At 44.0% G+C, this 128,515-nt stretch overlaps 1 protein-coding gene across 1 annotated transcript; it reads right to left on the bottom strand.

Annotated features, from left to right (window-relative positions):
- Positions 1 to 19,244: 19,244 nt before the first annotated feature.
- Positions 19,245 to 119,833, bottom strand: MME (membrane metalloendopeptidase). Its single transcript, XM_060242368.1, has 23 exons — positions 119,704 to 119,833; positions 97,090 to 97,259; positions 92,039 to 92,074; positions 82,438 to 82,599; positions 79,816 to 79,896; positions 77,909 to 78,004; positions 77,681 to 77,799; positions 76,162 to 76,227; positions 73,238 to 73,372; positions 71,650 to 71,751; positions 65,374 to 65,510; positions 65,170 to 65,263; positions 57,454 to 57,582; positions 55,524 to 55,622; positions 53,446 to 53,526; positions 48,412 to 48,515; positions 38,164 to 38,222; positions 33,555 to 33,674; positions 32,378 to 32,511; positions 29,840 to 29,905; positions 23,131 to 23,226; positions 22,636 to 22,712; positions 19,245 to 21,636 (listed from the first exon to the last, which is right to left on the bottom strand). The coding sequence occupies exons 2-23, from the start codon at positions 97,247 to 97,249 to the stop codon at positions 21,537 to 21,539; spliced, it is 2,253 nt and encodes a 750-aa protein (XP_060098351.1). The 5' UTR covers positions 97,250 to 97,259; positions 119,704 to 119,833; the 3' UTR covers positions 19,245 to 21,536.
- Between the last annotated feature and the right edge of the window lie 8,682 nt (positions 119,834 to 128,515).

Genomic DNA, 128,515 nt, shown 5'->3' with positions numbered 1-128,515 from the left:
CTAGGTGCTTCCTGTGTCTCCAAGCAGTGAGAAGTTCTAGGGGGAGCTGTTCCCAGGTTTGGTAAGACTGATGGCATTTCTGTAACTTCATTTGCAAGTATACAAGTAGAGCAGAGGCAGAAGCAAAGTGGCATTCTTAAAAGGCTGCACCATCTTCAAGTACTTGAAGGGCTGTCATCTAGGGGATGGGGTGGAATTGTTTTCTGTGGCCCCAGAAGGTAGGACCAGAATCAATGGTTTGAAATTAAATCAGAAGAATTTCTGGCTCAACATTAGGAAGAACTTCCTGATGATCAGAGCAGTTCCTCAGTGGAACAGGCTTCCTTGGGAGGTGGTGGGCTTTCTTTCCCTGGAAGTTTTAAAACAGAGGCTAGATGGCCATCTGACAGCAATGCAGATCCTGTGAATTTGGGGGGAGGTGTTTGTGAATTTCCGGCATTATGCAGAGGATTGGACTAGATGACCCTGGGGGGTCCCTTCCAATTCTTTGATTCTAATGGCTACCCAACTAGGAAAGAGAGAGGCAGAGTGCTGATTCACACAATACAAAGTCCTTGTGTGTGCTCCAGGAGTTCCATGCCTCCCAGGCATATCTGTACCTTCTAAAAGTATCCCATGGTTTTGAAAATTACTTTTATAAGTTGGCAGCCTATTCATTTCATCATCCATCTTGGGTGCTGTGATTTCAAACCAGATTCCCATAATAATTGGAGGGTTGCTATCATAGCATCTCAGCAGAACAGCACCTTTGAATTCATGGTGCCCTCAGAGCTGAAGATTTCTTTCATGGTGTATTATACCATTACTTATGTTCTCAATGAAGGGTGAAATTTATTTGGAGCCATTCATCAAGTGAAAATCACATTTTGAACATCAAATATTTGTGACAGAATGGACAGACAGAGCAGCCAGGTTTATGATGGCCATTCCAAAGATGAGTAGAAATATTTGCTGAGATGAATTCTGTGAACTGTAACAATGTGACATGATACCTGAACCTCATAGATCTGGTAGGCGGTGGGGTTTTTTTTTAAATTGCTCATTGTTTTCCATATGATTGTTTTAATGACCACAGTGGTTGAAAAACAAATTATACGCCCAAATAGGATTGTGTCCTACCACTCTGCTCAGCTGAGTGCAACTAAGTGCTTTCTTATGTCAGCATCACTGGTCCTTCTATTTCAGTTCTGTCTCTTCTGATCAGTGGCAGCTCTCTCTGCCTAGGATGTTTTTATCCAAGGAACTCAGAGCAGCATCCATTGTTCTCTCTTCTCCATCCCCTCTCCCCTCACAACTAGGGTTCTCAGCTGTGGGTTGGGAAATTCCTTGAGATTTGGGCAGTGGAGAGGGTGAGGTTTGCAGAGAGGAGGGACCTCAGTGGGTTAGAAGAATAAGAAGATATTGGCTTTATATCCTGCCCTCCACTCCAAATCTCAGAGTTTCAGAGTGGTTTACAGGGCTGGATTAAACTCTGTGGAGGTCCCTAGGCAGCCAAAATCTTGGGGGCACCTTCTTAAAAGCCCCTTTGACCATGCTGTGGGGGAGAGGCAGAGAGGCAAACCTGGTGATGACACCAGCATTAGCCACACCAGGCAAGTCGGGTAAAGAACGGCTAAGTTGCTGGCTGTATGTGCAGGCTGGGAGGGCTGCAAGCAGGGGAAAACGGGGAGAAGCCAGCCCGGGGCCCCTAAAGGCATGGGAGCCCATAGGCCAGTACCTACTTGGCCTAATTGTTAATCTGGCTCTGGCAGTTTACAATGGGCGTTTTCGCACTGACCTTCAAGTGGCGCGACCACCCTCTTCACACCGGAGGATCTGCGCGGATTTCGCACAAGAAGCGCCGGAGCACCCAAAAGAGCCGGCGACTTCCGTCGCAAAAGCCGCTCAAACAGAAACCGCCAAGAAGCAGGAAAACGTTTGAGCGGCTTTTGCGACGGAAGTCGCCGGCTCTTTTGGGTGCTCCGGCGCTTCTTGTGTGAAATCCGCGCAGATCCTCCGGTGTGAAGAGGGTGGTCGCGCCACTTGAAGGTCAGTGCGAAAACGCCCAATCTCTTTCCCTTCCTCTCCCACAACAAACACCCTAAGAGGTCGGTGGGGCTGAGAAAGCTCTCACAAAACCTGTCCTTTCTAGGTCCTTCCAACAGCTGCAAGTGGAGGAATGGAGAATCAAACCCAGTTCTCCCAGACACTGCACACTTAACCACTACACCACTCGGCCATAGAATCCAGCCTCCAAAGCAGCCATTTTCTCCAGGGGAACTGATATCTGTTGCTTGGAGAGAAGTTGAACTCCCTGGAGATCTCCAGCTACCACCTTCAGGCTGGCAACCCTACAACACTCCTGTGAGGTCACTTAGGCTAAGAGTGTGTGACTGGGTCACTCAGTAATTTTTATGGCGCATCGGGGATTTGAATCCAGGTCTCCTACAGCTGAACTAATTGTTATGTTTTTCAACACATCCACCTCATTCTCCCCACAGCCACACAGCAGCTGCAGCTGCCTTTTAAAAGACCACAGGAGCCTCATTCAGCTTGGAACTGCAGGGTGGGGGAGAGAATGGGGGCCTGCTTCCCCCTGCACCATTTTCCTGAGCTGAAGCAGCATCAGGGTGGGGAGTTATTTGCCCCAGTTTGGAGCATCCTTTGCATGGACTACTTGCTGAAAATGTTATACTTTGGCTCCTAGTTCATAGTCTGCCATAAATCTTTTTAGGATCATGTTACCAAGGTGCATGCTGGCAGCCTATGGATCTTGCTCAATGGGAGCATGTGCTTCCCATGATCTTCCCAGTATGTGAGGTCACTGTTTTGCATGAATAGGACAATAAACATTTATCCTAGGTATGCAGCTTTGATACATGAAAGGTAACTCCTGCCCCCCCCCCCCGCCTATTCCAAGATTTATTTTCACTCATGTCAAGGCTGGTTCTCCAATACAAGGCTGCACATGCATAGCAAAGACATTTATTGCCCCTGTTCACATAAGAAGAATTGCAGATTTATACCCCGCCCTTCTCTCTGAATCAGAGACTCAGAGCGGTTTACAATCTCCCATAGGGTTGCCAAGTCCAATTCAAGAAATATCTAGGGACTTTGGGGGTGGAGCCAGGAGACTTTGGGGGCGGAGCCAAGAGACATTGGGGGCAGAGCCAGGAACAAGGGTGTGACAAGCATAATTGAACTCCAAGGGAGTTCTGGCCATCACATTTAAAGGGACAGCACACCTTTTTAAATGTCTTCCTTCCATAGGAAATAATGAAGGATAGGGGCACCTTCTTTTGGGGCTCATAGAATTGGACCCCCTGGTCCAATCATTTTGAAACTTGGGGGGGGGTACTTTGGGGAGAGGCAGTAGACACTATACTGAAAATCTGGTGCCTCTACCTCAAAAAACAGCTCCCCCAGGGAGAGGGGGGAAGAGAGGTCTAATTACTGAGCCATAACCCTGCCCCCATATTTCCATCCAGTTTGGGTACTGATCAATGTTCCCTCTAAGCTGCAGAGTCTTGTGAGCAAAAAAACTACTTTGTGAGCTACTGGCATTAAAACTGTGAGCTACCGGTATTAAAGTTGTGAGCTACTGCATAAATTATTGTGCTCTAATGCCATCCTTCCTGAGCTAAGACAAAAAATGTGTGAGCTGGAGGCTAAAAATCTGTGGGCTAGCTCACACTACCGCAGCTTAGAGGGCACACTGGTACTGATGCCAGTCTCCACCTTTCATCTCCACACACAAAGCCTGGACAAGCCCGAAGAGGCCGCCAGGAAAATGATCCCTTCCTTCCGTTCCAGCCTTAAGATAAACAAACAGCACCTTCGAGGAGGGAAGGGAAGAGTCCCCACAAGAGACCCAGAGAAAAGGAGGCAGAGGAGAGGGAGAAGGGAAGGGCCAGGGCTGGTCGTACCTGCGGCGAAATGGAGGGGGCTGGATTTCCTGCCGGCCATGTCTCTTCCGTTCATGTTCTCCGGCCGCACCAGGCGCTTCACGCACTCCACGTCGCCAGCCCTCCCTCTCTCGCTCCCCTCTTCCTTCTTCACAGCCCCCCCCCCCCACTTTCCTCACAACCCGGGATGGGGCATGGGGGTTGAAAAAGAGGTGTCCGCGGGGAGGGCGAGAAGATAAAATAGGAAGGGGAGAGGAGAAGCTGCTGGGATCGGGGCTGGGTGGGAAGGGCCGCCATTCCCCCTCGCTTTCCAGATTTTTTGCTAGTGGGGGGAGGAGGCTCCAAATCTGGGGTCCCCCGCCCAGGCAGGGGATTTGGGAAGCCTAATCTCCCATATCTTCTCCCCTCACAACAGACCCCCTGTGAGGTGGGTGGGGCTGAGAGGGCTCTCACAGCAGCTGCTCTTTCAAGGACAACTCCTGTGAGAGCTATGGCTAACCCAAGGCCATTCCAGCAGGTGCAAGTGGAGGAGTGGGGAATCAAACCCAGTTCTCCCAGATAAGAGTCTGCGCACTTAACCACTACACCAAACTGACTCTCTTAACATGACAACTGTGCATATTATGAGGATTGCAGGTAGCAGATGCTGCTGTTATGTGTGGTTGGTGGATCCGGGTATGTGTAAAAGTCTGAAAAGGACTAAAGAGTGGGGAACTGTACTGCTATATCACACTGGCTCTCCAAAGCAGGTGCTGGCTCTACTGTTTTTTTTCTTTATTTGCTACATTTTTATCCCACCCTTACTCCAAAGAGCCCTGGGCAGAGTAGACCAGTCTCCTATCCTCCATTTTCCCACCACAACAGCCCTGTGAGATTGTTGATGCTGAGAAGGCATGATGTGACTGGTCCAAGGGCAGCCAGCCAGCTTCCATGGCAGAGTGGAGATTTGAACCTGGGTCTCCCAGATACTAGTTTGAGGCTCTAAACATTACCCCAAGTTGGTTCTCCCATGCAAGTTTCTGCACTTGTAAAATATCCTTGTGGATCCACCCCCCCTGCCAGTTAAAGCCTTGCACATTCTCAAGAAGAAAATCTACAAGTGAAACAAATGTTCTGCATTGTGTCCTGAGCTTCTGATATACTTACTTCCGGATTCCTTTGCCGTTTGCATGACTTCTGTATCGATAGTGTTGACAACAGTCTGCCGCTTGGTGGGGCTGCATGTTTCTTTCTGATGCTATGATTTGCAGAGGCCTGTTTCATTGGTAGCCAGTAGATGGCATTGCTTTTGCAGTTCAGGCTCTTGCTCCACAGCAGCCCTTGCAAAACACCCAGAAGCATTTCATGTTTCTCAGCGTAGGAAATCTGGAGGGTACAATTAAAACCACAGAAGCTGCAACAGAAGTGTGTGATAAAGGAGGCAACATATTTGGTTCAAGTGTGCCATGCAGTCCTCTGCTATGTGCCCAGGAAAAAAAAATGAACAAAATGAAACCATGACAGCCCATCAATGGAAGGGATACAGGAATCAACAGCCTTTCTGATGCAAAGTGATATTAAGTTCCATGAGGGAGATCTGTGACCAGTTCTTCTGATTTTTTAAATGCAGCTTCTGGGGTAAGGGCCAGTGCTGGGGGCCACCCTGTGGCTTGCCCCCCCCTCCACCCTTGTTGTAGTGTATTGTGTTGAACCCAAGAACCACGCGGCCGCGGAGCAGAGGCGACTGGGGGGAAGTCCCCAGGCGACTCAGCACAGCGCGCGAAAGGCCCCGCCAATCACCATCAGTGACGGGAAGTTTGACTGGCCAGGATTGGACTGGCCAGCTTGGGAGGTCGTGCCGGGTACATGTATATAAAGCGGGTCCCGGCCCGCGTGCGCTCGTTCTGTTCGGTGATTTGCTGTTAATAAATCGAGTTGCCTTCTCCATGTCTCGTCTCCTAGTACATCACACTTGTACTGCCACCACCGCCATCCTGGCTGTTGCTTCCCTGCCCATGGTGGTGAGGAGTGGTGGCATGACAGAGGCCTTCCTGCTCTCCTCTCATCATTGTGGGCAGCCCCACAGGAGGGGGAGAGTTGGGTGCATGCCCCCAAGTCCTCCGCCACCACTGCTGCAGCCCCACCCCATGTCACCCAGCCCAGCCATGATCATCACCACCGGCTCCTTGGACACAGTGAAGTGCAAGATCCGGGCACTGCAGCAGGAGGCTGATGAGGCCAGCAAGTGTACCCAAGCCCTCCAGCACGACCAGGAGCAGGAACTGCACGAAAAAGTGAGCCGACTGCCTGCCTCCCTCTTGGCACTCCACTTCCTCCTTCTCCAGCTGGCAGCTCAGGAGGCGGGCAGCAGCTTCCTTGCTGGGCTGGGGGAAGGAAGGCAGGTGGTCTGGTGTGCTGGTTCTCCTGGCCTTGGCTGGCTGGGCACCAGTCCTGCTGCTGTTGTGGCACTTGGTCTGGCCCATGCCCTGTGTCGCCTCTCCTCCTTCCTCCACAGGCAGCTGTTCTGGGAGCTTCTACCACCCCCAACCCACTGGACTCCCCCCCTTCCTTGTTGGACCAGCAGCAGACTGGAGGGACCAGATGATAGCTGAGGAGGTGGGGAGGGAAGGCAGGTGGGCGAGGGAAGAAGGGAGGCGAGGCTTGCCCAGAGGGGAGGAGAAAGAGGAGGGAAGGAAGCTGGAGCCAGAGCCATGCACACCTGCACACCTCTCCCTGCCCTGTGTGGGTCCTTCCTCCTGCAAGGCTGGGTACCCCTGTGGCCAGATGCTGCCCCAGGTGGCTGCCTACCTGACCTACTTGGTAGCGCTGGCCGTGGCTGGGGTGTGTGGGTAGCATTACCAAACCCAACTTAGGAAATTCCTAGAGATTTGGGGGTACAGACTGGAAAAGGGCAGAGCTTGGGGGAGGGAAACAGAGTTCAACAGGGTATAATGCCACAGACTCCACCTCACCTGTCAGCTGCTATTTTCTTTAGGGGAGATGATCTCTACAGCCTGGAGATCAGCCATAATTCTGGGAGATCTCCAGACCCTAACTTGAAGGCTGGCAACCTTAGAGGCAGCCAGCCAATAGATACTGTTCAGAACCTACTGGATTGCCTGGAAATCAGAGATTTTTCAGCCTTCCCATTCAGTTTTGGAGGCTGGGGTAGGGATTGGTTTGGACCACAGCTGTGGTGGTGAGGTGGGTGCCAGAATGTGCTGGATGTGGTGGGAAAGCACAGCCTGAGGAAAGTACCCCTTCCATAGTCCCTCCTTCTTAGTTGGGTCTGTTCTCAGAAGAGCCCACACAATGTCTCTATTATAACTGAACAATTTGTGTGCTTGCTGGTGCCTCTAGTCCCGCATGCGGCAGGCAGAATTGTATCTAATTACCATCTTTGACCCTGCATATTTGGCATTGACTTTCGGCCTCCTCACACTCCTAACTTTCTTTCAAGGCACTCTTGGTTCCTTTACTCCCTCCTGAGTCAGGGCTGGGCTGCCATTCACATGAGAAGCCCCCTGATTTCCAACTATTTGACATTTATAGAAACTTTGTTGGTGGTTCAATAGAAGCTGCCACGAGGTCCATTTCTATCTTGTCTGAGATTAACTACTTGGCAATAGCATTTTCAGCATTGCATCACATGCATTCAGTCATAAACTAAACTAGAAATATGCTCAGTGACATCCACCCGAAGTAAAATTAGATGGAGATACACCTGCAGGGCAGTAGGCCCTCTTAGACCTGATGCAGAGAGGCAAGAGACTGTGTCTTCGCCCCATGTTTGTCCTCCTATCCATCCTCTGGTGCATGATCACAGTTGAAAAGCAAATGTTCCTGGCTTGCAAGGTCCATTTCCCCCCGGAGTTGAGTACTGGATACATTAATATTGCTGATGTGCTCATGGTTTAAAATACTTGTGAGTGTTTTCATGTCTGAACAGTTGCTGGCACTCAGAATCATGTTGCTGCATGTTCAGGACCTACTGGATTGCCTGGGAATCATAGCTTTCTCAGCCTTCGCATTCAGTTTTGGAGACTGGAGAAATTCATGCTGGGGAAGACTGAGAAACATAACTTAGAGAGGAAGGATAGGCCTGAGATGAACCTACAGAAAGCTAAGGCTTGCAGCTTGGGCACCTGTTGCATGCACCTTTGGGTGTATGTGTCATCAGATCCTTGGGGAAAACCCTCTGGTATTTTCCAGTGTATTCAGCAAGGACGATTAAAAAAATGTAGACAGTTTTGGGTTAAGTAGGAGAGTGCTTGCTCATCCCTAGTGTGCTGGATTGCCAACACTATCCGAGAAATTCCTGGAGACCAGGAGCAATGCCTGGAGAAGGTGTAGTTTGGGGAGGGGACATCTCAGTAAAACTTTGATTTCATGTTCTGTGATGTCATGTCCAGGTCAAAGGTTAGCCGTTCCAACTCCACCCTCTCCCACAAGGTCAAATATAAAATTTAATGTTACCTTCTTGTATCACTTCCCTCTGCCTTTCCCGCTCCCACCTTATATTACTTGTAGGCTTCTGTACGCATGTGATATGTAATAGTAACCCTTTGGTCTGATATATTTGTGTGAGCAAAGCTGGCTGCTGTCCAGTTATGTTCCATTCAATCTAAAAAACCCCAAACAAACCCAGAAACACCCTGCCTCCCCCAACCTTTTTCTCCATGTTAAGGAGAAATTATAACTCTGAAGACCCTTCAGAAGAACAGCAGCCCCAGCATCTCTGTCTCAAAAAGCCCAGCCAAGGAGAAACCTCACTACTGGTTGTCAGGGATGATGTCAGGTGTGCAGTGGTGGAGGATCTGGCAGAAGTGATAGTGAGGGAATAATATGCAAAGTCCTCTGAGCCCATCTCCGCCACTCCCCTGGAGTACTGGTCATGCAAGGCTGCCATCTGGCTCAACCTCTCTTGTGTGGCCATGAATCTCCTCTCCTGCCCAGTGTCCAGAGTGATTGGGTGTTCTTCCACCTGGGAGACATTCTCAGTCCCTACCTCTCCCACTTGGACCCATCCAGAGTAGACAAGTTGGTTTTCTCAAGGTCACCTCCATGTGCTGTGCTACTCCTCTCTAGCCCTCTCTAGACCTCACAGGGTAAGAGCCAGGGTTCCTGTTATCCTCCTGCATGTCCCCCCATTCCTTTTCCTCTCTGGGTGATCTGGCTTGCACCATTGGTGGTTGGATGGGAGGATAGCTGCCTCTGCCAGGTGGGGGTGGGCTCCCTTACCCAACACCTACTTCATGAAATAACATCTGTCACATAACACTACACCTGCCTCTTGGAAACATCAACTCCAACAAACAGCTGCTTATATTAGTTAGCCCTCCTTTGATTACCCCTCGTCATTGCATTTGTACAACTCAGAGCAGGGGATCTTTTATCTGTATAATGGTAAATCACCAGAAATGTTATCTAGGCATGGGCTGTGACCAAAGGAACTATGTGTTTGGACTTGAGGAGACCTGGGAGTGTTGTGGGCAAGCCTTGCTGGGTCCAGTTCTTGCCTGGGATGCCTGCCAACCTATCCTGAAGTTTCTTTGGAGAGCCCTTGTTAGAACTTTAGGGATGTCTGTTCCATCCATCCATCCATCCATCCTCATCCTCTTCATCATCTATCAGTCATCATCTATTTATCATCTATCTATCATCTATCTTCACTACTCATACAGCTGTTGTCTTAAGCAGAATTTAAAATAAAAATTAAAATAGAAATGCAAAGTTGACTCGACATGTGTTTCCATTCCTCTGCACAGTAGAATTCACCATGGTTGATGGGTGTGCTGTGGACCTGTGTATTTCAGCCTGGGGGAGGGCTGTGAGAGTTGTGGGCACACTTCCCCTGCTTGTCTGGTGGGAATGGGATACCTGCCAAGCTGTCATGTGGTTACTTTGAGGTGCCCGTCAGAAGTCTTTTCATGTCTGCCTTTCCATCATTCCAAATCTGCCTTTTGAGACTTGAGGGGGGGGGGCTGTGAGCATTGGGGGGATGTTTGCCTTGCTTCCGGTGTCAAGCTGGGGGGGGGGGAGGGGGAGGGACTCAGCCCAGGTGAAGTTTTCCTGTGAGTTTGGTATTAGTGGCTTGTTTCTGAGCTGTTCCATAGGCTCCTGTGACTTCAGTGTCTTTTCCAGAGAGAACCCTTGGGAGACCTTATTTGAGGGTCTGTAACTGGGACCCCAGACATGTAATCTGCCCCAGCTTGGGGAGATTGTAGAGGAACAGGTGACAGGATGAGGTTCCCTGTGCATTTGATGTGTGTAGCTGGCAAGGGGCCCATTCTATATACTTTTGAATTTGTACTTGACACCCCCCCCCCCAAAAAAAAAACTTTCCTGGCTTGACTTTAGTCCTGTTGGATTTGCACTGCCACGGTAGCATTGGTTCTGCTGGGCTTGCAAAAATGCCCCCTATTTCCAGTTTCTACTGCAAGATTCTCTGGTTCGACATTAAAAAGGTAAAGGTAGTCCCCTGTGAAAGCACCAGTCATTTCCGACTCTGGGGTGATGTTGCTTTCACAACGTTTTCACAACAGACTTTTTACAGGATGGTTTGCCATTGCCTTCCCCAGTCATCTACACTTTTCCCCCAGCAAGCTGGGTACTCATTTTACCGACCTCGGAAGGATGGAAGACTGAGTTGACCTGGAGCCGGCTACCTGAACCCAGCTTCTGCCAGGATTGAACTCAGATTGTGAGCAGAGCTTAAGACTGCAGTACTGCAGCTTTACCACTCTGTGCCACAGGGACAATGACATTAGTCCATTGTAAACAATGGATGATGGGGCACCTTCTTTGGAAGGGCATAACTCTGACCTTGTAAATCCAATTTGTACAACTTGGAGGGAATGTAGAGGAGAGTTAGCTGGAAATCTACTGAGAGTTTGGTGTCTCTAGCTTGCACAAGATCTGGTTTATACTCTCCTGAACGTCCTGAACCTGCAGCTGTGATTTTCCTAGAAAGCACTCTTCTTGAAGCACCTTCTTCGGTGAGCCATAACTTGGACCCTGTAGATCCAATCCTCACCAAACTTGGGGGACTCATAGAGGAGAGTGAGCTGGAGAATCTCAGCAGGTTTGGTTTCTCTAGAATGCTGGGGGGAATAGAACGGCTGATGATTCTAGCCAGAGGAGAAGAAAAGGCAGGCGGCATCACACCTCACACCTAAAGATAGAATTCAGGAGGACAAGGCAAGAGCAGTGCTACCTTTTGGGACATGAAAAGAAAGGAGGTCTGAAAATGGGGGGCAGAAGGAGAGATTATAAAATTCCTGGTTGTGAGGAAGACATTCAGCCTCTGTTTTACTACATTCCATTCTTACACCTGGGCTTTATCTTATCTCCAAGAAGCAGCATAACCGCATGCTGCTGAAATCAGAAAAAGGGAACCTAAAAGGCTGAATATGTAATAGGTTATTTCTAAATGCTCAGAACATAAAGAAGTAAAGAGCCTATCTTCATTTACCATCATGGATTATGTACGGTTCAGAGGCAGAAGAATGTATTTATATCATCTTTTCTTTGACCTTTGCTCAGAATGCTGGGCTTGCAGAGGATGTGTACAATTATTATTCTCCTTTTTTCTTGTTCAATGCAGTCAATCTTGTTTATGTTACTCACATTAAAGCCCCTGCTTGATCCATGTGAATAAAAGAAAAAAAATGGCAGAAAGGAGAGGGGGTAGCAGTTAATGCTACTTGCTTAGATCATCCAACCAGTTATGTAGTTACACTTGGCAATCAAAGAGAGAAACAGCGAAAACGCAACTACCAATCATAGCCTTTAATGCTACTGGGCAGAGATATCTGTAGGCTAATGATTCACAAATCCATAGGCTACTGATTCTCTTGGATTATTGACTTGCTGATGGCAGTAATATCCGGAGGAGGAGGAGGAAGAAGAAGAAGAAGAAGAAGAAGCTGGATTTATACCCCACCCTATATTCTGAATTTCAGAGACCCAGAGCAGTTTACAATCTCCTTTACCTTCCACCCCACAACAGACATCCTGTGAGGTAAGTGGGGCTGAGGGAGAAAGAGAGAGATCAAAAGGTGGGGTCAGACTGGGCAGGAAACCCCAAGAAGACACTAATTTCCTCAGTCAACATTCTCACTCCACTGTGGGCAGAAACAGGTATTTGTGAGACCGTATCCCTACAACACATGTTCAAAAAGCTTTGAGTTCAGTACTCATATTAGAACCCATACACAGAGTTAGCAAACATGTATTAATTAATCTGAGCCTGCTTCAGTGAGATTGGCAGGATATAAATCCCTAAATTAAATTAAATAAATTAAATGGAAATGATTGATGATTGTGTTTTATGATGATGCAAGCGAAAAGAGAGAGGGTTGATTTAGAATTCAGCCATCCCAAGATCTTTCCCTCAGGGATTAGTTCTCCACCCAGCCCACATGAGCTGAACCAACCAGTGTTTGAGCATTGCTACTAACTGTGCAGGATCGCTTGAAGGTAACACCTTTCTGAAGTTCAGTGGAAATTCTGTTTCCAGGGCTGCAAATACTGGAGAGGACTCTGGTGGAGAATTCTTATTTTCATATGCACAAATGCAACATTCTAACATAAATCCCAATTCAATAAATTATTCTTAATACTCAAAATGGTGCATGATATTTACATCGACACAACCTTTCAGAATTATCTACAGTTTATTCTTTCTGATTTATTTTCTTTTTTATTTAAACATAATGACGTTATCACAAAGAATCAAACTGTTGGATGTGGAGATAGGGCATCTTCAATCAGTCTTTGCAAGGCAAAATAATTTAGGAAGAAGGAGATAGACTCCAATACTAGGCATGTTTGGTCAGATAAGTAGATCTCAATGTATTCGATGGGATGTACATAAGTATGCATGGGATGCCTTTCTTAGTGAAATAAGAATGATTTCATCACAGCATGAAATCCAGAATGGAGGTCATCTGAAAAGTAACACTGAAGTTGCTAATCTGAATATTTGGCACAGTTGATGAGACTTGCCTTCTATTTTTAGATTCTATTGAATTGCATGGCTGATTTCCAGAAAATGTTTAAAGTGTAGATGTTTTCATCTTGGTCCTCATGAATCTTTGGTCTCTTGCTATCTTGACCAAGAATAAATTTGCATATATGGCCATAATAACAATAAGGGGAGGCCAAACTGAAAACAACGAGGGAGCAGGCCTTCTCAATAATGGCTCCCCATTGGTGGAATCAGCTACCAGAGGAGGTGCAAGCCCTGCGGGACTCCAATCAGTTCTGCAGGGCTTGTAAAACTGTCCTCTTTCAACTGGCTTTCAAAGTGGAATCCTGAAAATGACATCTAGCCGTCTTGATATATATGTATTGTACTGTAGCACCTTCAATTTATATTGGTTTTAATCTATTTATCAAACTGTGTTTTAACTGTATTTTATTGTATTAATTGTATTTTATTGTAATTATGGTATACACCATGTCTTGTAAGCTGCCCTGAGCCTGCCCTGGCGGGGAGGGCGGGATATAAATAAAAGTTTATTATTATTATTATAACAATAATAATAATATTTAATTTGTATCCCGACCTCCCCGCCGAAGCAGGCTCAGGGCAGCTCATGTGGAGGTTGCTTGAAATAGCTCTGTGTGAAGAGTGTGACCACATATAAGTACTACGCCACTGTGGATTTTTCTTTTTCTGGTTCTATGCAGTGCTTTTTTGCAGAAAAAGCCCAGCAGGAACTCATTTGCATATTAGGCCACACCTCCTGACATCACCATTGAAAAAACCCAGTGGGAACTCATTTGCATATTAGGCCACACACTGACACCAAACCAGCTGGCACTGTGTTCCTGTGCGTTCCTGCTGAACAAAAAAGCCCTGGTTCTGTGTGGTAGTGTTAAGTCACCTTGTGATACTCATGGTTATTGGAAGGAAGTTAAAATTGGTCTCCATGTAGTAACTTTTTTTTTTAAAGAGCCTAGTGGCATCTGAAGAGCTAAGACCTTTTTATAATAAGCTTTTATGAACTTGAGCTTGCTCTGTTGGATGCAGCAGCTCAGGCCCGCAAAAGTTTGTATTATGATACATGTGTTAGCCTTACCACAAAACTCTTCCTTTGTTTTTGCAATTTTTCTCTAAGTTCAATAGACTCTAAAGGTAACTCTGTTCTCGATTGCACTGTTAGTCCAGAACTCTGCCTACTACACTGGGGTGACTCATTTGATTACATGATAGACATTCCTGAGAGCCAGTGTGGTGTAGTGGTTAAGTGTGTGGACTCTTATCTGGGAGAACCGGGTTTGATTCCCCACTCCTCCACTTGCAGCTGCTGGAATGGCCTTGGGTCAGGCATAGCTCTCGCAGAAGTTGTCCTTGAAAGGGCAGCTGCTGTGAGAGCCCTCTCAGCCCCACCCACCTCACAAGGTGTCTGTTGTGGGGGGAGAAGATATAGGTGATTGTAAGCTGCTCTGAGTGTTTGATTCAGAGAAAAGGGTAGGGTATAAATCTGCAGTCTTTTTCTTCTTCCTTTTCCAAATATGATGATCTTATATAAATACAAGACAGCCTACTTTTCTTCTGCACATATAACAATCCAGCAGATGCTATGTCAACATTTAAGAGTCTCTTGGATTTTCAATTGTTGTGGTGACATTTTCATTCAATTCATCCATGTGGATTCTCTTAATGGTTTGAGTCCTAAATTCCATTGTACTAATGGTGGTGTTTTCATTCAGCCAAATAGCTATTTCTCTACAAAAGACACTGCCCTCAGGATCACCACAGTAAAACTGAAATCTCCTATTGGAAAGATAGTGCTTCAGATATTCCAGCTCTCAACTGAATATTTTTGCAAGTGTTTGTGGAACAGGCTATGTGGAGAAAGAGAGTGGACTTCAATGTGTGATCTGTCTTTTTGTACAGGCCCTCATGGGTGAAAAGGAAAAAAAAAGGTCTGTTTAGACCCAACTACTGAAACACTCAGCGCATGAGGCAACTATCACGTTCCTTTGGTTTTTCTGCTAGTAGCTTGCTTGCCTTAAAAAAAAAACACATTTGACCTCTACTTCACAAGTTATAAAGAAAATACTTTGATTAGACTCCATCTTGATGTTTATAACATTCCTGACTAGTCACAAATCCTGTTTGCAGGTGGCTCAGCTGTTGCTCTAGGATTACAAGTCTTCCTGGCACCACCTTCCCTTCTTCCAGTGTGAGGCCTTACTTCTGTCTTTTCTGGGTGACATAACCACATTACTGAGTGACTCGTTACTCTGTCCAGACTATTGATGAGAAAACATGTGGCTTAATTCATGTCATTTAAAAAAACCCAAAACAATGGTTGAGGCAAAAACTTTGTGTGTGTGTGTGTGAGCATATGCATGTGTGCACACATGTATGGGAGGGTTTATATGCAATTCCTATTGTCTAAAGAGACTAAAATATAGTAACTAAATTTAAAAGGACACCTTATGCAGCAATAGTATTTCCATCTTCTAGAGAACATATTTTCATTTGAAGTGCTTAGAAAAGGGAGACAACAGATGTAGCCATATCTTCTGATTACCTTAATTGCTGGTGCATTGAATGATTTCAGCACTAATCTCTTAATTAAAGATAGTATTCCATCAGACTCTTTCAGGCTTGAGCCAAAATCTTGAGTATAATTAAGCAAAACAGGGATTGACAGATGCTTAACATTACCCAACAAATTTCAGAGAATATTTTAGCAATTTACTGGTTAATTAAAAGGGGGAGGGGAACCTCACATTACATATAATTCTGTAAATCTTTTGTGGGCAGATAGCTTTTTAAAAATAAAATTCAGCCACTGGGCTTGTGACTTGAATCACTTGACTGATTTTACTTTTTAAATAACTTTGGACAATTCCTGAATTTTAGCATTTGAAAGCAATGTAAGTGTCTAGTAAGTGGGGATTTTATGTATGCAACAGCAGTATCCAGAGTTGTTTGTGCTGCTATATCCTCCACAAGGATCCACATGGATGATAATAATATTAATATGTATAAGCAGCAAATCATTGGTCAGGGTGTGTGATTCACAATGTACACAGAGGACTGAATGGTGGTGGAGGAGGTGCAGTGGCTTCTCCTGCACATTGTGAAAATGCAACACTACAGTTTGTGTTGTTCTTCAGTCACGCAGTTGAATCTGACTCTTTGTGACCCCATGGACAAAGTCACGCCAGGTCCTCCTATCTTCCACCATCCTCCGAAGTCTGCTCAAATTCATGTTTGTTACATTAGTAACACTGTCCAGCCATCTCATCTTTTGCCGTCCCCTTCTTCTTTTGCCTTCTGTCTTTCATAGCATCAGGATCTTCTCCAGGGAGTGCTTCCGTCTCATTTGGTGGCCAAAGTATTTGAGCTTCAGCTTCAGCATCTGATCTTCCAGGGAACAGTCTGGGTTGATTTCCCTTAGGACTGACTGATTTGATCTTCTTGCAGTCCAAGGGACTCTCAAGAGTCTTCTCCAGCACCACATCTCAAAAGCATCTATTCTTCTGTGCTTGGCCTTCCTTATGGTTCAGCTCTCACAGCCATATATTACTACTGGGAATACCATCGCTTTAACTATATGGACTTTTGTTGTTTATTATACTGCCCAAGTTCGCCATAGCTGTCCTCCCAAGGAGCAAACGTCTTTTAATTTCATGGCTACAGTCACCATCTGCAGTGATCCTGGATCCCAGAAATGTGAAGTCTGTCACTACTTCCATGTCTTCCCCTTCTATTTGCCAAGGTCTGATGGGGCAAGATGCTGTAATCTTAGTTTTTTTTGATGTTGAGTTTCAAGCCTACTTTTCTGCTCTCCTCTTTCACTCTCAACAAGAGGTTCTTTAGGTCCTCCTCATTTTCTGCCATTAGAGTAGTGTCATCTGCATATCTGAGGTTGTTGATGTTTTTCCTGGCAATTTTAATTCCGACTTGTGCTTCATCCAGGCCAGCATTCTGCATGATGTACTCTGCATATAAATTAAATAAGCAGAGTGACAATATACATCCTTGTTGAACTCTTTTTCCTATTCTAAACCAATCAGTTGTTCATTATCCTGTTTTGACAGTTGCTTCTTGACCCTTATACAGGTTTCCCAGGAGACATGTGAGGTGGTCTGGTACTCCCATCTCTTTAAGGACTTTCCACAGTTTGTTGTGATCCACACAATCAAAGGCTTTAGTGTAGTCAATGAAGCAGAAATAGACGTTTTCTGATACTCCCATGCTTTCTCCATAATCCAGCGAATGTTGGCAATTTGATCTCTAGTTCCTCTACCTCTCCGAACCCCAGCTTGAACTTCTGGTAGTTCCCGATCTACATACTGCTGAAGCCTTGTTTGTAGGATCTTTAACATGATCTTGCTGGCATGTGAAATGAGTGCAATGGTGAGATAGTTTGAACATTCCTTGGCATTACCCTTCTTTGGGACTGAATATAAACCGATCTTTTCCAATCCTGTGGCCACTGTTGAGTTTTCTAAATTTGTTGACATAATGTGTGCATCACTTTAATAGCATCATCTTTTAGGACTTTGAATAGACTGGGATACCATCATCTCCGCTTGCTTTGTTGTTAGTAATGCTTTCTAAAGCCCATTTGACTTCACTCTCCAGGATGTCTGGCTCAAGGTCATCGATTTCACTGTCATGGTTGTCCGGGACATTGAGATCCTTCTTGTATAATTCTTCTGTGTATTCTTGCCACCTCTTTCTGATCTCTTCTGCTTCTGTTAGGTCCCTACCGTTTTTGTCTTTTATCATGGCCATCTTTGCATGAAACGTTTCCTTGATTTCTCCAATTTTCATGAATAGATCTCTTGTCCTTCCCATTCTATTATTTTCCTCTATTGATTTGCATTGTTCCTTCAGGAAGGTCTCCTTATCTCTCCTTGCTGTTCTCTGGAAATCCTCATTCAGTTGGGTGAATCTTTCCTTTTCACCTTTGCCTTTCGCTTTCCTTCTTTCCTCAGCTATTTGTAAAGCCTCATCAGACAGCCACTTTGCTTTCTTCCATTTCTTTTTCTTTGAGATGGTGCAGACTGCTGCCTTCCGTAGTGTCACAAACTTCCATCCATAGTTCTTCAGGCACTCTATCAACACTAGTTCCTTAAACCTATTATTCACCTCCATTGTATATTCATAAGGGATGTGATCAAGATCAAACCTGAATGGCCTAATGTTACTTTTTTATAAATAAAAAAATACGATAGCAGTATTCAGGGCTTTTTTTGAGCAGGAACGCAGTTCTGGCTGGCTTGGCATCAAGGGGTGTGGCCTAATATGCCAATGAGTTCCTAGTGGGCTTTTTTGTAGAAACATTGTTTGTGTGAAACAATGGTGATGTCAAGGGGTGTGGACTAATATGCAAATGAGTTCCTGCTGGGCTTTTTCTACAAAAAAATCCCTGGCAGTATTATTAATTCAGTTCAACAATTGTTTGTATCAACTGTTACTCCATCTGTAGAACCAGAGAATGCTTTTGAAGGTTAATCATGTCTGATCTGAAGCACAGATGGGACCATGTTTTGGTCTCATCTCAATCAGGACTTCACTAGGTGGTTTTATACTAGACAACTCTCAGCTTTAACCCAGTAATAGGCAATTCAATCTCAAGGCAGTTAACATATGTGTTAAAAGACCCTGAAGGGATATTCCTTCTTTAGTTCCATTTGTTAAATCCTCATCTCCACAATAGGCTTTTCTGAGTCTCTGCTCAGGCTCTTAATGCATAAGTCATTATTGTTACCATCTCTTCCAATACACAGATAGCAGAGGTGTGTGAGAGCCACTGTATACCAAGGAACGGTGGGGAATGTGATAGGACAGGTAAATGGAGGTTCCCTTTATCCTCCATCAATCTGTCAAACCTCCTTTCAAAGCCATCTATGCTTGTGGCCATCAATGAGTCCACTGGAAGGAATTCCACAATTTAACTACTCATTGCATTAAAAATGTCCTGATTCAGATGCAGTAAACCTCTGAATACCAGTGCTAGGAGGCAACATCTAGAGAAGCCCTTGGCTCCTATGTCCTGTTTGTTGCCTGTCCAGGGACAACTGGTTGACTGCTGTATGAAACAGAATGCTGGACTAAATGGTGCATTGAACTGATCCAGCAGGGCTCTTCTTAAGTTCTTACTCAGATCTGACTGAAAAAGATCTGTGGGTGGCATGAGGAAGCTCATCTTCTGATAAAGGGAAGGGATTTCATGACCTATTCACTACAAAGAACCAGATGCTGGAGGTTTCGAAAAATAAAAAATGGCTGCTGTAAGCCAACGATTCTGTAGGTGCTCAAGGAGTACATCCAAATGCAGTCAAATAAATAGTAACTAATACTATGTGCTCCTCTGAAAAGCAAGAGTTATAGTCAATACAGAGCATATGATTCAAATTTAATTATTACAATCTTTTATCAGATGACAAATTTGAGAAGTAGAATGTGCATAGGATCTTGAAATGCTCAGAAACAAAACCACTCAAAGTCATCTGAGGTATCTGGTATTTATTTTGGACATCTCAGCATTTTGCAATACCAGAAGCAAAAAGGTAGCTGGCCACCTGAGGAAAGGCATTTCAAATCTGTTGCAACAGATTTAAAAGATGTTTTAGTAGTAAGGTAAGTAAAGAAATTTTAACTCTTGTGTTTGGTGTATAGATCCCAAAGTTTGTAGATCTGGCCTCTAAGTTTCATATCATAAGGATTCAGTCTGTTCACTCTATTAGAGATCTCTGTTTTGAGTATAAATTGGTTGAATAGTTTGTATTCTGATACCCCAGTGATATGGCCCGAACCACATCCCATGTAGTTCAGAATTAAATATAAAAAGTGTGATCTTGTATATTATTACAAATCTCCCCAGTCCCCTAAAAGAGCAAGCTTTGAAAGAAAGCAGGAAAATCTTAGAAAAAAGTGTGAAGAGGTCTTTGATGAAAACCATTGTGATTACAACAAATGTTTTAAAAATTACACACAGTATCATTTTGGCTGAAAAGTAGCAAACAGCAAATTTGGTCAATAGATAATCACTTAAGTAAATTGCAATTTGTCTTTGGATTTTTCTCATGTTAACGGTTGCACATAAAATGAAAAGAAACAGAAGAGGCCTTAGAGTGGAGTCCACAGAACACATGCATCTGGCACAGGCAGAGGTCCCTTGCTTCATGGATAATGAAGACAGAAGAGAGAAATCTTTCACTCCACTACCCATCTCCCATTAAGACAAAAGCTATAGAAGCAACAAGAGAGAGGAAGGTTTACTTCATGGTTTTTCCCTGTTCCAGCAACATGGCAGTGCAAGGAAAGGTAAGGATATTTTAAAAAGAGGGACAGATCAGGGCCCATATATATGCCCCAACCCCCACATGAAAGATCAATCCATGCAAGCCACAAGAGCGTGTTGCTGTTGTACCTCTAGTGCAAATCACCATCTGTATTACAATACTGCCCTGACCTTGAGGCCCAGGCTACCTGATCTCATCAGATCTTGGAAGATAAGCACGGTCAGCCCTGGTTAGTATTTGGATGGGAGGTCACCAAGGAGGTTGCTGTGCAGTGGAATGCAATGGCACACCACCTCTGTGAGTCTTTTGCCTATAAAACCCTGCAGGGTTACCATAAATCAGCTGTGACTTGACTGCACTTTACATACGCACACATTACAATACTAATCTGAACCCTGTTGCTGCCTAGGTGCATCTCTTGAAGCCAGGAGAGATGGACATCTACATCAAGGGCCACCAGTTGTTATACATGACTACTTATCTTACAACTGGTTTGGGATCATAGGTTGTAAAGGCCAGTGGTAGGTCATCTAGGCTGCAGGTTTGATCCTGGGCATCTTCCATTACAAGAGAGAGATAAGTGGTGTGAATGACCTCTACCTGAAACCCTGCAGAGCCACTGCCAGCCAGAGCTCACTAGACTGACCTTGATAGGTGAAGGATCTGATTCAGTATAAGGCAGCTTCACATATATGTTTACTATTTCATGAAGATGTGCAGATGTCAACAAGGTTTGGAATGCATTGAATTTGGAATGCTCATAAATGTTGAATATTTAGGCCCCAACAGATTTCTCTTTGTTCATTCAGTTTCTAAGGCCACCTCTGGAAAACAAACATTTGGTAAAGCACATGAACCGTGATAAGAGATATTAGAGAATCCAACACTTGGATGTAAACTCTTGACTCATTCTTATGTTTCCATGTCGAAGGTAACATCTTCCTTGGTGTTCCTTTCTGTCTGATTAGAAATATCAGTGCACATTCCCAGGGCAGCAGGTTGTTAAGGCTGTGATGCTAAGTATACTTCCATGGAAGCAAGTTCCATGGAGTTCCACGAGACTTGCTTTCAAGCAGTTGTGTTGAAGAACGGGGTAAAACATAAAATAAAGCCTGCAGGTAAAAATGATTTTCAGAACTAAACTATAACACCTTAAGTGCAGGAATTTTATGTACGCAGTGATTTATAGTTTCCCGAGTTTAGTCAGAATAATAGTTGGCACTGGCTATCTTTGCAGTCTGTCTTTCCTTCCGGAGGCTGCATTTGCTTTGGTGCTCTCAATGTTTCTTTGTTGTTCCTTCTGTGGCAAATCCACTTCTGCCACCCACAACATGTTCCAGATCCCTGGGAAGTTTTGTCCTTTGGGTTGCATTGTTCATTGTTCTGTCACCAAACACGGCACTTTTTCTTAGGATCCATGTAGTCTGTGTTGGTGCATTGAAAGGCCTCTGAAAACTCTGGAGTGTTCTGCAATGTCCCCAGGACCCTTTAAAAGAAGACAAACACACTTTGGTATCACTAGTTTGCTTTCAAATTAGCACTTAATAATGTCAGACTTGTGTGCATATATTCATTTCCCCTTGTGGCATTCTTTTGTATGTAAGGATCACGATATAGAAAAGCAAAGAAGCCTTTTAATCAAACTTATTTGGTCAAGATTTATTTCATTCACCCTTTCTCCAAGTTCAGGGTGGTGTACATTTTACCCTTTCTGCATTTTACCTTCGTAACAAATATGAGCAATCTCCCAAAGCTGGTTTAGTAAAAGTTACATAGAACAAAGGAACTCACTGTGGCCTTCCTACACTGAATGGGTATCAATGTGCTCCAAAGAAGAGCAATGTCCATCATCCTGCCTACAATGTTAAGATTCACCTTATGTCTTGGGAGAGCTGTAGTGCTTAGGGTTGCCAACAAACTGGAGAAAGAAAATGTCCTGCCCCTTTAATAGAGACTTAATATGTGGAAGTGGGTATGTGAAGCTTTTCATGGCTGGAAGGTAGATCACATCATTAACATCCCATTAAACCTCCATTATGACTACAGGACATTTTTTCCAGGTTATTGTCAACCTTAATAGTGCTGTGAGAATGAGTCTAAAAGACACAGAGAAGCAATTTAGAGTTCTTATTATAGCAGGGTGGAAGATAAGCTGAGCATATATCATTTGTACTACACTACAACTAAGTCATGTGGGAGAAGTCCATGACACACCTCCTTCCCATATTAATGTCATCATGCCTCCTTTGACCTGCAGAAATGAAGGACTGAAAAGGAGCACCCTGAAATCCTTTTACATAGTTTAGAATGCCCAATGAAGGAATGCTGGGTTTGGGGAATTAAAAAATGAAATATGTGCTGCACTAGTTCCCTCACAGTCTGAAGGAGCCCTCAGATCTACCATAACATGAACTTTTGTAGGCAAGTACTGTTTTTTGGTTCATCTTTTAATTGGAATCACACTATTTTACTTTAAAACACTGACCTGAAATTGCCCGGGCTGTGTGAATCTGTTTTAATGGCATTGACAGCATATTCCGGCCTGAACGTTCCACACCATACCTTAAAATAAAACCCAACAGGATTACTGCAGAAAAGGAATAATTTGAGAGAAGTGTTTGCTTTATTGCACTGAAACATATGCAAAGCTGCAACATAAAAACCCTCAAAACTAAGAACGAAAAAACATATTTCAGTTCCTGTAAGTTATGAAGTCTTTTGTTAAAAAAAAAAAATAATGCACATGGCCACACGCAGCTCCACTTCTCAGATTCACCTCCTCAATGCATTCATGCACTTAGCTGTGATTAACTTCATGTGACAGGCCACTCTCCTCTCAGCTCTGCCACAAAGGCTGCTCGACTTAGCAATTCTGCCAGTTCATATTAAAAGGAGAAAAGCCAGCCTGCTGTTTCCAACTTACTGTGAAATTGTAACTCAAAATAATTTCCAAAGCTTTCAATCAAGTGGGGTATAATACCTGGGCAAAGTTCAGGAAAAACAGCTGCTTGTGGCTGAAGTCAAGGCCTGGAAGCAGTTTCTCTTTCCCATTCTTTTTAACAAAGTTTTCATAGGCCTGTCAAATAAGAAGAGGGAGAAAGGTTAGGCCTTTCTAATGTCGATATCAACCTTGACCCTGGGTGAGAACTGAGGACATGAGGCTGTCCTGGAGCTGCCAAGTTCCTGCCAGGGGTAGAGGATCCCCAGATTTGGTGGGCTTACGCCCCCCCCCCCCGGCAGGGAGAAGGCTGCTGGGATGGATACCTGTCCCCCCCAAGAGAACTGTCACCATGCAGTATGTGCAACTCCTAGAACTGATGTATTGCACCGGGCACGTCACACAGGGACGCTCTAGGAATTCATGGGAAACTCTATGGTTTCATACAGGGATGTTCTAGCAATCTGTGGGGAAACTCTGTGGTATGCAGGGGACTTGGCAACCCTATGCTGTCCAGCTGATCTGGCCTATGAAAAACAATAGGAGGCTACGGAGCCAGGATGATGTAGTGGTTAGGGCTGCACTGAGGAGACCCAAGTTAAAAACCTCACTCTTGTCAAAACTAACTTGGGGGGCACCAGGTCAGTCAGGATCTCAACTTACAGGATTTTTGTGAGGGAGGGAAGAAATTCTGGCATGCTGACACAAGTCCTTGGGGATATATAAATAAACATGGTACATAAACTGCAGGAAGCTGATAAACCCCATGAATTCAAATAATGAAACTCTGGGTAAAACCAGGTGAAATGCTGGAAAAGCCTGACTGGATCTTTTTATTGGTAAATAGGAGTTGTAGGGGATGTGGAATGGTATAATATAGCCTGATCTCATCAGATCTTGGAAGCCAGGCAGGGTTAGTACTTGGATGGGAGACCACCAAGGAAGAGTTTGCAAAAGAAAGCAACGGCAGACAACCTCTGCTTAATCACTTGCCTTGAAAACCCTACAGGCTCACCAAAAGTCAGTTGCAACTTGATGCCACTTCACACACACACACAGAGCAGTTGTGGGAAATCATTTTTAATTTTTTTTATGTGCACCTGTATTGTGCGTCTGCACCTGGAAGTCATGGTGACTGACCCCCATCGAGGGTGCCTGAAAAAAGCCTGCCCCTGCCCTCCCTACTCCTGGTGTTCCAAGGTGGTCTCCCATCCAAGTACTTGCCAGTCAACCCTGTTTAGCTTCTGAGATCTGACAAGATGTGGCTTGCCTGGGCTACCTAGATCAGGGCTGTTGTGAGGAATCATGACTCAGACAGAGCTTGTGTTCCAGGAAGACAGGTTAGCACTCTTCCCCTTCTCCTCTTTCCACATTTTCCTGCAGCCCAAAATCAGACATCCTGCATGTTTTCCTCAGCTGTGCAATTAGCAGCTTTGCTTGAGGCTGAGAAAGCAGTATGGGAGAGAGTTAACACCCTGCCCTCAGCCTGGATTTGGACTGAGGCTCCCTATAATTGTTCTTTGCTGATTTTTTTTTTAAATGTTGGAGAGCTGATCACAGACACTCCAGCATCTTTCATGTGTTTAAGCTCAGCACTAATTGTGAGTGCAGAGTTATAGGGCTACCAAGACCCTGGTATGCCCACATGTGATGCTCTAATTTGGCAAACTGATAATGCTGTTCAAAAGATGCCCTTGGCTAATCTAAGAGATCTCAGATGTAATAGTTAGAAACAGCAGTGCCACAACAATTCCAATTTCTAGCATGTGAGGAATCCGATTGTTATAGGAAAATAACCATTGGGACCATTTAATTGTAGGATGTATATACCATATAGTGTCTCAAGGAATATTTGTAATCAAGCTAGGGTTGAGGAAAAGCTACTATACATTCAACATACATTTGGATCATTAGTAAAAACTGTTTCCTTTACCCATTATAATCACCTTGCGCTGGTACGAGAAATCAAAATGGGATATAAGAAAGAAGCACAGTCTTGGGTATCTTATGCCAGTATAGTTCATCTCAGTTTACTGGGCTTTATGCTGGTGGGAAAATTCCTTAGGAATTTTCAGCGGAAGATAAAAGAACTTTAATCTCTGTATGGGCAGCAAAAACATTATGATCTTTACTGGAACGCACTTTGTCCTGGACCTTTGGCTAAATTGCCTAGGCGTTCTGTACTTTTGAATTAAGATAAAGAGACTATAGGGAAAATGTTTTTTTCCATTACCACATCTGAGAAAGAGTCTGAGGACTCACAATTTCATCAAAACTGTATTTAAATGTCAGAACTTCTCTGCCACTGTTTTGCAGAGCTGAACACCTCAAGGAAAGTTAGGGAACAAACCTGTAAAAACTCTCTGTAATTCCTTAATCTCATCACAAAACCCCATTAGCCTCCTCACAATCCACCCCCCCCAACCAACATGCTAAGCAGTACAGAATTCTGCCTCTTTTGCAGTCTTTTATCCATGAACTGAGGAACATTTCAAAGATCTTAATATGTGGGTGGGAAGCGGATGATGGGACTGTGCCCTTCTTTTGACTCATCCAAGGCTACGTTATCTTGCTTGTCATTTTGTCCTGTTCAGGATCCCACAAAACCATTTTTTCTCACTGCTTAGAAGGGTCAGAAGTAGAATACTATACTGTGTTAGTGATTTACCACCACAAGGGGTTAGAAATTATGAAATAATGGAAAATGGCTTTGGCTTCCTTTGTTTTTCCTCTTAATTTTGCCTCTCATCTTAAAAAAAAATCAAAGCAAATAATACATATGATTATATAGCATCCCAAAATGGTATAGTTCTTTACAAATTATTGTTTTGACTATTTTTTTCATTGCCTCTTATAATAAGTCAATTTTGTTAATAATGTTATATTCCAGGGTCACCTATGCCATTCCTTCTTTGGTGGGAACTCTCCCATCAATGACTTCCATTTTGCAGTGATATTTTGTAGTGATTTTCATTTTGCTGTGATGTTTCTTAGTAACACATTTTAAAATTTATCAGGGGAAGCATGATATTGAGAAATGTGTTTCTTTAATAACCAAACACAGCTGGGATCTTCAGGAAATTAACAAGGCTCACAGTCACAGAATGTAGTTCATGATCATGTCAAACTAATGACTCTTCTTTGTGTATTACCCATAACTTACCTTTTCCTGATGATATGTGGTGAATGGCTCCATATTCCATGTAGACTGCACTACAGTCTTACCTAAAATCTCTCTCTCTCTCCTTCTCTGTGTGTGTTTGTGTGTGTGTGTGAAGTGTCACCAAGTCACAGCCAGCAACTCCATAGGGTTTTCAAGGCAAGAGATGAACAGGGGTGGATTGCCACTGTTTGCCTCTGCATAGCAACCCTGGCCTTTCTTGATAGTTTTCCATCTAAGCACTAATCAGGCTGACTCTGCTTAGCTTCCAGGTAGGGTGACCATAATGTCTGAAGGCCAGCCAGGGACACGTTGGGAGGGGGGGTAGGTCCCATCGTTGTGGGGCCCAGGGGGCCGGCGCAGCGGCACGCCGAAGCAGCCTGTCACTAATAACACAGGTCGAGATGCAGGACAGGAACCCGGAAGTGACCGACAGGCTGCTTCAGCGTGCCGCTGCGCCGGCCCCCTGGGCCCCACAACGATGGGACCAATGCCACAGGGACGGGCTCGAAACACTCTATAACCCCTCAAAAGAACAGCAGTCTAGCTCGCTTCCCCCGAGCCCTGCCGCCATAAGCCTCAAGGGGGCTCATTTTGCGGCATCTCCCGGCGGGAGGGTGGCACCCGCACGGGACACATATCAAATGAAAGAGGGGGTGCAGGGCTATCAGAAACAGCCGGCGGAGGGAGTCACGAGACCACCCCACTGGGGGATCCACACCCCGAAAGTGATGAAGGTGGCGCAGACAGAGCCAACAGAGCCAACAGGACAAAATAAATAGGCTGCATTATGCAGCACAGTTGAGAAAGTGCCTTATCCCATATACTGATGAAGTAAATACAGGATCTGAGAACAAAATTGCACCAGAAGACACAAACACAAAGCTCCCTTACACTGAATCAGTGCTTGGGTCCACCAAAGTCAGTATTATCTACTCCAGTCACAAACACAAAGCTCCCTTACACTGAATCAGTGCTTGGGTCCACCAAAGTCAGTATTGTCACATAAGAACATAAGAGAAGCCCTGTTGGATCAGGCCAGTGGCCCATCCAGTCCAACACTCTGCGTCACATAAGAACATAAGAGAAGCCCTGTTGCATCAGGCCAGTGGCCCCTCCAGTCCAACACTCTGTGCCACATAAAAATATAAGAGAAGCCCTGTTGCATCAGACCAATGGCCCCTCCAGTCCAACACTCTGTGCCACATAAAAATATAAGAGAAGCCCTGTTGCATCAGACCAATGGCTCATCCACTCCACCACTCTGGTCACATAAGAACATAAGAGAAGCCCTGTTAGATCAGGCCAGTGGCCCCTCCAGTCCAACACTCTGTGTCACATAAAAATATAAGAGAAGCCCTGTTGCATCAGGCCAGTGGCCCCTCCAGTCCAACACTCTGTGTCACATAAGAACATAAGAGAAGCCCTGTTGGATCAGGCCAGTGGCCCCTCCAGTCCAACACTCTGTGTCACATAAGAACATAAGGAGGGAAGGAAGGAAGGAAGGAGGGAGGGAAGCGGAGGCCGCGGGGAGGCCTTCGCTGGTCGGCGCTGGTCCCGGAAGGCCTTCCAGAGGCTCTGGAAGGCCTTCCGGGACCAGCGCCGGGTGCTCCGCGGCGTCCCCGCGGCCTCCGCTGGTCCCTGGAGGCCCTCCAGAGACTCTGGAGGGCCTCCAGGAACCAGCGGAGGCCGCGGGGAGGCCTTCGCTGGTCCCGGAAGGCCTTCCAGAGGCTCTGGAAAGCCTTCCGGGACCAGCGCTGGGTGCTCCGCGGCGTCCCCGCGGCCTCCGCTGGTCCCTGGAGGCCCTCCAGAGACTCTGGAGGGCCTCCAGGGACCAGCGGAGGCCGCGGGGAGGCCTTCGCTGGTCGGCGCTGGTCCCGGAAGGCCTTCCAGAGCCTCTGGAAGGCCTTCCGGGACCAGCGCCGGGTGCTCCGCGGCGTCCCCGCGGCCTCCGCTGGTCCCTGGAGGCCCTCCAGAGACTCTGGAGGGCCTCCAGGGACCAGCGGAGGCCGCGGGGAGGCCTTCGCTGGTCGGCGCTGGTCCCGGAAGGCCTTCCAGAGGCTCTGGAAGGCCTTCCGGGACCAGCGCCGGGTGCTCCGCGGCGTCCCCGCGGCCTCCGCTGGTCGGCGCCGGCTCGGCGCTGGTCCCGGAAGGCCTTCCAGAGGCTCTGGAAGGCCTTCCGGGACCAGTGCCGGGTGCTCCGCGGCGTCCCCACGGCCTCCGCTGGTCCCAGGAGGCCCTCCAGAGACTCTGGAGGGCCTCCAGGGACCAGCGGAGGCCGCGGGGAGGCCTTCGCTGGTCGGCGCTGGTCCCGGAAGGCCTTCCAGAGGCTCTGGAAGGCCTTCCGGGACCAGCGCCGGGTGCTCCGCGGCGTCCCCGCGGCCTCCGCTGGTCCCTGGAGGCCCTCCAGAGACTCTGGAGGGCTTCCAGCGACCAGCGGAGGCCGCGGAGAGGCCTCCGCCACCGCCGCCTTCCCCGCCGGCGCCCGCGGCCCACCGCCTCCGGGGCTGGCTAAACCGGGACCTTTAATGGTCCCGGTATAGGCAGCCCGGGAGCCGGGATTGGGTGGCCAGAACCGGGAATGTCCCGGGATCTTCCAGATACTTCCAGGATCTGATGAGATCAGGCTAGGTTGGACCATCCTGGTCAGGGCTTCCAAAGTATAGCATGTTTAAGAGCGCATGAATACATCTGTACAAGCCCAGTGTTTTATCCCTTGTTTAACTTGCTTTTTCTCATGGCTATTCCCAATAAAATGAACCAGTTTACATTCTATAAAGGAGCAAAAAAATTTTTTTTTCTGTTTCAACATTTTATTAAGTTTCAAACAAGGAGGGGGTATAGGGAGGGGAAAAGGGAAGGGAAAAGGTTGGGGAAAGGTAATTTAAAAATACATTCCAGTTTTTCTTTGTTTCTCCATCTAAGTATCAAAATATTTTTCAAGATGTATACGTTTTTAGGCTTTGACTTAAATATTATTGTACCTACAACTGAATCAAGCATTTCCTTGAATTATTCCTCCCCAAAAGCTCAATGTTAAATTAAGAACAAATGGAATGCACCAGAAACTGCTGTTTAGACTCAAAAGTGGAGTAATTGCACCACAATTCTTTGCAGTTATGTTGAAAAAAAAGCAACACTGGCTTCCCATTGTACAGGATATTCTGTGCAACCAGTTGCTGGGATACTCCATGGTCAGTATGGCTGCATTCATTGCATGGCCATCCTTTGATGTACCTGAAAAATGCTTATCTCCTTAACTGCAGCCAGCTGCAAAGACTCACTTTCTCTAATGTGAAAAAAGTATCTGGAAAGGCATCAGAGATCATGTAACAAAATTTTAGAGATGAATAGTGCCATCCTGAATAAAGTGATTCTCTGTAAAGTCCATTGAAGGCAATAGGTTTAGAAGGACATAATTTTGCCTAGGACAGCTCTGCTAATAAACAAGCTCTGAGCAAAAACAATGCTGACTTATGGTCTTCTTTTGTCTGCCTACAAACTACGACCTTTCCAAGCAGCATTTTAATGAATATGTTCCAAGAACACCAATCCGAACTGTGAAGACAGAGAAAAATGGACATTTCTCACCTTGTAAGCTTGTCTAATGCCACCATTATCTGCAATGTTTTCTCCAAGGGTATTGATTCCATTCAGCTGCGAAGAAAATGGAAATGTTGACTAATTTCCCTGGAGAACAGAACTATTGCTTCCAAGAAGCTCTAGTTTCCTGGTGTTAAAATCAAAGTGGTCTATTGAGATCATTGTGATATGAAGCCTGTGGAACACTTATTAGTATTAGTGGAATGCTAACAGCGGCGTCCTAACCAGAATTATACCCATCTGAGCTCATGGACAAGTTCAGCAGGAACAAATTTTGTTTAGGACTGCAAATATTTAAAAGTTATCAGAATGCCTAAGGACTGGAAACTACCAACCAAGGGTAGATCCTGATGATAATGTCTGCTAGCAGAAGGGAGGGGGTCATTCATGCCAGTTCCTTCTACCAACTGCAGACCTCCAATTTACCCCTACGCTGTTCTTGGGGATTCCCTGTCCCTTGGAAGGCCCTTTCTGAAAGGACAGTGGGCTCCTGTGTGGGGAGACAGGCAGAGAAATTCTGTTCCATTGAGGAAAGTGCCTTATGTTAACAGATATTAAAGTTGGGATCCTATCACTTACACTTAATTGATCATATTACAGATCTCTTTGGGTATTTCATGTATATCTTGATGTCAGTTCAGAAAATAATATCAAGATATCCTACCAAGGGTAGGGCTGTGGAAACTGATGTATGTACACATGATCACTTGCACACATACACCCACACAGACTAGGCTTGTTAGCTTCAGGTTGGTAAATATATGGAGATTTGGGGAGTGGAGCCTGGAGAAGCTGTGGTTTAGGGGAAGGAGGGACTACAGTGGGGTATAATGCAGGGATGGCCAAGGGGCCAGAACTGACCAATCCAGGGCTCTTATCTGTCCTACAAGCAACTGATGCAAGGGAAGGAAGGTAGGGGGCTGCTCAGTTGGTGGAAACAAGCAGACACACATGGTGAGGTGTGTGTGGTTGAAGCTTTCAAGAAATAGAAAGGAAATGGCTAGGAGGTGAGGCAAAAAGGCTGAGGTAAAATAGCGGGGGGAGAATGGCATCAAAGACAGAGAAAGAGGAGGTGTGATGTTTTTTCCCCTCCTGCCTCCTCTGACTGCAGTTCAGTGAGGATTGGTGAAGCTATTGCATGGGGGGCAGAGGTGAGTGGCTAGCACTGTCATCACCATACCAACCAGCCTCACTTTTTTCCCCCAAGCAATGACCATGAGGGGGCTTGGTGAGAGAGAGTGTGCAGAGTGGTGGTTTGTCAGGGCCAGGGTCAGCAGGGGAGGAGGTGGCCCAGCATGTGGACTGGGAGGCAACTGGGTTGTCTTCTTGCGTGTGTTGCTCAGAGAGAAAAGAAGCCCTGGTCTCTGGAGTGAGTAGAGGACTGCATGTCTAGACAGACACAGAGCTGGGAGGCAGGGTGAGTGTCAGGGAGGGTGGGGGACAGTGACTTCCTTTCTTCTCGCCACCTGTTTTCAGCTCATGGGGGAAAGGGGATTGCAGGAGCCAAGCTCAGATTCCCCCTCCTCCTGTGCCAAGACCCTGTCACCTGAGGCTAGTCACTCAACCTGGCCCACCTCACAGGGTTGTTGTTGGTGAAGATGGAGCAATGGAAGGAGGAGTCCAGTGTGCCTCCTCAACATCCTCAGAGGTAGGACAGGGGAAAAGAGGAAAGAAAGAGTGAGAAATGGTTCATAGTTGCTGCATCTGTGTGTATAGTGGGGGTGTGTGTGCTAAAAACCTACTTTATTTACTTGCAAGAAGTACAATATATACAAAAAGCAACTAATTTGTACGGTGTGCAAGATTCTCCCCCACCCTTTTATGGTATCTAGAGATCATTTGTCATTAAAGGAGAACTCCAGGCCTCCTCTGGATGTTAGAAACCCCCTCCCACGGGCATCTCCTGCTGCCATTTGCAATGCCACTTGGTTCATAATGAGATGTTGTACTGGTGCACTCATGCATTCCTCTGTCTTGCTAAAATACCAGAGCAAACGAATCTTGATACAGTTGAGTGTACAATCAAATCAAGACTGCTCTTTTTGCAGGGTAAGATCTATATTGCACATCTACGGGGAAGGTGAAAGTAGACCACAGGCCCTAAAAACTGTGGAAAACTTCAAATGCAGGGATCTGTAAACATTTGGAAGGAATGACAGAAGGATTTTAACGCCTTAATTCCCCTTCAGAAACTAGACTAAGTGACATGGGATTCCAAAAACTGAGGGGAAATTCAGATATCAGAGATTTTCTGAAGTTTCTCTATTGATTTCTTGTGTTCTTTCAGTGGATTCTGATACAGGTACACCTAGATGTGAAAACCATCTAAATGTGAGCTTAGGGTGATATATGCCTTAGGTTCTATATAAGGAAGCATTCTGGAAGGGATGTGTGTATATGTTCAATGTTAGCAGATGTTCGATCTCACAATCCCACCTTCCACATAACATGTGTAGTGAAATAAAAGCATGTACAAAACCCAGTAAAGATAAACCATCTTTTAGATTAAGAGAGAAGATGACGTACATGTTGTCCTCCAGCTAGATCCCATGTGAAGTTTCCATACTGGTACACAATGCATTCAGACTGTTCCTTAAACCTTTTCGCAGAGGCTTCGGTCCACCAGTCTACAAGGTCTCCTTTCTCATTAAAATTTCTACCTGAAATAACATATGCGCTTAAGGTACATGCATTGGTAGTTATGAATACACTGAAGATATGAAGGTGTCTTATACTGATTTAGACAGTTTTCTATCAGGGCTCCTAAGATGAATTTGCTCCAAGTATGCTTGTGCAACTTAAAGTGTCACTTCAGCATTCAGCATTTCCCTGGAGTACAATTGGTTTATGCTAATATGTCAGTGAATATCCAGTTTGGGTAAAGAAAGTTTTGGCTACCCTCAGCAACACACTCTGCCATATTACAATACACAGTTCAATACACAATACAATATCTGATGAAGGATTACAGATATTTACCTTTCTTTTGGTTTAATTTTATTCCCAGTTAGCTGTTTGATGGCTTCAGGGAAAGAAGCATTTGGGCCATTCATAGTGCAGTTGGTTATGCCTTTCTAACATCACTGGAATAAATGGTCTCAGAATGGTGTCAGTCTTCTTAGGACTGTACTGCTAATACCCTCCGGACATGCTGTTCAAGCTTAGAAGTAGTAAATATAGGCATCTAGTGACTGGCAGGGATCTTCCCCATCTCCTGATCTCAGCACAGAAGTTGGCTCAGGACAGACATTGGCTTAAGTGTCTCAGCAGCCTTATCCTCCTGGAAGTTTGCAGGGAAGCAGGAGAAGAGGAACGTATTTGGCACCATTTGCTGCATTGAAGTTTCAGTCAGCTCCTGCCGGACCAGGATGCTAGAGTTGTTTTTGCAAGGATGTTTTATCTGGCTGATGAAAGAACTTCATGGGTGGTCTCACGCTAGCATGACTTCGGGCTAACAAAAATTTCCAAGAAGTGGATGAGTGAGTGATTCACCCTGCTTTTGTACTTTCAAGGGAAATGCACCCACTTCCTGTATTTCCTCAATCTATAGGGAATTTATTACATAATCTTTCCCTGCTGCATTTATGCACATTCCATATCAAGTTTCAATATAAATGCTTAAAACAAGAGTCTCTGTGTATATATGCACTATATATCATAGCTACAATAATACCTAGGGGCAAACATTAGTTATTTGTCTCACCATTGTCATCAAAGCCATGGGTGATTTCGTGACCAATGACCATGCCGATGCCCCCATAATTCAAGGAGTTGGGCTGGGATGCACTAAAGAAAGGTGGCTGCAAAATACCTGCAGGGAAGACTGCAAAAAAGAGAGGACACCACAGGAAGTACTTCAGTATTTTGTATGCTTGTCATGCCATATAAAATAAATGGTCACAGTGAACATTGTAAGCCAAAGATCTAGCTGAAAGCTCAGGTCAGCATGTGAAATTCATGCCTCCATCCCAAACAAATGCCACAATTTCTCAGACATTGTACATATACACAGTGCAGCATAGGATGTACTTCAGTATGGTGCAATGTCAAGGTATGGCTGAGTATGTTGGTCTTGTCTGCATTGCCAATTTTGTGGGAAAAGTCCACACAATCAGCCCAGTCCAGAAGGTCATATCATGCACACTCACTTCTGCAACATGGCATGACACCACATTGTAGCACTCCCTTGTTACTCTATATAGAATTATAGAACCATAGAGCTGGAAGGGACCTCCAAGGTCATCTATATTTGTTGGTGTGTAAAGGACAAGTCAAATTCCAATGTCACTCCCCTGTCTAACCTTTTCCCCTGAGCACAGCAACCCCTCATGTTTGTATGTCCTGGATAAGGCTGTCTTTTTCGTCTTTGGCTATTCTTCTTCTCAGCTCCAAGTTTCTTCCTTCCCCATTGCTTCAGTGTCTTCCACTCATCTGTCCTTCAGTGTCCTGCCTTTTAGTCCACTGACCACTCTTTATTTCTTTCGGACACACTCCTTTCTGGAACTCCTACTGTCTCTCAGTTCCCATGAGTTTCTCCTGAAGCTTCAACCTCAAACATCCAAGTTTTGGTAAAGTGAACCTTTAGTGCTTCTCCATAACCACCAAACTTTCAGAGGAGTAGATCTGAATGTTAAAACACTTAGCTGGTCTGACCCATGCCTAAGATCATGCTGACCATAAGTAGTACTGTGTCTTACCAGAAATTTGGCTATATACCAATTGGCTGCTTATGTGTGTGTGGGAGAGTTGGGTAATGCATCAAAACAAAGGCATTTGTCTATGAAGACTTCATATTGTATTAACACTTTCCTCACACATGTATGTAAAACTATCATGAGTTGAAGCTCATTCTCAGGCTTCCTCTACTGCACATGGGTTGGGAAGCAACAGTGTATACAACACAAATAAATACATGAAACCACATACTGAGCCTACTTTTCAATTTGATGAATTGTTTCACTTTGTTTTATAGCTCTCGCAAATGTCAAAACATGGTGATGATAACTGCATTAAAGAAATGTGACTCTAAAGACTATGATATTTATTTTAAGTTTCTTCACACAAAAAAAGCCAATACTTATTTCATTTACCAAAATTGAGCGATCTTGGGCAATATGTGAGTTCTAAACTATTCCTAAGGGGGAGGGCCCTTCCTGGCTAGCAAAAACACTTGCCCGTATCAATAAACAAATGTAGTTGTGACTGGGGGATTGCAAGTCTTTTCCAGGCTGCCCATTTAAAGCTTGCCAGGAAAAGAATCCAACTGTCCTAAATTCTTGCCATTCAAGCAAGACCACAATAAATGAATGTGGGCACAGAGCCATTGTCTATTAATGGCAGAATAAACAATCTCACTAGTTAGTTTCTTCATTTAGCCTTGGTTTTGCATCTTCATATTGCTCCCCTCCCCCCATCATTTACAACTGTATAAAGGTTTGCAGTGCCATTCAGACAGGTTCTATATGGTTTCTGCTTATTCACACTGGGTGTTTTTCTTCTCCTCCACAAGCACCAATGGACCCTCCCTTGATCTCAGTCATCCTGGGGATGAGGTTGTCACAACACTCTCATGATTACAAGTGACAAATTCTGCTTGGTTTTCCTTCGAGAACATACATATTGCACAGAAGAACACAAGACAGCTTTTGTAGTTGTTTTTAGGACCCAGGAAAAACCAAAATTGCAACTCCCAGTAGGCTGCCATCTTGTTGCCCCATGCCCCTTGGTGCACCAGTTACCAAGGTTATTGTTTGTTCATTAATGTCCAGGAAAGAAACTCTGGCTACAGCTTGATCTCTTAGGCCTGGCCCATTGTCCTGGAGAGACCATCTCTAACTTAACTTTCAGATAGAAACAACAATTCTGTCTGTCTGTCTGTCTCCCACTGTCTCTGTCTCTCTCTGTCTCATTCTGCTCATACAGCTATCGCCTTAAAGAGAAGAACAACACTATATAAGAATAATATCCATCTCAGCCAAAAGAGACATGCTAGTTCAGGGTGAACTGTATTTTCTGCAATGTTAATTAACTGTGAAACACCGTCTCAGAATACAGTTTCAAGCTGCCACTTTTATTTCTGAAGAGGCTGCTGAAGAGATCAATCATGTAGAAAAGTGACATCATTTTTACACCAGGGTAATGGGAGTTAAGCAGATGTTACTTTAATCTAGTTCTTACCCAGACTGACTGAATGCTTAGCTTCATATTAGAGACAATATTGCAAAAACAAAATAATTGAACATTTAAAAAAAAATTCTGAAAGGGTGATGAGACATTTAATTTTATCACAATACATGTCATTGTGCAAGCATAAAATGATTACTTTTTTGCTAGGGTAAGGACTGCAGTATAATTACCCTGTATTTTATTGCTATGCCCTACACTCAGAAATTACTTCTAAAAATGTGGGTGGCTTCTACTTGGCCGGCACTAGAAATTCTGCTGGTTATATTGTGAGATCTCCTCTTGAGGCTCAGAAGACTGCTTTCAGAAAGAGTTCTGATATACATCAGAAAGGCTATGCCTGTGAGCAGACTGACTCAAGGACTTGTGGTGTATCGTGTTTGTATGCAGTGTTAGTTCTCAAATGAAAAGAAACAGAACTACCAAGAAGCCACATGAATGATTTTCATTCTCTGATTAATGTTTGTGTGTGTAGGGCAGATATAGTTAGTCAAAAGAAAAGCTTTCTGCATATGCTCCCCTCTATTTGTTACCACACATATTTCAGGGCAGGGCTCTGGTGCCATATCTGAAGCTCAAAGGACTCATTGGGCTGGACCCAGGCAGCATTTTCAGTCTATTTCATCTAATTCCATTCCTTACTACAATCTCTGTATTAGAAGGTTTTTTCCCTTCTTGCACAGCCTTTTTGTGGCCAAAGGGGACTACTTCCTTTCTTTTTCAGCCATGGAAAACATGGTAGGATCCAACTAGTTATATGGAGTTCTGTAATTTTTATTTATTTATTTTTATTTTTTATCTATTACAATATTTTTATCCTGTCTTTCTCATGGCTCAAGGTGGCTCTTTCATCTATGTCTTCATTTAACCTGGAGGCGACAGGGGGAGACTGCGATGGACTTCACTGAGCTTTTTCTTCTCTAGTGAAAAACCAGTTCTTCATTTGCAAGAAAAAAAAGGCAGGGTCCCTGCAGACTTCCCAGATCCTTCCCACTCCTGCTTCTGAAGAAGCAGCTTAAGAAGGGGGAGTTTAGGCAGTGGAAAAAACCTGGAGGTGGAAATGCTAAGCAGACACTTTTTCCTCTGATCAGTTGCTGCTCTTCCAGGGTTGCTTTGGGTTAAAAATGAACCTGAGATGAAAAAAGCACAGAATCTTTCCATAATGTGTTTGAGCCTGAGATCCACTGCGGTTAAATGATAAGAATACAGTAATATTTATATATCCTCTTTTGAATGAGTGAATAATCTTTTAATGCCATTCTTTTCTAATTCCACAAGTAATGATATAGCTCACTATTATTCCTTATGCAAAGGATTATTTAGCTATTGTTTGTCCTAAGGAGCGATTAATCAGGGTTTTTCTACTCTTCCAGATAGACTTCAAAGAATGTAGTCTTACAGTTCTACAATTACAGTGGTTGCGGGAATTTCGAGACGGTATCTCCTCTAGGTTAGTTAACTTGACATCAAATAGCATGCACTCTTGTGAGCTCCTTTCCTTTCTCTGATCTCTTTTACACCTTGCTGAATCTGTCAAGTTGATATTTTCACAGTATTCAGTGGAAGCCAGAATGATCAGATGTTTACTCTTCACAAGGAGATCAGTATTTGACTGCTGTCACAGGAGCAAACACCAAAGAAGCCATATACCAGAAGAGCATTTTGAAGCACCATAGAAGGGCAACATTCTGTGAGGCAAGACCTCATGTTGCAGGCTAAGAACATGAACTGGCAAAACTGAACCAGCTGGTTATGACATGGTAGGGACAGAAGCAAATTATTAACCTGCTGACCAAGAGTTAAAAGGTCAATTCTTGGCCAAATCAAGGCACACACAAATTCTAAGCTGTGTGACAGCATGACCTCATCCTGTGTTGTAGGATTGCCAGCTTTAGGTACGGAAATTCCTGGAGATTTGGGGATGGAACCTGAGGTCAGTGGGATTTGGGGAAGGGATGACCCTTTGCAGAGTATAATACCATAGACCCCTCTAGCCATTTTCTCCAGGGGAATTGCTCTCTGTCACCTGAAGATCAGTTGTAATTTTCTGGGCAATCACCAGGCCCCACTTTCAAGATGGCAGCCCTCCCCTGTTGTTTGGCAGTGTTTCTTCGAGGGGCTTAGCTTACCAATCTGATTCCTGTTTGCTGAATAAAAGGCATTGACTACAGCTGCTCCACTTATCCACCTATGGGAAATTCAAGAGACAGACATTAAGTATTAATGATAGTCAATTGGAGGGGAAAACAATAGGTGCGAATCTTGTCAAATCTGACTGAACATCTTGGTATGTTTCATGCTCAAGTACCACTGTGGTGAAAAGGCATTGGTGTAAGAGAACCTTCTATATTCTTGTGCTGTGCTCTTTGATATCAATATATTGACTTGATTTAGCCTCCCAGCACCCCCCCCCCCCCGATCTTCATTCATCTTGCCATTACACCAGCTCCACCAATATGCAGTCTGCACAACTTCACTTTGGATAATTTTATGCTATTTTGTGCTGTATACCACCATCTGATTTTATTCTACATTACTATTTTGATAATTGTTTTTAAGCAACTAATCTATGGTATTATTTTAAATGTTGTTGTTACCCACTCTGAGCCTTGGTGAGCAGGGGATGGCAGGCTAGAAGACTAATAAAATAATAAATAAATTTAGTCTGTGATTTTGCAATAGTCCCTGGTGGAAGGAGATCCCCTGATTTTGCAGGCTCCTGCCTGCCACTGGCTAGCTGGCTGGCAGGGAAAGCCCTACCCCCAAGATCCATGAGCCTATGGGATGTCTCCGACATGATGATGCCACATGGTGATGCTCTGGTATTTGGGACAAAACTCTAGAGTTTTCCCCAAATATCAGAGCATTGCTGCATGACTTCTGCATGATGTCATCACATCAAGGATGTCACATGCTGTGATATTGCCTCACCCACTCCCAGAGAGCCCCCACCCACCATTGAGGCCAGGTAAGGACCTGGCAAGCCTATTTTGCATGGAAAAAGAAAACAACCAGAGTCAGGAAATGTAAAGGGCTCAGACAAGGTCTTGTAAGAAAAAAATGAAAACTGAGGAAGAACCAAGTTAAATTATTGCAAGGGAAGCTACAGCCATCTGGACACGATAGTTAGTTGAGCTGCTTGCTTGATTCATCACTGGCCTCTTTCTACAGTGCGTCTGCTTTCTGCCTTGAGCAGATTGTGTCCTGGATTCCATGTGTTGATCTGCGAGGGACTGGCAAGATAGCCCTTTCATGAGTGGCTGAAGAAGATGGCCTCTAGTCCCTTCCACCTGTTGTTTACTGTGTCATGTCCAAATGCGGCAGGTGAACAATGGAACTTTTAAATGAGAACCTTGTTCATTGTGCTGCATGTTCAATTTTTTTGTCATTGATTTCTTTATGGAGCATATTGCACCCAGTATGGAATGTATGAGAACTGAAGTGGTGGAATGTATGAGAATTGAAGTGGTAGGCTTAAGGTTACAAGGCTTTACAGTGGTAAAGCATGTCCTTTGTATGTATCAGGTGCCACCTTCAATCTACAATACCTCTATGTCAGAACTTAAGAACTCCAGGCAGATCCCATACTTAGTTTCCAAGCTAGGATTTTATTAGAGAGAACTAAGAACTGTTAGATACAAGGTACAAGATAACAGTGATGGCGAGAGCCAGCACTGGCCCAGTTTTATATAGTAAAACAAACAACCCACAAAGCTTTAATTCACACCGTTACAGGCACATCTGTCTTCCCACCAGTGCTATCAGCAAAGACGTTGCCTCCTTACTCTGAAGGCCACACGATTCGGCTTCAAAGGGTGTCAGTGTGAGAAAGTACAGAGATACAACATTATTCAGTCTACAGCCCCCAAATACTTTGGATACCATCGGGGCAGGGTTAACTACTACTCAGGCACTTCAGGTTAAGAAAGGTTACAATATGGGGTCGGTCTGGTTCAACGCTCAGGTCCACTCTATGCATACTTGCCAACCATCAATTATACTGGTTCTACATTAAGCTGGCAATAATAAAGTTACAAGTTCTGACATACTGCCCCCCCTAAGCGCCCTCCCCCGGGGGGTGGCGGCTTGGGCTTGTGCGGGTACAGCAGGTGAAACTTTTTTAACAATTGCGGCGCAGCTACGTTCTGAGACTCGACCCATTCATCACAGCTCGGGGGGAAGTGCTTCCACCTGATTAAGTAATACAGTTTCCCCCGTTTGACTTTGGAGTCCAGGATTTCGTGGACTTCATGGTGACTCTGACCCCTCACTGTCGTCGGAGGGGGCGGCGGAGCCCTGGGATGGAAGGACGTGGCACCAGGGTCTTTCCGTAGTAAGCTGCAATGAAAAACAGGATGGATTTTGCTTAGAGACTTGGGCAGCTCGAGTTCTGCAGTCACCTTATTGATTACTCGTTTGATCCTAAAAGGCCCAAGAAACTTCAACGCAAGTTTGCGGCAGGGCTGAGGAAGGGGGAGGTTTTTTGTGGACAAAAAGACAGTGTCTCCCACTCTCAATTCCCATTCAGGAGAGTGTTTTTTATCAAACTGTTTTTTGTAAGCCTTTTTCGCTTCCTCCAGGTTCTCCTGAATTCCCTTCCAGCTCTCCCGAAGGCCTTCCCACCATTGTTGGCACGATGTGGGTTCTGAGGGGGTGGCAGGGAGGGGGAGCGTTGGGAAAGGCTTGCCCTCATAGCCATTTATGATTTGGAAAGGAGAGGTTTTAGTAGAGCTGTGAAGGCTGTTGTTGTAGCCGTATTCAGCGAATGGGAGTAGGTCCACCCAGTTGGACTGTTGGAAGTTAATGAAACAGCGGAGGTACTGTTCTAGAAGGCTATTAACCCTCTCCGTCTGTCCGTCCGACTGGGGGTGGTAGGCTGAGCTGAGGCCCTGCTCAATACCCGCAAGTTTGCAAAACTCCCGCCAGAAGTTGGCAACGAACTGCGTCCCGCGGTCGCTAATGACCTTGTCTGGGAACGAGTGTAGGCGTACAATGTGTGTAAAGAAAAGTTGGGCAAGTTTTTTAGCCGTGGGGAGCTGCTTGCAGGGGATGAAGTGGGCTTGTTTGGAGAATGTATCGACCACTACCAAAACAACAGTTTTGCCCTGCGACGGCGGGAGCTCCACAATGAAATCCATAGACACTACCGACCAAGGCCGGGTGGCTGTTGGGAGGGGCACTAGGTGGCCGGGAGGTTTACCCCCTCTTCGTTTAGCCATCAGACAGGTGGGACATGAGAGGACGAATTCGGAGACGTCTCTTTTGAGCCTAGGCCACCAAAACTGTCGGGTAAGGAGGTTGAGGGTTTTGACATAGCCGAAATGGCCCGCCAGGCGGCTGGAATGACAATGCTCTAAAATCTGCTTGCGGAGGGAGGAGGGCACATAGATCTTTTCGTTGTGCAACAGGAGGCCGTCCTCGCTTTTACGGAGGTTCGGTGGTTGGTCTGCTTCCCGAGCAGTCTCCGCAACTAACTGAGACAAGAGGTCTGGCTCCGGGGGGCCGATCCTCTTCCCGGAGCGGGTGGTGACCCCCCCCGCGATGGCCGAAGGGGGGATAAGGGAGTCCACCACCTCCTCGCGGAGGCTCTCGTGCTGTGGCAGGCGGGAGAGGGCGTCCGCCAAGAAATTCTTGGTACCTGGGATGTGTTTCAGTACAAAGTCGAATTTGGCGAAAAACCCAGCCCACCGGATTTGTTTTGCAGTCATTTTGCGGCGCCCGGTCAATGCCTCGAGATTTTTGTGGTCAGTCCAGATTTCAAATGGGACTCTGGCCCCTTCAAGCCAGGAGCGCCAGGTTTTCAAGGCAAACATGACTGCAAAAGCCTCCTTGTCCCACACTGACCAATTTTTCTGCTCGTTCGAGAACTTTCGTGAAATGTAGGCGCAGGGGCGCAGAACCCCGTTGTCCCCCCTTTGCATTAATATGGCTCCGACGGCGGCGTCGGAAGCATCACATTGAACCACGAAAGGTTTTAACTCGTCAGGGTGGGCCAACACGGGCTCCGAGGTGAAGAGGCGTTTCAATTCTGTAAAGGCTTTTTGACACTCGGGCGTCCACGTTAGGCGCGCGCCCGGCTTTTTTGCCTCTGCCCCCTTCCCCTTTGTTTTAAGGAGCTCCGTAAGGGGTAACATGATGGTGGCGAACCCCTTTATGAAGTCGCGGTAAAAATTTGCGAACCCGAGAAAACTTTGGAGCTGTTTGCGGGTTCGTGGGGGCTCCCAGTCTAGCACCGCTTGAACCTTTGCTGGGTCCATTGACAACCCTTCCCCTGATACTCGGAAGCCTAGATAGTCTAGTTCAGTCTTGTGAAATTCACATTTTGATAGTTTGGCATACAACTTGTGCTTGCACAGGGTGCTCAACACTTTTCTGACTAGTGGTACATGTGACTTGAGATCTGGCGAATAGATAATGATGTCATCAAGGTACACCACCACCCCCTTAAACAGGAACTCTCGCAGAACCTCGTTGATAAAGTTCATGAATACCCCAGGGGCCCCCTGTAGCCCGAAAGGCATAACCAAGTACTCAAATTGTCCTAGCGGGGTATTGAACGCGGTCTTCCACTCGTCCCCCTCCCTGATGCGGACTCGGAAGTACGCGTCTCGGAGGTCGAGTTTTGTGAATATTTTCCCTGTGGCCACAGTATTCAATAGGTCCTTAATCAATGGGATCGGGTAGGCATTAGACATCGAAATCCCGTTTATCGAGCGAAAATCTGTGCAAAGTCTAAGCGACCCATCCTTTTTCTTTCTGAAGAGGACGGGGGCGGCATGGGGGGCTGTTGCCGGTCGTATGAACCCCCGCTTCAGGTTTTTGTCCAAAAATTTGCGGAGTTCCGCTTTCTCCGCCCAACCCATGGAGTACAGTTTCGCTTTTGGCAGTTGCTGCCCCGGGATCAGTTCGATTGCACAGTCCGTGGGGCGGTGAGGTGGTAACTCATCCGCCTCCTTCTCACTAAAGGCCAGTTTTAAGTCCCGGTATTCTTTGGGGATCGAGGCGACCTCCTCGAGGGTGAGGCAGGCTCGCTCATTCCGGGGAGGCGGATGCGGCCCCCATTCGGGGCGCCAATGGTGGTGTTCGCACCTCCAGTCCGGGAATCGGACGATCTGCTCCTCCCACCTTATGTCTGGCTGGTGGCGGGCGAGCCAACCCGAGCCCATCACCACATCAAACGAGCAAGAGGGGGCAATTACAAAAGTTTCGATCCCCCAATGCTCTTCGGTCCCAACGGGGACCGCCTGCGTTTCTAGCTTACATGGCTCTCCCCTCATGGGCCCCCCGTCCATCTGCTGGAAAAGCATGGGTAGCGGGAGGGGGGACGTGGCTAATCCTAGCGCCTCTACTAGGCGGGGGGTGATTAAGTCCCGGTTGCACCCCGAGTCGATTAGTGCTCGGGCATGCATGAACCGTTTTAGGTTCGGGTTGAGAAGGGTTACGGCCATAAACAATAAACCCCCAGTGGCTCTCACCGTGAGGAGTGCCGGCTGTTGCTGGACCTGCTTCGCGGCACCCATTAAAGCAGGTCGTTGTCGTTTCCCGCCGACTCGGTGTCGTCCGACTCCCCGGTCGATTCTTCCACGGTTTCTGGTTCGGCGGTAAAATCCTCGTCAGTCGCCAAGGTGGTGGCGACGGAGCCCCGTCCGGGCTCTTTCGGCCGATTACTCTTTTTCTTCTTGGGCCCCGATGCGGTTGGCCTGGCTGTCGGCGGGGTGGACCCCGCTTTGGCTGGGCAGTTGGAGGCGAGGTGGTCCGGGTCGCCGCACCGGTAACACTTTCGGGCAGTGGTGGGGGTCGAGGTTGTCGGGGCCCGTCGCCCCTCCGCCTTGGTGGGTGTGGATTTCAACCCCTTCTTCGCCAGTTGCTGTCGGCGAAGCCCCACGTGCTGGATGTTGGTCTCGACCTCTCCGGCTAGCTGGATCCACCCGACCAAGGTGTCGGGTCGCCCGTGGCTGTAGCAGCGGTCGAGGACGTTCGGGTTCAGCCCGTTACAAAAAGCAGTATATTTCATAATCTCGTTCCACCCTCTCACTGCCGCGCAGTAGCCCAGGAACTCCGTGGCATACTCGCGAATGGATCGGTTGCCTTGTTCGATGCGCTGGAGGGCTGCGATGGCTTTCTCCTCGCGGAGCGGGTCGCCGTACTGGCGGAGCATGGCGTGCAGGAACCCCGCTACGGTTGCTAGCTCGGGTTTCCTCGCGGTGAACAGCCCGACGTACCATTTGCGGGCTGGACCTCTCAGTCGGGACGCAATGTGGTACACTCGGCTGGCTTCGGTCGGGTAGTCCGCACCCCAGTGGGTAAAGAACGTGTCGCACTGTATGGTGAAGTACTCCACGTCCTCTGGGCTCCCGTCGAATGTAATTTTCAGCTCTCTCCCCCCCCCTGCGACCGGGGGTGCCGCGGGTTGGGGCACCGGGGCCGGCAGGGCCGGTAGGGCTGGTGCAGCTGGGGCCGGCGGCGCTGGCGGTGCGGGCACGGGGACCGCCGGGGGCGCCGGAACTGGCGGCGCCGGAGGCGCTGGGACCGGCGGCGCGGGGGCCCCCGGGGCCGGAGGCGCCACTGGTTGTGGGGCCGGTGGGGCTGGAGCGGGCACCACCGGCGGCGCGGGAGCCAGCGGGGCCGGTGGAGCCACGGGCGGTTGCCCCAGCGGCAGCCCTCCCACGGGGATCCCCAGGACCGCCGTCTGCAAGGTGCGGAGCTGGTCGTAGATCGCGCCTAGGTTCTGTTGCATCTCCTCGGCCATCATAACTCGGGAGGCGTGTACGTCGTTGTGAATTTCCCGTACATAGTCGAACAGGTCGTTGCGGAGGCTCCGGACCGGGTCGTCCCCGCCTCGCGGTTCTGGACCTTCGCCCTGGTCGTCGTCTCCGTCTCCGCTTGCCCCGTCGCCCAGCATACTTCTGTACCGCTGCTCCGCCGCGTCGATCGCCGCCGTGGACTTCCGCGGGCTCCAGGATCGGGGTGCGGCGAACGCGTCCACCGAGAAAGGTGCGGGCACCTTAATCTTGCGCCTCACCCCCGTCACCTTCGGGTCGAGCGGCGGGTCCTCCGTTGGAGTGGTGGGCTCTCCGTTGTCTGGAACCTTTGCAGCCATCGGGCCGGGTTTCCAGTTCAGATAAGCTCCGAAACAATGGGATCACTGTTATAATGTCAGAACTTAAGAACTCCAGGCAGATCCCATACTTAGTTTCCAAGCTAGGATTTTATTAGAGAGAACTAAGAACTGTTAGATACAAGGTACAAGATAACAGTGATGGCGAGAGCCAGCACTGGCCCAGTTTTATATAGTAAAACAAACAACCCACAAAGCTTTAATTCACACCGTTACAGGCACATCTGTCTTCCCACCAGTGCTATCAGCAAAGACGTTGCCTCCTTACTCTGAAGGCCACACGATTCGGCTTCAAAGGGTGTCAGTGTGAGAAAGTACAGAGATACAACATTATTCAGTCTACAGCCCCCAAATACTTTGGATACCATCGGGGCAGGGTTAACTACTACTCAGGCACTTCAGGTTAAGAAAGGTTACAATATGGGGTCGGTCTGGTTCAACGCTCAGGTCCACTCTATGCATACTTGCCAACCATCAATTATACTGGTTCTACATTAAGCTGGCAATAATAAAGTTACAAGTTCTGACACTCTAATGAAAATGGGCTCAGGTTGCAGGTGTATAAACATTTTTCAAGACACTGAAAGCCACAAAGACTAGCCAGCCTAGAGCTTTAACTCAGAATAAGGAAGCTTCTGCCATCAACGTGTGTAAAGGTTTCCAGGCATACAGTTACTTTAACATGGAACTGCAGAGATCATATATAAAAACATGACACATATGAACATGTTATGTTGCCTGCCAGATCCATTGGGAAGACCCATTTGCAAAAAGTTCAGGTGTGCCATATTTTTATATTATGTCTGCATTTCCTGTTCCCTCCTTCCTTTGCTGTTGCTGCTGATAGGGAACGTCAACTAGAGTCTAGTGACAGTGAAGGAGAAGTAAATGGAAAGGAAAGACTGACAGCACTATCCAGCATTCAAATAGATGATATACTTGGCTGTGACAATTCAGCTGTAAAAGTAGCTTGGCAGCATGGTTGATCCCTGTGAGATATTATGGCTGCTTTCACACATGTTGGATAATGTCGTTTCAGAGCACATTAGCAATCATTTGCAAGTTGATCTTCCTGTTTCACAATGCATTATCCAATGAGTATGAAAGCAGCCTATGGCTGTCTTCTCTCAGTTCCAGGATAGGTGACAATGCTTTACCTTGCTAATATATCTTTTGAGAAAACCCCTGGCAACACAAGACTTTCTTATGATGGGTCAGACCAATGTCCATTAAGTTCAGCACTCCTTCTCCAATGGTGGCCAACTACATGTATCTGGTAAAGTCACAAAAGGGGGAAAGCATCTTCTGCTACTTTCAGCCAGAATCTGGTAGAAGCAGGGGTGGAATTCTAGCAGGAGCTCCTATGCATATTAGGCCACACACCCCTGATGTAGCCAATCCTCCAAGAGTTTAGAAGGCTCTTTTTTTGTAAGCTCTTGGAGGATTGCCTACATCAGGGGTGTGTGGCGTAATATGCAAACGAGCTCCTGCTAGAATTCCACCCCTGTGTAGAAGTATGTTTGTTTGTAATGCTCTTTCTTCCTCCTGATCCAGAAAGTTGCTAAAGACAATGAACAGCAAAGCATGGAGTCACATGGGTTATCTCACTTAAGGGAAGGCTGCTTTGTTTTAAATTGGCTAACAATGTAAAAGAAAATACCCAACTTGTTAGCTGACATCTGTTTTTGTCTTCATTTTGAATGCCAGTTGGCACTCCAGTTGGGCTTAGCAAACACTCCAAAGGGTGATTTTTAAAGCCCACAGAATAGTAGGCAAGCCTGTTTTATCTTTGAACCAATCACATCATTTCCAGCTTTTTTTGAGCGCTTGATGATAGTGCTGCTTAGTTACAACTTTAGGCATTTAGACAGATTCTTGGAGGATAGGTCTATCAGGATAGCTGCCCTGAGCCTGCTTCAGCGGGGAGGGTGTGATATAAATCAAATCAAATAAATCAAATAAAAAAAATAAATAAAACTATCAGTGTCCACAAGCCATGGTGACTAAAGGGAACCTCCACATTCAGAGGCAGTGAACCTCTGGATACCAGTGTTAGGAGACAACATTAGGGGAAGACCTCCGCCTCTATGCCCTGGTGTTGGCCATCCAGAGGAACTAGATGGCCACAGTGTGAGACAGGATGTTGGACTAGATGGACCACTGGTCTGACCCAGCAGGGCTCTTCTTGTGTTCTTATGGTACGGGGTCTTTTCCCTAATACCAATAGTTATTGCTCTGGTGTCATCCCTATGAGTTTTGTGTTATTTAATATTCAGAATATATTTTATGATGCTTCAAGTTATTTTACAAATTAATATTGATAATAGCAATTATGCTGATAATTTCCATCACTGAAACAGTAAACATGTCTGTTTATCAGGCATACTGTTGGACTTTGCCCTGAGATACTATTATTCAGATCCATGTTCAGGCAGCGGCTCAATTATTACCTGACCCTGGCACAGTTATCACATGACCCAGCTTCTTAAGTGCTTTACATGATAAAAATTGCTTTCCAGGGAGTAAGAATAGAGACCTTGAACATAAGTCATTCTGTCCATTATTATTTGAAGGAGAGAACTTCCTCAATCAGTCTATTACACCTAACTCAGCATTCTACTTCCAGTTCAAATATGCAGATAAACAGGGTTCAGATATTAGCAGCTTGATGTGTCCTGGTTCAGTGGGAATCATGATTAGCATTAACCACAATTCACTGGTCCTGACAACATGCTGTTCCTATGGGCTTGCAAGTGAGCAACACTATCTAAATGCAAAATGGATGAACATGGTAGTCATTTGGAGAAGGGCAGCAGGTATACAAAGGAAGCAGAACAGAGTAAGGATTGATGATACTGCGACTAACTTCTGGTCACTCACACACACCTTTGTTGGCCCTGCTAAATGTGTTCTGATTGTTTAGTGAAAACAGTGGGGGAACACAAAAGCATAATGAGGTATTTCACACCCTGATCCTGATCACTGATTTAGCAGGAAAAGAATCCAGGATGCCCAGCCTTTCCCAGCACTGTTTTAAAATCAGCAAGCCTGGTGGAGGGTGAAAATTGTTTTTACAGCATGAAGGTGCTGTTCCTGTGTGCTTGCAAGCAAGCAACACTGTACCAAACTGCAAGATGAAAGGACGTGGCATTCTCCTGAGCATGATAGGCGGATTAATTTGTGGCAGGATGGAAAATATCCAACAGGGGGCATTTTAAAAGGGAACTATATTCACAGATTATGCAATTAAAGTACATACTCTTCCTTGTCCACCTTCTCTCTGAGCTTCTTCAGCCTTTGCTTCTGGTCAAACACTAAATTTTGAATTATGTTCTCAAAATATTCATTTTCTTTGTAGTTCAGCTTAAAAGAAAAACAGGAAGACAAGTGTCAATTGCTATAGAAATGCAGCATGGTATGGCAACTGGAACACTGGACTTAACCTGGAAAGAATCCACCAGAGATCCCCCATTAAGCCATGACTAAATTGGGTGGTCCTGGGAAGACCTTTATTTTATTACATTTACATACCACCTTTCTTCTACGAAATTTAAGGCAGCATCCATCATGTCCCCAGATCTCCCATCCAGCAATGACCAGACCACTACCTACTTAGCTTTGGCCAGATAGCTGTGCTTGCCCGTTTCAACCATACTCTAGGGCTTTTTCTTAACCATGACCTACCATACTGGGCCACTGCTAGATTTAAATGATGGAATACCCTCTACACTGCTATGAACTCCTGGATAAAGTGAAGGTGAAATGGAAAGCCCCATTTTGAATTTTGGAGGAGAGGAGAATGATGTAAATTGCTTTGAGTCTCCATGATGAAGAAAGTCAAGATATAAAAGAAGTAGATAAATAACAAATATAGCTGAAGATGATGGGCTGGTAAAAAGGCAGGTTGCTGGGTAGGTGTGAAGGAGAGAAGAAGCAGGGGAAGGTGAGAATCTAGGAGTTGTCTGGAGGAGGGATATGGGAAGTAATGTGAGCAGCAGATACAGGAGAAAATGAGGTACCACTGCAACTCCTTGCAGGTTCCCCACTGGGCACTTGGGCCCAATTCATCTGGCACCACACAACTTGGGCAGGGTTTTCCCAGGGAGTGGGAAGGAGTAAAAGCTGAAGACAGAGGGGCAGCTGAAAGTTGGTGGATGGTGGGCAAGAGAGAAGGAAGCATGGTAAGGTGAGGAGATGGGGTTGCCAGGATGAGGAAAAGAATTTGTGGGAAGGGGAGACAAGGGAAATTGAGGTTCACCCCTCAGATCTTTGCAGGTTCCTCTTGTACAACTTAGCCCAGCCTATCAACCAGCTCTGTGCAATGGGGTTCAACCCAACAGCCAGCTGAACTGTAGTTTTCCTAGAAAGTGGCTGTCAGGGGGAGGGAAGGAGAAAAAGCTGCATATGTGGATGTGGATAAAGGCAGGCAGGCAGGCTGTCTGGCTGGTGGCTGGGAAGGCAAGAAGGAAGCAGGAAAAGGAGATAGGCTATGAAGTTTTTCAGGGAAAGGAAAGAGGAATAATAGGGGTGAGGAAAATTAGATGCACCCCCACTTCTCGTTTTATATTTTACTGTATTATAATAATGTGGTGGTTTGTGCTAAACGCTAAAACAGCTCAATCAGACCACCCACTGATTATTTATATATAGTTAAGCTATTCCCTGGGTATGAAAAAAATGTTAGTAAATTAACCTAAAGAGAAAGACTCTGGCAATAAATAAGAGTCTGATGAGAACAGAGTATGCACAGTGCCCTTAGAATGCTGTGAGCAGTCAGGAAGTGACCGAAGGCTGAAAAAGATGGATAGGAAGCTAGACTGCTCAAGAGCCCTAAGACTTTACAGGATTGGAGGAAACATCTGAGTTACTGAGAACTTTCCCACCCATTTACAGGGCAATCCTATGCAACTTTATTCCAGTCTAAGACCACTGATTTCAGTGGACCTTAGATGCAGTAAATCATTGTAATGTTGCATCATTATTCTTTCCCCTTTTGGTTCCTCAGTTGTTTTTGTTTTTTATTTATATTATGCATCAGTGAACATGTCACATGCATCACTGTTTACACAAGCCAAATATGTTGGTCTCCATCCCAAGGCACATAAAGTCTAAAATAGCACAATCCTTCAAGTAGGAAGATTACTTTCTCAAGACCATTTTTATCCTAAAGCAATGTTCTAGCTGCTGTTATTCCTTGCTTGTTTTGTCCACATTTGTAGACAAAGCTGAGTCTCCATTTGTGTGTGGGTTCAGGTAGCAAGCACATGAATGGAGACTGGGCTTGTTGAAAGGATGTGATGACGCTGGAACATGAAGGTGTTTGACCAACGCGACACTCACTTTGCATGATATAATGGCATCATCACACCTTGCAAGTGAGAGGACTTAACAGAGTTCTTAACCATGCACACTGCATGCTGCTTTTAATGTAGTTCAACTTTGGCAATCATCTTAGCCACCTATAAAAACAAAACTACACTACAGGGTGATATTATTTTTATATGAGTTTAACTGTTGAGGCCCCCCCACAAAGAATCCCCAGAACTGAAATATGATGAGGTGTTAAGAACTTCTCCTAGAGTTCAGCACATTCTAAATTGCCCATGTTTTCAGCTGCACAAGTTACTTTTTAAAGGAAAAACGTCTTTTTATACTGCTATGCTTGTGTGCTTCTAAAGGCGAATAATGGTGTTAGCTTGGATACAATTCATTGAAACCTATGAAAATATTAAGTTTCTGCATGCCTACCCCAGAAAAGACAATAATATAACAAAAAGATCAGGTTACTCAACAGGACTGGTGAGAACTGGACTTGGATTGTCCATGAGAATTACTATTTTCGCTCCCAATCTAAAGATGGACTTTTATGAGCCAGACTTTATGCTCAGCCAGGTTTCTCTTTACATACATTTGGCTTATTGTCTCTTGGCTTTCATATTTTGCAACTTACGTTCCGGCATATACAATGTCAGAAGATGGGCATGCAAATTATTAACCTGAAATGGTATAGCTGATGTTGTTAGGTCCATTGATTGCGTTGTTTTAGTGTATGTGGCAGCAAAGTTGGCATATGAGCTTATTGCAAGCTCTGGAACCAGTGCCTATGTCCAAATTAGATATTGTATTATTGTGGGTGAGGAGTTGTTTGAGATGGGGGGGGGGGCTGTCTGTGCACAAAAAAGGTTTCCCCCCCCCCCCTTGTGAAAGAGAATTGTCATTATCCAGTAGAGCAGGGGTATTAAACTCATTTGTTATGAGGGCTGGATTTGACACAAATGGGATGTTGTGGGGCCAAGCCATGTGTGTCAGATATAAACTTTTTAAAGGATACAGAGAAACACAATTAAAGTTATTATTTTTTTTACTTAAAATATAAGCATGCTTAAAACTCTTGTGATATTTTGTTTAAAATGGAAAGGTGGGGAAATAATGGGAATTGACAATGCAATTTTTAAAATAAAACATCAAGGAAAAGCACAAGGATCACAGCAGAAACTAAAAACATAAACTAAAAATATAAAATGCTCTGAGCCTAAGAAAACATTAAATGGCTGAGCATTGCAAGCTTCTCCCTTCACTCCACCCTCATCTACTCAGATTGGCAATGTAATCCAGTGTAATATCCCCCTTTGGCTGTATGTTCCCAGGTTAGAGTATTCACTATACACCAGTTCTCATAGCCATTCAGCAGAAACAAGCTGGCTCAAAGCATCAAACTTTATTTGTAAGGAGTTTCAACTGGCCATAAAGGCTGCAAAAGGGGAACTGCTTCAGCTCCACTCTATTGCAATACATGGACATAGTTGCAAGGAAAACATGGAATGGATTTTCCATAAGGTCTCTAGGGCTAGATACTCCAGTCTATCTGGGTGCAGAAACCTTGATGGGAAATCCATTCCACATTTTCTTTGCAGCTTTGCAAGCCCAGAAGAGTTTCCAGCTGAAATATGCAAAGACAGTCCTGAAGGAGCTGGGAATATCATAGACAACCCTGGAGCTTCAAAAGGTGAGGACAGGAGGGGGAGGAGTGGGGGAGAAAATTGTGGCGAGCCTGATTGAAGCCCTGGGTGGACCAGGTGTGCCTTGCAGGGTGGAAATTAACTGTACAATAGGTTTTATTAGAAATTCGTGTTTTAACATTTTATTCACTTTTAGATTTGAATATTTTGACTGTAACATTTGAATTCTGTGAATATGGTTAGTTCTGTTGTATACCAATTCATGTTTTGATGATTGTTACATCCTGACTGAGCTTAAGACCTTTGGTCATACAAGCTAATAAATGAAATGGAAATTTGTTTATTCCTGTTTGGTCCTTGAATCTGTTACAAATCTTCATCATGTTGCATGCTAATTTACTGCTCACCCTCTACCTATATGTATGGACTTATAACTTCCATTTCACTATATCTGAGGATGTGTACATGCATATGAAAGCTTATACCCTGAATAAAACTCTGTTGGTCTTAAAGGTGCCAATGGACTCAAACCTGGTCTTGCTGCTTCAGACCAACATGGCTACCCACTTGAATTCAGCTATAAGTAAGAACTGAGAAATTAAGTAATATGTATGCATATAAATACCCCTTAGGAATACATACACACAAACTCACGTATGTGCAATTATACTGGATAGGGGAGGGATGGTGGCTCAGTGGTAGAGCATCTGCTTGGTAAGCAGAAGGTCCCAGGTTCGATCTCCAGCATCTCCAACAAAAAAGGGTCCAGGCAAATAGGCGTGAAAAACCTCAGCTTGAGACCCTGAAGAGCCGCTGCTGGTCTGAGTAGACAATACTGACTTTGATGGACCGAGGGTGTGATTCAGTATAAGGCAGATCCATATATATGTTCATATGTAAATCACTACGAAATCTCTAGGAATTTGTTGTGCAAAAGTAGCAGTGTTGATAATTCAGGTTTGCTCCCACCATATTTTTAAGCTCAGTGACCTTTATTCAGTTGCACTCAATGGCTGCAGTCCAATTTGTGCAAGATGGGGTTCTCCACTGCCATCTCTTAGAAAACAAGAGCCTTGTGTACTAGTGGAACAACCAGAACCAACCAGAGCCAGAAATAGGAGCTCTGTGTCAGCCGGGTATGCCCAGAATCTCTCTATCTTGTCCAGTGGCACCATCAGGACCAACAAAGTTTAATTCGGGTATAAGCTTCCATGTACATGCACATTTCTTTGTGGACTGTTCCCTGACACATCTAATGTGGACATACAGTACATGCTGTCGCTGAGGCAAGCTCTTTCCATAAATGGTTTAGAAGATGTTCTATGTATACTTACATCTTTGTATTCGTTATTCAGCTTATCATTATCTGCCATGATCTCATCAGGGTAGCCGATTCTTTCTGTAATGGCTACAGCCTAAAAATAAATTGCAAATAGGAGTTGAAGAGAAATTCAGACATCTAGATAGCCATAATTTGCCCTAAACTCATGCACTTTCAAACTGTTTGTCCAGATTTTAAACAGTAGATCTTCTCAAAGTGAATACTTCAGTGAAACTGACATTTCATATTTGGTACCAGTTCCAAAGTTTTATTATAAGCAATGTGAAACTCAAGAGTTCTTTGACAATGCCTTTTGACACTTCCAATGTAAAAATGCCACAACCAATTTAACAGCAGTCAGTTCAGTTATTCTAGCGAAATAGTCCTCTGATTCTGTTTTTGCATGTACATACAGAAAGAGATAGAACAAGGGAGTGTTACTAAGTTCAGTCAAGCAATGATTAATTATCACTGATTTAAACAGGAAATGTAAATGAGTTTAGATATGTCCCACAGAAAACAATAGGATTTTTGTACATTGTTTCTACTTGACATGTACATGTGAGTTGGTTAGGCAGATCATGAGAAGGAAGGCAGGAAGTGCTGCATCAATGCATACTTCTTGTGGCCATTAGGGTTTGTAGAATCTTTCGGGATCAAGTGCCGTGTTCTACTGGAGAAAGTTTTCCTTCCAGACGTTTCGTTCTCAGCTACGGACTCAATGCACAGCACTCAATGCACAGCAGCCAAGAAGGTCTGAGCGCCTGCTCCGGCTGCAACGCCACTGAGGATGTTCTCCACAGCTGAGAACGAAACGTCTGGAAGGAAAACTTTCTCCAGTAGAACACGGCACTTGATTCCGAAAGATTCTACAAACCCTAATGATGTTACCAGCCGTGAAAACCTGAAATCTTGTGGCCATTTCTTATTCACCCAGGGAAATGCTGATTGACGCTTTCCTTCCAACTGTATGATTTTATGGTTTTGTTTCTTTCATTTTTTGTTATTAATTTTCAAAAGGAATGTTTTGTTGTTGGATCATTTTGTGTGGTTTTGTTTTGTTGTTATTCCTTTGGTTATATTGCAATAACATAACACACACATGCATGAAAGTAATGCAGAATTTGTTTCATTTTTATATTAATTATAAGTACAGAACATCCAATTTTCATAATTATTATCATTAATAACAAAAGATATGTACAAGTTTTTATAATCTCAAGGACTATTCCTACAAACAATCCCTTTGGTTCTTACTGCTATGCATATATATATATATATATATATATATATATATATATATATCTGATACTTCCCATAGTTGCTCATATATTTAACACTTAAGCCATATAAAGTTCCTTTTTTCCCATACTGGAAGCACAAGAATTGTCACCTTCAGCTCTGTTAATGGCCTTTAGAGTAAGTAACAAGCTAATGCCAGTTAGAATGGACCCTGCCAGGACTAGGTGGGCCTGGGGTTGCAAATGAGAAGGGGCTGTGGCTCAGAGCTGGAGCATCGACTAGGCATGTAGAAGGTCCCACGGTCAATCCCTGGCACCTCTGGTTGAAAAGGACCAGGCAGTAGGAGATAAGAAAGACCTCTGCCTGAGACCTTGGAGAGCAGCTGCCAATCTGGCTAGACAATACTGGCTTTGAGGGATCAAGAGTCTGACTCAGTATAAGGCAGTTTCATGCATTCAAATGCCTCATACTGAAGCATACTATTAGTCTGTCTAATTTAGCAATGGTTGTACTGATTGTTGATAGATCCAAGTGGGCATCTGTGTTGGTCTGAAGAAGTAGAACAAAGTAGGAGTCAAGTTTATCTTTAAGACCAACAAAGTTTTATTCAGAACGTAAGCTTTTGTGCGCTCCAAGCACACTTCATCTGATGAAGAATCAGGTACAGTGGGCAGAGCTACATATAGCTGGTAAGCAGTTGTTTAGAATGCAAAATGGTACAAATTTAAGATCCAATGACAAAATAGTAAAATTAACAAATTGAGCAAACCTTTGATTTTCTCAAACTCATGCCACCCAGATCAAGTTGCCCTCAAATGATAAATTCTTTCTTAAAGTATTTTTACTTGCCTTTTCTTCTGCTCTTTTTTTGGTTTCTGCATCCATCCAACTCAATTCATCCAGTGTTTTTATGAAAACCTCACGGATTTGTGTAATCATATCTTGTACCTGGGCACATACAGTATAATATGATTAAGTTATTCTGTTTGGGTCATAGGTCTCATTTTGGTATGCTAGATTCCAGGTGCCATGGAATGAAATATTAATTTTCCTGTGAATGGAAGACTAATGATATTGACAACAATGTTAAGTCATGGCAAAATCAGTTACCAATCAGAAATGTTTTGAAAATAATTACCATTATTTAAAACATTTCTACACCTTTAAAAATGACACTAAAGTGACTGTATATCTGTGTTATAGAGTTAACACTGCTTTTCCTACCAATTTAATTTGCATGATTTCTACCAAAGAATCCTGGAAACTAGAGATTGGTGAAACTTCTGAGAATTGGAGGGTTGTAGCTTCACAAAACTACAGTTCACAAGATTCACTGCGGAAAGGAAATAACTATTAAAACAAGTAAATCTGTAGATTGTATGTATGCTCATGTATGCAACCATGGCAGCTGGTGCCCTCTTAAGGGTATGTGTATCCACATACAATCTGCTGTCTCCGGCTGCTGTCTGATTAGTTATAGAAATGAGAAAAGTTGGCATGTCTACAACTAGGGTTGTCAGGTCTGTGTTGGAAAATACCTGGAGACTTTGGGGGTGGATCCAGGGTTTGGGGAGAGGAGGCGTCTCAGCATGGTACAATGCCATAGAGTCCACCCTTCAAAGCAGCCTTTTTCTTCAGGGGAGCTGATCTCCACCAGCTGGAGATCAGTTGTAAAACTGGGATATGGGTGACCCAGCTGATGGCATGCCCACTGGTATGTTGTTTGTGGCTGTGAACTTTTCACCTGTAACTGACTATCTGATCAGCAGGAAGAAGGATGGACTAGGTAAGTCTTGCTTTTCCCCTGGACCAAGGTGACTAAGCCTCAGTAAGGATTTATGGTTAAGCAATGAAGACATTATCTCAGTTTGCATGTTTTCTTATGGGACATGAATCACACAGAAGATTGCAGACCAAGGGTGGCCAACGGTAGCTCTCCAGATGTTTTTTGCCTACAACTCCCATCAGCCCCAGTCAGCATGGCCAATGGCTGGGGCTGATGGGAGTTGTAGGCAAAAAAACCATCTGGAGAGCTACTATTGGCCACCTCTGTTGTAGCCCATTAAGCCCCCCTCCAAATAAAAAGCATTAAGAGGGAAAACAGCAACTGAGTAGATTTCATGCTTCATCTTCAAAAGCTACCTTCAAACAATGGGAAGGAATTATTTTGTTGAATTTCAGTTGATATACTACTAGTTTTCATTTCAGAAAAGCCAATCCTCTTGAGTATCCTTCTCTGTAATCTCCCATTCTTTAACACTTTTTTTCCTACAACAAAGTCTGTTTCTTCCAGTCTTCATGTCTAGCTAATAGCTCGGTTTACTGTCCTAGAAGAACTACATAATCCCATAATCAATCTAACTGCCAGAAGATGTGACGTTCTTCTGGCATTCTGAAGTAGAATCATGTCTAGCATCCATGTATGGGTAAACATAATTTTAATAGACCATTGGGGGGTATATTTAACTGTACACCTGTTATTATTGTCCATAATCAGCCTTCCCTCCCTGCTGTTCTATGCACTGCAAATGGAAACAATAATGCTAATCTGGGATTGCTTTATGTTATATCCTCACTGCTTCTAAAAAAAAATCCATTTCCTTCCCTCCCATTTTTCAAATGTTAGAGGAGGAACAAGGAATTCCCGAACAGATGACAACCATGTCTGTCTGGGAACGAAGTAAGCAGCCATTGGATTTTTATCATCAACAATCTGGAGCTAATTCCTAAGAATTTGAATATCTGGCAAAGATCACACTGAATGGTCTACGAATGTTACCATGTGTTTACTCTCTCCAGCAAATGCTGCTGCTACATACAGCCTTCCCACAGCGTTCTCCATGTTGCCATTGACATAGTTGGCACAGCGGCGCCATGCAGCAGTGTCTGAGGTTGTGCCATAGAGCACCTGTGAAGAAAAACATTAGAGAAATTCATCACCTGGCAGCAAGGACTTGGGCATTTTGGAAGAGCTTCATATTATTAGTAACTTTTTCCATTGATACTAATTTTAAAGGAAAATAGTGTTCAAAGAAGTACACAGGTTAAGACAGTAAATTCTCTTCTCTGTCCCTCTTTGCAACCTAAATACTAATTGCTCTAAAAACTTGCAAAGAATGTCGTCTCACTCCCTATAGTGCTTCATCTTCAAAAGCTACCTTCAAACAATGGGAAGGAATTACTTTGTTGAATTTCAGTTGATAAACTACAAGTTTTCATTTCAGAAAAGCCAATACATTTGTACTCCACTGTTCCAAGCACAGGCTCTGGTGGACCTAGAAGCATGAGACCATCATTCATTCAAAGTTGTTTTCTGCCTCTCACAGACAACAGTGTGTTATTGCCAAGCCAGGAAGTAATCAATAAAGATGAAGCAAAAGGGAGGGGTTGTGGATCAGTGGCACAGCATCTGCATTGCATGAAGAAGGTCCCACATTCAATCCCCAGCATCGTAGACTTCTCAAACTACTGATGGACTGGGTGAGAGCAGAAAAATTAGGGAAGGATGGTTTCTCAATGGTAGAGCATCTGCTTGGTAAGCAGAAGGTCCCAGGTTCAATCCCCGGCATTGCCAACTGGAAAAAAAAAGGGTCCAGGCAATTAGGAATGAGAAACCTCAGCTTGAGACCCTGGAGAGCCACTGCCAGTGTGAGTAGACAATACTGACTTTGATGGACTGAGGGTCTGATTCAGTATAAGGCAGCTTCATATGTTGATAATGCAAATATACTTTTATACTGCAGCCTTAGTAAATATCAGATTGTTCCTCCAGCAAGCAGCCCTTCATTTCATAGCCACCTGTTTCATAACCTACCTTAACAAGACATGCAACAAAACAAAACAAAACAAAAACCTTCCTTGTTTTCTTACTTTACATTTTGAATATCATGTTGCTATAGCAGATATTGCCCCTGTGGTTAGATTAATAGAAAGATCTGCCTGTTTTAATTGTTCATTTAAAGGATGAAACCATTCATTGCTTTGTCAAATGAGCCCCTACAATATCATAATAGTAGAGATGTTCCCCTATCACACTGTCTATCTACATCAATTGTTTGGGAGTTGTTTTGTATTATGATGTTTTAAATGTCTCATATGCTGCCTCAATATAAGCTATCATGTTGTTGCCCCTAATCAGGAGTGGCCAAACTGCAGCTTGGAAGCCACATGTGGCTCTTTCACACATATTGTGTGGCTCTCAAAGCCCTCAGTGCCCCATCTTCTGGTTTGGAGAAGGTACTCATCTCTTTAAATCACTTTGCTAAGCCAACCAGCTGCTTGGAGAATGCATTCAACCTTAAAGTTCCTTTCTTTCCTCCTCTCCTTTCCCCATCTCTTCCTCCCTCCCTCAAACATCTGATGTTCACATCTTACAGCTTTCAAAGATCTGGCATTTATTCTATGTGGCTTTTACTGCTAGAACATGCAGTATTGCTGCATGGGCATAGCTTGGACTTGGGTTGGTGGCAGTACAAGCCCCAACGAGATGCCAGTCACCTTCACTGAAGTTGGGAGCCAGCTGCAGCCTCCTCAGTGTCTTGTGTTTGGCTGGAGAACTGGCCCTGAAGCCACCCTTGAATGGAAGCATGTAGATGCTTGGATTTGAAGGATTTGGAGCATGTTAGGCCCAGTGGATCACAACTGTCTTGCATGAATGGGTTGTGAGACTAGGAGGGGGGATAAGGAACAGAGTAAATTGTGAGAAGAGGCTCTGGAAGGTGGTGGAAAGTGCTGTCAAGTTGCAGCTGGCTTATGGTGACCTCGGAGGTTTTTCAAGGTAAGAAACAAATGGAGGTGGTTTCCCATTCCCTTCCTCTGCATAGAAACTCTGGACTTCCTTCCAAGGGCTGACCCTGCTTAGATTCTGAGAGATGATGAGATAGGGCTAGCCAGCACCACCAAGGTAATGGTGGCTCTAGAAGACTCAGTGGCAAATTTGGGTTTGTGTCTGCATTATCTGTGAAATGGTCATGAAATGCAGCCTGCTGTTCAGTGATGCTATATATGTAAACATGACAAATAAAATATAGCTTTATTCAGTGTTAATGGACAGGAGATTCTATGAAAAGGCAAGGGAGAAATAGCATGGGGTTAACATTGCATCTGAGCACCATGAGGTACAGTGACTTTAGAATAAGATCCCACAAGTACAGAACGTCTGGAAGTGGGATCCACTTCAAAAAGTTGGAGGCGGTCTGGGCTAGGCCAAAAAAGCTAAGCATGCTGAGATCCAGGGCTTTTTTTGAGCAGGAACGCAGTTCCAGCTGGCTTGGAATCAGGGGGTGTGACCGAATATGCAAATGAGCCCCCTGCTGGGCTTTTCCTGCAAAAAAGCCTTGTGTGAAACAATGGTGATGTCAGGGGTGTGTCCTAATATGCAAATGAGTTCCTGCTGGGATTTTTCTTTTAAAAAAGCCCTGCTGAGATCCAATGGACAGCCTCCTCTTTGGATGGCTGTACTGAACTCCGAATGGCCTTTAATTAATCAATACCTTTCTCATGGTTCTTTTCTTGGTTTTTTGAGATTTACTGGCTTAACAATTGTCTATTAGTAGTCGGTGCGATCAGTGAATACTGGAGCTCAGTTGATGCCAAGCTTTCATCATGCTTCTTTAATTAAGCTCGTGCTGTGAATCCTTGCCTTTGGCTACCCAGACTTTGCTGTGCAATGTGGGCTGGTGATTTACAATGTCAAAAATTTGGAAGTAATGTAATCTTTCCTCCAAAGTGCCTTCTTTTCTGAAGTTGTCCCCTCTTCACCAAACTTACCCTCACCTCTAAAGTTCTACATTGTTGCTTTTGAATTCCATCCTTTGCAAAAGTGCCCTTGAAAAGAAGCAGGGTTATTTTCAAGCCTTAATAAGCCATGTGAAAAATAAGGCAGTGGGGAAAGGTCTTTCGGGAATCGTTATCAGCATACAACAGTGCATGACAGCCGGCTGCTAGGCTAACTCCCTTGAAGATGGCATTGTTTTCAGCTCCTTTTATTATGTTTCTGTGATTTAGAGCTGCAAATGAGCAGCCAAAAAGAGCAGCACATCTTTCTCCTTCTAATTGGTTTCCCCTTCAATTCAAATACAGGCATCTCATGTCCTGAATCAAAGATAATGTGGGCTGCAATCTCGCCAAAGTTACTCTTTTGGTCCTCCTTATTTCAATGGGAGAATTACAGAAGAAACTTAAAGTTACACCCTTGACTTTGATGAACTTGGATGGGAGCAACTTGGTTCAGCTCTCTTCTCCTGAAAATCAATAGGACTTAGAAGTGCTGAACTGCATTCCACCACAAGACATTATACAAGCAGTGTCTGTATGCTGTTGAGGATTCTTTGGTGGGTGCAAAAGATAAGCCTTAGTGAAGGTACATGTCAACATCTTCATGAATTTTCTGCTGAAAATCCAAATCCAGTTTTGCTGGCCAGAAAGCCAATAGGGAAAGCACGATGCCGTACCCGACATTACTCCAAATTCTCATGGAAGCAATGAGTTGACAGTACATATCTGGTAGTATACCTCTGTTTACTCATATATACTTCTCTTTTTTCCCCTCCAGAAGACTGACTGGCCTAAGTACATCCACCCCAGTGTCTATGGTCTAATAGTCCCCACAGTCTTGTTTTTGCTGGTCACCATTGAGCCTTCTATGGTGGTGCATGGGCAGAAACATAAGGAAATTAAGCACACTTTATGAAACACTTAGTGGTTTCCTCCCTATGTATTTCAGTACACAAGATCTTGCTAAAGTGGAAATGCACATGGGATACAATGCCTGACAGTTTAAGCAGCTACTGTAGTATTTTTCTTGCATTTCCACTTTCGCAAGGGCTCTATCACAAGTTCATTTCTTGGGATTAGTCTTCTCAATGACACTTTATTATTGGCTCTTTGATCTGGCACCTTCTTTGATTGAATTATGCTGAGCATTGCATAACATAACAACATTCCTGTAACATACAAAGAACCTGCCCCCTAGCAATGGCCAAATGAGAACAGAGATTGGAAGATTTGTGATTGGGACTTGGTTTAGCAACCTGGACCTGATATTTGCCTTGTTGTGGAAACAGGAATGCACCATATATTTATATAAATATATTTATATTTCTTTATATTTCTCTCAATGAGGTCAATAGTAGGTATAGGTGGCTATTTGAAGTTGAGAAAATAGTGTTGGGGGAAAGAAGTATTCTTCCAGTGTGGATTCTAATCCATACTGGGCTTCCAGGGGCTTCTATACGGGTGATAACTAATGGGCAGTTTGGGGTGGATGGGAGGTATGCCAAATCTGGCCAGCTCAAAAAGAGCTACCCTGAAGCCTCCACACACTTCCTGGCAAGGCGGCCTCATCCTGTCTGCAAGGTGACTTTGGCGGGTTCAGACGGAAAGGCGCCGCAGAAGCTGGACTGCTCTTTTTTTCCCCTGAAGAGTCAAGCACTTGTGCGCTCATGTGCTCACTCTGGTTAGGTTTTACAAAAACAACAACAAAAAGCCAGAAACAGCTTGAGGCTGCTTGGTGGTTTCACACCGCCAAGGAGCCTCCCTTGCGCCCTTCCACTTCCAGATGCTGATGTGGAGACTGGCTGTCAGCTCAGAAATTTGCTACCACTTCGGTAGTATTGTTACCTAACCCAGACCATCTCCAACTTTTTGAAGTGGATCCCACTTCCAGACTTTCTGTACTTGTGGGATCTTATTCTAAAGTCACTGTGCCTCATGGGGTGTATATGGGACAGGGGCAGATGTTTGTGTGTGGAAGGATTTTTTTGGTCAATTTCTGAGGTGTCTCTGAGTCAGTCCAAAGTGCTGATCTGTGATCACCTTAAGAATCTTTTAGCCTCTCATCTTGTTTGACTTGAAATAGCAATTTCCAAAAAAACTTCGGCACCCACAGAACTTAAACAATACATTGATTAATTTGTCACAGAACACAACCACATGAAAAACACTGAACCCTAATATTTGGGCTGTAATTTATGTATATTCATTGGGGTACACCTGAATATTGGCTACAACCTGATTAAACAGCTGACTAAATACACTATGGTAGGGGGAAAAACTCTTTTCTAGAGTTCACTGTAGTCTAATTTTTTTTTTTAATCTAGTCTGCCCCCACCATTGGTCGTATGCACAATACCATTTATTTCGTTGTTTTTAATTGTGTGATCCACTTTGAGTCCAACAAGAAGGAGAATTATAAATGAAGCAAGCAAGTGAATAAATAAAAAGTTGAGAAAACATGATCTATATGATGGCCTGTATGTACTGTTACGTTGTCCATACTGAGCGCTGTGGGACACTTTCAGGTAGAGTTGCAACACCCAGCTCTTTCTGAGCATGACCATCTTATGTGTGCTCCAAAGGAGCAAGTGAAGAGCTTGATGCATGCAGGGACTATTCTTCATTGTACTCCGGCAGGTCTGTGTGTACTGTGGGGGTTCTGAAAGGTAGGTGTAGCATTGCCCAGATGAAAGAACAGGGGCACCTCTCTCTGTTTGGACGATCTTGTGAGCCTGCAGGCATCCTTGAGTCACTGGTTTATAGCAGTTAGGGTTTAGCTTTAAGGCTTCTCTAATGTGGGAAAACATGTAGAAAGCCAAACTAAGTTGAGGGATTGTTATTATTTGCATGAGAACGATACTGTTCTCCAACATAATAACAATGAATCATGTTTGATTGACTTACAAATATACAAGTGTAGATCACAGGAAATGGCCAGGATCCAAAAAGAATGCATGGATATCTCTCTTTTTTCACACTGCCCTTGAAGAAATTTTAAATTGTTGAGTTTCCCCATGTTCAAAAAGCGGTTTGACAATTAAGCGCAAGAGTCTTTAAAAAAAATAATAAAATAGTGTGGATGAATTGGCAAATGTTTCCTCTTTGTGGATGAATTGGCAAATGTTTCCTCTTTGGAAACTTTTCACATCTTGGGAGAGTTGGTGTGACATAGTAGTGGAGACTGTTGGACTTGAAGGTTGAGTCCAATTCCATATTCAACTAGTGAAATTCACTGGGAAATCCTAGATCAGTCTTCATTGCTCACTCCATTGCTCATGCTGAGAGCCAGCATGGTGTAGTGGTTAAGAGCGGCATACTCTAATCTGGAGAACTGTGTTTGATTCCCCACTCCTCTACCGGAAGCTTATTGGGTGACCTTGGGCCAGTCACAGCTCTCAGAACTTTCTTAGCCCCACCTGCCTCACAAGGTGCCTGTTATGGGGAGAGGAAGGGATGTGATTGTAAGCCACTTGGAGACTCCTTCAGGAAGAGCAAAGCAGGGTCAAAAAAACCTACTCTTCTTTTTCTCTAATATACTTCACCATAGAATAAAAGGCAATGTCCTTGAGGTCCATGGTAGAAAAGCAGATTTTTTTTTTTCCTTAAGAGGGTATAAAGAACAGTTTGGGGGTTTGGTAGGACACCAACATTTTGACATGCGTGCCTCTCAAAACCATAATCATTTCACAGATGCTTCCTAAACATTATAGAAATTATATATACATATCCCTGGGGCTTTTTTGCAGCAGGAACTCCTTTACATATTAGGCCACACACCCCTGATGTAGCCAATCCTCCAAGAGCTTACAGGGCTCTTAGTACAGGGCCTACTGTAAGCTCCAGGAGGATTGGCTACATCAGGGGTGTGTGGCCTAATATGTAAAGGAGTTCCTGCTACAAAAAGAGCCCTGCATATCCCAATCTAGCTCTAGTCATATATACAAAAGGAATTTGGGCAGGGGTGGAACTCTAGCAGGAGCTCCTTTGCATATTAGGCCACACCCCTGTGATGCAGCCAATCCTTCAAGAGCTTACAAAAAAGAGCTTTGTAAGCTCTTGGAGGATTGGCTACATCAGGGAGGTGTGGCCTAATATGCAAAGGAGCTCCTGCTAGAATTCCACCCCTGCATTTAGGTATGATTAGCTGGATTTCAGTATGGATGGGGATGTGCATTTGAGTGCATATCCAATCAGCATTGCAGTGTGGGCAGTCAGAAATATCTTCTGACGCACATCCCTTTGTTCTTGATCCAGTAACTGATACAAACTCAAAAACCTTCTTATGGATCTCCTTGGATTATGGTATTATAGATCAATAGAAGAAGGTTCAGCAAATATCTAGAACTTCTTGTTTTACCCAGTAGAAGAGGTGGTTTTTCTACCCCACTTTTCTCTCCCCACAACAGGCACCTTGTGAGGTAGGTGAGTTGAGAGTGTTCCGAGAGAACTGTGAGTGGCCCAAGGTCACTCAGTGGGCTTCATGTGGAGGAGAAGTGAAGAATCAAACCTGGTTCATCAGATTAGAGTCCACTAAGCCGCCCTGAGCCTGCTTCGGCGGAGAGGGCGGGATATAAACAAAATGTTGTTATTATTATTATTCACTGTTCTTAACCACTACACCACAATGGCTCTCTCAGTTACTACACATCACTGAGCTCGTTCATTGACTTTGTATTACAAATCTCAACTATTAAATACTCAAAAATGTGAATTTATGCACCTTACGGTAAGTAGATCTTGTGTCCTTGTAGTTTTGGCTTAGAGTGTTTACCAGATCCATTATGTATCGCCAGCTCATGTAGTTTTGAAGTTCTCTGAAAAATAAAATGGCAGAAATAAACTGGCTGTGTCCCTAGAACTGTGGGATACTAGTAACACAGAAACGATTTTTTTTAAAAAATATATATATAACTGGCATAGCTACCTGGGAGTGTATTTAATAAGAATAGGCTTTAGTTTGATTAGATATTCTGGAGCATAAACGATCACATCTTCTGTATTTTGAATACTGATGTTCACAGCTGTCATTACATAATTTACAAATGTTAACCAGTCGAATTGCTAGGAAGAGAAAGACAACACAGTTAAGTATAGCATTGCCTACCTCTAAATGGCCCCTAGAGATCTCCAGCTATTATAACTGATCTCATGAGGACCAAGATCAGTTTCCTTGGAGAAAATTATGGCTTTGGAGGGTTCACTCTATGGCATTATATTATACTGAGGTTCCTCCCTTTCTCAAACCCTGCCCTTGGCAGGATCCAGGTGTTTGCCAACCCAGAGTTGGCCACCCTAGTTCAGGATATGTTCAGTGTACTGTAGTAATCCTGAATACAGCAGAATGTATACAGAAACTGCTCTGCAACTTTCCCCTGTTTGAACACTGTCACCTGCCCATTAGTAAACAATGTTCCCAAAGTACAGCATTTACTACTTAACAGTTCTCTTTCCATTATGAAAAGTGTATGAGGTACAAAGCAACTCCAGAAATATACTGATTTTGTTTTGATATTTGTTTACAGAAAGTGCTGGTCTAGGGAAGCAAATTTAAATACTCTAGAGAGATATTGCCCCCGCTGACAATCTGATGACCTCTCCTGATAACCTGGAAAAAATATTTTCCTCAGTACAGAGATGTGTTCTTCGGGAAGAAAAATATCCCAAGATACAAAGAATATTAGAAATTATTGGCATTAGATGTTTTACTTTATGAAAATGTGCATTAGTTTTCTAATATCTTAGGTTCAAAACATAGTTTTAGTTGTTTCAAGCTGGGGAAAAATATGAAAGAACAGTACTGGTGTGAATTATTAAGTGTGAAAAAGGGTAGGGTGAATCTAATCAAAAGAAACATTCCGCATCATAAGAACAAAAGAGAAGCCATGTTGAATCAGGCCAATGGCCCATCCAGTCCAACACTCTGTGTCACACAGTGGCCCAAAACCCAGGTGCCATTAGGAGGTCCATCAGTGGGGCCAGGACACTAGAAGCCCTCCCACTGTTCTCCCCCCCACCATGGTCCAACATGGTCCAGCAGAGCTTTCAGCTGTGGAAATTTAGAATGCAAAGACTCATGTGTGTGCTTTCATGATCTGCATATTTAGATACTAGAACAAAATAGGAGTCAAGTTGCACCTTTAAGACCAACTTAGTTTTATTCAGAACGTAAGCTTTCATGTGCTCTTTAAGCACACTTCATCAGATGAGGAATCCGGTACAGTGAGCAAAGCCACACATAGCTGGTAGTCAGTGGCTCAGAATGCAAACTGGTATAAATTTAAGATCCAATCACATGAAATCTTACGTTCTGAATAAAACTAAGTTGGTCTTAAAGGTGCAACTTGACTCATATTTTGTTCTACTACTTCAGACCAATATGGCTGACTACTTGGATATATTTAGATACTGTAGGGGACTTAAATATACACACACTTTGGCTTAGGTTAAAAATACAACTCAGAATACAGTTTAGCAAGGCCTTTTTTGTAGAAAAAGCCCAGCAGGAACTCATTTGCATATTAGGCCACACCCCCTGGCACCAAGCCAGCTGAAACTGCATTCTTGTTTGTTCCAGCTGGAGTTCCTGTGCATTCTGTTTTTAAAAGTCCTGCAGTTTATGTCAGCTTTATCCATGGGTTTGCCTGAGGGTTACCAAAAACCCTAACAGACTAGTACTTTACTTGTAGTGATTATCGTTGTACAATTTGTGATGTGAATATTAATTGTAAAGTTTTATGTTCTTCCCTTCCATTTTTTCTTTTCTTTTTTGGTCTGGTGTCTTCACAGCTTTGATTATTTTTCATTTCTTTATGTACTGAATTTATATTCCACCAACATGGTCTAGCAGGGCTTTCAGCTGTGGAAACTGAGAATGCAAAGACTCAGCACTGGAACATGTCAAATAATAACAAAAAAGGGGCCTTTGTGAGTCCAAGTGATGCTCCTCTCTCATAACAGTACAGGTATAATTTGCTTTTATTTATATGAATAATTGACAACAGGATTTCTCTTCCTGACATGTTTAAACTCCATCATTATCCATTTTTTTTGGAAATTCAATGCTGTCTTAGGGTTCACTGCCTAGATTCTGTACATACAATATAGAAATAAGCATATGCTTACAATTCCACCATGTATACAGTGTGATGGATGATGTGAACAGAAATCACATATATGTGAATACTTTATTTTTAAATAAAGGAAAAAAGACTATGCCTGTCACTACACTATATATATTGCATACAAGAAAAAGTTAAGCACACACCAGTCTTCCAGTGCATGCACAGAATTCCCAGGTCTCATCAAATCTCAGAAGTTAAGAAGGCTCAGCCCTTGTGAGTACTTGCAAGGAAGTTCAGTGTTCCTATGCAGAGGGAGGCAATGGGAAACCACCTCTGAATGTCTCTTGCCATGAAAACCCTACTTGCTATGTCAGGTGCAATTTAAGGGAGGGGGGAAGCTACTGGTATGAATACAAACTATCTTAGTGAAACATTTCAGTATATTCAGGGGTTATTTTTGTAGAAAAAGCCCAGCAGGAACTTATTTGCATATTTGGCCACACCCCCAACTTCACCTTTGTTTCACACAGGGCTTTTTTTGCAGAAAAAGCTCAGCAGGAACTTATTTGCATATTAGGCCACACCCCCTGATGCCAAGCCAGCCGGAACTGTGTTCCTGTGCATTCCTGCTCAAAAAAAGCCCTGAGTATATTTGTGTAATAAATATCTTCCCTGTCACTAGCATATTTCGCAATGAGAAATGATTATTTGGGGGAATTCAGCTTCAGGTGTATATACGTGCAACCAATCTATCAATGCAATCCTGAAAAGAGGTATACTCTTCAAAGTTCATGGACATCACCACTGGACATAGAAGGGTGTAACCAGGGTTTTTTTTTTGTAGCAGGAACTCCTTTGCATGTTAAGCCACACACCCCTGATGTAGCCATTCCTCCTGGAGTTTACAGCAGCCCTGTACTAAGAGCCCTGAAAGCTCTTGGAGGATTGGCTACATCAGGGGTATGTGTCCTAATATGCAAAGGAGTCCCTGCTACAAAAAAAGCCTTGCGTGTAACTCTACTTAAGAGTTCACCTTATGGAAGCAATTCCAAGCAGGCTGACACAGAAGTAAATCTCATTTAATTCAATGGGGCCTAGTCCCAGTGATTTTAGGACTGCATCCTATTTCGTATAAAAATGCCATTTAGCTTTGCATTCTTTCTTTTGGCATTCCACAGCCAGACTGCTACTGTAAACAAATTCCTCATTAAGTATCAAGAAAATATTACTCAGTTCATAAACAACAATAAACCTCTGTTCATAAATTTTCCATTAGCATTGTTTCGCCAGCAGGCAATAAAGGAAGTTGAATTTGATATATTTTAGCTTGGTAAGCTGTAAAACAATTTAAAACTCTGATTCCAAAAAACAGTTCTGGGTTCCTTAATTAAAGACATTTTTTAAAATTCATATTTTATAATTTTGCTACTGAAACTGGATATCAAAATATGGTCAACAAGAATCAAAACCTGGCGTGAAAATTTGAAATGCCACTGTTTGGATTTTTAAAGTCCCATCTAAGGGAATGTTTCTTGATTTGTTAAAAAGACTGCATGAAGTTAATACAAAAATTTACTGAATGCTATTGCAAGTTATCTGTTGGATCTCAGTAAATACTGACTGCTGCTGCATGTCATCCATCAACTGCTCGTTCAACTGCTGCTGAAAAATTTATATCATATACTGGGAATGACCATAAAATTATCATATAGTTTGTACTGGCTGTAGTTATCTACAGAATACTCACTAACTGAATTCCAAGATACACAGTATGCCAGAGGAGAGGGGGAATTCCTTTTAGCTTGAAATCTAATCCTATGAATCTGTTTTACCTATGAACAAATGAAGCCTATCATGTCATTATAGCTGAAATTAAAACTGTACCCTTACTCAGACAAACAGAAGGAAGTTTGGGAAAGAGACACCATCTCTCTGTCTGTTAATCCTAATCTTTTACTAACAGCTGAGATCAGAACATGACTATCTAATCTCCAGTGAAGGCAAAAGATCTACAGACAGCTGAGTAAGGGGCCTGCAGTCCCATCTTAAATTGAATACACCCTTCTAAGCTTTAATGGAAAGAAATAACTTGCTTAGCATGGCATTGTTGGTGAGGTTCCAGGTGATGTACATATAAAAAAGGTTTGGATTAATTTTGGATCTGGATTTGGGGAGGGAATGCTTTTAGCTATTCTGAACTTTCAGAACTCTCCTTACTGTGTGAGTTTTTTTTTTTTTTTTGGTCTCAAAAATTCAGGGCCATTTTAGCAGTTGTCCCTGTTTCCCCTGCCTCCCAAAGGCTGGAGGGGAGAGAGAGAGAGAGAGAGAGAGAACTGATCTTGCCTCAATTCCTTTAATGTTTAAGGGAATATTATTTTCTATGGGAAGACCTGGCCAGGTCTATTTCCATGAAAATAATGGACCTTTAAAATTTAAAGGGAGGGAGATGTCATCAAACTGCTGTTTGACAGACTAACTTCCTCCAAAAGATCTCCAAATTTCAGGAGATAAATTTCCATTACTCCCTGAATTTGGAATTGTTTGGGGTTTTTCAGGTATCCTGCAGCTGACCTGAAAAAGGAAAGTTCTGGTTTATTTTTGGCTTGGGTGCAAACATATAGAGGTTGTTGGTCTACTCTGGTCAGCATTGTGAAAGTGTCTATATGCAGCAAGAACAATGGGGGAAGCAGAATTCAACTGAGTGTGTAAGAATAACCATGTGCAAAAAGCACACTGCTCTATTCAACATTGATAGAAGGAATATAGTAAAGCAATCTGCTTAGAAGCCATGAATGTATAGACAAACATCTGAATTGATCATCAAGAAGTCAGCTCCCTGTTTGTGACCAATGAACAGGAAGTGAACCAAACTGGCCAGTATCTGAGCATCCCTAGTTAAATTGTGAATTATGAAATATTTGCTTCAGTATCTCATGAAGGCACTTATATTGAAGTCTTGGTCATAAGTAACTAAATTTAATAGCAAACAATTGGTTAGCATGTAGTCCCTTTGTGTAAAACATTGTCAAGTTGCAGCTAATTTATGGCAACCCCAGCAAGGGGATACCAAGGCAAGCGAGAAGGAAATGTGGTTTGTCATTGCTTTCCTTTGCAGAGCCTTCCTTGAAGTACTAACCCAATTTAACTTCTGAGATCCGACAAGATTGGGCTATACCTTCCCTCCCAGAATGTAGCCTAGTGTGGGGGGAATCCTTTACAGTGCAATTCTAGGAGCACTATCCTGGAATTAAGCCCCATTAATCAGAACTGTGTAAGATGCTGAATAGGATTTGTTAGGGTTGCTCCCTTAATCACTTGATAGAGCAGTAATTAGCTTAGGAGTGCCAAAGAATTCAGCCTTTGCACCATAGTTCTTTAAAAATGTGAGACATTACCTTTTCCCCCTGAATGTAAATGAGATAAATGTTCGTGATAAAAATATGCCAAACCTCTGTTGTTTGTGATGAAGAAACTGCTTATGTATGAATGTTTGACTTACAATCATGAACAAGTGGATCATGATTGAACTTTATCATGATTGAACTAAGAGATATGATATTTTATATGCTTTAAAAACATCTGGCTTATGTGCGATATTGATATAAGGAATATGGAACTGCATGGGCAAACAGTGTTCTATGCATAATTTTTCTCTGATTCAGCTACTGAACCCTTCCACACACTCCAACAAAAAAACTGGTGATCAACTCTTTGGGAGGGAAAAAAAGAAGGGCAGGGGTTACAATCTCTTCCTAAAATCTCTGCTTTCAGTTGGGGACCTTTTCTTATTTTCCTGCCACAGATTCAGCATATAACAGCCCACCTCCCCCCCCCCCCAAAAAAAAAAACCCACACACACACACACACAATCCAAAATGTTCATGTTCAGAAATAAAGGTTGGATTCTATGACTCTCTTCCACCAAGTCTTGCTCCAACAGACAATTTCAACAAATCAGGACTTTTCTCCATCAGAGGAAACTTTTCTCCCTTGAAGGAAACTTTTCTTCCTTGAAGGAAACTCACAGGAACCCGCTTAGTGGAAGTCAAAGAATCTAACCCTAAGTTGTTTAAAATATTGTGTAACTCTAATGACCAGTGCTGGCTGAAGCTGAAAATAATGCCTGGTTGATCTTTTACCTGGTGATTGATTTCCAAAGTGAAGTTCTTTTGGACATCATCAAATGTCATTTTGTGGTATAGCAGAAGGGGGTCAACCCTCTCATCAGATTTGGTTGTAGCCTTAACACAAAAGAGATCTTTTAAAATTAATTTAAAAAAACATAGAACAGAGAAGTCTTCATAAAAAGAAATGATATTTCTGAAATCATACACCTGATGATGTTTATGAGTTATTGAATGATATCTGAGGTTGTTGCCAAAAACAGGAAAATTTATTCAGCGCTAGCATTTTAATTTACTGCTAATATTACAAATAGGACAATGTTCAAATCTTTGTTTACTCCATAATTCTTATATTGCATCCATAAATTCACCTTAAATGTGGCATTTTGTAAAATGAATTACGCTTAACAATAATTACAGTATTATAAGGTTTATAACTCTGCACATTAATGTTTTTAAAGGAAGGTCTTCTTTTCACATTCCTGGAAGAAACACATACATGTTATCCCCGATCTATTTTTCTAGCATTTAGTTGTCTGGTACTTTACCAAACCAAGAACACAAAAAGATGTTGTTTGGACATACCCTGAGAGAAGATGTGAGACAACCTCACCAAGATAGGGATTTCAGACCCTTAACTTGCATATCTAGCAATCTGTTCCAAATCCCAAAAAAAACAAGCCCCACTGGGGTGGTTCTTAGGAACAATATGTGCATGGTAAGGTTGCCAACCTCCAGGTGGTGGCTGGAGATCTTCTGGGATTACAACGGATCTCTGGGTGGTACACATCAGTTCACCTGGAGAAAATGTCCACCCTGGGAGGTCGACTCTATGGCATTATAGCCATTGAAATCCTTCCCCTCACCAAACCTACCCTTCTTAGGCTCCACCCCCATAATCTACAGGTATTTCCCAACCTGGAGCTGGCAACCCTAGTGCATGGGGATAAATCCTTCCCACCTTCTCCTTTCTCCAGAAACTTCTTGTGACCCTCCCCCACAAAAGGTGATGTTATGAATATAAGGACTTTCCTAAACAAAATGCACAAGAGCTTCAATACAGAGAAGGGACAGACAAAATCTTCCCCATAACATCCCCCACTCACTGAAAAAGCTTAGCAGAGCAAACTTTTCACTAGAAGAAGTGAGAGGCAGTGATTTCACATGATTCCATCTTCTTATGGTAGCTCTCTCTCTATATATATCACATTTTATCTAGGAGGCCATAAATGCACAGTACTGCCATTTTGGGGCACACAAAGGAATTCTGGGCAAAGTGGAAGGCAGGGGGGGATCTGCCTCTGCAAGCTCCAACCCATTATTTTGCAAAAATGAAGTGTACAAAATGTTATGGTACCTTAAGCAAGTGTGCATAGTGGGTATACCTTGGCATGAACATTAGTATATAGCCGCTCACAAGTCAGAGGTGGTCCCATCAGATGGGTCCCATCAGATTCACAGGTTGTCCAGTGAACTGCTTTATATCTTCCTTTGCCTGGGATTTCATTTAACTCTCAAGACAAGTCAAACATCATTTAGAGTACGGGTAGGAGTCGACCAATTCTATAAAAAAAAATGGTGCATATAGGAGGGAGTAACTCACATTTGCAATTTCTTTTTCCAAATCCATGATTCTTTTCATTTCCATAGAAATCTGGGTCTCATTGATGGTGAGATTTCTTTCAGTGCGGATCAGTTTTGCTACAGAAATCATGAAATCAACGTAGGCTGAACATGCCTGCAAGTGGGGAAAAAACCACAACAAATTATTTTAGTAATTCTGGTCTGGACATTAGGTAGAACAGCCAAGGGTATACATGTACTACTTTTTCTCTCTTTCCCTCTCTTCTATAGAAGATCACTTCTCCCATATAATGATGTTGATGATGAAGAAGAAGATATTAGATTTATATCTTACCTTCCACTCCGAATCTCAGAGTGGCTCACAATCTCCTTTATCTTCCTCCCCCACAACAGACCTCCTGTGAGGTGGGTGGGGCTGAAAGGATTCTCACAGCAGCTGCCATTTCAAGGGCAGTCTCTGCCAGAGCTATGGCTGACTCAAGGCCATTCCAGCAGCTGCAAGTGGAGGAGTGGGGAATCAAACCCGGTTCTCCCAGTCCACGCACTTAACCACTACACCAAACTGTCATGATACTGTATGTCTCCCTGTCCATAAAAGTGGCAGTCACTGCTTTGAAGTGGGAAGTGGGCATTTGGGGAAATGCACAATATGGTGATGTCACAGCACAAGGTAAATCATCCAATATGTGAAATCACAGTGAGCAGGACCTTGAGCCATAATTTGACACATGGATGCAAATTTCAGTGGGAGCCCCAAGTTGAGCCTAATATCATTCTGCTCTTAGTTATGAACCTATGTCTTACTTGAAGGCTTTGCTGAGTTATTGTTGTTGAAGAGGAGCATAAATGGTTAGTTATACATGGCTAGGAAAAAAAATACATAACTGTTCATCTGGAAATAATCTGAACAACAATAAACAACTAAAAACATCACTTTTTATGTATCCCCTTGTGGCAAATTGCTGCATGCCTAATATGACCAACCACAACCGTCTACCAAGCTTCTATTATGTGTAATTAGATATTTACTAGCCTGTATTTAAAACCTACCACTTAAACAGCATTTCCTAACCAGCCTTCATAATTAGAGTTTCTATAAATACTGCATCCAGACTATCACATTAAACAGATGATCTGGGAGCAGACCAGATGCATGTTCCAGGAATAATAATCCCAGCAGTGGAGTCCAGTAATCTCTATATATGTTTTGGAGGTCTGCAACAACTTTTGTGATGAAAGTTTTTTGATGTCCCTTTGGTTTAATGTCAGTTGTATACTTACCATCCATATTCCACCACAGTCTACCACAGAAGAAGAAGATGATGAAGAAGAAGAAGGCATTGGATTTATATTCCGCTCTCCACTCTGAATCTCAGAGAGGGTCACAATCTCCTCTCCCACAACAAACACCCTGTAAGGTAGGTGGGGCTAAGAGAGCTCTCACAGGACAGGCTTTGCGATAGAGCTATAGCTGAACCAAGGCCATTCCAGCAGCTGCAAGTGGAGGAGTGGGGAATCAAACCCCGTTCTCCCAGATAAGAGTCTGTGCACTTAACCACCACACCAAACTAGTTCAAACAGTAGACATAGATACCGATTTCCACAAAGGAAAATTCTATGCACTTGTGAATGGAACTGATTACACTGCAGGGGTGGCCAACGATAGCTTTCCAGATGTTTTTTGCCTACAACTCCTATCAGCCGCAGCCAGCATGGCCAATGGCTGGGGCTGATGGAAGTTGTAGGCAAAAAACATCTGGAGAGCTACCGCTGGCCACCCCTGGATTACAGTATCTGCTATGGGTATATACAATGAAACACAGGTGTGCACACATGACCTCTGTCATTGGATCAAGGGAGACAGAGCACAATCAGAATGCTCTTGTGCACCTCTGGTTCATTTCAATGCATCTTGTGCATGAGAACTCCAAATGAAATTAAGTTCTTGTTAATGGGGCACATAAATGAGTGTGCATGTACATGTACAAGCAATTGCAAAAAATTCATTAGGGTTTTCTACTTCAGATGGCTCTCTCTAATTTAATATATATATATATACATATATATAATTTTATATGAAAATTATATGTATGTAGGAATTCACCGCATGTGAAAAGGTTCGGCATAGGGAGCACTGAACAATTTTATATAGAATTTGGAAGTATGATTTATTGTTGCATGATGGAACTGGGGTACAATGAATCAAAGACATTTTCAAACCATGGATATGTTCCCTATATATTTCTATTTATTTGTTCATTCAAAACATTTTAATGTTTTGATCAGGGTCCCCAAGGTGACACACACAAAAACAATAAACAGTTAAAAATATTTTGGGGTACCACTCCTTCTTGATTATCAAGGTAACACCCTAATACAGGCACACTCTTCTCAGTGAGAATAGCTTGGGGCTCTTTAGCTTGGAGAAACATCGACTGCAGGGTGACATGATAAAGGTTTACAAGATAATGCATGGGATGGAGAAAGTAGAGACAGAAATATTTTTCTCCCTTTCTCACAATACAAGAACTCATGGGCATTCGATGAAATTGCTAAGCAGTCAGGTAAAAACAGATAAAAGGAAGTACTTCTTCACCCAAAGGGTGATTCACATGTGGAATTCACTGCCACAGGAGGTGGTGGCAGCTACAAGCATAGACAGCTTCAAGAGGGGGTTAGATAAAAATATGGAGCAGAGGTCCAGCAGTGGCTATTAGCCACAGTGTGTATATGTGTGTGTGTGTGTGTGGCCACTGTGTGACACAGGGTGTTGGACTGGATGGGCCATTGGCCTGATCCAACATGGCTTCTCTTATGTTCTTAGTGAGGCTTCTGAACAGGTCAGTCAGCAGGCAACTTGGTGGCAAGACTTTGGCGGCAAGACTTATGTTTGTTAAAAAGATATGTAGGAAGTCCTTTCCAGATCTGCAGGGTAAGGCTTACCTCCTTGTACAACCCAGTGCATTCATAGTAGTCCCGGGAGGGCAGTCCAAGTCCAGGCTGATCAATCTATAAAACCAGTTTCAAAAGATATTTGTCAAAAGAACTGACAAAACATCATCATATGTTTTTCTAAACTAATAGTGCATTCCTAAAGAGAGTTAGGATCTAATTAGATTACATTAAGTGTGCACAGAGGAAGCTCAATGCACTTTTACAGACAAAAAAGGGCTACGAGGAATGGGCTTTTTGTCTTACTGCCAGTTCCCTAGGTCTGCCCAGAAGACATGTGGAAGTGAGATAAGACAAACAGCCCACCCTCCACAATCCTTTTCTGTCTGCAAAAGTGTGCTGAGTAGAAGGCAGAGAATGAAAAAGCCTTCTCTCCCTTCATATGCACACTCAGGAGCCCATTCACCACTACCACCCCAGTTTTGAAGGTGAGTGCTGGTCATACTGAAATTCAAGCTGGGTTAGACTTTTCCCCAACCCAACTCACATTTAACATCTCTTTTAATCAGACCTTTGTATCCTTTTAAGATCACTAAAGTCAGCGGGCTTACAATGGGTAATACTGTTTAGGATTGTGTGGTAAATGGTCTAGAGTTCAATAATTGGAAGAGAACATGTACAAGATGAATGCTTCTAACACCACCCCCAAAAAGCAGAAGAGAGGCAATCAACTTGAATTTGTGATAAGAAGAAAAAATAACATTCTTTATTAAAATTCTACTTCCAAAAAAGAGAAGAAGTGGTCACTGAGGGAATGAAGATTTTGCTGCCACTGAATATGACTGAGGGGAGAGAGCACATGACCTTATTAGTAGCTGCTGTGAAGGACATCAGAAGCACAGAACAGGTGACTCAGCATTGCTCAGATTTCTAATTGTTAACAGACTACTGGCACACTGCATGAGCTATTGTCAACAGTGACCTGAGTCTTCACAGGAAACTTCTGGTCACTCTGCAACCACATATTTACACATCATGTTCCCTCACTGACTGCCACTGGTAATGCAAAAGAACAAAACAAGAGCGAAATGGAATACAATCATAGGGCAGGGAACAAACCATTGCCTACAGTACCCCAAACACCCTCTGTAGCAGTCAACATTGAGCTTCATGTTATTCCTGAACATTAAAATTAATAAAAGACTGCCTGTGAAGTCACAGTGTAAGCATAAGTCTGTTACATAAATGCAACTTAATTCTTGAGGAAGTTTCTCCCACAGAAGCTTTCATATAACCTTGGTTTAGGCTGACCAGAACAATTTAATAGAAGATATGGGTATATCCATGAAAATCAGAATGGGATAGATACATGTTTATAGAAAATAAGGTGGGTCACACAGAAAGTAGCTACCACACAGTTGCTTCTGGTGTATTTAGGGCCACCATCAGCCTCACAGTTTAATTGTGATGGCAGTGAAGCATAGCTTAAGTGAACAACATCTCTGCATGAGTCAAGGATCCATGACAGTTTGAAAAAGTTTTAGACCTTTTCTAAGAGTTGTAAACTTACATGAAGTATGTGTTGTGTGGAGTTCTTATCATCTGTGCCAACAAACAGGTTAATGATAACCCTTTTCCCATACTTGGCATTCAGCAGTGAAATAGACTTCTCAGCTGTCCAACTGGTACCTAAGGACAATGAAAAAACATACAGTTGGCATGTTTACTAAGACATCTCTTCACCATGATTTGTGGAAAAAAACTATGTATTGTGGAGAAATCAGCATAGCTGTCCTACCATATGTTTGGTCCCAGTTGTCTGTTGCTACAGGCCAGTCATTAATAGTGTACAATATGTCAATGAGAGGTTTCCCTCCTCTGAGATCAATAGCAGCTTGTGAAAACAAAGAAAGATTAACCTTATGAGTTACAGATGTAAAAGTGCCTAGTTATAACTCTGGCAGATGAAAATGGTTTTATACATTTCACACAATCAATTCTACCTTGCAAAAATTTGCTCCAGGGTCCAAACATCCTTGGGAGAAAAAACACTTTATCACTAAGAAAAGCCTAAAACATTAGCTTGGGTTCCTAGGATCCATTCTCCTGCTGGTGTTGCTTTTCTTTGTTGCAAGCATAGAATCATAGCTTTGGAAGGGACCTCCACTCCAACCCCCTGCACGATGCAGGAAATTCACAAATACCTCCCCCTAAATGCACAGGATCAGCAGTCTTTCTGATGATGCAAGAGAATATTCCTCCAGCCATAGGAAAATGCCCCCACTAGTGGAATGTGCCACTGAGTTACAGATGACTTATGGTCACCCCACAGAGTTTTCAAGGCAAGAGAAGCTCAAAGGTGGTTTGCCATTGCCTGCCTCCACATCATGACCCTGGTATTCCTTGGAGGTCTCCCATCTAAATACTAGTCAGGGCTGACCCTGCTTAGCTTCTGAGGTCTGACAAGATCACACAAGCCTGGACTATCCTGTTCAGGGCAAAGTTAGCTTTTGTAAATAAAGAACTGTTCTGTAAACCAAGGTCAATTAAGTAAAGAGGCTATTTATTTAGGGAGATTACACTATTAGAAAGGTCCATGCTTCTAACTACCTAGCTGACGGGGGGTGGGGGGAGTGTAAAAAAGCGGCAAGCCACCCAGCCTGAGAGTTTCATTATGAGGACAAGCAAGGAAGCAACTTTTAGTAGAATAGTAGTAGCCATATCCCTATCTGACTAGCTTCAATGTCCTCTGCAGTGGCTTCTTGTCTTGCATGCTTAAAGCTGCATCTTCTAACAATGGATCCACATGATCCAGTGCTCTGGAATGAGAATCATTATGATCCTGAGTCTACAATTCACATGAGGCTATGTGCTAACCACTGTAAATTGATATAACCAGATCTTCTGTAATGATTTCCATGTGAGGTAAACCACCATCTATCTGTGTTTGTTTTTGTTTTTAATTTCTCAGACTAGACAGAAATGTTGGACAAGGATGCCTTCTGAACATATTTTGAGTCCTGAGGCACCTTTAAGACCAACGGAAGTTTCTTCAAGGTATAAGCTTTTGTGTGCAGGCATACTTCTTCATCTGTCACTCTCTCTTCTCTACTGGGATCTTTTAGTGCAAAAGATAATTTAGACTGGATTCCAGCATTAATAGCTTGCCAGACTGCACAAGTCAGTACTAAAAGCTTCTGCTTTTCGGTCCAGGGAACACTCACTAATTTGCTGACAAGTGACCTGAGAGAGATCCACTTAGTAAGTAATAATAGGCACAAATGGGATACTGAGAGATTCTTGATCAGGTCAAACAACATTTGAGATAGCCATTCAGAAACATATAACCCTGAGAGGATGAACTTTGTGTGTTCTTCCCCCAACTCACCAGCTTGCCACCTATTTTCTTTACTGATGTTATAGTGGAAAACTGCTCTTCAGACATCTGTATATCTTTCCTGTGATCTCCTAAATAGATTCTACACTGTGGGTGTAAATTTACTGCTAAAAAACCCTCCATCAACACACAGAAAAGTAGTAAAAACAAATCAAGAAGGAAATTATATGCTAATCTCAATATGGATATTACTATAATGCAGGCTTTGCTGTGTCTTGCTACAGTGGGGTATATTTGTGCACCTCAGCAACATATAATAGATTAACATTCAATATGCTTATACACATCAATTTTCAAAAAAAGCTTACTTTCGTTTACACAAGATCTGTAGAGAGTTTTTGCTTTTTGAATAGCTGTTATGTCACTGCTGTTTTCCTTACTGAGGACATCTGAAAACAAGGGAGATACAATCAGATACATGTAAATGATAGCTTCAGTGAAATGAAAGAATTAAAGATGACAAGTGAAACCAATTGATTTCACATCTGTATTGTTGGGAACTTAGGGAAATACATTTACTCCAACACTAAATCCCACTGAGTTCTGTGAGAGTTAGGCACACCTGATTTACGGCAACCCCATAGGGTTTTCAAAGCAAGAGACATTCTTAGGTGGTTTGCCATGGCCTACCTCTGTGTCATGACCCTGGTATTCCTCCATGGTCTCTCTTCCAAGTACTGACTAGGGTTGACCCTGATTAGCTTCCAAGATCTGATAAGATCAGTCTAGTCTGGCTTATCCAGGGCTAGGCACAGGTACACACATGGAATGTGTACTGACTGGGATGTAGGAATGGTTGTATTGTTATGGTGGTGGGGTATGTAAATTTGTGCCCTTAATCAAAGGATAGCCTACATCCTTACTCACAGAATGGGCTACATTTGGTGGGACTGGAAGAAACTCTTGCACCTCACCACATGTGCAGTTCAGAGGATACACTTTACTAAGTGCCATCAAGGTTGCTAGGTTTTAGAATGCTCCCTCTAGTGACCCCTTTAATATCAATTTAATCTACAGCAAATATCGAGTCACATTATTCACCTGCCTATCATGAAAGTCTTCAGTTGCTCCTTTCCACACATTCCATACATACATAAGTGCTGTCAAGTATCAACTAACTTATGGTGACTTCAGCAAGAGACTGGGGAAATCCTTGACTGGGGAAATCCTTGACAAGCCGTGAAGTAGGAGTCCAACGCTTCGACAGTCCTTTCAACACGAAAAGTGTGTAGACGAAAGGCAGCACAACGTTATTACGCATAGGCAGCACAGCGCAATTTCGCAACAGGGAAGCACATATAGCTCTGTTTCACGTGAAGATCAGTGAAGCTTGTTAAAGCCTCCGGTGAAACGGGGCTATATGAGCTTCCCTGTAGCGAAATTGCACTGTGCTGCCTATGCGTAATAACGTTGTGCTGCCTTTCATCTACACACCTTCCATGTTGAAAGGTCTGTCAAAGCTTGTCAAGGATTTCCCTTGATTTCTACTACACAAAATATAAACTTTGGCATTGAATGGAAGGACGTTGTGTTCGGGGTATTTTGTAATTGTATTTATTAGAAGTATTCTTTTTGTGGGAAGTACTTTGTATAAAGTTTTTCATAATTTAAGGGGGGGTTTTCGTGGATGCCTTCAGGCTTTGTTCCTGCCCCACCTGGAGGCTGGCAGCCTTAGGCCAAAGTATTTTTAAATGTTTATTTAGTTATTTACTTAAAACAGTTATTTACTTATATATACTTAATATATAACTTAAAACAGTTATATATTAACTTAAAACATTTTTATGCCTTCCTTCTCTAGCACCATAGGACTCAAGGTGGGTTATAATGGTAATCAACATATTTCCAGAAATACAATTACTTCCTCCTGCACCAAAGCAAATTGGTTAGCGTTAGGGCTGCCAATTCCGGGATGGGAAATTCTTGGATATTTTGGGGGCAAAAACTTGGAGCTGTGGGGTTTGAAGAGGTGACAAGCCCAGTAGGATATAACACCATTGAGTTCACTCTCCAAAGCTGCCATATTCTCTGATCTCTATCTTTTGAAGATCACCTGTAATTCTAGGAAATCACCAGGAGATGAAACAGAAGTCAGCAATCATAGGCACAGTTCACAAATGACCACAGTAACCAGACTATTGGCAGCATGCTTCACAAGGACCCAAACATTCTCTAAAACAACTTCATTTTGTAGCCTCTTCCTGAAGGCAAATAAGGAAGGGGTTTTCCCTCTGCCCTCAGGGAGGCTGATGCAAATGGTTAACTAGAGAAAAGGTCATGAGTGAGCAAAAGCTATCTGTACCTTGATGCATGAGGGAATGGTGAGAAGGCACTGCTGCTGTGATGAACGAGAGTTCACAGGACTATGACATGGCTATGTTTAGAAAGTGATTACAAGACGGCATCTAAATAAAGTTAGTCAATATTGGCTTCCAACGTTTTTAGCACTGTTTCTAAGCTGAGTTGATCTGAAGGGGAAACACTGCTTCTTTCTCACCTAGGACAGCTGCCCCCACCCCAACCCCACAGGGTCATACGGGCAGTAGTTTCAGCTAATTGTCAGAAATGTGAGAGAGTTCATTCCTCAGAGTGGGTTGAGATTTATCCAAGTCTGACACAGTCTGTTTGCTTTTCACCAGGCACAACAGACTCCTTGCTGTATGTGCATTCATGTATTGTGAGCCGCCCTGAGTCTGCTTCGGCGGGGAGGGTGGGATATAAATAAAATATATTATTATTATTATTATTATTATTATTATTATTATTATTATATAAGCAAGGAAATACTCTCAGCTGATTTGAGGCAGGCTACAGAGCAGAAACACAAACACATACAAATCACAACTTTTTTTTGCTCTCTTGACACAAAATGTAGATGAATGGAAGAGACTGAAATGCCCCAAATATCCATAAAATTCGTATTTTCTGACCTTTCAAAACAACTTCGAGTTCATCTCTTAAAATGTCAAAGTTACTGTAACGGGAGCTTGTTTCTGGGATGATGTTCTTCTTTAGCCATCCCCCACAAGCATACTGGTAAAAATCTTTGCAAGGTTCTGATGTAGGATCCATGTTCTCTAGGATTCGGGCAGCTGTCATGAGAGACAAACCAAAAAATGTTTAGGCACTGTGTATGGAAAACACATCAATCTGAATTGCATACTGATGGGCAGGGCTATCTTAACAGCATTATGGGCCCCGGACAAAGCAGTGTACTGGGCCCCTACGACGACTACTCACAGGAATAAAAATGTAAATGGTTATTAGTACTGCATCATACACAGATTAGTATGGGGCCCCTATGCTCGTGGAGCCCACGGGCAAGTGCCCATCAAGCCCATGTGTTAAGACAGCCCTGTTGACAGGCCAATAGCACGATACACATTTTACAAGATTGGCTAGTAAAGCAGCAATCCTATCTACATTTCCTGAGAGTAGAACAATTGACATAAATGGAACTTATTGCTGAGTGGTTAGGGTTCTGTGCATATTCTGTAGCAAAAGCTTAGTACAAGTGGGAGCTGTGCCAATAGACAAAAGTTACAGAATTTCTTCTACCATTAAATTGCTCCCCATAATGTCTGACATCAGAGGATAAACCATCCATTTACAGAAACTCAGCATGTAGATCATGGCACTTCTGTGACCCATCACAACTCACATATGAGTAGGCTTCCCAAATCCCCCGCCTAGCTGGGGGACCCCTGATTTGGAGCCTTCTCCCCCTGCTCGCCAAAAATCTGGAAAGCGGGGGGGGGGGGAATGGCGGCCCTTCCCACCCAGCCCCGATCCTAGCAGCTTCTCCTTGCCCTTCCCTTCCCACCCAGCCCCAATCGCAGCAGCCTTTCTTCAGTTTTCCCAGGCTGCTTCCCGCCCCCAATCAGCTGGCTGGCAGGGGGGGGGGGAGAGGGAGCCCCGCCGCAAAGGACCATGTGCCTTTGCACCTCCGGAGGCTTGACTTGAAAGGCTTCAATTTAGGATGGTATGTCTGTGTTTCTGTGAAGAAGCTGAGAGCAAACGGTGAGTAGAGAGGCTGATCCGCTGCTTCAGACTCGCCAGAAAGGGGGGGGGGGAGGGAAATGTCTTCATTATTCCCTATGTGATCGATTCTCATAGGGTATAAAGGGGAATTGTTCTGGAGGTTTTGGGGGCTCTGGGGGAGCTGTTTTTTGAGGTAGAGGCACCAAATTTTCAATATAGTATCTAGTGCCTCTCCCCAAAGTACCCCCCAAGTTTCAAAACAATTGGACCAGGGGGTCCAATTCTATGAGCCCCAAAAGAAGGTGCCCCTATCCTTCATTATTTCCTATGGAAGGAAGGCATTTAAAAAGGTGTGCTGTCCCTTTAAATGTGATGGCCAGAACTCTCTTGGAATTCAATTATGGTTGTCACACCCTTGTTCCTGGCTCCGCCCCCAGTGTCTCCTGGCTCCACCCCCAAAGTCTCCTGGCTCCATCCCCAAAGTCCCCAGATATTTCTTGAATTGGACTTGGCAACCCTACATATGAGGAAAAGTCATAGAATACAAGAAACAAATACTATGGGAAGGGTCACTTGTGTTTGCTACATGCATGTTCAAGTGGTTTTTACCATGTTGAATGTACACATAAACCAATGCATAAAAGCAGACAAGTTTTTAATACCCTCTGAAACTAGGCATCACCAGAAGATCATAAATGCTCTTATACTCAAGTCATTTCCTTTTTCCCCCTTAAAGGTAATAAATACCCATGCCACAAATTAATATCAGTCCTCCCAAACTCATACTGATTTATGCTTTTTCCAAGCAGAAAAGAGGCCTAGTCTCATATTTCCATGACAAGATAATTCTGCTAACAAAACACACACACACATCATGAACACAAAATTTTTCTGGGAAGATAAAAGCACTGGCCTGCAGAAATGCAAACAGGCAACATTAGCATACAAAAGAGCAAGAATGAGTAGCAGTATCACTTAAATGAAGAAAGAGGAAATTTTCTATGGAAGACAGACACCTGAGTTCCACATACAGAGATAAATCATACATCTCCCCATGTGGGCAGCACAGATGAGCAAGTTCCCCTTTTACTCATAGCAATGATGTACACTTCCTTTTTTTTTTGCCTCTTCAGTTTAATGTGCAACACATTCTTAAAACTTTGTTAATAGCAGACACATTAAAGAGTGTTCATTTCTTTTTTAAAAAATAAATACTTGTTATTCAAATCAGTACAAAGGTTCACACCCGGATCTGGATGCCCCAGGCTGGTCCAGATCTTGTCAGGTCTCTGATTGGCCCTGCTTTGTACTTGGGTGGGAGACCACCAAGGAAGTTCAGGGTTGTTGTGCAGAGGCAGACAATGACAAACCACCTCCATTTCTTTCTTGCCTTGAAGACCCTCCGAGGTCACCATAAGCCAGCTGTGACTTGACAGCACTTTTCATCACCACAAGACTTCATACTCTTCAGTGCTTTCTAACTTCATTTAGTGCTGACAAAAGCTATCGCTCCTTTCAGTATAAGCATGGATAGTGTTAGCAAGGGCTTTTTTTGAACAGGAATGCAATTTGGACTGGCTTGGCATAAGGGGTGTGTGGCCTAATATGCAAAAGAGTTCCTGCTGGGCTTTTCCCACAAAAAGTTGTGTGAAATAATGGTGGTGTCAGGGTGTGTGGCCTAATATGCAAATGAGTTCCTGCTGGGCTTTTCCTACAAAAATAAAAAGCCCTGGTGTTAGCCAACCATCTGTTGTGCACTTTAAAAACTATCCACAATAGCTCTGTTAAGGCAGATTAGGCTGAGGGAGACTGAAGGTAATCCAGCAAGCTTCACAGTTGAGTGGGGGTTTGAACCAGTGTTTCCTCTAAGTTGAGTTAGTGTGAGCTAGCTCACAGTTTTTTAGACTCTGGCTCACACATTTGTGTCCTAGCTCAGGAAAAATGGCCACAGAGCAAGCTAATTTATGCAGTAGCTCATTACTTTAATGCCAGTATCTCACAAAGTAGAATTTTTGCTCACAAAACTCCACAGCTTAGAGGGAACATTGGTTTGAACCTTGATCTTTCTGGTCCTACTCCAGTATCTTTACCATTATACTAGGCTGGCTCCCTACAGAAGGTAGCTTATGGCAGGCTGCAAGACCTCACCCCTCATTTTCAGAAACAGAAATGGAGAGTAAGGGCTGTACCTTCCAGTAACTGCACAGGTTTGTTCAATGGAAGACCAATTTATTGAATCCTATTCTCCACACAAATTGTCAAGATAAGCATCTACCTTCTGAATGGCAAATATTCTTTGAAATAATAGCTCAGCAACATACTATTTCATGGAAGTCATGAAAAGAACAGAATTTAAATTACATTGAAATTTTCTCTCAGAAGATGGAAAGATTTTTAAAAATGCTTCTGAAGAGAATGTAATGAGCTTTAGTACCTATGGATGAAGTGCCTTACAGGATTCATATTAACATATGAAGCTGCCTTAAACTGAATCAGACCCTCAGTCCATCAAAGTTAGTATTGTCTCCTCAGACTGGCAGCAGCCCTTCAGGGTCTCAAGATGAGGTTTTTCATGCCTACGTGCCTGGACCCTTTTTAGTTGGAGATGCCAGGGATTGAAACTGGGACCTTCTGCTTACCAAGTAGATGCTCTACCACTGAGCCACCATCCCTCCCCTTCATCTGTAGATATGTAATGCTACAGACAAACACAGGATTGGACTGTCTTTGCTCTTGTCTCCTCTGAATTCATGTAAATGTGTGAGTGTGTATGTCAGGATTGCCAGCTTTCAGGTGGCACCTGGAGATCTTCTCATAATCACTGTTAGCCTCCAGACCACAGAGATTGGTTCTCTTGGAGAAAATGGATGCTTTGGAGAGTGGACTCTGTGGTATTATACCCGCTGAGGTCCATCTTCAAACTAGGGTTGCCAGCAAGGTTCCCCTGCTTTTAGGGGCATTGATCTGCCACCAGCCAGCTGGTGGAGTAAATCCCACCCCAAACAGGGATGTCACTGTGCAATGCCCCAATATGATGATATCACTTCCAGGTGACATCACCGTAACATAGAGTTTTTCCCAAAAAGCAAGAGTGCTGTGAGCGACATCATCAGCACAAGGATGCTCATTCTGGGTGATGTCATTGTGTTGAGGTTCCTATGCACGATGTCTCACCCATCCCTAAAATGCCCCCCAATTCCCCCACCGTGATGGTGAAGGAACTCATAACCCTACCTCAAACTCTGCCCTCCCCAGGTTCTACCCCCATATCTCCAGGAATCCCCCAAAGCAGAGTTGTCAAGGTCCCATTGGCTGCTGGTGGGGGACTTTTTTTCCTTGCGTGGCAGGATGACATCACCTAGAAGTGATGTATCATGCTGGGCATGTCGCATGGGGATGCTCTAAGAAATCATTGAAAACTGTATTGAGGGAAGGCATTTAAAAGGTATGCAGTCCCTAGCCAAAGAACAGGACTAACTGACTCCTGGATTTATTAAAACAATGGTTCCCGAGAAACAACTAGCAGTTTTGGTCAATTCTTATTTCTGAGCCCACAGTCTTTTTATAGGGTTGCCAGGTCTGACTCAATAAATATTGGAGGACTTTGGGGGTGGAACCAGGAGCAAGGTCGTGACAAGCATGATTAAACTCCAAAGCGAGTGCTGGGCATCACATTTAAAGGGACCACACTCCTTTCCATTGGAAGTAATGCAGGATAAGGGTACCTTCTTTGAGGGCACAGAGAACTAGATCCCTGGTCCAATCCTTTTGGAAACTTGGGGTCTTTTTGAGGAGAGGCACTGGATGATATGCTGAAAATTTGGTGCCTCTACCTCAAAAACAGTATTTATTTAAAACTTTCATTGAAATAAGAAGGCAAACAAAAATAAAAACAATTTGTACCATGATCAAACCTGATTTTCTCAGTCGCTGAGCATATAAAGCAAACACCCCAACAGAGTACCTTATGAAAGATGAATCACTGCCAAGCAACTAGGACAGTTTTTCTTCTGTATTTAAATGTTTGGCTAATGGATCAAACCACTTCTCTTTTCTTAAGGCCTTATATAGTATTCTGCACAAAATGAACTATATCTTCTATTTCACCCAATTCACAAAAACATTTCATATCTTAAAAAGAAACTCCATAATGAAATTACAGAACAGGCAGCTGTATACAGACAGATGGCTTATGAGGATAATGGCTGAAGCTGCCAAGACTTATTGTTCTGCAAAACCACAACAGACATGTTGTGGCTGGCATTTCAATACAGACTTGAGATAATTTTGGCTTCCTTGACAAACATGGAGACTTCCCAAATATATTCTATTCCAACAAACAGGGAGTGAGTCGAAGAGGATAGTATATTTAGCAATGTCAAAGGTGACAGACAGGTCAAAAAGGAAGATGTCTGAGAAGCAGCCTTCAGGTTTAATGAGGGAACAGCAGTTTTAGATTACCATAAAGAGTGAAGTGCCATTATGCGGGATCAAGACAGAAGGCTGGATCCAGACAGCTTTTCTGCTGATAATAAAGGAAGGAGGGGTTTTCTTTGACCATCCAAAAAGGCTATGTTGGGGATCATGGGACCAGTATGTAAAAAAGCCATGTGGGACAAGGGCTTTACTAGGGAGAAGAATTGGGTGAGATTCTGTGAAAAAGCCGGAGTTATCACAATAGCTACAGTTCAGTAAGAGTGGTTATATGTACAGATTATTGGTTTCATAAAAAGAAGTGAAGAAGGGGAGCTATGTTGGGCAAGGCTTTCAAGCAGGAAGCTTGCAAGTAGCTTTCAGGATGACAGCCAGTGGCTGGCAACCAACAGGAGTCCAGAGGGGAGGATGCATGGAGGGGGTGCCATAAGCAGCATGATGTCATTCCCAGGGAAAACTGGAAGTGACATCACATATCTTCAGGAATCTAGAGAGATTCTAAAGAGGACTGACATCACTTCTGGGTTTCCCCAGATAGTGAAAATACATCAATGCTAATGGTGTTCCACCCCCCTCCCCCCAGGATTGCCAATCCCCAGGTGGGAGCAGGGGATCCCCTGGTTTGGAGGCCCTCCCCCCACTTCATGGTCATCAGAAAGCAGGGGGGGAGGGAAGTGTCTGCTGGGCACTCCATTATTCCCTATGGAGACTGATTTCTATAGGGTATAATGGAGAATTAATCTGTGGGTATCTGGGCCTCTGGGGAGAGCTATTTTTGAGATATAGGCACCAAATTTGCAGCATAGCATCCAATGCCTCTGCTCAAAGTATCCTCCAAGATTAAAAAAGATTGGACCAGAGGGCCCAATTCTATGAGCCCCAAAATAAGGCGCCCCCATCCTTCCTTATTTCCAATGAAAGGAAGGCATTTAAAAGGTGTGTGGTCCCTTTAAATGTGATGGCCAGAACTCCCTTTGGTTGTTACAGCCTTGCTCCTGGCTCCACCCCCAAAGCCCCCAGATATTTTTTGAATTAGACCTGGCAACCCTACCCGCCCCCTCCCCTATTATTTTGCTGATGCTGGGGGCTGGTGGGAAACTGGCAGCTCTGAATAGCTTGCTGGCTGCTACAGAGTACCTCAAACAGTCAAGAATGTAGCTCAAAAATATCTGCTTAAGCTTTTATTTCCTAAGATTTTCCTCTGAGCTGTTAGGTGATAGCTTCATTTCTGGTGCTCTTCCCATTAAAAACTCACATCCACCTAGTAAACTGTTTGCTTCCAGTTTTACCATTTTACCAGAAGTTGTCCAAAATGTCATTTGGGGTGGAACATCCCTGCCCACACGCTGGAAAGTCCCCCAAAGGCACCCACGGGACCTGGCAACCCGAAGCAGAGGTGGATCCAAGTGGCAGCTGTGTTGGTCTGAAGCAGTTGATCCCCTTGTCTGAAGAAGTGTGTTTTGAGCACACGAAAGCTTACATTCAGAATAAAACTTAGTTGGTCTTAAACATGCAACTTGACTCCTGCTTTGTTCAACTAAGCAGAGGTGGTTTGCCATTGCCTTCCTCTGCGGAGTCTTCCTTGGAGTCCTCCCTTCCAAGTACCAACCCTGCTTAGCTTCTGAGATCTGACAAGATCAGGTTATACCAGCTGCCTCCTTAGGGTTGCCAGGTCTGTGTTGGAAAATACCTGGAGACTTTGGAAGTGAATCTAGGAGAGGGTGGGGTTTGGGGTAGGGAGGGTACTATGCCATAGAGTCCACCCTTCAAAGCAGACATTTTCTCCAGGGGAACTGATATCTGCCAGTTGGAGATCAGTTGTAAAATCAGGAGATCTCCAGGCCTTACCTGGTGGCTGACAACCCTATGCCTCCTCCAGCAGTTTCATTTTGTGTGTAAGGTGTCTTCAAGTTGCAGCCAATTTATGGCAATCCCAGCAAGTAACTTTCAAGGCAAGTGAGAAGCAGAGGTAGTTTGTCATTGCATTCCTCTGCAGAGTCTCCCTTGGTGGTCTCCCTTCCAAGTACCAATCCTGGTTAGCATCAGAGATATGACTAGATTGGGCTATTCCATTCCACCTTCCCTCCACAGTTTCATTGCCCACTTTTAAATGCCATTGCCCAGCATAGCAGAGCAGTACAGGGACTGTTAGATTAATTCCTTTGGCAATGGGAATATTTTCCTTTCTACGCCAGCATATTGTACAAACTCTTTTGCCCCTTTTGCAAAATGCCCTGAATAATCACTAAAAAGCAGGCAGTTTTATATTATGCTCAAGGTTAATAATTGATTACCAGCCTGTATTATCTGATACAAAAAAAGGCACCTCCTGGGATAATTATAGAGAGGGGGAGAAATTATACTCACTAAAACACTTATTTAACAGTTACATATACATGTGATACATCAATATATTTATCTAATAATACCAAGTAAGCAATGTGTAGGGTACATTTTAATAAAAAAGAATCATATATATTACTTTGAAATTCTTATTTTAATCTGTTAATAATTTGTCATGCTTGGGCATGTTTTTCTGCTTTGTTCTTATTTTTTGTTTTTTGTTTTTAGAATATTGACACTTGGAGAAGTTATTGTTTAGCAATTAAGAGGGAAATATATCATACTTTTATGATATGTATCAAATATCAGAACTGTGTCCTCAGGAAAGACAAAATGTTATAGCCGTTGATGATTAATAATTTTCTGACTACAATACCCCCTTTTTCTGTATCCTATTACCTATATAACAACAACAACAACAACAACAACACAACTTTGTTACAAAAAAAAAAGCAGGCAGTTTTCACAGCTTGCAAAAACTCTGGTGAAAAGCACTCCTTCTCTGCACAGCTCTATGGCCCTGAAATAGAGTTGGACACCACTCAGCTGATGGTGATCATCAAAGTTTTACTTTGGGAAGAGTTACGCTGAGGATGTCTCTTTGTTAATGGGCTGATTGCAACATCTACAGCCATCTAAATAGGAGTCAAGAGTATGCAGCCTGAAGACTCAAAGGTTTACTGTTATATACAGGGTTTTTATTTTGGCAGAAACACACAGGAATGCACTTCTGGGTGGCTTGGAATCAGGGGGTGGGACCTAGCATGCAAATGAGATCCTGCTGTGTGAAACAATGGTGACATCAGGGGGTGTGGCCTTATATGCAAATAAGTTCCTGCTGGACTTTTTCTACAACCCCCCTCCAGTTATATAACATCTCACTTGACAGCACACACAGCTAACATTGCCACATCACTGAAACAGCAGTGCATGCCATGGTACAGAAAGTTATGGTCTAAGTAGATGTAAACACTTGGGTATCTGAGACTAAATCTTTCCAACTGTATAAAAATAGAAACGGCAATTCTGAGGGCTCCAATTCCAATTCAGATGTAGGCCAAACAGTGAGGGTGTGTGTATGGGAAGGAAGAGAACTTTCACTCACACATGGTTTCATCAATTGAAACCAATATTCCCTCCACATTAGTCTTGGAAAAGAGGTGAAACATCCATATTTAACCCTTGTAATTCTAAGAATAACACAGGATTAGGTCAGTTTCCATTGGTTAAACCCTGCAGGGTCCCATGCAGCATTTATTTCTGTTTTAAATGGTGGGAAGAGCAAGTTACAAATATTTCCAGCATCTTGCCAAGTTTTCATCTTCAGAGGGCAAAGATGGCTGACACTATATGTGAATACATCCAACAAAGACACTTTATGTGCACAAATCTACTGAGACTGTGGACCATCCAAACACATGTTTGAGACTTATCCTATAAGGCCGACATTATAAAACCATAGTTCTCTTTAAAAAAAATCTACATAATTTTAAAATATTGGAATTTATCAAATCTTGCACGGGATGGTCAAAAAATTTCAGCCATTTGTAAGTTGCAATACATTGTTCCCAGTATCCGCAAATGAGAGTGGGTATACTAACATGCCTCTCAATTTTAAGGCAGCTGGTTTTATGGAGTGGGAAAGAGGGAAGGAGCTGCTGTCCTGGAAATTCAAGCCCCCCAGGGATTCCTTATGGTGGCTTTTCAAAATAAATGTCATTCAGAAAACAAACTTATTTATTGCACTAAGCAGAAAAGCTACATAAGGCTTACCTGATGTTACACAATCGGAAGATACACAGACAGCATCTGGAAAGAGATTATAGGACTATTAGCCAAAACTGTTAGCATTAACACTCTGGAAATGTTTAAATCATCAGTGACATGAAGATATTCTTCATGCATGTCTACTTTGTTTGCAGTGCCTTATAAACCCAAAGTATCCCCATAAAAGCCGCATTTCAGTTAGCATGCATAAAACAGGACTATTGCAAAAGTGGATAAAACACCAAGAGCTACTTAGCCTTTCATCTTAATCAACAAGAACCTTTCATCTTAATCAACAAGAACTATGGAGCTTCATTCAATCAAATTGAGATGATAAGGAACAAGTCGATGATACATCAAAGAATGTTCTTGTACAACTCAGAACATTAACAGCAGAGAAATAATATTTGAAAACTGCTTTTAGAAGTTTCTGTAATGCTTGTTTAACCACCCTGTAGAACTGAAAAGATGCAAACAAGATGTCTTGTGAAAGAATGGGCTTGCAAGTTCTTCTGTGTTACTTCTGATCGATTCTGACCACCACCACCCCACACCTTATCCATTACCTCCTGCTGGCAACTCCCCAACCCTTACCACTACTCTGTAGGCCAGCAGGAGATAATGAAGGAAAAAATGATGTAGCATGACATTATTTCAGGGTGAACTTGGAAGTGATGTCACACTGCTCTTGGATCCAGCAATAAATTCATAGAGTTCATTCCAGCAGTGAGATTCTGCTGTCAATACAAGGGCGCCCCATCTCCCCTCTTCCAATCTCCTGCCAGTTGCCAGCTGTTAGCTGGCAACTCTACTCCTCTGGTTCTACCAGCAAATCTCCAGGAATTTCCCAACGTGGAGCTGGAAACAAAGGGACAACTAATGCAGATTCTTTAATCAACGTAATGATGTGCCACCTACATCCAACTCTAACAAATGTCTTTCCTAATACATTTTGGATCCATAGAAGATTTGGGAGTATTTTCAAAGATAGCCCTGTATATAGCACATTATAGTAATCTAATTTACCATGACTGGTAATCTAAATCACCATGACCAGCTCATGCTTTTCAAGGAACAGGCATAACTGGTGTATTAGTTGAAACTAGTAAATGATACTACACAACACAGAGACCTCTCCTCCCCCTGGCTGGTATTCAGTGGAGTGGCAGGGAAATAACAGGATGGTGAAATGATGATCTTCCAACACTATTACGTCACTCCTGGCTAAGTTACTGGAAGCAGCATCACTATGTTGTGGATGCTCTAGAACTAACACAATTTGCCACAGAGATTCCAATGAATCCTGGAGCATCTGACAACATGGTAATATTACTTCTAGTTATGTAGCCAGAAAATTGCTGCTCTTGGGAGTTTTCCTACTCCAGCTAGAGAGCAGGATCCACTAGGATCCACCAGTCCTCCCAGGCTACGTACTTGTTCCTTCCGGGTGAGAGCAGCTCCCTCCTGGACATTGTAAGTATTTGCAAGTACTTGAGTAGTTTTGCCAATGTGGTTGAACAGACAAATTATACTTTTCTTTTCCTAAGCATTAAGGATCACCACTATTCCTATCAAATGGCACTTGATATGAATTCAATTTATCTAAAAGATATACCAGTAACTTTTTAGGTGCTTAATCTGGAAGATTTTTAACCCAATATTCAGTATTTGATGGACCAGAGGATGATCTATGTAGCCACTAGTACTGCTCATCTTAATCCAGGCCACCTGTGACATTATAGAATGTGACATAATTCATTTAAATTAATTGTATCCCCAATCTATAAAATATAAAGGACATATTCCAATAGTTGAGGGGCTTCAAAATTTCTTTTCAGCCATTTGGATTGAGCACTTGGAAATCCATGCTTCCCATTATTTCCCATCAGCCAAGTGAAAGTTTGGGTGTGGAATTGGAGCCTTTGAGATGTGCAGCCCTAAGGTTGCCTGCCAACTCCAGACTGAAAAATTCCTGGAGTTTTGTGGGCAAAGCTGGACAGGCAGAGTTTGGGGAAGAGAGGGACCTCAGCAGGGATGTGATGCCATAGAGTCCATATAATAGAGTCCATAGAGTCCTACCATTTTACTATCCTACTACCTCAGCCCCACCTCATTCTCTTGCACATGTAGTCCTGGTATAAAGGTAGTTTCCTGTGTAAGCACCAGGTCGTTACCCATCCATGGGGTGACATCACATCAGGACGTTTTCTTGGCAGACTTTTATGGGGTGATTTGCCATTGCCTTCCGCAGTTAGCTACACTTTACCCCCAGCAAGCTGGGTACTCATTTTACCCACCTTGGAATGATGGAAGGCTGAGTCAACCTTGAGTCAGCTTCATGAACCCAGCTTCCACCAGGATTGAACTCAGGTCATGATCAAAGCTTGGAATGCAGTACTACAGCTTACCACTGTGTGCCAAGAAGCTCCTGGTATAAGGTCTGATTTAAACACAACACTATGGGGCTGCAAGAGCTTACTGTGAATTTTTGTACCTCACATCTATGCCTACTACATATGCAATGAGTCAGTGATACAAAGCCAGGCAGATATTATGCTAAATTTGGACACATATCAAATGCTTAGGTAGGGCTGCCAACTTGTGGTTGGGGAAATTCTGGAAACCTGAAGGTGGAGCATTGGGTGCATGGGATTTGGGAAGGGGAGGTATCTAAGAGGTATAAGACTATAGAGGCCACCCTCCAAAGCAGACATTTTCTCCAGGGGAAACTGAGCCCCATAGTCTGAAGGTCAGTTGAAATTCTGGGAGGTCTCCATGCCCCATCTGGAGGTTGGCAACCCCATCTGGCAAAACAATGGGCTGGATTTGTTTGGTTTATCTGCATAGTGAGAATAAGTCTGATACCTGCCTATTAACAGATATATTGGAGCTAGGTATACTGTTTTGTTCAAACTGAAAAACAGAATGGACCAATGAATTTGATAATAGGACTACGTACGCAGTAACAAACTTTTTTATTTATGCCAGGATTATTCAAACTTTCAGTTGTATTGACCAGATGCATCAATGGCATAGGACTAGCGCATGGCACACTGTGCCCCACCAATCATGGCTAGACATATGCACCATGCAAAATCATTTTTTCCTTCCTAGGACAGGGCTGGCAGGGTTTTGGAAATAAAATCTGAAACCAAGGGACATGTCTAACTTCAGTATTCCTGTCTCTATGAATGTCCTTACATTCTGCTTCTAAAACCAACCCTGAAGCTCTAAGCTGTTAGTTATTGTTAGTAGCCAAGTGACTATGTAGACTACTGTCTTCTTTAAAGGAATTAAATGTTCCATGTTGCAATGTGCAGCTGTCTTTTAGACCTATCCCATTGATTGAGAATAAGCAAATTCTTCTAGAGCACACATAGATTTACAAGGAGCAGCATTATCAGCGCTGCCTGCATATGTATCATCAGGGGTTAATTTATTTCCCCTGATTGGCAGAAGGTCCATTCTCCATGGTGCTGATCTACAAGTATACTGGCATGACCCAACTACACAGTTCTTCCAACAGAATAGCATTCCTGGAACCAGGGGTTGCAATTTCTGTGTATTTCCCCTTCCACTGCATCCCTGCAATTGACCTCTATGCTGTTGCTGAAGGTCTGCTGACCCCTAGAATGAAATTTTAGGGAGCTCAGCAGGCTGCAGCAGAAGAGACAAGAGGTAAGGTCCTGTTTCACAAAGTCCATGAATGGTTGGTTACATGCCAGTTCCTCCAAGTATCCCACTGTCAAGAGCTTTAGGGATATTAATTTAATAGTTATATTTATATACATTTGTCTTCCAATGAGCTGAAACAACTTGTTAAGCCCCACTACAATCCTGTAGGGATCTTCGTTGTGGACACTCAAGCCATACATCCAAACTCTTACAACATTCTAGTTCTCAGGCTTCATTAAGAAAGGTATTTCATTCCAACACAATTTGTGACTGCACATTTGGTTGTATATGACTCTCCTTGGCCACAAGAAGTCTTGAGCCTAACACTTTCTAGACGCTGGGAACTTATCTTCAGCCTCTACTTGCCCAAATCTCCAAAGGATTGCCAGAAGAATTCTGTAAAATGAGGGTGTCAGGGAAGCATTTTGATGAAGAAAAATCACATTTGACTTCCATACATCAGTCAAAGGTCCAGCTTCACTCCCACAGAACGGGACTAGCAATTTTAATGCTCACACCCTGTGAAAGTAAATTATTTTGATTTGTTCCCCAGCCAATTATGTCTTGTACATTTATTTGTTGCAGTGAGCAGCAACTATAGATGCCTGAATACATGGGAAGATTTGAGAGCTAGTCATAATACTAGAGATAAGAAGTCACTGTTTCAAATGTTTGCATAGGAGCGATGTGGTTATTTAAAAAAAAAATCTATGGACATAATACACTCAAAGCTAAATTCTTTAAAGTCCCATTGAATTTAATGACACTTTATGTCCCTCATGCTGGCTGGGTTGTGCTTTGGTAACAACGCTTATCTGATTATAGGTTGCCAACTTATTTTGATATTCTAGTTGAACACTAATAAGAGCAGGTAAAAGAAGAAATTGGATTTATATCCTGCCTTTCACTTGGATTCTCAAAGCAGTTTACAATCTCTTTCCTTTCCTCTCCCCACAACAGACACCCTGTGAGATAGGTGGGTCTGAGAGGGCTCTGAGATAACTGCTCTTGAGAAAACAGCTCTGAGAGAACTGCTGACTGCCCCAAGCTAGCTGCATGTGGAGGAGTCAAGAATCAAACCTGGTTCTCCAGATTAGAGTCCATTGCTCTTAACCACTACATCAAACTGGCTCTCAAGGTATTTCCCCCCCCCCCCCCATATTCACCAGAATACACAACCAGTACATGTTAATTACTGTCATTATATTAAAAATATGGTGCAGCTTTGGCTAGTTCAGCAGCCAGAGATCTGACAGTGATTCCATGATTCTAATCATCTCATTGCTGTGCAGTATTTTGCCCTAGCATTCTCCCTTCCCTCTTCAACATGTTTTAAAAGAACTTTTGCCACTGAAATGATAATGCAGTGAACTTCTACTTACCGGAACGGGTGGCATACAGAATTATCATGGTGATGCCCACGATAGCAAGGAGGATTACTACAACCACAAGCCCAATTTCCATTGCACTCCATCGTGGTTTTTTCTTTTGTTTTGGAGAGTTCATTTCAGTTATATCCATCTGACTTTCTGACTTGCCCATAACCCAGAGTCTGAAAAGAGAGGCAGGGGATAAGCAGTTACTCAAATGCCATGAGGATGGAAATTCTAAGTTCCTCCTATCTAGCTAGGATTTTTTTTTCCTTTGAGGAAGAGGAAATACTGATTGTTTCAAAACCAGAAAGCAGTCATGACAATTAACTCACAGTTTTGCCACTTGTAATTTGCAGGACAGGGATGTTATTAGACAAATGCAGAGAGGCTTAAAAAAGGGAACAACAACAAACCGACACTTGGATTTATAGCTAACGTATCTTATTTAATTGCCCTCCCTGGTACAAGAGTTCACAAACAAGTAAAAGACTGCCCTTAATGTTTGAATAAAAATTAACTTAACCTTTCAGTCTCTGATGTTTTGCCAGTGGTGAAAAGTCTTCTATTTTTGCCTGTCTGGCATTTTTCAAATCCTTCCAGCAACTAATAATGACTAAAGTCTAGGGTTTAAAGCTTCAATAGCACTTAAATAGAAAATGTTCCGTGCTGAACCCACAAGGCCAATATTAGAGAAACCTGGACAATAATTTTTAAATCGAGTCAGTGACAGAGATTGCTAAGGGATAGCAGTGCTATTCTAGAATGGTCTGTTAGCTGAACTCACCACAAGACTGACTGTTGCAATGTATGTTATTTTAGGATTAGCAAACTCTTGGTGGAGCCTGGAGTTCACCTGGAATTATAACTGATCTTCATACTTCAGGGATCAGTTCCTCTGAAGGAAATGGCAGCTTCATAATGTGGATTCTATAGTGTACCATGGAGATAACACCCCTGCTCCCTACCATCTCCAAACTCCTTTCTCTCTCAGCAATAAACCCAAATTTCTAGGAATTTCCTAATCCAGAGACAATCCTATTTTCCACCCCATATGCCTGTTCTTGGAAGATTTAAAATATTTTTCAAAAGAAAAAATTTACAACAGACTATGAGTCCTGTGGCACAGAGTGGTAAGCTGCAGTACTGCTCATGACCTGAGTTCAATCCTGGTGGAAGCTGGGTTCAGGTAGCCAACTCAAGGTTGACTCTGCCTTTCATCCTTCCAAGGTTGGTAAATGAGTACCCAGTTTGCTAGGGGTAAAGTGTAGATGACTGGGGAAGGCAATGGCAAACCACACCGTAACAAAAAGTCTGCCAAGAAAATGTGATGTGACGTCACCCCATGGGTCGGTAATGACTCAGCGCTTGCACATGAGACTACCTTTTCCTTTTTATGTTGAAACAAGAGAACAAAATAAAAGAACAAAAATAAACCAGAAAAACAGTATCACAAATGGCAGTTCTAACTGTGAACTGAAATATGAACCTACAGATAGAACTGCATCAGAAGCAAAACGACACTTGGCTCCTTCACAAAAACTTTTAAAAAACCCATTCTAATCCTGGGATCAGGTTGCTAGTCCCCAGGTCCCAGTGGAGGATCCCCCAATTTCAGGTGCTTCTCCCTGCCACAGACCAGCTGGGTGGCGGAGGAAACTCTGCTCCTAAACCTAGAAGAGATGACATCACGTCAAGGTTATTGTGTGGGCGTGCTCTGGTTTTTGGTCAAGCCATACAGTTTTGTGAATTTACCATAGTGTTTCACATGATAGTGTTTCACTAGGTGAATTTAACCATGGTGTTTCACCCAAAAAGCAGATCCAATGCGATGATGTCACTTCTGAGTGAAGTCTGCATGTCACATGATGTCCCTGCCCATCCTGGAATGCTCTCCAAATCCCCCCACTGGAGTGATGAGGGGACTTGGCAACCCTGTAGGGGTTTGAAGAGTAAATCATTCTATACTCACCAATAAAATTACATTAGGGACAGAGCAGTTTCTGGCTTTTTGGGGCATGTCTATTTGGGAAGGTTTCATACTGGGAGTAAGGTTGCCACTCTCCAGCTGGTGGCTCATCTCCAGGCTACAGAGATCAGTTCCCCAGGAGAAAATGGCTGCTTTGTACAGTGTATCCCACTGAAATGCCTCCCCTCCCCAACCCTCCCCTCCCCAAAACTCCACTCCCAAAATCTCTAGGTATTTCCCAACCCAGAGCAGGCAATCTTAACTGGAAGCAATACTTTGGTGTTCAGGGGTGGACTTCCTTCACTTGGTTACAAAATGGTGGGAGAAGAATAATATGCTCTTGGGGACAGATAAAGTACAGCAGTACCATATCTCACAGTGATGTTATGTTACAAAGAGCAGGTTGTAAGAACTTACACTTCTGTTTTAAAAGGATACAAACTATTTTGACAGACATCTTAATTTTGCTGTATGCTAATTTACTGCTCACCCTCTACCTATATATATGGACTGGTAATTTCCGTGTCATTGTATCTGAAGAAGTGTGTGTACCTGTGAAAGCTTATACCTTGAATAAAACTTTGTTGGTCTTAAAGGTATCACTGGACTCAAACTTTGTTAAACCATTGTAATTGCCTTAGAGTTGAAAAGTTGCAAATAAATCCTAGTGGGACAGTCTTCAGTGGCAGAGTATATGCTTTGTATTTATTACCATCACCACCACCATCACTAATAATAATAATAATTGTATGCCACCGTTCTGCCCTTTCAAGGGCCATCAAGGCAGCTTAAAACATACATAATGAACCCACATAATGAAAGCACTAAAATCAACACTCCCCAACACACATTAAAACAATTTAAAAATGAGGTTAAGCACATGCAAAACCTAAAAACAGAAATTAAAAGATTGGTTCAGCTGGCTGGTGGTGTGGAAGCACCCTGTGAAAGTGTTGGTTCCCTGCCCCCAGCAGGGGTCTGGCAATCCAAACACTCGTACTTACACCTTGAATAAAACCTTGTTGGTCATAAAGGTATTAATGGACTCAAATTTTGTTCTAAATGTACCAATGACAGCCCAGCATAGTATAGTGGTTAGGGTGTCAGCCTAGGATGCGTAAGATGCATGTTCAAATTGTTGTTTTACCACACAGCTTACTGTGTGATCTTGGGCCAGTCACTCTCTTGCTGATTAACCTACCACACAAGAACATTGTGAGGATAAAATGGAGGAAAAGACAGTGATGTATAGACAGCCTTGGTTCCTTAAAGGAGGGGTGGGCTGAAATATTTATACCAACAGTGCAACAGAACCCCTCTCAGTATAAGGATATTCCATGTGTCCATAAATATAATAAATAAAGCATAAAGCTCAGAGGAGAAATATCTATCCTCTTCAAATTTCTTTTAAAAGGCTGTGGTACTATGAGAGAAAGGATCAAATCATTTTTTTCTGAGGGTTAAATCATTTCTTTCTGTAAGGAAACCCTCAGCTGTATACAATTGCTATGGACTATCATAGTGAGCTACAAAACTGCTAGAGAAAAAAATGCTACTGAAGATGTCAGATGGACAAATCCGATAGGAGCACCTGAACATTCTGTCAACAATTGGATTCTAAGAGTGGAAGGTAGAGAAACAGCTGAGGAGAAGTGGAAAGTGGTTGGCTACAGATATTTGGGTTATCTCAGAAAGACACCTGGTAACTGATCAGAAGGGAGATATGACCATACCAGTACATTAACAGTGTAATTTGATTTCAATTATTTCCTGTGTGTGTAACTCCCTTATTTTAAATCCAAGTGCCTTACTTATAAAGTAGTTGTGAGGCTGAATTTTAAAACGTGGCTGGGGCAGTTTGAATATCGCTGTTTTCTCTTGGTTATCCCTTGCGAGAAATGAAACCGCAGTGATTCATTTTATTATCAGTTCTTTTTCTTCCAGGCAAAAATTGCAACATTTTAAATATTCTTGCATAAAATGTGTGTAAATGGTTTATAAATGGTGCATAACAGACATATGAGAGAGAGAGAGAGAGAGAGAGAGAGAGATGGTGTGTATGTAAAACCAGTATTGAAAAGAGAAAATAACCATCTGTGGTAGCAACAGAAATAAGAAAGTTGAAAACTGAAGACAGTGATAATGTATGATCTCAAAAAGAAATAAAAAGCTACATCAACTTATTCCTATTATAAAGATTTAACTGGTCTAACCCTATAATACCTGGACCAAGTGGCTTATTGATGGGTCTATCACACCTACTTAGACACAGCTGCCAGATTTAAGTTGGGTGCGGTTTATGTATACAACAGAATGAGGTGGCAGGGTGCTGAGGTGATAAAATGGCCCATACCACTTCATGCTACAGGTAGAGTTATCACAGTTTCAGATGGCTACAGATAGGGAATCACAGTTTCAGAGATTAAGTTAAAAACTCACTGCAAGCAGAAGACCAGCAACAAAGGGTTCTATCCCAACTCTTTACCTTTACCCTTTGGTGGCAGCTTTTCAATTTCTATTCTATGGAAGAGCATTCCAAACTGTAATCCACCACAAATTCCAGTCTGAACTAGCATAGCCTATCCAACCACTTCAGTATTCTACTACTTTACTCACTTGCATGTGTAGTCTGGATCTAAGGCCTGATTTAAACAGGCAATCTGCTAAGATTGCACACATATCAAGTGCTTCAGGTTACTTTGCAGGTACTTAATCAGGCTGTGATCAGAAAAGGAACCCAAAGAAGAGCCCAAGGGTTCTTGGGTCTTGGCTTGGAGCCTATGGCTCCCAGCCTGAAGTCTGTGCTTGGCAGCTCAGTGGACCAAGACTAGCCCAAATAAGCCCATGTTTTCTTTATTTGTCTTATTTGTTTAAATGGTTTTATTTGAAATTTTCTGCAAGCCACATTGGGTCCCTTGAGGGGGAGGAAAGCCACATAGAAATGCTTGAATAAGTAAATAAATACCATTGCATATTATGTAGTAACCCAGTGTAAATCAGTGCTGAGCATGTGCAATACCACAACGGTAGTTTCTACTCTCTCATCAGATGTCACTTTTAAACTAGGTTTAAGTGAGGGACACTGAGGTGTAAGTCTCTGTATTGTTTTGTTTTAGGTACACTAGTATAAAGACTGCAGGCTAGGAAAACACAAGGGGGGCTCACTGGAGTGTATCAAGCTGAGCAAAACAGTGGCAACTTGACAGCAGATGTATAATGTATCAAGTGGAAAAGGCTATCTCCTTTTATGCTCCCCATGCCATTTTTCTGGTGTAAACTCCTCTCCTCAGCCTTCAACTACTACTTGTTACATTGTGCGGGGGGGGGGGGGGGAGGAGACATACAAGCACCTATAAAGTTTTTTGCAGCAAGGCAAAGAGCTGCTGAAGGTGGGATTTCAAAAGACAAATGTTATGGGAGAGAAGTTTTACCCAATTCTTGCAATGGCTGATTTTAAAAGGAATGCAGATGGAAGTCACAGATCTCAACATCTCACCTACTTTGGCAGTAATACAGAAAGATATAGCCAAGGATCAGAAAAAGTTTAATCCCCTGGTAGGGAAGTCACAGATGGAAGGCAGATGGAGTCGCAGATCTCAACATCTCACCTACTTTGGCAGTAATACAGAAAGATATAGCCAAAGATCAGAAAAAATTTAATCCCCTGGTAGGGAAATTTATACGTAACCATCATTACATGTAAGTTGCCCCAGTGACCAACCATCACTTCCCTGGCTACATTTCAGGCCAGAAAAATGGCACCAGGAGAAGGCATAAGTCCACTATTTCTTGGGCACTGTGGTCCAGTTTGAACTGGGTCCTTGTATAACTGGAGAACTCCCATAATACTCTGTCAAAAGTCTGCAAAGGGAGACACACAGACTTTGTAATGTGCAAATTGGCCCTAGTCACTATTCAGGTCAATGCAACCCTATCCCCTTAGGGTGCCTTTGAACAAGGTGTTTTTGATAGATTGGTGTTTCTATACATTCAGTCTTTGAAAAGCCACAATCTACTGTCTGCCCTTTTTTTTTTTTTGTCTGCTTTGGAACTAAAAGCACTGAATGGAATCACAGTTTCTGTCTGCGTGCTTGTGTGTGGAAAGAAGGGGACAAAGAGAGAGTGCCCTCTGCATGTCTAACAGAAGGGGTGTCAGCAGTGATTCTTTGGTACGCTTGCAGCAAAGGGGTTTTTTGTGGCAGGAACTCCTTTGCATATTAGGTCACACACCCCTGATGTAGCCAATTCTGCTGGATTTCAGTAGGCCCTGTAGTAAGAGCCCTGTTAAGATCTTGGAGGATTGGCTACATCAGGGGTGTGTGGCTTAATATGCAAAGGAGTTTCTGCTGCAAAAAAGCCCTGCTTGCAGATATATCCACAGGATAAGCAAATATCTTGATCATGTGTGAAAGTTGTTCCATAATTTGAGAGAGGACTCTCATATTGATAGACATTTCATGATTTTTTTCCCCAGCTATCAGATTTAGGAGAAAAGATGAATTAAACTTGTTCATGTCAATCCTATAAGTGTAGTTTAGAAGTGATAGTAAAGTCATCTTGCCTAATCTTCAATAATTATGTTCCCATACGGTATTTCAGATGCTTTCTTCCTTTTCTGCACAGGCGCAGCCTACTCATTTCTACTTTGTTCTCTGGTTATAAGACAGGGCTTTTTTTGTAGCAGGAACTCCTTTGCATATTAGGCTACACCCCTCTGATGTAGCTAATCCTCCAAGAGCTTACAGGGCTCTTCTTACAGGGCCTACTGTAAGCTCTTGGAGGATTGGCTACATCGGGTGTGTGACCTAATATGCAAAGGAGTTCCTGCTACAATGTTATAAGTTTTACATACACTGAAGTTTAGTTTAATATTGCATTACAGTAGTTAAGAGTAGTTATTTTGTTTTACTGTACTGTGAATTATGCACATATTCTTCTTCTGTGTAAGATCTTCTGGCTGTCTGTTACAGGATATAAAAAGTGCATCTTTTGGGTCCACTTGCTATGATATTTTACATGCATCTTTATTTAGAAAACATTTATGCCACCTCTCCAGAGGCTTGTTTGAGGTGCCATGTCACTGACTGACTGACTGACTGATGGATTGATAGGCTAAAGAGTATCCTCTCAGATGACAGCATTTCAGTGTTGAGAAGTGGTCCTTTTTAAATGTTACTTTTTGCTTGGTTTAAAACAGGGGTGTCAAACACATTTGTTATGAAGGCCAGATCTGACATAAATGAGACCTTGTCAGACCAAGTCATGTCAGACTGGGCCATGTGTGTACCTATTTAAGATTGGGTAGCAGAGATATAAACATTATAAAAGATACAGACAGACACAATTAAAGCTTTTTAAAAAAAAACACAAAATAAAACATGCTTAAAACATTAGCACTTGGTCTTAAAGGTGCTTTTCTCCCATGGGATTCAGGAACTGGGCAAAGGAAGCTCTGGCTCTTTCCTTCCTTCCCTGGGGGACCAGGAAGGGGAGGAGCCTCAGCCAATAGAAGGAAGGTAGCTCTGCTGTGCGATTGAGAGAGCCTGGCAAAGCAAGCTCTGCTTCCTCCCCTTCTTCTCCAAAGGAGGAGCCTCAGCCAATGGAGAAAATAGAGGTTTTGCTCTGTAGATCCTGTGCAACTGAGCAAGCCTTGCAAAACAAGCTGTTATGCAGAAGGAAGCAAAAGAGAGGGAGAAGGAAGCAGATGACAGCCAGTTGCTTGGGGGCTTGATAGGAGCCCTTTGGGGACCTGATTCAGCCCCCAGGTCGCATGTTTGACACCCCTGGTTTAAAATATCTTCTCGATTACTGTCAGACTGGTGAGAAATCATGCCACCACTCTTCTGGGCACATGGACCCCATAACCCCATAACACATGGGTGTCATGTCTAAACAGAATGTCCACATGGAAAGCAAGCAGTGCATATATCTGAACAGTGCAAACAACATCCCAAATTCAAGGATCAACTATATAATTTGAGCCTATGTGTTTGATTTTATGTATGTGTACCCTATTCAAACATTACATCAACACATGGAAATGTTCTGGAAATGTTGGAGGCTGGATGGGCACACCTGAAGATCAGGAGAGTGTAGTTTGACCCCTCAGATTCCATGCATGGGAGGGGAAAAAATTGTTGATGGTTTTCAGATATTTAATCATTTAAGCTGTCAGTCTATAAATTAGTTTGAGATAGTTCTAACAGTCAACCAAGCATTCCATTTCATGGCCTACTGGTCATTGGGACAATGACTGCCTATTCATTTCTGACAGATTCTGTGAAACATTGCCCTAACTTGAGCTGCAGTGGTCCTGAACTGGATATGGCAGGACAGCACCACCACCACCAAGTTCTTGTCAGTGAGGAGAATTCCAGGGAAAGTAACCAGTTCATCCCAGAAGTCTTCTGTTGCACTGTTTGCTTTCTATAAAAACTTCTTGGCCAGTCTTACTCACTGGTTTCAACAACATGCAGCTGCTAGGGGTCCCAATCCTCCCGCTCTAGCGGGGGACCCCAGGTTTTCCAGCCTCTTCCCCCGCTCCCCCAAAAAACAGAAGCGGGGGAAGAAACGGCGCGAAGGAGCGTGGCGAGTCGCCTAGGCTTCCCAACTCTCCCGCTCTGGCGGGAGTCCCCTGGGTTTGCAGCCTCATCTCCCAGTCTTCAAAAAGTGGGAAGCGGGGGGTGGGGGAGGGAGGGGGGGGAGAACATACCTGTAGGCTTCATTATAGAGCTCCTGAGCCGTTTGTAAAATGTCTGCCCCTTTAAGGCTGGGCAGGGAGCAGGAAGGGCTTGGGAGAACAGCCCCGCCCTTTCTTTTGCTTTCACTTTCACAGCAAGAGTTCTCCGGAAGAAGATCTGGTAAGTGTGTGTGTGAGAAAGAGAGAGAGAGAGGGAGGGGGCAGGGGATTCCCTGGTTTGGAGGCCCTCCCCCCTTTTAGAAAGCTTGGGGGGTGAGGGAAATGTCTACTGGGCATTCTATTATTCCCTATGGAGAACGATTCCCATAGGGAATAATAGGGAATTCATCCGTTGGTATTGGGGGCTCTGGGGGGGCTATTTTTTGAGGTAGAGGCACCAAATTTTTAGTATAACATCTAGTGCCTCTCCCCAAAATACCCCCCAAGTTTCAAAACGATTGGACCAGAGGGTCCAATTCTATGAGCCCCAAAAGATGGTGCCCCTATACTTCATTATTTCCTATGGAAGAAAGGAATTTTAAAAGGTGTGCTGTCCCTTTAAATGTGATGGCCAGAACTCCCTTGGAGTTCAATTATGCTTGTCACATCCTTGTTCTTGGCTCCACCCCCAATGTCTCCTGGCTCCACCCCCAAAGTCTCCTGGCTCCACCCCCAAAGTCCCCAGATTTTTCTTTAATTGGACTTGGCAACCCTAGAGTCGCCCCTTCTCCACTTCACCATGGCTGCTCCTCCAAGATGGGCTCAGGCTGGGCCCATCTCGGAGGAGCAGCTGGGATGGGGTGGGGAGGGGGTGGCGGCGGTGCAGCGGCATCGCCCACTCCGCCTCTGAGGTGGAGTGGGGGGGGCGGGCCAGGAGCGTGGCGGGTGGGGTGGGGTGGGAGAGAGAGTGTGCCTCTCTAGGCTGCGCTGGAAAGCGCCTCCTCCTCTTCCTACTTGGGCAACCCAAGTCAGACGCCTTAGCTGCCCGCCCGCCGCCTTCTGGCACGGCCGCCTGGGAGTGGGGGGAGGAAAAGCGAGAGGGCCGCGAGAGGGCCGCTCCAGGCTGCGCGCAGAAGTGCCTCCCCTTCCTGCTCAGTCTCCGGGGCAACGCCAAGCAGAGGCTCGCTCGCTCGCCACCCGGCAGCTGCTGGCTTGGCCTCCTGGGGAGTGGGAGCGCGGCTCCCAGGGAGGGTGGGTGGGGGTGGCTCCTTGCCTGCCCCCTGTGTCCACTTGGGGCGAGGGGGGAGCTGCTGGTGGGCGGGCTGCTGCCATGGCTGGTCCTGCCGCCGCCACCATCCGGATCGGGGACCAGCTCATCTTGGAGGAAGACTATGACATCCCCAGCGAGCAAGGTATCCCCTCCTCGCCCTGCCTGGGGGGTGGGGGTCGCCCGAGGGGGGCCTGGGCCCTCCTCCTCCCGCTGTAAGGTTGCCAATCCCCAGGTGGGGGCAGGGGATCCCCTAGTTTGGAGGCCCTCCCCCCACTTCAGGGTCGTCAGCAAGCGGGGGGGGGGGAAGGGAGGGGAATGTCTGCTGGGAACTTTATTATTCCCTATGGAGATGTATTCCCATAGAAAATAATGGAGAATTGATCTGGGGGTATCTGGGGCTCTGGGGGGGCTGTTTTTTGAGGTAGAGGCACCAAATGTTCAGTACAGCATCTAGTGCCTCTCCCCAAAATACCCCCCAAGTTTCAAAACGATTGGACCAGGGGGTCCAATTCTATGAGCCCCAAAAGAAGGTGCCCCTATCCTTCATTACTTCCTATGGGAGGAAGGAATTGAAAAGGTGTGCCGTCCCTTTAAATGTGATGGCCAGAACTCCCTTTGGAGTTCATGATGCTTGTCACAGCCTTGATCTTGGCTCCGCCCCAGTGTCTCCTGGCTCCACCCCCAAAGTCTCCTGGCTCCACCCCCAAAGTCCCCAGATATTTCTTAAATTGGACTTGGCAACCCTAGCAGCTGCTCCTTTGCTTCTTAGCTCCTTTCTTTAAGAGAGCCAGCATGGCATAATGCAGGGGTAGCCAATTTTGCTTAACATAAGAGCCACACAGAATAAACATCAGATGTTTGAGAGCCACAAAACAACGAAGGAAGGAAGGAAGGAAGGAAGGAAGGAAGGAAGGAAGGAAGGAAGGAAGGAAGGAAGGAAGGAAGGAAGGAAGGAAGGAAGGAAGGAAGGAAGGGAGGGAGGGAGGGAGGGAGGGAGGGAGGGATGGGAGGGATGGGAGGGATGGGAAGGGAAGGGAGGAAGAGGTGGCTTGGCTTGATCTGGATAAGTGATTTAAAGAGACAAATATCTTCTCCAAGCTGGCTGATGGGGCAGTGGGGGCTTTGAGAGCCACACAATATGTGTGAAAGAGCCACATGTGGCTCCTGAGCCACAGTTTGGCCACCCCTGGTATACTGATTAAAGTTTCAGACTAGGGAAAACCAGGTTTGAATCCCCTTGTGACATGGAGGCTTACTGGTTGACCTCAGGCAAGTCATGCATTATCAGCCTAACCTACCCTGGTTGTTGTGAGGATAAAATGGGGGAGAGAAGAATGATGTAAGCTGCTTTGAACCCACATTGAGGTATAGGATATAAATAACATAAATAAAATGGCTTTTCTGCATCCTGTCTTCATCTTCCTGCTCCCTGAGCATGACAGGATTGAAGCTGACTCCAAGAAGTCTCCTTCATCCTCAGATTACATTTAGATCAAACCAAACCATTCTGTTTATGGCCAGCTTATTGTTTCATAAGGACTGCTTTACTCTTATTACTGACAGCACTTTTTGAAATGTGATGTTAAATCTCCATTTATATAAGGTCATGCCCTCAAGAAAGGTTTTGACTACTTTCCCACTACCCAAAGAGAAAACTTAAAAATTAAAATTGGAGGAGGGGAGGAAAAACCTTCAAAAGCATTAGGGCATTTTCTCCAGAGCAGCCAACCTCAGCAGTGTGCAGTTTTTGTGTGTAATTGCATGGGCAACTTTGAAAGCACACACAAAAACACCTACAGGCAAAATTTTATTACAAATCCATATAACCAGAATTCTCTATCATGCCCCACATGTGTGTGAGTCATCAGTATGTCCACCTCTTCCTGAACAATTTTGCAAATGTGGGTAGGGGGGCTAAGAGGGAGGGCAAGCTTCTCATATCGTGTTTGGAAAACATTTAACATTTCACCTGTTGAATTGTTGAGAAGACCCCTTTCTTGTTCTTTCCTACTACAAAATCCATATAGTGGCTTATCACAGCCTCTAGTACAGGAGTGGCCAAACTTGCTTAATGTTAAGAGCCACATAGAATAAATGTCAGATCAGGGCTTTTTTTTGTAGCAGGAACTCCTTTGCATATTAGGCCACGCACCCCTGACATATATAATCCTCTAAGAGTTTACAGGGCTCTTAGTGCAGGGCCTACTGTAAACTCCAGGAGGATTGGCTACATCAGGGGTGTGTGGCCTAACATGCAAAGTTGTTCCTGCTACAAAAAAGCCCTGCACCAGATGTTTGAAAGCTACAAGACATGAACATCAGATGTTTGAGAACCACAAGACAGGGAGAGAGGAAGGAAGGAAGGAAGGAAGGAAGGAAGGAAGGAAGGAAGGAAGGAAGGAAGGAAGGAAGGAAGGAAGGAAGGAAGGAAGGAAGGAAGGAAGGAAGGAAGGAAGGAAGGAAGGAAGGAAGGAAGGAAGGAAGGAATATAGAGGGGGAGGAAGGAGGGGGAGGGAAGGAGAGATGGAAAGAAAGAAAAAATGTTTTCTCCAAACTGCTAGCTGTCTGGATTGGAGAAGTGATTTAAAGAGACAAATGCTTTCTCCAAGCTGGCTAGCAGGGTGGTGGGGGCTACAAGAGCCACATGTAGCTCCTGAGCCACAGTTTGGCCACCCCTGCTCTAGTATCAGCAGCCATCACAGTACTCTCTGTCTTCCTCAAACTTATTTGCATGCCTAGCAGCCAGTACATCTATCATAAAGTTACAAAGACAGTCCTGTTTAAATGGCCTAAAAACAAAGGATCAAAATTAACATGTTCTCATTAATATCAATGGTTTCAGAAAATTCATGGAAGATAAGCTCATCAAAGGCTACTGGAATATTAGTTCTAGAAGGCAACATTAGGGGAATATGTCAGTTTGTTGCCCCTCCAGCATAACTGGTTGGTTTTAGCAACTGAATGGAACAAGACACTTAACTAGAAAGACCACTGGTCTAATCCAGCAGGGCATTTTTTATATTCTTAACATATCAATGCAGAGGTGAACCTTCTATTTAATTTGTCCTGGTGTTAGCAGGTTGCATCTCTGGAGAAACAGGCTGGGCCTACGTTGACATTTCTGTTCTAGGGAAGCAGACAGCAGCCAAGATCCCTCTTAAGGGAGCTACATGCCTGCTCGGCTTCTCTCGGGGGTGACCAAGGCCAGTTTGGTGCAGTGGTTAAGTGTGCGGACTCTTATCTGGGAGAACCGTGTTTCATTCCCCACTCCTCCACTTGCACCTGCTGGAATGGCCTTGGGTCAGCCATAGCTCTCATAGGAGTTGTCCTTGAAAGGCAGCTTCTGGGAGAGCCCTTTCAGCCCCACCCACCTCACAGGGTGTTTGTTGTGGGGGAGGAAGATGGAGATTGTGAGCCACTCTGAGACTCTTGAGTGGAGGGTGGAATATAAATCCAATGTCTTCTTCTTCTTACCAGTTGCTGCCTGCTCTTCACCACTCCCTGCCACTGGAATCTGCCCCCTGGGGAGAAATGTACTTTTGGGGCACACCTCCTCAGGGCTCTACCTGTTGCTGCAGCCTGTGAAGCCATGCAAGGGTGGCTGAGCTGGTGTCACCATATTCTTGCCCCAAAGCCATTTCCCAGAGTGCCTCCTTCCGACCACCAATTTGTCTTGATAATATTACAGTTCTTTCATTATAGAATCAGTGTTAATATAGTCTAACTATTTTGTCTATAAGGCAGCAATAACCCCCTAACCTGTTACTGGCCACTATTAGACATGCTTCCATGAATGAAAAAGGCCCTGTTGTGTTTCTGCAGGCCAATGAAGCTTTGGCAAATTCCTGGGAAAGGGAGCTTCTTTGTGATGGAGCAGCCACCAAAAGCCCGTTACTGCTTCAATTTTTCATTGGCTTATTAAAAATCCTGGATATTGTGCTTGAACACATGGGAGTTTCCGGCTCACCCATACAAATTCTTTGGAGGCACCAAGTGCCTTCTCCATTTACAAGAGGAGAATTCTGTACAATTAGAACAATTATATCCTTTATTCTTCTAATGCTCTTCCAGAAACAACCAATGGGATTCTCCCTTTCTGCTAGCATTAAAAACTTAACTGAATCTACGAGTTGCTCATGTTCAGGAAGCTATATCTCCAAGTGAAAATTATATACTTTGCTTGGAGAGTGGCTGGTCTATGATAATTCCAGCTGGATTCACACAGACTATGATCTGACAATATCTTATTGGGAAAGTGAACGAGTCAGGCTTCCATTCAAGTTCTGAACTTGAATTGTGATGACATTTACAAGTTTCTAGCATACGTTTCCCTCTTTATTAGCCATCTGAGGCTAGAGGGGTGGCAACCCAAGAAAAAGCTTTCTCAGTCATGGTGGCACCAAAACTTTGGGATTCCCTTTGTTTTTCTCCCCCAGGCATTGTCTCCTACCAGCTAGGGTTGCCAATCCCCAGGTGGGGACAGGGGATCCCCCATTTTGGAGGCCCTCCCCTTGCTTCAGAGTTATCAGAAAGCAGGGGGAGGGGAGGGAAATGTCTGCTGGGAACTCTATTATTCTCTATGGAGACTTATTCCCATAGAAAATAATGGAGAATTGATCTGCGGGTATCTGGGGCTTGGGGGGGGGCTATTTTTTGAGATAGAGGCACCAAATATTCAGTATAGCATCCAGTGCCTCTCCCCAAAATACTCCCCCCCCCAAGTTTCAAAAAGATTGGACCAGGGGGTCCAATTCTATGAGCCCAAAAAGAAGGTGCCCCTATCCTTCATTATTTCCCATGGAAGGAAGGATTTTAAAAGGTGTGCAGTCCCTTTAAATGTGATGGCCAGAACTCCCTTTGGAGTTCACTGATGCTTGTCACAGCCTTGCTCCTGGCTCCACCCACAATGTCTCCTGGCTCCACCCCCAAAGTCCCCAGATATTTATTGAATTGAACTTGGCAACCCTGCTACCAGCAGATGAAGACTTTCTTGTTTCATCTGGCATACCCCTGACAATGGTTACTGTCCATTCTCCCTGATTCTGGTGTTTGGAGGTGTCAAACTCATTCATTTGTTATGAGGGCTGGATCTGACATAAATGTCACTTTGTCAGGTCAGGCCATGTCTGTCATAAAATGTAACACCGGGTATGGGAGATATAAACTTTATAAAGGACACAGGCAAATGGTTAACTACTATTTTTTTACCCAAAATACAAACAAGCTTAACACTCATCTTACTGTGTTTCCCTGATGCCCAGCCTCCTCCTTCCACCACCCATTACACAGTGGGTAGGTGGGGCTGAATTAAGAGAACAATGACTGGCCCAAAGTCACCCAGCAAGCTTCACATAGAGGAGTTCTCCAGAGTAGAGTCCACTGTTCTTAACCGCTACACCAGGGGTTCCCAACACCCGGGCCATGGACTGGTCCTGGTCTGTGGCCTGCTTCCAAGTGGGCAGCACAGTCGCCCCCGCCCCCGTGCAGCCTCGTCATCCCCCCATGCAGCCTCACCATCCCCCGTTTATACCACTTTAAGGCCAGGGAAGGTTCCATAAAGCACCTTCCAGGCCAACCTCCCCCTGCTGATCAGCTGATCCAATCAGCAGGGAAAATTGTGGCAGCAGTGGCGAGCAACCACTGAAAAAGCCGCACTGCAGTGGTTTTCATAGCCGATTGGATCAGCTGATCAGCAGGGGGGGGAGGTCCATCTGGAAGGTGCTTCACCTTCCCTGGCCTTAAAGTGGTAAAAACGGGGTGGTGAGGCTGCTGGCTCTGGGGCCACAACCAACATAAAAGGTTGGGGGCCACTATGCTACACCACACTGGCTCTCTGTTTGAGGTCCTAGAGAGCCTCTTCCTGTCAGAGTAGGTCAAGCTGACCTTGATAGACACAGTGCATAAGTTTAATGTGTTCACAAAATATTAGATAAATACCTTGCTAAGTATTCGTAATGCCAAGTTAACAAAGCCACTGTAAATAAATTTGCAATTGAGTTGCCTTGATGATGAAATGAAAGGTAACTTGGAATATGAGAAATGCAAACTTGCCAGAGAAAATGCCTGTCTGCCTTCCCAGTTTCTACAATATACATGAAGTCACAGTTTCTTCAAAAGACAGTATGCCTTTCATTTTAGCCTTACAGATCAAGATTTGCCTTGTTCTCTTACATTTTCCCTTGTGTGATTAAACAGTTAAAGTTGGGGTTGAATAAACTCCCAGTTCAAGCAAGCATGGGGGGGGCGGGGGATAGTTGTACAAAGCCACTCTAGGAACTCTGAATTATTAGATGAAAAATAATCATGCCCATCCTAACTGCACACCTGGCAAGTGAAAAGGTGGCTCTTTTTATATACAGCTAAAGAGAACCAGTCTTCAAGCTTGATGAACACTTCAAGTGAAAAAAACAACAGAAAATGGTTCCATTTCTAAATTTGGATGGTGCGTTACTGCTTCTGAATTGCAATTTATTCGCATAACAAGACTTACCCTCTTTGGCATGCAAATGTGTTTTCTGCAGTCAGCATAACTTTGTCCCCCAAGGGAGTTAATCTTTGTTTGGGAAGAGGTTTGCTGCCAGAGAGTTCCTATTATTTAAAGGTATCCCACTGATTTGTTCTTACCTATAGCCTTTAAGAAAACCAGCGAAGCCTGCATTTACAAACCACCTAGCAAAGGTCTCTTTATTTGTTAATTGCTGACTCACAAAGACCTGGGAATAACAAAAGCAGGTATGAACTCAGCTATTACAGGTTCAGTCTATTTTCCCCAGTGACTCCCTGGGGCCCTCTAAAAGCATAGACAAAATGGACAACTGTAATTATATTGACCAACCATGAATGAAGGGAGCAAATGGCATTAACACATCTGCATGCCTGTCTTCATTTCTGGGTCCCTGTTGGCACCTTATTTTTTCAAAGTGATTTATCAGTCACGAAGCCCCCAAGTTCAAGTCTTGCTTCTGCCAAAATTCCCTAGATGGCTTTAAGCAAACTCATCTCTCTCAGCCCAGGAACTTTAACAATGTGTGAACGATAACAGTCTGGTCCTAAATTGTAACTATTTTCTTTTTGCATGCACAAGTTCAACTATTTTCTTTTGGCATGCACAAGTTGCGCAGTTAGCACAATTTTTTTTCACCAAAAGGACCTCACCTTGTTGCATAGATTAAGATTCTTCCCTGAAGCTCTGCTCTCTGTTTCTCCACTATAGGCTTTTTCAGAGATGGCACTTTGCCTTGGGAATGTTCCCCCCCCCCAGGGCTCACCTGCTGCATAACCCCTCCCCCCCCCAAAAAAATCAAAATTTAGTGGCACCTCACACTAGGTGAGGATTTCCCACTCCTCCACTAGCACTTGCTGGAATGGCCTTGGGTCAGTCATAGCTCTCGCAGAGGTTGTCCTTGATAGGGCATCTGCTGTGACAGTCCTCTCAGTCCCACCCACCTCACAGGATGTCTGTTGTGGGGGAGGAAGATAAAGGAGATTGTGAGCAGCTCTGAGACTCTGAGTGGAGGGCGGAATATAAATCCAATGTCTTCTTCTTCTACTAGGGTTGCCAAGTCCAATTCAAGAAACATCTGGGGACTTTGGGGGTGGAGCCAGGAGACATTGGGGGTGGAGCCAGCAGCAAGGTTGTAACAAGCACAACTGAAATCCAAAGGGAGGTCTGGCCATCACATTTAAAGGAACAGCACACCTTTTAAATGCCTTCCCTCCATTAGAAATAATGAAGGATGAGGAACCTTCTTTGGGGTTCAAAGAATTGGACCCCCTAGTCTAATCCTTTTGAAACTTGGAGGGTGTTTTGAGGAGAGGCATTGGATGCTATTCTGCAAATTTGGAGCCTCTACCTCAAAATACAGCCTCACCAGAGCCTCAGATACTTGCGGATCAATTATTCATTATTCCCTATGGGAATTGTTTTCCGTAGGGAATAATGGAGTGCCCAGGAGACATTTCCCTCCCCAACCCCCCTGCTTTCTGACAACTCTGAAGTGGAGGGAGGACCTCCAAACCAGGGGATCCCCTGTCCCCCCCTGGGGATTGGTAGCCTTACCTCACACACTAACGGCACTTATTTCAATATGAGCTTTAGAATATAAGAACATAAGAAATGTCATGTTGGATCAGGCCAATGGCCCATCCAGTCCAGCACTCTGTCACACAGTGGCCAAAAAACTAGGTGCCATCAGGAGGTCCACCAGTGGGGCCAGGACACTAGAAGCCCTCCAACTGTTGCCCCCCTTGCAAGCACCAAGAATACAGAGCATCACTTGCCCTAAGAATACAGAGGATCACTTCCTTAAGTGCCACTAGATTTTTGTTTTGCTTTGCTGAAAGAGACGAACATGCTACCCCCTTGCAATTGCCTGTTGCCAACCTTACTTTCCTTTAGGTGGTTTATGGTTCTATACTTAGCCTGGACAGTAGCCTGTTTTTATGCCCTGGCTTGTTTTTAATGGCTTTGTTTAATGGCTTTGTTTTATTTAGTTTGAATCTGCCTGGAAGTGATTTTTGGTGAGGTGGAGCAGCATATAAATTTTCCAAAGAAATTAAATAAATATAAATGTACATCGTTGACTTGAAATACTGCATTGGTGGTGGTGGAAAATGCCATCAAATCATTCTGGCCTTTCCAACAGGCATTTTTGCAACAGTATCCTCCTGATATGGTGAGAAAGATGGCTGGAAAGGCCAGACTGATACCAAGGAGCAGCTTGATACAAGAAGAGACCAAAGAAAATGACAACAGAATACCACTGTTCTACAGCTCATAACTCAAGCCAGTTCAATGCATTATTAATGGCCTACAACCCATGCTAGTTAGTGCCACTTCCCTCACACAGGCACTGGGGGGGGGGGGCGGTTTCTTCTTGCTAACAGACAGCTTGCTAACCTAAAACAACTTCTCACCTGCAATGATAAACTACTTAACAGTAAAATGGACTCTGGTACCAAGATGCCAACTTTGCTCTCATGTAGATCCTAGCAACACCATCAGTGGACATTGCCACATCAGCCATACCATCTCTGGCTCTACTCCTGCTCATCCTCTAATGTGATTTATGCCATCATATGTAAGCAATGCTTTTCCACTCTCACCATTGGACAAAACAGGCCAGTCCCTTAGACAAAGAATTAATGGGCTGACATCAGAAACCACAACATTAAAAAAAAAAAAAGCAGGGGAACAATTCAACCTTCCAGGACATTCAGTTGCTGACCTAAAGTAGCAATTATCTTACAAAGGAATTTCAAAGATAGATTACAAAGACAGACCGCTGAATAGCAACTGATAATAAAGCTCATGACAATACATCCACCTGGACTGAATTGAGACCTAGGCTTCCTGTCTCATTACCAGTGCTGATTTCTTCATACCTACTATCTCTCTGCATATCACATCTAATCCGATCAGACTCGCTATTGAAATTGCCTACTAATGTTATGTAGCATCTGAAGTCACTCCATTTTCCAATATATGGGAGAGATGAACTCATATTCTAATGGTATCTGAAGAAGTGAGCAGTGACTCACAAAATAAGTGAGCAGTGACCTATACTCTACCACAAATTTTGTTAATCTTTAAAGTGCTACTGGACTCTTTTCTACCGTTGTGGAGAAAGAAAGGGAAAGAGATTGTAAGCTGCTTTGAGATTCCTTCGGGTAGAGGAAAGTGGGGTGTAAAAATCAGCTCTTCCTCAACTTGAATAAGGAACTGAAGACTGAACACCCCTGTTCCTCAAAATAACCTTTAGACTATCACACTAAACCAAAATAATCTACCTCCTCTACTAACATATGCTCTCCTACAGCATGTCCCAGTATCATATTTGGCAGATAAGTAGGAAACAATTTTAGATTTTTGGGTGGTGGGGAAAGGATGCAAATCACCTATCTACGTTAGTCAGAACCAAAACTTTCTACACAGATCACTTTAACATAGACTTACACACAGTATTGCAAGTCACACATACACAATTAACAAGCCAGAGGAGATGGGAGAGAAAAGAACAAAATAAAAAGATAACTGTAATTCAGATTGAGGTAAATATTTCCATTTAACTCTCATTTATCTGAATAACTCCTGTGGGGCATGCTAAAATGTGCCTGGCAGTTTTCAAGTTACAACGATGTTTGGTTGTGTTTTTTGACATATGTTGGAGAGAAAACATAATAAGCATCCTTCAGTAGCACCATGAGTGGACAGATGTGTGCCAATTTCACGTCAAAGATCAAGGTTTGGCACAGATAGCTTGTTGAACTAGCGTCTCCAAAGGAAAATTACACAAATTGACATGCAGAATAATCTGAACATTCTAAGATAAAAATGACATGCATTCTAAATCACTGGCATTAACTGTAGTATGCAATTAAAAAAAAACACACCCTAGAACAAAAGAACTCTGTTAACAGAGGGCCTTTAAAAGCAACCCTCCAAGGATAAGGAGTGTGATCACAGCAGGCTGGAGCCTAAAAGGTTTGGGTTATCATTGACGGCAACTTATTGATTCGTCACACAGGAATCTAGAGCAGTCATAGGCTACTTTTCGTCTTCCAGTTGAATTTCAGGAGAGCGCATCTGGGGTGTGAAATGCAAACACTGCCTTAATGTAACAAGCTCTGTGGCTAGTTCGTTGAGAGGTGAAACCCTAGAAGAAGAAGCTACTTTGGAGCATATTTCCTCAGGAAACAAGCTGGTGTCTTTGTAAGGACAACTGAGTTGTCAGGGTTGATAAATAAGAAAAAAAAAACCCTGCTTAGTGTTCAAAATCATCAGAGATATTCTCGAATAAAGAATAACCCTTGACATTCAGGTCACATGGCAACCCTTTCAAAGACGCCAAGGTAACTCTAGGAGCCCACAGTTTCAGGAGTTTGTTATAGTATGGGCTGAACTTGTTACAAATGAAAACAGAGACAGCAACAGCTACTACTCCTGTTTTTTTAAGTTCAGGTTGTATCTGGAATGGACACTACCTGAAACAAGAATGTCAGTCTTCTGGTGGCTAGTGTTCAATAAGGAGCAGTCTTTTACATTCATGAATACAAGACAGACATGAGCTGTAATGCAAAGTGGCAGGAGACTACTACTGTTTGATTTCTTTTAAACGGAAGAAAAATAGCTTTGCTTCAGTCCAAAGTAATCTGAACACTTTCATGCTCTCAAGTGTATGCAAGAGTTGCCATGGCTCAGCTACTGCTACCAAGAGAAAAGAGCAAGAGTCCAGCAGCACCTTAAAGACTAACCAAATTTTTCACAGGGTCTGAGCTTTCAGATGTGACTGCTTGCTTTTTTCAGTCAACCTGAGGTGAAGTATCTGAAGAAGTGAGCAGTGACTTGCAAAAGCGTCTACCCTGCCATAAATTTGGTTAGTCTTTAAGATGCTATTGGACTTTTGCTCTTTTCTACTTCTACAGATGGACTAACATGGCTACCCATCTTGTGCTACCAAGAGTAGCTACCACCTCTTCATTCTACATTTGCCATCACTCAGGGAGCAATAGAAATCCTCCTCCTCCCATCAATAGGATTCAAATGGGCATGTGCTTTCAGAGAGGAGGGAAGAGAACCTTAAAGAAAACAACACCAGGCTTTAACCAGTGTGATTTTGTACACACAAGCATGCTTAACTGCATAACTAATCGGCGTAAAGGGATCTTGAACACGTATCTTGTATTCTTTCCAACTAGCTACTGAAACACAAACTGAGCTCATAAAGATAGATCCAAGCGGGCAGCCGGGTTGGTCTGAAGCGGTTGAACAAAGCAGGAGTCAAGTGACACCTTTAAGTCCAACCAATTTTTATTTAGAACGTAAGCTTTCGTGTGCTCTTAAGCACACTTCATCAGACGAGGAATCCAGGAATCCTCGTCTGATGAAGTGTGCTTAAGAGCATGCGAAAGCTTACGTTCTAAATAAAAATTGGTTGCGCTCATAAACTTATATACACTCTGTGGGACAAAGAAAGCAGAGTCATGTTCATCTAGAGCTCCGAAACAACTTGCCAGCTCAGAACTATAGGGACCAAACAGGCAACGCTTAACGGTTGCATGAATACAATCAGGTATGAAGCCAACATCGCTGTAATATGCTCCATAATTCATTGTGTCAGCCACAGAGGGAACACAGTTTAATACATGCATGCCTTTTAATTTGCCAAGGCTGGAGTTAAAGCAGAGAGAGGGGAAGAGAGATAATAAAACCCATTTAGATTTTTTTTTAATTTTTGGAAAGCACCTACTTTAATTTGATTTGTTAACTTCAGGATTTAAAATAATTAAAAAAAACCCTAATTAGCAAAATCTAAACTCAGTAAACGTACTCTTCCTACTTAGTAGTTCCCACTAAGTCAATGATGAGCTGAGATAACTCCACAAGCATGACATTAAACACACACACACACACCCCTCTCCAGCGCCAAAGTGGGAAGAGAGTGGCTTGCTGTGCCGTGTTGTGGCGTTTCAGCAAGCCAGCTTGGCCCCGGGCAAAACCGATGCCTGATAAGAAGCATCGACAGACGCTTGTCCTTGAAGCCTCGAGTTGCCGCGCCTGCCTGCCTTTAAGCATGTGCAGAGTGCCATCTCTTTCACTCCCTTTCTGGGCACTGCGAGAGTCTCTGGGCTGCGCTGGCTCATTCAGCGCTGCGCTCATCCTCTCCCCCAGCCCCCCACCCCGGTGTCTCTGGCTCCGGCTGCCCCCTCGCCTTGCCCTCTTTCCCCCCTGCCTCCCTGCGCGGCCCCCCCAGCAGCCCCTCCGCTTACCACGCCGATCCGCGGAGAAGTTGGGCGCCGCTGTCCAGAGCCACATCCCCAGCCAATGGCCAAGGGCGGCGCGCAGCCGGGGGAGCTCCAAGTCACCGGCAGGCAGGCAGGCAGGGCGGGCAGGCGCCTCGAGGGCGGCAGCAGCAGCAGCAGCGCTCAGGTCGCCCAGCGCAGAGGCGGAGCGGGGGGCGGGCGGCTCGGGCTGCTTCTCTGGCCCCAGAGCCGCGCCGCTTCCCAGGCCAGGAGGGCGCCCCTCGCCGCTGGGGGCGGGGGAGAGGAGGAGGAGGAGCCGGGCTGGTTGCAAGCCGGTCCCGGGGATTTCGAGGCTCCCCCCTTCTCCAGCCCGGGCTTCGGGAAAGGCGGCAGGAGCGGGGGGGGGGGGAAGACGCCACCTCGGGCCCCGCCCCCTCCCGGGGAAGCCCGGCAAAGGTGGCAACCCCCCTCCCCCGAGAGATGCCTCAGCGAGTGCCTGCCGCGTGGGGGTCGTGGCGAGAGATGCCCTCCTCCTCCTCCTCCGCCGCCGCCGCTTCCTGAGGCTGCCCGGCGCGCAACACGGTCCGCTTCTGTAGCCGGCGAGGGCAGGCAAAGCGGCGGCTGGCTGGTCCTCGGAGGGCGCCTGCTTGGAAGGACTTTCCATTCTGTCGGCCCAGACGAGCGATGCAGGCGCACACCGAGAGGAGGCCGGCCGCTGGCCTGGGAAGCGCCGAAGGATCTGCCCCGCGACGCCGAAAGTCCCACCGTCCGGTCAAGTGACCAGCCTTACCTGGCTGCTCCTGGCGCGGGCTCTCCTCGGAGATGCCAGCAGCGCACCGACACATTGCGAAGTGCTCAGGTTGGGCGCTTTCCCTGAGGCCCTCCTGCTGCAACCCGAGAGCCTGGGGTCTCTTCGCTCCTCGAGCATGTCTGGCTCCAGCAGTCGGCTTATGAAGGGGCTCCCGCGTGGGTGCCTTGGGCCACGGAGGCCAGTCAGCAGTTCGCGGTCCATGCTGACGACTGGGCTTGTTTTCCGGAGGAAAAGAAGCTGCGAAAACACAGTTACGGGTCTCAACCAGTGTTCCCTCTAAGCTGAGTTAGCATGAGCTAGCGCAAAGGTTTTTAGCCTCCAGCTCACGCATTTTTATCTTAGCTTAGGAAAAATGGCTTCAGAGCACAATAATGTATGCCCTAGCTCACAACTTTAATGCCAGTAGTTCACAAAGTAGAGTTTTTGCTCACAAAACTCTGCAGCTTAAAGGGAACATTGGTCTCAACACTGATCAGCTTCCTTTTGAGCAGGATAGGACGAGGACAGCCCAGGGTTATTCATTGGGCTGTTGAGTACTTGTGAGTGCCAGGAAACTTAATCCCTGGTAAAAATATTCAGAATTTAAATCTTATGGAATCCAGTGAGAGTTTTGAAGATATGTACCTAAGGTACATTATGTTGCCCTGACTTGAGTGCCCCGGGTCTCTCCAGATCTCAGAAGTTAAGGAGGGTTGGCCCTGGTTAGTATTTGGATGGGAGGCCACCAAGGAAACCCAGGGTTGCTGTGCTGAAGCACGCAACGGCAAACCACTTCCGAACATCTCTTGCCTCGAGAACCCTATGGGGTCACCAGAAGTCAGCTGCCTCTTGACAGCACTTTCCTAAGATTGATGTCTAGTATCTCATCCCACCTTTCCTCTAAAGAGCTTGGGCCAGCATTCGAGGTTCCCCCTTCCCTGTCCCCAAACAACTACACCCCTTCTCCCGCACTGATAACATCACCGTCACATGGGGGCACCTGATTTGTCACCCCCCAGAAGGCTGGTACCCTAGGCAATCACCTAGTTTGTCAAGTGGCAGGGCCAGATTTGGCTGAAAGAGAGAGTGCCCAAAGTCACCCAGTGATATTCAAGGGATTTAAACTCTGGTTTCCCAGACCCTGATCTAACACTTTGTCCTGACCTCGATGGCCCAGGCAGCCTGATCATAGAAGCTAAGTAAGGTCAGCTCTGCTTAGTACTTGGATGGATGACCTTCAAGGAATACCAGGGTCGTGATGTGAAGGCAGGCAATGGCAAAGCACCTCTGAACATCTCTTTCCTTGAAACCTCTTGATGCCACTTTCCACTACCAGTCTAACGCTTTAACTAGTATACCACACAACCATGATACATTGATGCCAACTCAAAGCACAGATTCCCAAGAAATTTAAGTTCAATAGAGCTAATTTCAAGTCAACATGCAAATTCTCATTCTTGCATCACTGCAACCAATAGCCATGCCCTGAAGGGACACCTTCCAAAGGCTTTGAACAGGTGACCACAGCTGTCTTGGTGAAACATATCAAGAGAGAAAGCCATGTAGATAAGCAGGTCCTAGGCCATTAAGAACTTTTAATGTAATAACCAGAACGCTGAATTGAATGGGATGATAACCAGTGGAGTAACTGCAAAATAAGTGCCATGTGCAGATTCTGCCTAAATCCTGACAGTAAATGAGCTGCTGTGTTCTGCACCATCTGGAGTTCCTGAGTTGTCACCGATGGCAGACCCATGTAGAGTACATCACAACAGTCTGACTTTGACATGACTGCAGTATATACATAGCTGGATTGGCTGGATCAAGGCCATCTTCTGGGCTACATGAAAAAAGCAAAAAGCAATTTTAAAAAATAGTGGAATTAATGTGCTTCTCCAGTAAATCACGCTAGGGTTAGTGTTATGCCCAGATTCTTAACTGAGTCTGCAAGGGTGCCATGAAGTCAAATGTGTAGAATGCAAAAACAGTATAGCTGCAGCTATACAAGATCTTTACAAACACCATCAACAGTGATGGAAAGACATGGGGGTGGCAAGCCCCATCAGAATTTTCTCCAGTGTTCCTCAGTCAAGAACCTACACTGCTGTTGTGTTTCAGAATGATTGATTTGAGTCAAAGAACAAATATATACTGTACTTCTCTCTCTCTCTCTCTCTCACACACACACACACATACACACACACACACACACATACCATATTCCCAGACAACTCTTCTCAAGAGCCTCCCCCAGAGTCCCTCTAATACCAAGAAACTCTCAACAGCTTAATTTCTAGAGAGGAGAAGAAGAGAAATATTAATCTTCAGCTCTCTCTGGAAACACCACCTTCAAATCCTCCCCTAGTATCTGATGTTTGGCAACACTCATTTCATAGTACAAAAAAAGCACTTTAGACAAGTTTTTTTGTGTGGAGGGAATAGTGGAAGAAAAAAATTATGAACAGGGCTTTCCCCCCGCCCCCCAGGGGAACAGAGCTCTGGAACCTCTTTGTGGAAAAAGTTCCAACACCTTTTTCCAGAAAAAAAGCCCTGATTATGAAAAAATGAATGGACTGAAGATGGATAGGTATTAAGCAGAAAAAGCTTGATATGGAGCCACATGCCTGAAAAAGACAGGATGAAAAATCAGGCAATATTTTCACATATTGACCTGTACAGTAGAAAACCCTCAAATAATGTTTCAAAATGTGTCCATTAAGAACATGAAACAAATGACATATTTCATATTCTGCTGCTGCTACTACTACTATATATGGTTTCACAACGGTGAAGACTTCAGTTTTATATTTGGAAATAGTGCTCAGATTAATGAAGACATCTAAATTTCAACTCCTTCCCTGCATAGTTCTTTGATGCCCTGCCATTTCAGTTATTAGAACAACCTGGACCGTCCTAATGTCTTTTTTATCTGCTTTAAAATCAGCTCCAAGACTCCTTACCCATTTTCTGTGCTGACGTTCTAAATTGCACCTCGTTTCGAAACTTTGATGGCAAGAAAAAACATTTTGATCTATTTATATGTCTAGAAGTTTTCCATTATAAAGTCTTTGATTTAAAATATAGGAAAGTCCAAGACTAAGAGAGGGAAAATTGGGAATAATAGCACAAAAGTGTCACTTCTTTTCTGACAGGGTCCTTGTACCTTTAACACTGGCACAACAGACACAAATTGAATATAACAGTTTGCCTTTCTAGGAGATAAGGCTCCACCACCCACAAGAAGTAGTGATTGAGAGCTAGTGTGATTTAGTGGTCAGAATGTCAGACTAGGATCTGGAAGACTCCAGATTCAAATTCCAGCTCTGCCATCGAAGATCACCGGTTGATCTTGAGCCAGTCACACACTCTCAGGGCCGGATTAACAAGGAGGCACTGGCCTATGGGCCCCCATGCTTTTAGGGGCCCCAGGCTGGCTCCCCCCCGGTTTTCCCCCTATTTGTAGTCCTCCCAGCCTGCACGTGCAGCCAGCAACTTAGCTGTTCTTTGCTCGATTTGCCTGGTGGCGTTGCCAAGTTTGCCTCTCTCTGCCTTTCCCCTGCAGCTTTGTCAAAGGGGCTTTTGAGAAAGTGCCTGAAGGTTGCAGCAGGGACCATGGGCAGCAGGGCAGGCACTCTGACTCTGAGATAATTTGTGAGGGGCCCCTGAGATTTCAACTGCCTAGGGGCCTCTACAGACTGGGCCTCACTGCAGCTACAGGCCTGATTCTCCCTCCCATTTTCTCTTCTTGGTTGGAAACATAGGCAAGCTGAACTTACTGAGGGGAGTCAGCATTTGGTCCAGGAGACTGGAGTTGCTCTCCTATACCATCTCACCATCTTCAGGGAAAGATTCAGACTGGGATATTCTGATTCATAGCTCACTTTCTTGGACATAAGGTCCGATATAGCCTAAAGACAGCAAGCTATTTCTCAGCTCTGATACAACCTATAAGTTAAATGAGTAAACCACTGAGGAGGACATTCCAGTCTGCTGTAATTGTCTACAGCATGGGGTAAATCTTTGCTCATTCAGAAAGTAAATTGCTAATATTGGTGGAAGATACAACATTGAATTTCAGCATCAAGAAATGCCTTTGTTACACTGTATGTGAGCCTGTTTGTTATGTATGCATACAGTGCAAAAGATCCTTTATTGGGAAAAAGCAGCATGTTTGAAAATATCATGAGTGGGGATCACTGTACTAAATCAATATGATCTCAGTGATTCTGAGGATCTATGAAATGATTCCTTTGATCATAAAATCAACACTAAAAGATACCATTTTTCGGTCCATAAGGCGCTCCGGACCATAGGACGCACCTTCCTCCTGGGGGGCGATCCGCTGCCTCTGCCTCCGATCCCGGTGCTTCCCCCACGCCTGCCTGCCTGGCTCCAGCTCTGCTTCCAGCAAGCGCTGGGATCGCTCCACGCTGCCCCCACCGCAAACCCAGCGCTTCGCGAGCGATGGCTGCGGAGGGGGCAGTGTGCTTCCTCCATGCCTGTCTGCCTGGCTCCAGCTCTGACGCTTACAGCAAGCGCCAGGATTGCTCCCTCCACCCTCCGATCCCGGCGCTTGCTTTAAGCATCAGAGCTGGAGCCAGGCAGACAGGCACGGAGGAAGCATGATGCCCCCTCCACAGCCGGCGCTCGCGAAGTGCTGGGTTTGCGGTGGGGGCAGCGTGGAGCGATCCCAGCACTTGCTGGAAGCAGAGCTGGAGCCAGGCAGGCAGGCGCGGGGGAAGCGCTGGGATCGGAGGCGGAGGCAGCGGATTGCCCCCCCCCCCCGGAGGAAGGTACGTCCTATCGTCCCTTCACTCCATAAGACGCACACACTTTCCCCCACACTTTTTTTGGGGGGGAAAGTGAGTCTTATGGTCCAAAAAATACGGTAGTTCTGATTTAAGACATCTAATAATTTTTCCATTGTTGCATATTGAAGAAGTGGCAGCCTTATCTATTTCTTTGTCTGTCAGTGTCCTGTCCCAAAATCTCTGAGCGGATGACATTAGCCATAAGCAGCGCTATCAACTCTGGATTGGACAGTTCTTAGAGATATGAGTATTGTGCCTGGGAAAGGTGGAAATGGGGAGGGACAGACCTCACTAGGATAATGCCATAGAGTTAGAGTTGCCAGCTCTTGGTTGGGAAATGCCTGGGGATTTTGGGGGTGGAGTCTGAGGAGGGTGGGGTTTGGGGAAGGGAGGAAAGTACCATCAAGTCACAGAAGGATTTATGGCAATCCTGTAGGGGCTTTTTTGACAAAAGATGAACAGAGATGAATGGTTTGCCATTGCCTGCCTCTGAATAGCAGCCTTGGACTTTTATGGTTGTCTCCCCTACCAAGTATCCACTCTATTTACCTTCTGAGATCTAAGAAGATCAGGATAGCCTGGGCCACCCAGGTCAGGACACTAAATAAATAATCATGTTAATTCTCTTGACTCTGTGTCAACCTGGTCCCACCTCAAAACCCGCCAGCCCAGACAGGCCTTCAAGAATTCCAAATAATGCTCAGGTTTCAACAAGCCCTAAGAGGTGGAACCACTTTAGAGGCAACACTTTGGTTACAGGAGATGATTTGTTTCAACCCTGTTTTCAAATCTGATCTTATTCAAATCTTCAAATCTTATTATAAATTTGGATTCCACTTGTGCTCATTTTTTCAATTTTCCAGTTCACCCACTGTTCTCCCATTAGCTTCGAAATGGTTTAGTGACTGATTTTGGACTGAATGATACATTTCATATAAATCAGTCTGCAATTTCTGAGCAATTAATTCCCTGCCATTCTGAAATCATGACTTCAGCCAGGACATTATACTCTCCCAGGTCCTTTAGATTCCTCGTTATTTTTTACTTCTTGCACAAAGAGCAAATTAATGAGATTTCAAGTATGGTTGGTGGTCTGCATCTATTTTGTCAGAACAAGACCAAAAAAATATTAAAAACTCTCCTCAATGCCAGGTTGTGTTTGTTTAAAAAAAAAAAGTACCAAGATAACAATTTAATTTGAAAAAAGCATGTTTCAGTTTTCGACTGCTGATGCCACATCCTGAAGAACTGTCAATCATCTAAAAGGACAAGAGGAATTTCTTTCTTACATTCATTTGCAAAGAAGAAACAAAGGGTGGAGAAAAGCCACAAGTTTAGCTGACCTATTTTTTTTTGTCTTCCATGTAGTAGGAAAACTCCTAGTAGTTGCCAGCCTCTAGGCAGCACCTGGGGATCTCCCACTATTATAATTGATTTCCAGATGGCCAAGATCAATTTCCCTAGAGAAAATGACTGCTTTGGAAGGTGGACTCTATGGCATTATACCCTGCTGATGTTCTCTCCCATCCACAAACCCCACCTTCCACAGGCTCCACTCCCAAATCTCCAGGTATTTCCTAACTTACAGCTGGCAATCCTACCTAGTAGAAACACAGATATATTAGTCATTATGTAAATTCGTAGTATGGCCACAGTGGGAATATTTTGTAGAGTTATTATAATTCCATCAATGCAACAGAGAACTGAAAAGGATATGGAAAAGCCATTCAGAAGATCAAGAGCTGATGAAGGAAAGTAGTAAGATTTGAGACCTAAAACTAAGTCGGATAATGATAGAAATATGTAAAATCAAGAATGTTTAGAGAGAGTGGAAAGTTTTCTCCCTTCACCAGAACAAAAATTCAGAATAGACCTTTTCAATATTTTTTATCAATGATCTGGATGAGCATGTGAAGGGGCTACTCATTAAATTTGCAGATGTCACCAAATTGGGAGGAGCACTGAACACACCTGAAGATAGAGAATTCAGTGAGAACTGAACACACTGGAAAAGTGGGCAGAAGTGAATTTAACAAGGATAAGTGCCAAGGTCTACATCTGGGTAACAAAAATGAGCAAAATGCATACTGGATGTGGGCTACACTTCTGAGTAGCAGTGCGTGAGAACAAGATCTTGGGGGTACGGGTGGACCGTAAGTTAAATATGAGCAGCCAGTGTGATACAGTGACAAAAAAGGCTAATGCAATCTTGGGGTATATCAACAGAGGCATAACATCTAAATCACAAGATGTCATAGTCCCACTATACACTGCATTGGTCAGGCCACACCTGGAGTATTGTGTACAGTTCTGGAGACCTCACTTCAAGAAGTATTTGGACAGAATGGAGTGGGTGCAGAGGAGAGCAATGAGAATGATCAGGGCCTGGAGACCAAGCCCCATAAGGAAATACTGAGAGACTTGGGAACTTTCAGTCTGGAGATCAGGAGGTTGTGGGGAGACATGATTGCTCTATTTAAATATTTGAATGGCTGTCACTTACAGGAGGGCAAGGAGCTGTTCCTGTTGACAGTAGAGGAGAGGACTCACAATAATGGGTTTAAATTAAGAGTGGGAAGGTACCAGCTGGATATTAGGAAAAATCTTTTTAATAGTAAGAGTTGTTCAACAGTGGAATCAGCTTCTGAGGGAGGTGGTGAGCTCCCTCTAACTGGCAGTCTTTAAGCAGAGGCTGGAGAAACCCTTATCTGGGATGGTCTAGGACCTAGGCTGATCCTGCATTAAGAAGAAGTTGGACTAGATGGCCTGTATGGCCCCTTCCAACTCTGTGATTCTATGAATTTGAGGATACTTTGAACTGATTAGAACCAAGCTCAGGACTAAAAAAGGGAATAATTTTAACATGGCACATGTTTTAGCTTTTTAAATTAAAAATGAAACAAGATTTTTATGTGTGTCTTTACGGATGGCTGCCTTCAAATGTCACATTAAATGATTATTTGTTCACAAACTGCGGTTTATGTAACAAACAGGTTAGTCAATCAGAAATGGTTTGTATGGAAACTCCAGCATATACTGCTGTCTCTGATTATATTGGACGGCACAAGTTAAACAGTGGTTTGTGAATTCAAGTGCTGTCAAAAATAACCACAATTAGTACCAATAGGCTTAAAAGCCACTTACACCTCCTGATTTGGCACCACACAACAACCCCCATTTTGTTGCACATTCTGCATTCCTTTCTGATGTCACAATCACAGTTTGAACAAACTGTTGT

The sequence above is a fragment of the Heteronotia binoei genome, chromosome 6, assembly GCF_032191835.1.
Source record: "Heteronotia binoei isolate CCM8104 ecotype False Entrance Well chromosome 6, APGP_CSIRO_Hbin_v1, whole genome shotgun sequence".
In the NCBI taxonomy this organism is placed as follows: Eukaryota; Metazoa; Chordata; class Lepidosauria; order Squamata; family Gekkonidae; genus Heteronotia; species Heteronotia binoei.
This window is presented reverse-complemented; position numbering and strand designations above follow the sequence as displayed.

Coding starts and splice junctions, on each gene's coding strand:
- MME (XM_060242368.1), bottom strand. CDS start 97,249: ATGGGCAAGTCAGAAAGTCAGATGGATATAACTGAAATGAACTCTCCA. Junction 79,897..82,437: donor ACTCGAAGTTGTTTTGAAAG/GTCAGAAAATAC, acceptor CCTTGTTTTCAG/ATGTCCTCAGTAAGGAAAAC. Junction 32,512..33,554: donor CCATGGCTTTGATGACAATG/GTGAGACAAATA, acceptor ATGTTATTTCAG/GTAGAAATTTTAATGAGAAA.